This window comes from Plecotus auritus (assembly GCF_963455305.1).
Source record: "Plecotus auritus genome assembly, chromosome: 5".
Taxonomy (NCBI): domain Eukaryota; kingdom Metazoa; phylum Chordata; class Mammalia; order Chiroptera; family Vespertilionidae; genus Plecotus; species Plecotus auritus.
In genome coordinates, this window is record NC_137776.1 from 14,995,025 (window position 1) to 15,139,203 (window position 144,179).

General features: G+C 42.8%; 1 protein-coding gene across 2 annotated transcripts; it reads right to left on the bottom strand.

The window, feature by feature from the left end:
- Window positions 1–23,809: 23,809 nt before the first annotated feature.
- On the bottom strand, window positions 23,810–116,351 carry KLF7 (KLF transcription factor 7). 2 transcript variants are annotated; one of them, XM_080669306.1, is made up of 4 exons: window positions 115,712–116,351; window positions 69,141–69,771; window positions 34,775–34,898; window positions 23,810–29,969 (listed from the first exon to the last, which is right to left on the bottom strand). In XM_080669306.1, exons 1-4 carry the CDS (start codon window positions 115,811–115,813, stop codon window positions 29,918–29,920), a joined length of 909 nt encoding a protein of 302 aa, XP_080525432.1. In that variant the 5' UTR covers window positions 115,814–116,351; the 3' UTR covers window positions 23,810–29,917. The 2 variants fall into 2 exon arrangements, with proteins under 2 accessions (XP_080525432.1, XP_080525433.1); XM_080669307.1 differs by having other exon boundaries at window positions 69,343–69,771; window positions 115,712–116,201.
- Window positions 116,352–144,179: the final 27,828 nt, after the last annotated feature.

The following is a 144,179-nucleotide window of genomic DNA, read 5'->3' on the forward strand; positions in this document are numbered from 1 at the left end:
ATCTAGCGCCCTCTCTCATAGTCAAGATTGATACATTTTCAAAGGGACATCCCTCAGCCTGAAAGCGACTCTGCAGAAAGCAAAGACTAACAATTTTCTTTCCCCTTTGCTCTCTTTCCTGCACCAAAGCATCACCGTTGGCCTTTCATGTTGGCAGTCATTTTCTCACCCTGGTAAATAGTGGTTTGGTCACCCGGCATCAGTATATAATAATGGAGCTTTTTTGGTGGAAGTTATTGAAATGATTATGGATAAGATCTCTCTAGATGAGAAAAAAAAGAAGAAATTTTAGAAAGCTTCCCCAAAAGGTGTGGGATTGTCAGCTCTCCTCCTTTTCTCTGTTCTTAGCATCGTATGCCTCAGGCACTTCCATAACAAAATAATCCCCTGGCTCCACACTTCATAATCGTCAGGTATTCCAGCTAAAAGCTGAAACCCAGCATCTCAGTGGCTTCTTGTCAATATATTCAACCTCATAGATATGAAGAGTTCATCTTACTCCAAGGTTGATTCTGCAGCCATTAATGATTCTGCAAACTACATTTCCAGACAGCCTCGTCAACAGGCTGCTGGCCAGGACCCGTCAATGCAGGAGGGCAGGAGGAAGGGCAAACCCTGAAGTTCTCTCTCTCTGCTTCAGGCGACACTTTAGCGCCGTGGTTGAACTCCTATGTGGTTTAAGCCTCTTCCTTCCAGGTCCCAGCTCTCAGCAGGTAGTCTTGGCTCTGGTGTCTATAACATCACCTTATCCCTGTATTGCTTCAGTCTCAGGCAGCAGCTTCTTGCTATTGTTAATCTCTGGGTTGCTTCACTATCTCCTGTTTGGCTTCTTGTCTCTTCTACTACTTACATCATCAATTCTTATATTTAATTCCCTCTGTTTAAAATCCTTAGAATGGTTTCTCTTTTCCTGACTTGACCCTGATATCACAGCCTTTTCTGGTTTGGGGTTGTTTTTTTTTAAAATGTTTCATTTGCTACAGATACAGATTGCACCGTTATTAAGATTTCAGGTCATCTCAGCAATAATTAAGATTAATATATAGCCACAACAATCAGAATGGCATCTCTGTCCACTCTCCAGTGTGTGGTGTCCTTAGAGTAGCCAGTACTAGATTAAGCCCATTCTTCACATTAGCTCATCTAATGCTCTCAAAGCATTCCAAGGTTAGGATTCTTATTATCCCCATTTTCTAGATGAGGAGACTGAGGCTAAGAGAGTTTAAGCAACTTGATCAAGGTCATGCAGATAATAAGTATCAAGACATTGATTTGAAAGTATGTTCATTTCAAGCCCCCTTTATAGACCCTCTGAGAATGGTGACAACCAGTGCCACATTGAGAAGGCACAGTGCTCCAAAGGGTACATATGAAGGGTTCCCAACAGTGTCTTTGAATTATACTGTCCACACCCTGCCTTACCCTTTTGGGGTTATTCCTTCTGCTTAGAGGCATTAAAATGGATATTTTCAATGTGTCAAGGACACAAGGGGGAAATAATGAATGCCCAAAACTGAGGGTGACTAGTAACCTCTCTCAGGGTGCTTGAGGGATGAGAAAACCTTCCATGCAGGGAGGGCAGTCTGGGCCCCTGCTGGATGCCTGCTGGTCTCTGCTGCTGACCCCCTGCAGATCTGGGCTGCCAGAAGCGCCAAGGCACGTGCTCTGATCTTCCCTTATCTAAGGGTTAAGAGATAAGCTGCAGAGAAAAATTAATAAGAGTGAAGGAAGACAGTCCTGAGAGAGGAGGGGAGGCTTCTGAAAACAAAGGGGGGTTGTCTAGACACATCCTTCCTGTTGGCTTCTCCCTTCCCTTCTCCTTCCATTTTTTCCGAAGCTCTGTTTTCAGACTAATTTGCCTAAGCATTCCTTTCTGTCTTTCCTCTTCCACGTCTAACTATGAGGGGGGTGGGGGGGGGGGCGGGAATAAGAACCAAATTAGCCAAACATTTTACCTTGGGGACTGAGTGATAAAAATAACAGGCCGGTTTCAGCTCTGAGTCATTTCAATAGCATTGGAAGCATGTTGGAGGAGCCACAGTGTGGGGGCTGGGGGAGAGGGGCTCAGACTCTCCCCTGAATTAGAACTTGATTTATTGCAGGAATCAAGTTCACAGTCTTCTCAGGGTCTGGTTTTGAGCAAAAGCAATGAAGATCTGCAAAATACGAAGTCCAAAATGGTCACACCAAGAATGAACATGCCTTCATCTCCTTCCTGGCATCAGCGAGGACCTGCAAGCCCATTGCTTACTTTGAAGTGTGCAAATCATCTTCCATGCTTCAGTCCAAGGGGGTGTGAAGAAATAAAAACGGTCAACTTTCTATTATCTGGGGGAAGCTTACTCAGTTTGTGGTTGATGCAAATCTTTTGATTTTCCTTTTTTCACTTGCTATTTGCCATGAACGCCCCTTTCAAAGAGGCAGGCAATGGGAAAGAATTGAGAATATCAGCAGATTGGTTGACTATTGTCATTTGCTTCAAAGCAACGATGGTGTTGCTTGTTTACATGTCTTTTTTCCTTTCTTTCTTTCTTTCTTTCTTTTTTATTATTATTTTTTTTGAGTGCACAAAAGTTGGTTTTGAATATCAAAAAATCAGGAAACAGCCTAAGTGCCCATCAGCAGATGAGTGGATTAAAAACTGTGGTACATCTACACAATGGAATACTACGCTGCGGTAAAAAGAATGAATTCTTACCATTTGCAACAACATGGATGGAACTGGAGAGTGTTATACTAAGTGAAATAAGCCAGTCAGAGAAAGATAAATATCACATGATCTCACTCATTTGTGGAATATAATGAACAACATAAACTGATGAAGAAAAACAGATCCAGAGACAGAGAAGCATCGACCAGCCCATCAAACCTCAGAGGGAAGGTAGGGGAGGGCAGGGGTAAGGGAGAGAGATCAACCAAAGGACTTGTATGCATGCATATAAGCCTAACCAATCGACACAGGCAACAAGGGGATAGAGGGCATGAGTGGGGGAGGATGGGGGGTGAGGGGCAATGGGGGGATAAGAACACATATGTAATACCTTAATCAATAAAGAAAAAAAATCAGGAGATGTAGATGATCTTTCCAATAAATTCTGGTTTCGGTTTCCAGAGGAGAATTTGGGAGAGGATGGTATGAAGGACATGGTTAGGGATGCAACCCTGGCAACAGAAAGACTCTCCATAGAAACATCCGTGAAGGAGAACATGACCCACTGCTTGGACTCCAAGGTGGGAAGAAACAACAGAGCCACCCTAGGAGCAGATGGCAGAGATGTGACCCTTCAGGGTGCATGCTTGCCAGCTCTCCCATCACCCTCTTATTCCCATTTCATTTTGAGGTTTCTGTTCACATATCTGGTCTTACCTCTCCAGGTCAGTGTATTTCTTGGTCACCAAACCATAAGATTGTGTCCAAAGTCAAGGAGTTGGGCTATGAATGGTGCTCACGTATCCTGAAAAATGATGCTAATTATGTGAAAGCCAATACACTGGCTGAGAGAGTAGAAACGAACCACATTTCACACTTGTAATGTGTTAATATGGGGCCTGTTCTGGAAAACAGACAGCTCTTAAATTGTAGACTCTCTGGGACCTGGACTCCTGGGATAGAAAGGAACATCTATTTTCTGCCTATAACATAGAGCCTGAAACATAGCAAGAGCTCAGCAGATGTTAGCTGCTTTTATTAATGTTATCATTAACAATTCTCCCCTGGGGGGGAAGTAGTCAGCCTAGAACAGTATGACCAAGGGGCCATTGATCATGACAGCTCAACCCAGCGCTTTCATGGCAGGACTTTCATGGGAAGTGGAGGGGGAGAGGGGAAAGGGAGGAAAAGGAGGCAGAAAGACAAGGGCCTGGGCTTCCCACTAATGAAGAGGGTCAAATTTATACTTTAATCATTTCACCAAATGAGGTGCTATCTTCAGTCTCAGAGTCCCCATGACAGGACTGAAAGTAGCCATTCATCATACAACCTTAAACTCTGTACCATTTTTGGATCAGACTGCCTATGTGCTTCCCAAGAATTAATATTTTCATAAACTTTTAATTATCTTGTGAGATTCAATTTTATTGCAATTTTATATTAAGTGTTATTAGGTTAACTGTAAACACAAATTATGGGATTCACATGTATTATTTAAATGGTTTAAAGCCTCGTTTGTCTTTCTCTTTATTTATTTTTTATTACATGGAAGCCCTAAAACATCAGAAATGAGGCTGAGAGTTCCTTGCTAGAGATTACCCATTTTAGTGATTTTTAACCTAATGAACACATCTGAGTCACTGGTGGGATTTCTTGAAAAATAACGCCTCACCCACCTCAAGAGTCTGATTCAGGAGGTCCGAATGTGCCCAAACCTGCACGTACTCTAAAACGCTCCCAGTATGCTGACCACATTTCTGAGTCATATGCACGGATGGGGTCCAGGTGTCTCTCCTGACTCAGCATCCAGGGCTCCTCCCACCATTCACAGCCTGCATGCCATTTACCAACATAAGCCCTGACCTGGAGGGCCTGGGGCGGGGGTGGGGGGGTGCATTTGCACTCCTTCAACATGAGTAAGTGAGTCCTTTGTTTCCTGTCATCCTTATTAAATCAGAGCCCGGAAGCAGGACACGACGTGGTGCCTCCTAAAAGCTATGAGTATCTATCTGGCGTCGGAAACAATAAATAAAAAGAGCCACTTCTCTCTCTCTCTCAAGAAATTTGGTTTGGGAGGCATATGTCCCAAAACTTGAATGACTAGGAAGCTTGCTTTATGAATTGGACCTCGGTCCCTTAACCGCTGGGCATTGGCGATGTGCTGAATTCCCCTTTCCCAGGATCCCGGGACTGTGTATCTGGCCCTCAGGCACGCCTCCTGAAGAGGGACTGGAGTCAAATGTCCGGGCTCCTCCCCTCCAGGACTCACAGGACGCTGGGACAGCTGGCCTCTGGTGCTCCAGGAAAAGACTGAGCATTTGTCGCTGTGTCTTAGACTCCTGGGGGACGGTACAGGACACAGAAGCTGCCTGGAGTAGAATCGACCATGTGTCATCTTTGTGCTTCCAGAGGGTCAAGGCTCATTAGCATTGGTCTTGCTGCCTCTCCGAGGGACAGGGCGTTCAGTCTCCAGATTTCATTCAGATTCTGAACTGAATGTCTGTACATTGACACTAAATCATATCCCATCTCACGAAATCAATGGGCTTGTCTCCTGTCGCTGTCTAACTGCCTGTGAGTGTATCTCATCTCCCCGATTAGATTGTAGGTTCCTCGGGCAGGCACTATAAGTTGTTCGTCTCTGTGTCCCCACAGTATGGGTTCACTGCTTTCAGATCCCATGAGCAAAAGAGTTCAGGAAAGTAGCCCCCGTCTAATTTAATGGTGCTATTTGTATTAAGTCACAACCAAAGGTGTGATCCTTAGGCCTTGTCCCTAATTGGCAGAAAGATGAAGAGCAGTAAAGCAGATCATTGAATATAGCCCTGTGTTAAGGGTGATTCTCTGCAAATAAATGGATCTGGGCTGCATCCATTATTGGGGAATCATCTGTGGACCTCACCGTTCCAGGTTCCTGAAGTTTCTTGAATATTGGAAACACCGAGAAGAAAGATAAAAAATGATAGTGGATGGCAAATGAGGTGTATGGCTTTGGATTTTTCTTAGTGGAGGTACGGTTTTTCTCGGTGACGTTTAAGTAGATGATATATCAATTGCTGAGGACTGAGGGAGTGAGCACGCTGAAACATCACTGGTCAGAGTGCAAGCCACCATCACCTGCTATAAGCAGGACTAACACACTTACATAATCCATCAGTTCAACTCCAGGAATTCAACCTGAGGAAGTAATACAATGTGTGCAAAGATGTACATTAAGAAAGTTCATGAAAATTTTAAAATATTGGAAGCAACACAAATGTCTACTAATGGGAGATTTGTTGAGTAATTTATGACATGGCTATACAATGGAATATTATGCAGCTGTTAAAAGGTTAAGGAAATGTTTAATACTGTATTTCATCATTTATAAGATACCTTTTTAATTTTTTAACATCTCTGAAATTAAGATGTGTTTTATAGTCTACAGAGCATACAATTTATAGTCTGAGCATTTTTATTCTTACTGGTACATAATCTTACAATCACAAGTGTCTTTCATTCAGTGAAGTATGACATATTGACATGGAAATATGGCCATTATGCATTCAGTTAAAAAAGAACCCTACAGAACATTACATAGATAAGATCACATTCATGTTAATATGTATGTTGATTTCTGGAAACATATTAATTCGTAACAGTTATTGTGTAGGTAGTGTTATAAGAGCTTTAATGTCATCTGTATTTTTTGTAATAATTTGCAACATTCATGTGTTATTAAGGAAAACGAAGATATTTCAAATTAATCAGTTTGTCTTTTTTCCCCACCCATTATGAGGCCAGTACTCTGAGTGAGCATTTCAGGACGGTCTGCCCACAGAAGAGTCAGGTGAGCAAAATGTTGCCCTTCTCCCCTTCAACCACAGTCCGCTCAACAACATGGTCACAGCCACAAGGTTGTGGTTCTCAGCTCTTAATCCAGACAGCTTTTTGTGAAGAGAACTAGCATGGCTGAGCTCCTATGTGACCTGTATCATGCTTAGTCTAACAAGATTTATGCCATGTTTGCTTATGATGAAGGCAGGGAGATGTCAGGGAGCCCTACGTGGTGAGGGAAGAAAGAACAAAGAGATAAGGTAGAGAAAGAAGCTAGCTATCTTTCTCGTGGAAAAATAAGAAGCAGAGGAGGAGAAAACAAGGCATTTAGAAACTAAGTTTGCCATTTATCTTCTTCTGACCCAACAGCTATATAGGTTTAATAAAGATGTAGGTGTAGCCATCAGAATATTACCTCCTTAGGACTACAGGACTGAACAGCTAACTGCTTCAAAAGAGAATTCAGAACACAAGAATAATCTCTTAAAATAATTAGGGCTTTTTAAAAAACATTTAATTGTATTACATTATTTAAACAACCATAATTAGATAATTACCAGAGTCATTTGAATTTATTTAACGTGTGATTTTTAAATTTATAAGCCTTGTGCTAAGTAAAATGTTATCAATTAAATTAGCATTCTTACCACTTTTGCTCTCAATAACTTTTCAGCTGCTGTTATCTGCAATTTTAGTAGCATCTCATCAGTAAAGGCTCATTGTGGCTGGCCCGTCTGTTCCATTAATAATTTCTTAATTAAATGAGATGACAGCTGTCCCTCCTTGTCCTCACTACCTGTCACTGTTTCTTTCCAAAGTAATTTTTTTCTTCTCTTCCTTATGGCCCCCTGACACACACACACACACACACACACACACACACACACACACACACACACACACAGGCTTGGTGCCTGGTGTCTTTCACAAATGGATGTGGAATTTCTTCTCTGATCCTCACCGCCTACCCCAATCTGTTCCCTCTCTGTCTTCTTGATTTCAGTTCTATATATTTTTCTCCTCTAAAAAGCTTTTCTCACTTCTCACCATCTCTCATCTCTAGTTCTTTTGGTTGCCTTGGGTTTCTTTTCTGCTAAGCTCTCACGTTTTACCCTCAAACAATTTAATCACGTTACTATCCTTTTCTGTTTATTTCTCTATATACTTCAGCTAATGCTCTAAATATCCAGTAATAATAACACAGTCCTTATGCAAAGAGACAAAATTAGTACCAGCTTCATCATGGAAACCCCTTATGGCCTCACAACTGTCAGCATCATATAAAAACATCCCCATTGTAGCCATTCGTTTATTTGTTCAATTCCAAATATTTTTTCCCTAGTGAATTTTCTTAATGAGAAATGGAGAATGTTAATGTTGGAATAAGTCTACCTGATACCAAAATATAACTCGCAGGGGAATATGTTTCTGAAGTAGCTCATCTTCCAGGATTGCCTTTTATTTTGAGACTGTGTTGTCATTGTTTGGATAAATAAAACAGCCAGAACTTAAAAAAAAAAAATCTAGGATTATCTTCGACTCAAGTACAAGAAAAGTGATTCAGGATTCGGCCCTTATTTTATCCAAATGGACTTACCTGTCCCTGAGCTGTGTATGGAAAAGTATAGATAGGATTAGAAAACACCTCATCATTGTAGAGACGAGGGCCCTGAAAAGATAACGCTTTGGGGCTTGAGCTGTCCAAAACAGTAGCCACTAGCCACGTGTGGCTATTTACATTTAAATTAATTAAAATTTAAAAAATAAAATGCGACATTTTTTTTTTTTGTCACACTAGTCATGTTTCAAGTGCTCAATAACCACAATGGCTAGTGGCTCCCACACGGACAGCACGGATGCACATTCCTGTGTCAGCAGAAAGGCCTATGGGACAGCCCTGGTTTGGATGACACAAGGCAGAGGTTCGGGAACCTGGGACTCCGCCTGCCTGTAGATTGAACACCCCAGTGCCCTACAATAAAACCTATTTTGTAATGTTGTCTTACATTATAGGAACCTAAGAGGCCAGGTACAGAGGGAAACTGAATGAAATATAATTTCACCATGGTTGGTCGCTCATGAAAAGATGCTTTCAGCTTACAAGGCATTTTCACATCCATCATTATATTTGAAGTCACAATAGCCCCGTGGGAAGGAAGAACAGGTGTTACATCTTTATTTCCTAGAGGAGGAAACAGCAGCTCGGAGACATTCAGACTTGTCCAAAGTCACACTTCTTTTGAACTAGGACATAAACCCAAGTCTCCTGCTCCAAGTCCCTTGGTCTTTTCATCATGTTGAAAAGCAGCAGGGGAATGAGTATTATTTTTTAAAATGAAAATTTTAAAAAAATCATGTGCATTAAGAACATTCTAGAAGCCAGGTGCTGTGTCAAGGGTTTAGGTGCATGATTTCCTGTAATCCTCAGACTGAGCTTTAGCCTTAAATGTCCAACTGCCTACTTGACCTCTCCCCTTGAAGGTCTGACAAGTTTTCTAACATACAGTGTCTGAGGCAGCATTGCAATAGCCTAGACCAGTGGTGGGCAAACTGCGGCTCGTGAGCCACGGTTTGCCGCTCTGTTGACTAATGAGTTTGTGGACCACTGGGATAGGGGCTTAATCACAAGGAACAACAACAGCCTGTAATTATTGGAATCGAGAGTCTAGGTCAGTGGTCAGCAAACTCATTAGTCAACAGAGCCGCAGTTTGCCGACCACTGGCCTAGACGAGAGAGAGTAGCCTAAGTGAAGGTGGTGTTCGTGGACATGGATAGAAAGTCAGAGGCCTGGGGTGTACTGTAGAGGGCGTGTTCACTGGATTTGTTGATAGGGAGGGAGGGAAACAGATGAGCCTAGAAGGACTGAGTTTTTCACCTAAGCAACTAGGTGGGTGTTAATTCTCTTTACCCAAGCGGGTGCTTGTTTAAAAGTAAATCAGGTAAGGGGACCCCCTCTGTTTAACTTCCTCAGTGGATCCCCATTGCTCTTAGAGCAAAGGCCCAATCCCTGACTTTGCCCTCCAAGGAAGGCACTTGGTGACCTGACCAACTTCCTATTTCATCCCCTTTGGTTCCCTGTGCTCTGGCCCCAGGGGCCTCCTTCCTGTCCCTCCAGCTCTGGGATCCTGTCCCTCCCTCAGCTTTGCTCGTGCTTCCTCAGCCCAGAAAGCTCTTTCAAGGCTCTAGCCATGGGTGCTCGCTCTCCTCTCCCCAGGTCTTAGCCCAAATGTCATCTCCTTAGGAAAACCTCTTCTTGCCATTTTGCGTAAAGTAGCCCACAAGTCCACGATTGAGTCTACATTGCTGTTTACTTTCTTCATATCACCACATCACAATATTAACTCATTTACTTATTTATTTCCTTGTTTATTATCTAGGAACCCTGTCACCTGTGTTTCCTGAACTATCTTCCTGAACCCTGAATAGTGCCTGGCACATAGTAGGTGCCCAATAAATTTCTGTTCAATAAACAAACGACCTTGGAAGTAAATTCTATTATTATTTTCACTAGAGGCCCGATGCACTAATTTGTGCACTGGTGGGGTCCCTCGGCCTGGCCTGCGGACATCCCCCGAGAAGTCCTGGATTGCGAGAGGGCACAGGCCAGGCTGAGGGACCCTACCAGTGCACAATCAGGGCCAGGGAGGAACCATGGGAGGACTCTAGGGCAGGGGTCCTCAAACTTTTTAAACAGGGGCCAGTTCACTGTCCCTCAGACCGTTGGAGGGCCGGACTATAGTTTAAAAAAAAACTATGAACAAATTCCTATGTGCACTGTGGGCCTGGGACGAGTCGGCTGCTAAGCAGGACAGGCAACGGCACCCGGCGGGCCGGATAAATGTCCTCGGCAGGCCGCACGTGGCCCGCGGGCCGTAGTTTGAGGAACCCTGTTCTAGGGCATGTCCAGCCCATCTCGCCCAGTCCCCATTAGCCAGACCCCAGCAGCAAGCTAACCTACCAGTCGGAGCATCTGCCCCCTGGTGGTCAATGCGCATCACAGCTACTGGTCGAATGGTCGAATGGTCGAATGGTCGGTTGCTTAGGCTTTTATATAAATATAGACTAGAGGCCCAGTGCACGAAATTCGTGCACAGGTAGGGTCCCTAGGCCTGGCCAGTGATCAGGGCCAATCAGGTTCCCTGCCTCCCCACCTCCCCACCTCCTCCTTCTCTTGCTCCCTCAGTGCCCCGCCACTGCTGCTGGTCGCCCGCCATGTTCCACGCCTTCCCCTGGTGGTCAGCGCACATCATAGTGAGCGATCAAACTTCCGGTCTCCTGGTCGAACTCCCGAGGGGACACTTTGCATATTAGCCTTTTATATATATAGATAATGATTTGCTGGCTGTTTTACATTTAGTAGGTGGTACAGCCAAAAATTGATCCCAAATACATCTGACACCAAGATCTTCTCTTCTTAATCATAGATCTATGTTGTGTCCTTATTTTTAAACATTTCCTGCATTTGTTCGTTCGTTCATTCATTCATTCATTCACCATATGTTTACTGAGCATTTACAAAGTAAGTGCCAGACACCACAGGCCACACTGGACAAATTCTGGCTCTTTAAAAAATTGATACATGCCCTGTTTTCATCTTAAAATTCTTAACTTAAAATGTAGCAGGACATTCTTTTGTAAGGTGAAAAATGATCACCTAGTCATTATGTGACTTGCTTAAATCTGCATGTACTAATTATAATAAAAGAATCAGAGGAATAAACAAGTGCTTGACTGGCCATTTCTTCGTCTCTCTCCCCTCCCATTCCAGGTGACAAGAAACTTTTCTTTCAAATAATTTTATGGAATGGAGGTTTTACAAGACACTTTAATAAATGACCAAAATAAAATATACATAACTATGTTTGGGACCATCTGGGTGGTTTGTCACAATAGACTGAATTCATAGTGACACAGCTTTGATGCCTTAAGTTGAAAGCATTCAAGGAAAACCCAGAGGAGGGGTAGAAAGAACATGAATTGGGAATGTAAAACCTGAGTTATAGTCCCAGTTCTATCCCTAAACAACTTTAGTCAATTCACGGTCCTTTAAAAATATCTTTCCTCCTCAATAAAATGGGGTGGGGTGAGGAAATGTGTCCTACTTCCATCATAGCAAAATTTTGAATCCAATGAAAGAGTTCATGTAAAAGCTTTCTGAAAAGCCGAAAATGCTATATAACGTTTCCATCATTTCAGGACCTCAATTGCTCCTTAGAGGGTAAGGAAGGTGGATAGGTCATAGGTAAAAAGGGACATAGAGTGCTAGTCCCCTTTCCAGCATCATCTTTTCACTCCTCCAAGTCATGGTTCCATGCCTCTGAGCCTTTGACCATACTGTTCCTTCCGCCTGGAATGCCCTTTCTTCATTGATGGGTTTCTTGTCATATTTCAAGACTCAGCTTGAACCTTACTTTGTACAGACTTCCAGATTGCTCTTAGGCAGAGTCATTGCTCCTTTTACTGTGTTTATTGTAATCTATGTCTCTAATTGAGCTCCTGTAATTATAATATTGTTTCTGTTTCTCATTCATGAGATTAGGAGCTTCATAAGTGTAGAGACTGTCCATCCTTCACAGGATTTTCTCCATATCCCTTTTCTAGTGGCAGCTCATTTCCAGAGTGTCCCATCCCAAAGGGCAGAGACATTTGGTCTTAGGGTGAGCTCCTGGTCCAATTTAGGAATGGGAACTGAGAAAAGGAACTCAATCTCTTTTGATTTTGAAGCAATAAATCTCAGTTATTGGCATGAGGGCACAAGAAGTGGAAGTCTTTAGGAAAAAAAGCATGGAATAAATAAGATGAGAGGAACAGACCAAGACAGAGGGTCCTGAGCTCTTGAATTCCCATTTCTAGTCATTCTAGAAGTTATGTTTCACTTCTAGAGTTTCTACGAAGATAGTCTGGTATCCCAATACTGAATTATACCCTATTCCTAACCATGAATCCCCCTTTGTGCATAGACTATTTCAAATTGAGTTTCTGTTACCACTAAATAAGTTAACATAAATATACAGTTCTAACTAATATAAATTACCTTGGGCATATTGGAATCTCCAGTGTTGAGTTGAACAGTCTTTTCCTTATTGTACTCATTAGATAAGTTAGTAAATTAAGTAATTCTTATTTCAATTCCCATGCCATAAAGTTTTCATAACACTAAATAAAACCACCTAATCTTCTAAATGACCAAAATACAATATGTAGTTGTTTTAATCCTTTAACATGGACTAGCTACTTGAATAAAAATATAGTAAAATTCCGTTTTTGAACAAACTTCCAGAATACTATAATAATCCAATTATTAATGTAAACATCTATGGTGAACCAAATCTCATTAAGGTAGGGTAAAATTTTCTACATGAAGTGCAGGTGGGACAGAGAATGAGTAGAAGAGTGGTGTTTTCACCTCTATCGCTTAGCGCTTTTTCGACTTTGGGCAAGTCACTCAACCTCCCTGTACTTCAGTTTCCTCATTCAAAAGACAAAAACGGGGTAGGGAGTTGGGCTTAGACAACATTTATCCTACTCACAAATTTATGATGACTGTTAAATGACATAGCTTATTAAAGCTATTGACAAGCTATTAAAACGATAACCAAAAGAGGTATAACTTTCACTATTATCTATTGTCTCGCTAGTAAATACTTGGAGAAGTCGTTTACTCTTCATGTTGTACCTATGGAGAGTTGTTATTAAAAAACTAAATAATTAAATCAAATCGTGCAACCCTACAGCAGCTTTACTATTGGAAATACTCAACCGGCGATCGGTTGATGAAAACCACTTCCCAAGACTGAGCCTTTTACATTAGTAACAGTAAGTTAGACTTGCCTGGCACTTTATTTTGAAGGAAATCCAAATCATTCAACAAGCAAGCATTGTCCTTTTTTAAGGGCTGAGGAAACAGCCCCGGGAGATGATGCACAGGGAAGCTGCTGGTGAGTGACAGCCAGAGGGAAAATGCTGAATCTTCTGCTCCTATCATCCAGGACACTAACAAAGACACTGTTCTTTCTGCACAAAAATAACTGGTGCAGGAACCCCTCACAAGGCTTTCCCGCAGCTGAAGGAACAGGCCACCGCTCCCCTCTGTGCTGAGCTTCCTGCCCCTTCTTCCTCCCGGTACTCTCCAAGAATTGCAGGAAATCAGACCTCTAATATGGAAAAAATAACACTTAACAAAGAAAATGGCAAACATTTCCACCGGGTTGTGTTGTCTGAAAACATATCCATTAGCTTTTCAGGGATGAAGTCTCTGGAGAAAGAACAGGATTGAACCTGGAAAACACTCCCCACCCACCCCCCACCCCACACCCCCAGGCTCTCTGGCGATTGCACAATTAAGGAGAATCTGAGCTGGGCAAGGAATGGGGGGCCCACAATTGGGGTGGCTGCAAGAGAGGAGGGAAAACAGAGGAGCTGAGGGGCACGAATGGAGCTTCTCTCTCCAGGGTCTTCCCTTCCCTGAGCCCAAAGCAGAGGCCACGAGTCCAAGGTTTGGAGAGCGTGTGAACAACATGCCTATTTTCTCAAGGACTGAGATTAGACTCAGACTCAGGGAGTTCTCCCCTGAGGAACCACGAGAGCCAAGGTTGTGTTTTGCTTTCAGAGGGGCAGGTGGACTGGTGCTGGAAGGAAAACACGACTTGGAGAAGAGAGCCTGCAGAAACCAGGAAGAGGACCAAACCATCAGGACTGCCGGGGGAGCGGGCCTGGGGAGCAGAGGGGAGTGGGAGACCATGGCTGCCTTCCAGATACCGGATGGACTCCAGGCCCAGCCAGCCTCGCTCCCATCCCCAACAGCCAATCAGCTGCTACCCGTCCGCTGCATGGGAGATCATCAAAGAGATTTAATAACGGTTGGCAAATGTCAAATTACATTGAATCTACACCAAATTCCAGACATTTAGGGCTGTGTAGTCATTAACAATCAATTAGTGAACTTGCTATTCAGTCAAAGCATTTGTTATACCCTCTCCTTCCCATGACAAGATAACACACGCTTTGCTTCCCCCCTCGGCGGCTGAGCCCTGAGCTTGGCCAGGGAGGGAACAATCTAGTCCCTGTTCTCACTGCGCTTTCCTTTCCTCGTGCGCTCCCCCCACAGCACCTTCAGGCGCGGAAGGAAACGCTAAGTGGCATTTGTACATCCTGTCCTGCAAGCAGGAGCTAAGGAAAGGGCCATCGGTCATTTTCCCTCTTTTTTGGGGGAAGCATGAAGCAATAGAAGCTAAAGGGGACGGAGAGAATCACCGGCAAGGATTTGGCCTCCTGTACCTGGAGGGGCGGTGCAGCCATGACACCAGGAGGCATTAGGTGACCTCGGTTCACCTCAAACCACTCAGGTTCTGATGCAGCAGGATTACATTCCAGCCGCAGCGCAGCGTAAACATGGACCACAAAGCAAGACGTCCCCCTATTGATTGCTGAGTATCTGCTTCATCCTCCCCTTTCCAAATTAGCTCAGATTTATGGCCATTCCCTTCCTGCTCCCTGAGCCACCCCCTCGTCTCTCGGCGCTGCGGGTCAGAGGAAGGAGATAAGCAGGAATCTGTAGCCGAACACGTTCAAGATGAGCCTGCACAATCGGTCTGAAGACTCCTCCTTTGTGCCTGTTTCCCTGCTGGGTCTTCACGGGCCAGATTTTAGAGTCACTCTTTCAGACTATAGAAAGGGCCATATTATCCACTGCCACGTGGATTTTATGGTAAGATCTGGACATAAAATGGGGCTTCGCTCAAAGGGCTTTGTTGACAGACAGCACACTCATTTGGTCCTCCAGGCTTAGTCCCAGGTAACGTTTGCTTCAAAGATGAACTGCAATGGCATGAAGGGGGCAGTGAGGAAGGGGGCAAGGATTGGCAAAAACAAATAGGACTTGACACAGAGAGGGCGTCCTTGGCATTTCTGAAGCCAAGGGCCGGACCCAGAGTGGGGAGTCCTTCAGGCTCCGTAACAGACTGGCATGCCTGTGCCCAGGGTAGGGCCTCAGCCAGAGGTCGTCTCAGCACAGGGTATGAGCTGCCAAGGCCAAATAAAAGGACTGAATCAAATCAAAACAAAACTCACTGCCCCAAAGAGTTCCCACCAGCGGTCTTTTCAAGAAGAAGAAGAAGGAGAAGGAGAAGAAGAAGAAGAAGAAGAAGAAGAGGAAGAGGAAGAGGAAGAGGAAGAGGAAGAGGAAGAGGAAGAAAGAAAGAAAGAAAGAAAAAAGAAAGAAAAGAAAAAAAAGATCCAGCCTGGCTGGTGTGGCTCAGTGGTTGAGCATTGATCTATGAACCAGGAAGTCATTGTTGGATTCCTGGTCAGGGCACATGCCCAGTTGCGGTCTCGATCCCCAGTAGGGAGCGTGCAGGAGGCAGCCAATCAATGATTCTTTCTCATCATTGATGTCTCTCTCTCCCTCTCCCTTCCTCTCTGAAATCAATACACACACACACACACACACACACACACACACACACACACACACAGGGAAGGTCCATGTCAGCACACTTTGCAAAGAGAATTCCTGGGACTTCACTGGCCAGCTACCTCCTATAGGAACTGGTGATAGAGCAGTTGACATTGTGACAGGTCCCACACAAAAGGAGTCTGACATTCCTCACTCTGAGCAGATCATAAGCACATCTGAAAATCCACATTTTTACAGAGTAAAAATCAGGGAACGCTTATTTGCATTTTAAAATGTTACTTTGTTTTATGTATGAGTGTTTCTCACACTATAGGGTGCTCTGAAAATGTCCCCAAGAGAACCTGCTAAATGCAGACGTCTAGTTCTTACTCCCAAAGAATGAGACTCAGAACATTGCAGTTTTAAAAAGGACTCAATGGTTCTGATGCATGTGGTCACTGGTCCGCACCCTGAGAAACACTCCACACTGCATGCATTTAAATGGAAGTCACTGTCAATTTGGGGGATGATTATGTTGCATAAACCAAAACCCATCTGTATTGTAATAGACAGGACTGTGAGCTGAGAGAGAAAATTTATATTTGAGACTTCACAAGTCACCTGGGATTAAGATTCACCAAACAGTTATTTTATTATTGCTTATGGGTCTTGGTAAGAAACATTCATATGGGTATGTATGTGGCTGACACATCATACATGACATGCACATCCCAGTGACTGACCACTCATGCCTGGCATATGACAGTGTTTAAGACGAGGCTGTGCTGGGAGCCTGCATGTCACCTGCTGTTTTCTGTTTCTAACTGTACCTAAGAAAACCAGGGAAACTACCAAAACCATTCTCTTAGTAGCACCATCCTATCTAATAAAAGAGTAATATGCAAATTGACCGTACCTCCGCCACGCCCACAAGCCACGCCCACAAGCCACACCCACCAGCCAATCAGGAGTGAATATGCAAATAAACCCAACCAAGATGGCTGTGGCAGGAGGGAGGCTTGGGTTTCCCCAGCAATGGAGGAAGCCAAGCTTTCCGCCTGCCCTTGCGGGCCCAGGCCTCCACTCAATGCTACAAAGTTTCAATTATAGAAGATTAATAAAGCCCAACAAAAATGGCGGCAGCCACGGAGCTGGAGAGAGCAGGAGGCTAGGGTTGTCCCCGGTGATGGAGGAAGCCAAGCTTTCCGCACACCCTGGCCTGCCTAGGCCTCCCTCCACTTAAGGCTACAAAGTTTCAATTATAGAAGATAAATAAATCCTAACAGAAATGGCTGCTGCCACAGAGGGAGCAGAAGGCTTGGCTCCGCTCCAGGCTACAAAGTTTCAATTGTAGAAGATAAATAAATCCCAGATACCAGGGCCTCCACCTGGGTTGCTGGGGGGCGTGGCTGGCCTGAAAACCACCATAGGCCCCGCGCCCAGGCTGCCCCACACCCCAAGAGAACCCCCACCCTGATCCGGGACACCCTTCAGGGCAAACCAGCTGGCCCCCACCCATGCACCAGACCTCTATTCTATCTAATAAAAGAGTAATATGCAGATTGACCATCACTCCAACACACAAGATGGCTGCCCCCATGTGGTCAAAGATCCTGCCCCCAGGTGGACACAAGATGGCAACCACAAGATGGCCAGCAGGAAAGGGCAGTTGGCAGGGACCAGGCCTGCAAGGGAGGGCAATTGGGGGCAATCAAGCCTGCAGGGGAGGGCAGTTAGGGGTGACCAGGCCTGCAAGGGAGGGCAGTTAGGGGCAAACAGGCTGGCAGGGGAGTGGTTAGGGGGTGATCAGGCTGGCAGGCAGAAGCGGTTAGGGGCAATCAGGAAGGTAGGCAGGCAAGCAGTTGGGAGCCAGCAGTCCTGGATTGTGAGAGGGATGTCCGACTGCCTGTTTAGGCCCGATCCCACCGGGCAGTCAGACATCCATCGAGAGGTCCCAGATTGGAGAGGGTGCAGGCTGGGCTGAGGGACACCCCCCCCATGCACGAATTTCGTGCTCCGGGCCTCTAGTCTATATATATAAAAGCCAGCAACTGAATGCCATAACAACCGGAACGACGGGTCTCTATGACGCCCACTGCAGCCAGCAAACCGCTCAATCTGGGGGTGGGGCTGGTCGGCCAACCTCCTGCAGCCCCTCCCCCCACTGGCCCCACCCCTGGTTGCCCCCCCACCCCAATAGGGGGCAGGGCCAGCCAGCCAACCACTCATGACCCCTTTCCAAGGCTTCTGGCCCCCGATCTGCACCCCCATCCCATTCGGGGGGTGGGGGCATCTGGCCCACCACCCACAGCCTCTCCTCACGGCTGGCCCCACCCACCCCAATTGTTATGGGGCCCATTGGCCAATCAACTGTGGCCCCTCCCTCCAGCTGGCCCAGCCCTGATTGGACCCCAATAGGGGTGGGCTGGCTGGCCAACCTCCCGCCATCTCCTCCTCCTGAAAGGCCTGGCCCTGATTCGCCCCTATTGGGGCTGGGCCAGCCAGACCTCACCCATGGACACCTCCAACTGGGAGACAGTGACACTTTAAAGGTATAGAGGAGGCAGAGAGGAGGAAGGAGCACCTGGGGCAGGTCACTGAGGCAACACCCGGGAGGGAAGTCCAACATGGACTTTGGAGCCAGTTCCTCACAGTGTATTTTGCAATTATCAGGAGGCAGGAAGGGAGAAAGGAAAGAAAAAAGAGTGTAAATGGGAAGAAAAATTAAAACAACAAAAAACAACGACTGAGAACAGAAAGGTGTTAAAAGTTTCCAGAACCACCCTAGCTGGTTTGGCTCAGTGGATAGAGCCTCGGCTTGTGAACTGAAGAGTCCCTGGCTCACTCCCCAGTAGGGGGCGTGCAGGAGGCAGCAGATCAATGATTCTCTCTCATCATTGATGTTTCCATCTCTCTCTTCTTCTCTGAAATCAATAAAAATATATTTTAAAAAAAGTTCCCAGAACCAAAGTTAAGATTCAAATTTTGACCATTTATTAATATTGTCATCATATTCTATGTACATTAGAAGATAAATAGATATTTCTAAATGGGGGTGAAAAATGACTTTTGTAACAAATTTGACACTGAGTCAGTTCATTTATGATTTCAAGGAAGGCAAATCTTCCGGTCTGGTCTTTGCCTCCATGAGTCCACCTAGACATGGAAATAGGATCAGGGTGTTTATTTCTGGTAGCCTGGGGTCCTTGACTAGCAATCCCATATTCTCAGCCCATGTACTTCTCAGAACAGTCTGCAGACAGTCCCAAGAACACGGCCTATTGTGTAGCTGCAGAAAATATATCATCATTGCTTTGCCTCTGATATGGGAGCCCACAAATAATGTTCCTTTAAATATTCCCCCAGGGGCTCATCTACACTCCCATCTTTATGAAGGAAACTTGATGTTCCACTGGTAGGACCAGGACCCCGGAAGCTGTTGCTTCAGGAACAGAATTAGGCCCATAACTAGAGATCTGCCATGATTCTCTAATTAGAGGCCGCCCGTATACTAACAACTGTTTCCTGTGATAACCTCTGCAGACCCAGGTTTCTGTAGACCATCCTTTTGATCACATAGGAGGCTTTGTTGGCAACAAAATATTGCTTCAGTGCCTTCGTGAAGTCATTTGATATATCTGTGTCTCTACAGTAATGAGCAAAGAGCTGCCTGCCTGGCTGCTTAGCCCTCCCCACCTCCTGTCCCAAAGTTGGCCACCTGCTTCTATGTTTTTTTCCCTATCCATAATCCCCACATCTCTCATCCTCCTTGTACTAAAACCCTTTCTTGTGAAATGATAGAATAAACTGATTCACATTATAGTACACATGATGAATACACATAAAGGGTTACCTCTTCCTGGCCAGTTGTAGTTTTAAAATAGGGAAGCCTTTAAGCCAGTGGTTCTCAACCTTTCTAATGCCATGACCCTTTAATACAGTTCCTCATGTTGTGGTGACCCCCAACAGGTTGAGAACCGCTAGCAGCGTTGCCTAAGATCATCGGAAAACACAGATATTTACATTACGATTCATAACAGTAGCAAAATTACAGTTATGAAGTAGCAACGAAAATAATTTTATGGTTGGGGGTCACTACAACATGAGGAACTGTATTAAAGGGTCACGGCATTAGAAAGGTTGAGAACCACTGCTTTAAGCTATAAAGAAATATTTAATAGTAGAGTATCAGGTGCCTGAAAGTTAGCTGGAAAAACACCTTGGGGTTGAGATGTATGTATGTGTGCATGTATAGGGGGTGGCCTGGGGATCTCAGGAAACATGTCATAAAAGTGAGCACATTTTTGGAGCCATTTTATAGTATATGAAATGCATTTTTATAGCACGTGTTTCTAGGCATTGACCATTGATTGGGGGACATGAGGAAAAGGTGATTTCCTTGGTGCAGCCTAATGGTCAGGGCTCCATTCCCAGAATAATGGCATGACTTGGCCACAAGCCCACCTACTGGGAGTGCCTTTCCCTGAGGGAAGATGGTAGTCCCAAGGATGGGAAGGCGAGGCAGAGGATGCATGCTCACTTCACTTATGGCCACATTATCTTCTTCCTCCTGAGAGACCTCTGGGTCCTTTAAGTAACTTCCCAGTCATCAAATCAGTCTTTATTAAATTTTCACATGCACTTAGTTTTAAATTCAATTTGAAATGTGCTCCAAGGAGCATCATATGGACTAAATAATTAGCTAAAGAGAAATGGTACAGAATAGATTTTAGCGAATGGCACAGAGCAGAGCCTCTCCCGTACCAACAGTAGTAATTGACTCTTTTAATGTAATATAAAGATAAGTATTTTTATTGTGAGTCATATATTAATTTTCCATTATATGTAAAGGAAAACCAGTCAAATGAGTGGTTTTAGGAATATTTTTGCTTTGGACAAAGCGAACACAGGGTAAGTTTTTAGAAAGTGGGTCCATTTAAAGAAAAATATTTTTAAAATAATGATACAAGGACATTGCTAGAATTTTGAAGGTTATACTCAAGTGATTAAAGTTTAAGAAACCCACCAGAACTAGTAGATCATATCTGCATATCAATAACCCTTGGTTGACGCCTGTGATGAAGAAGATGTACTGATGATCTTGGGCAAGTTGCAACCTATCTGAGCCTCTGTTTCCTTCAGTACAATGGTGGCATTGAAGGGGATCTCCAAGGTTCCTTCTAATGCTAGCATGTGGTGGTTTATCTATATTATAGGTTACCTTCTGTGAGTAATGAAGAGGAGATGGAGAAATTAAGTCAGTGTGGCCAATGGTGATGTCATGGCTAGACACACATAAGCATTGAGTTAGCTCCTGGTTAACCTCCCAGAAGCAGTGAGGAACAGAGGAAGGTGCACTAGATTGGGAGTCAGGGGACCTACGGGTGAGCTCTACCACTTACTCCTAGTATTTCCCCTGGGCTTCCCCAAAGTCACATGCTTTCTTTAAACCCCTGTTTCTCTATCAGTGAGGGCAAAAGGGTCATTACTGTGCAGTCTTGTTGGGCAGCTCAAATCCAGTGTGAAGTGACAAATTCTACACAAACATAAATCTTGTTCTCCTACCCTCTTGTAACCATCTTTGTGTCATTTCATTCTTTTTAAATAGAGTGTGGTGGTATGTGTAACTATATTATGATCAGACAGAATTTTTTTTTTAAAATAGGTTATATTCAAGCCAGTCAGTGTTGATAGTTTCTAAGAGTTCTGATAAGATGGTTGATGTTGGAGAAGGAATTTTTGGCTCATTGTGGAAAACCCCGAAAACCATCACCTACCAGTCACCTCAAATTCTTGTCTCAGTGAAAAGTTGTAGCCATCTCCTCTTCTAACCCTATCATCATAAGTGGAAGATGAGCTGGATATACTAAATTATTTATCAATCCCACTGAGCCCTGCTTTTTATGAGATTCCTTTCCATTAGCCAAGAATTCCCAATTGGATAGGCAACCTCAGATTACAGCTGTCTCAAGGTTTGTACACTTCACTCCCCTAGAATAGCCACGTTACACTTTCAGATTACTTCTTGTTAAATTCAAATTATAGTTATTTTTACAACTTACCAAGCTTGATTCTCTGATATCTGCTAGTTGATGAGGAGAAAAGTATTGTTAGAAGGTGACACACAGAACTTGCAACTTCCAAATAAGGAAAGCGCAGTAAAGACAGTACAGCCCCTCAGTATTAAGTGTGAAGTTATGTAGTGCAGGGTCAAGCAACCCCACCGCTTGGAGTCATCCCTGAATTTATATTTTATTGCAAAAATGGGTGCTCAAAAAGGTTGTGAAGTGGGTAACTTATTTTTAGGTATATTTTAAGCAAAAGATGCTTCTCAATATGAAAGCTTCAGCCATCTAGAATATAGTGTTCACCTATATAAACCATCTGGTTTCCTTATTCCAAATAGGTTAGACTTACCACCCTGTCCTCTGAACATTTCAGCACAATACAGGTTGTCCTCCTCCTAACATGTCCAATTTGACATCCTTTTACAAGTCAGGCTTACTTTTACAGAACAATAAGCTTTGTTCTAAGCAATACTACAAAGCTGTCTTATACTTTCTCATGCAAAGAAATTTCTAGCAAACGACTTTGGTTTTGAGATGGTTCCATTACTCATCTAGTCACGGATCTACTAAATGACCAGGGACCAGCATGCAGGACTACAAACTCCGGGCCCACAGGCTTTCCCACCAGATCCCATAGTTTCTTGTCAGTTAATCTTGGGTTGCCCTGTTCACTTACCTGCTCACTTACCTGCTTGAAAGATGTGACAGCTGATATTTACAATTTTCAAAACCATTTTCCTGGCCCCTGTGGCATCCACTGTTCTCTTCACCTTAAGTTTCATTAGAGCGAGAACACAATTCCTCAGCTTCCATGGCAAACCCACTGCAACACTCCTTACACCTGCTTCCCTGTTCCCAGACATGACTGTACCAATGCAGAGAGGCAGTCGCTGCAGCCAGTCTTGCACGTAAAAATCTACTGAAAAGTTTGTCAGATTCATTTGATGGCGGATAAAAGTGATTCACCATGGTACCCTTTCCCATAAATCCAAAGTGTGATAAGAAAGCTTGAGTGGTGCTGTGTCCCATGAAAATGACAGATGCGGTTATTGTTTCCAGTGAATAATGCAACTTTTCTTGGGGAATCACCCTGCAAGGGATGCTGGGATAATAACACTAGGTAAGACTCCCTACTGTCCTCCTTCCTTTGATGTTCTTTCCTGGAAGTCACTTGTGGAAGAGATTTTAGCCAGTGGTCTTTTAGTTCTGAGCATTTTCCCTACGCCTTTCCTCTTCCTCTTCTCAGTGCTCTGAGACAGCTTCTATTTGCACCTCACTTTCCGTGCCGTGGATGGGCACCCAGATTCCTCTGCCTCTGATTAGTCAGCTCTTCCCCACCTGGCTACCAACTACCTCCTGTAAATGGACTCCTCCCACCTCTCACCTAAAGTGTTGCCTCACCTGTGCCCTTCGCTCCTCCACTCATGGCTTCAAGTCATCCTTTCCAAGTATACTTCCACTCAACACTATCCCAGAACAAACTTCACCCCTTGCTCACGAAATAAACTGCTTTCAATAAGCCTCCTCTAACCCCCTAAACAAATAATATCCCATAACCCACCCCGCTCTAAAATATTGCTTTTCATAACTTCCAACAATATGCTCCTTTCCTCCCCTCGAAGAAATAAATCGTCTTCAGTGTTCCATCCTATCTGGCACTGAGCCACCTCATTGAAACCATAAAATACATACCTCTCCGCCCCCTCCCCCCCCAAACCTCCCAAACAAAGAAAAACGACCTCATATGGTCTTTTGCCTTCCCTTTCTCTGAGAAAGAAAATTCTCATGAGGTATATAAGGACCCAATTGTGTCTCTGAGGATTTTTCTTTCCCAATTAAATAAGCTAAGGAAAAATAGAGTAAGGCATTCCAAGGCCAAACACATTCTACTGTTTATTACACATATTACATTCTTAAATAAAAATGCGTCACATAACATCTTTTGCATAGATATCTTACAATATACCAATTTAAAAAAGAATTATGAAACAGACCAGTAACAAAAATAAATTTTTTCTTCATTAATAATTTTGTAACATTAACATACCACCATCATATAATACAAATAATAGTTTTAAATCTTAAGACTTTTGTACAGCAAAAAAACTCGACAAAGTAATATATTTATATTTATATATATATAAAAAGCTTAAAAAAAATAAAATGTCAAAAAAAGGCATAACCGAGGGCTATAAGACTGGGTACTTCTGTGATATATTATAAATACCAGAGAAGGCCTGAGAGAATGTGACCGGGGAGGTGGGGGAGGGGCGGGGCTGGGAGTAGGTCTCTCCAAACACACTTGTTAGACACATCTGGCAAAAAGAAAATGGATAGTGCAAAAATAAATATTTTCAAGCCAACTGTTAAGAGGATAATAGAGATTTGAAAGAAAAATGGTGGTGGCTGGGACGTCGAGTGGTGAGAGTAGGGAGGGGATGACGAGAGAGAAGGAGTTTGGGGAGATTTGCGGAAAGAAAGGGGAGGCTCCAAAAATATGAAACATTTATTTTTGCCTCTGTGTTAGCAAGGAGATCGTGGCCATAACAGGTGTACTTTTCCTCCCTGGAATGAAGCAGAAGTGAAAGATAAGAAAATTAAGTCTGAGTACAGGAAATGCATGCTTGGGGAGAAAAAAAAAAAAAAAAGGTTGAGAACCAGCCAATGAGCCCAAAAGCCTCTGAGGACCTAGATTTGCAGAACTTATTCTGTCCGGTCCAAAGGCCTAGGATGACAAGGTCCCCTCTCCCCACCCTCAGCCCTTCCCCTTTATGTGGAACTCCCAGTGTGGTTTCAATATACTGGCAATTATAAGCATCCATCCCCCCAGAAAGATATTAGGCACTGGTGGCTACTCCTCTTCAACGTCAGTAGCCTGTTTTCCTTCCGCGAAGGTGCGATAGGTACGTGGGCACACATCCAGGTGTGTGCGGACATACCACCCTCATTATTCTGACGTGGGGTCCATTTTATGGCAGTAGACAGAAGCTGGAGTCAAAGCAATTGACGATTTCAAAGCTCACAGTTGAAAAAAATTGTATAAACAGTCCCCAACAAAGAATGGATCAACCTTCCCTCATGACCCTTAGAGGGAGCCCTGTTTGAAAAGAGTATCTTGTTTGGGATATTTGTGAAGCGATGGCCTAGGGATTTCTCTTTCCATGTTTGATACCTGCTTCCCGAGGACTTGTACTTAAATGGAAAACACCTGAAGAATACAGTACTAGGTCGGAAGGGTGCACACAACGGTTAATTGCAGCGTTATCATCGCCCTTTCTGGGATCTCATAGGTACCAACAGAGAAGGTTTAAGAGAGAGTGTTAAAAGCAAGAGAAAACCCTGAAGCCTCAGGCAGTTAGTCATGGGATCTCACACTGAGAAGCAGCTTTTGCTTCCTTGGACACTTTTTTGTTTGTTTCATCTCAAGTATTCCCAATGATTCTCACTGAGGAAAGTAGGCCATCAAAGAGGCACTGACTAGACTCAGGCCCTCTCGTTTTCACACTGAGACATCACCATGTTTACCGAAATTTAATCCAGACCCAGAATGCAAATTCTCTCCTCCTGCCCCACCCCACGCTTGGCAGGCGGCCACTTCCGGAAGATGCCAGGGAACACTTCCGCAACCGGTTCTACTTAATGAATTTTCACTTTGGCAAAGATCTGGGTGCAAAAGTGGCCAGATGTGCTGGCCCTCCTAAGATTTTTAAAAAAGAAACAATGAACCTGATTTTTGTAATTAAGTATGTGCATCTCTCTGACTTTCCCCTCCCTTCTTCCTTCTCCTAAAACCAACTTCTGCAACAGAGAAGACAAAAGCACTTTGCACTGTATTTTCTCTTTTATGAAGTGCCTTCCATAGAGGAAACCATTTTGAACCAATAAAACCAATCACTAGGTTTTCTTGTTCTTGCCATTCAAGTTTCTTTCTTTTTTTTTACTTTGCCATAGAATTCAGGAGTGGGGCAGAATGCTCGTGGGCCCTGGGTGAGTCGCCCTGAAAGTCCCATGTCCCCTCTGATGCAAATAGACATGGCTCATCTGGAAGTTTATCCCAAACTAAGGTCCTTAAAAAAATCTTCTCTGGCTTCTAGATTCAAAGAAGATTTTTTAAAACATAGGAATCAGTTCTGCTATCATGCGTGAGGTTGGCTGTCTTTTTACCCTGTTAGAATCAGGCGATCAAAGATGTAAAAAGGGCACAAGAGGTGCAGGAGGGGAGAAGGTGGGCATTTGAAGGGCTTTGCAAGGGAAAGCACGTAGAGAGGAGAAGGAAATGGTCAGCACGAAGTTCATTTTGGGGTCTCCGATCTCTTTATAAAATGCAGCTTTGTCATGGAATCCGAACATCCGAACACAATAGTCATCACCACCAGGCGTTAAGTTGGGCAGATTAACCGTTAGTGGGGCAGGAGGCCAGTAGCTAGGAGCAGCATATCATTTCAGGTTTCCACGTCTTTGACTTACAGCCGGGTGGTAGGAGACAGAAGCACAACTTGAAATAAAGAAAACTGTCAAAAATTGTCAGTGGCTTAGAAACACTCCTGTTCTCTACATCAAACTCTGAACCCTGGATTAAGTGTGCTCAAGGGACAATCACAAGAAACACCTTGCCAGGTTTCTCTTTTCCAATCTGGGATCCCCTGGAATGTCAGGAGGTAACAATGGAAGTGAGAAAGCAGTTTGATGTGTTTCAAATGTCCATTCAAGCACTGTTTTAAACAACCTGTCCTTTTGGGAGCAAAACATTTTCAGGCCATTTCTTGGAAAGCCTGCTCACTCCAGCAGGCTCTTACCAACCATCTCCGCCATTCTGGAGATGATGGGCATTGTATCACAAATCAGCTTCCAAATGATAGGGGCTGTACCCCCGCTCCCGTGGATAGAACTGGTTATCATTCATAGGTGTCAATTCTGCTAGAGAACAGTTTCCAAGCCATACCCCTAGCACCCACCAAATTCTCAGGCCAATTCTCACAGTCAACAGATGACTCTGAAGCAAGCAAGCCCGACTATCACGGTTCAGCGCCCCCTGCTCTGAGAAAGGTCAGGGGCAGATTACAAAGGACCTCACTGATACAAGAGAGAGAGAGAGGAATTCCAGAACAGTTCAGACACTGATGAGGACCAAAGGGCCTTTGTTCCGCCACATTCAAATAAGGTCTTTTCCAGACCGCTGATGACAACAGGGAGCAAACAAGCAATGATTACTCTTTTGCATTCTTTAACTTTCTTTTTAATAGAGCCTTGCATTGGTTGGTTCAAAAATTAAATTAAATATTCTAAACACTTAGTAATAGCATTTCGAGAGGCCAGAACAGCTCCCGCTGGGGAGAGAACATTTGTAAATGGTGGCAGCCACGGCCAACGCCATCACCAGTGTGTGTGTGTGTTGTGCATTCCTGCTAGAGGCTACTATGGGAAGGGAGACCAGTGAACCAACACAATCTGGGGTGTCTAAAGTTTCATCTAGTGCACTGACTGGAGGCGCTACAGTTTAATACAGCCGAGGTTCAAGGTCCCCCCCACATCCTTCATCCAGAAAGGATGCACCACACATTCAAATATAACCCCATGGCACGCCCCGATGGACTGGCCACAAAATGCACTCAAATGCAGTAGAGAACTACAAGATTGTCAGCAAGCAGTGCTCCAGAAATTGTTTCTAAGTCATGTCTAGTTTTAAATCTTTGGAATAAAACTGATTTTTTTAAAATACCCTTCAACTAACATATACATAATTGCCTCTGGCAAATGGGCAGATTTTGTGTGTGTGTGTTTTAGGGTGGTTTTTTTTTTTTATTGTCATTATTTTGTTGTGGGTTTTTATTTATTTTTTATTTTTTGTTTTTTTTTGGTCTAAATTGAAAAAAGGAAAAGGAGAAAGTAAAGTTTAAGGGCCAGACCTCAGAATGCCCCATGTGTCCAATTGGCAGCTACAACATCTGTGACAAGGAGGCTCCTTTACTCTCAGATGAGTAGATTCAACATTTCAGTGAAATCAAAGGTTGCAGAAAGCTGAGAAACCAAATGCCAAGGATCTTGAAGGTTGCTGTCATAAATGTATTTGTGTTTCTTATATTATTATTTCCTTTTAAAGACTTCAGTTTTGCATCCCAAATAGGTATGGGGTGGCATTTTAACAGTCAATGAGTCAAACAGTCAAAGGAGGGCAGGGGGGAGCCAGCTGGTATGAAGGAGCAGCAACCATGTGTGGACCAAGTGCCATTTTTGTTTTTTTTAGACGTGTCTTGAAGGGATGGTCCCAGAATATACAAAATATACAATCTGTCCTAATAACCACCCCGCTTGCTTGCATAGGCCATGTAATGGTCCTAAAGGCAGTCTTTGGAGTTGAGGCCAGTGCCAGCTAGCTAAGAATGCGGGTAGATAGAGACCGATATTGAATGTGTGTGGGGGATGAAAAGGAAGGAATGTAACCCCTTCGGAGTCAGTTTGCAGAGTAAACGTGAGGCCTCTGTTGATCCTGGGTGCTCTAGGTCACAAGTCATGAAGGGCCTAGCCAGAAAATAAATTAGAAATATGTCTCTCCTTTTAGACAGATGGTTAGAGAAACATCTCAACCCTTAAATGTCCACCCTTCATTCCCACAATGGCATTTTTGAATTGTGTGTTTTAACAAGTGGAGTAACATGAGCTCAGTGGGCATGAGAGAGGAAGATAGATGATGTTTCTGAAGTCACTAGACTTGGGAGGCATCTTCCACTTTCCCCACTCCTGGAAAGAGTGATATTTTTGGCTTTTTGTCAGGTCATAACCCAGAGTTAGGTTCAATATGCAGCTGCCCTTTGAGACTAGCAACATCTATGCTGAAACTGGGTACAGGGCAGCAATGACACACAGCACGGGGTTGACCACTATGAGCTGAGGTCATGATGCCTCAAGGGGATGAGAGAACTGTGATGTCCCATCTGATTGGCTGCTTTGAGAGCTGGACATCCAGGTGCTGAGAGAGTCCTGGTGAGGTTTAGTCCACGGAGAAAAGATAAAACATTTAAGCTTCCAAATAAGCTTTTCAAGTTTTCGTTAGCAAAAACAGAGATTTAAAAAGAAAAAAATCTAGCACTGGCAATAGGTGAGGCTCAAGGGATAGACTGTGATTTATCATCAAGGACTTTATTCTCTTGGCCACTTTGCAGTCATGCTAGAAGTTTCCAGAATCCCTAGTGCATATGGTGTGCAAGAGTCAAAAAGTAAGAAAAGAAAACTCCTCCCTTAAGAGTGAAGTCTAGAGAAATGCAGGCCAGAAAGGTGTAAGGTGTATTCCAGAGTCTGTCGCCGCTAAGGCCGTTGGTATCGACTGGAAAGATCTCAGTGGTGCTAAGAAGAACCAAAACCGATCAACAGTTCTTTGAGGAAGTCGGACGCACGGAATAGTAGGACTTTTCACACACAAAGGACAAATAAACCAAGAGTTAATTTTGGCTACCAAACTGCAATTTGGTTTTCTAGGTCATTTTCCCCCAACTATTTAAAAAGGAACAGTGCTACACATATGCAACTTTAAGACGTTGTGTTCTCCTATCAAGTTGCACGGAGAAGCAAGTTAGAGATAAGCCCCTCTTACGGCTGTCCACCTGCAGAAACGTCACATCCATTTGCTTTGATTTCCATTGGCCACAGCGGGAAATAATTCCAATAGTGCTGACGTGAGCAGCCAGTCTGCCTTGCTGAGTTCACCTGGTCTCCTTCTTCTTCGTCTTCTATCATCTGGCTAGGGCAAGGCATGAAGAATAGCCGTATATATTTTAAATATAGCTGGGTGCATGATAGTGAGTGTTTGGGGGGGTCTGTGCGTGACAGCATGTGTGTAAGTGTGTGACTGTGTGTGTGTGTACACAGAGGTGTAGAAGTGAGAACTTTCTTCTGCGAGGCAATGGGTCCCCGCCTGAAGTCCAGCCCCCTGCCTCATGGCGTTTTCTTCAGACAATGGCCGACGCCATGGCAACTCTGGCCTTTAGGTTTTTTTAGATATGTCTCTTCATGTGGAGGGCAAGATGGTCCGACCTGGAAAAACACCTAAGAAATATAAACAACAACAAGGATATTAGAGAGGTCCAGGTAAGGAACTCAACTGCCATCACCCCTCAGAAAATGATTAACCCTAACCGTTAGAGAGACAGGAGGTATGTTTTGAGAAACAAGGTGTTGTGTTAGGAAGGTGAGCTCAGGGGTCAGATTGCTTGGGTTCAAATCCCAGCTCGCCCAAAAGTTGTGTAGCTCTGAGCACATTAACATCTCTGGGTCTTAATCACTCCTCTGTGTAATGGTGACAATTACAGCACTCACCTCAGCTTGGTTGGAAGGATTAAGTGAGACCAACTCTATAAAGTGCTTAAACTATTGCTGGGCATGTAGTAAGATCTCAATGATTGTTAACTATTATTACCATAATTGTCATTATTAAAAAAATTTTTTTAATATATTTGTATTTCAGAGAGGAAGGGAGATGGAGAGTGAGATAGAAACATCAATGACGAGAGAGAATCATTGACTGGCTGCATCCTGCACACCCCACATTGGGGATTGAGTTTGCAACCCAGGAATGTGCCCTGACCGGGAACTGAACCATGACTTCCTGGTTCATAGGTCAGCACTCAACCACTGAGCAATGCCAGCCAGGCATAATTGTCATCATTAAAGAAGAAATGAATATGCAAATGCTTTGGAAACAACACGTGAGAAAGAAACAAAGCAAAGACAAGCAATCTGCCTGTTCAAAAGGGAAACACAGGGATCTGAGATGGTAAGAAGTGAAGGAGAGGACTAGGCAGTGGACAAAACCTCTTTCCTTTCCTTTCTCTATTCTGGGAACTTGGAGAAAATAGTATTGTTGATACACCACTTCATTTGAAGTAACTGTTCAGTAACGCGTTTGTTTTGGACTTTTATTCTGCCTTTACTAATCGCCTACTCTGTGCTAGGTATCTAGCAATATATGTACAAGCCTTCCATTTCTTTCAGGAAAAAAAAGTGAAAAAAACAACAACAGATCTTTAATATAATATGAAATGTAACTGCACCCCACAAGAATCAAACTAGTATCATTATTTGCTCAAATTCTAAGAAGCACATGATACTTAGCATTAGACTAGGTTCCTCACCATTGAGGTTTTATTTAAATGCAATATACCAGCAAAGCTACTTACTCGTGATTAATTTATATTTGTTAATTTATACTTACTCCTCATAGGAACAGTAAAAGGTAATAGATAAACTCAGCATCTAGAAATGCAGGATCAAATAACTCTAAGGGTAATAGAACCCCAGAGGGTATTTCCAAGTATATAGCAGGCAGATGACCTTAAATAAGAAGGTCCTTAAGGACTGAAATTTGTTCATTACAGAGAACCAGTCGAACCCCTATGGTCGTTTCTCTTGCCCATGAAAAAGGCACACTATGGGCATGTGGGCAGTAAGCCAACAGCAACCCTCTTGGGTACCAAAGAGCTAGATATGGGCTGATAATTTCTTACCACCTATAAGTGGGCTGATTCAACAATCAAAATGCCTCCTCCCCACTGCCCGAGATCTTGGAGATGCTACCCTGGGGCAGTCTCCCTGGATTATGTCGTTGCTGAGTCGGCATGGCCCGCCTATCGTGACTCGCGGAAGCAGAGAACCTGCACCGCCATTGGCAGCTGCATGCTATGGGCTGAGAGACAAGATCCATCCTCTAGCAGCTGGGTACTCAGAGGGCTGCACGGCTCAGTCCAATGGTTAAGGAAATGGCAGAGCTGCCTCCTTGGCTTCTCCCCCAACCCAAACCTGAAGCCAGAGGTCACAAAACCCAATGCCTTTGGGGGTCAGGAAGGTAAAGTGAATGCGGGCTGTGGGTCAAGTGGAAGAAACACACAGCCCTATCTGACTCCACTTTGGATAAGGCGAGGAAATACTGCCTTTCTGTGAGAGCTGACGACAGAGCAGGGGTGATGATCCATGTCAACGGACGGCCTGCCTTCCTGTTGGGAGACCACAGGGAGTGGTGGGAACTGGCGGAATTAGTGATCACACGGCCAGTGCCAGTGGGTCCTGGTTACTACTCGGCTCCAGGATATTATGGGCACATCGTCTGCTTTTCCAGACAAAGCCAGAAATACAGAAATTTTTTAATGGCATCCAGCAATTTTAACTGTTAGCAAAACAAACGAACACATGTCTGTTTTATTCTAGCTCCGTGGTCAGCAAACTGCGGCTCGTGAGCCACATGCGGCTCTTTGGCCCCTTGCGTGTGGCTCTTCCACAAAATACCACGGCCTGGGCGAGTCTATTTTGAAGAAGTGGCATTAGAAGAAGTTTAAAAAATTTGGCTCTCAAAAGAAATTCCAATCGTTGTACTGTTGATATTTGGCTCTGTTGACTAATGAGTTTGCCGACCACTGTTCTAGCTTATACATAAAAGTATACATGGTCCATGCTTTAAGGAAAAGAAACCCCAATCCTAGCTTAGCTTCTACATAAGGCAGTCTGACTGCTCAAATTAGAAGAGGCAAGAAGTAGGTTTCTCATGCTCATACACACCGTGGTGCCAACAGGACCCAGTGCCCTGTGAAGGGCTACAGATGCCCTCTGTTTCTGAAGGTAGAAGTCTTCTAGGGAAGACTCCCCAGTCACCCCAGGCTTTCCTTTCACCTGCTTTCGGACCACTCCACTTCCCGATGCCACTGCCCAGACCTGCTCTATTCTTAGCACAATCCGTGCAATGGAAAGGCAAGGTGCTGCCTGTCATGATACACCAACGGAGTCCAGTCCCTCATTTCCGACACCAATGAAAATGCACGGGCGACTGGCAGTGCCGCAGGACTTTGGGCTGTTCAGTCTCTCCCAAATACCATGTCACTGAACGTGACCATCTGCTTCGAACATTTCTAGCTCCAGAAACCATCCTATATTTTGATGAAGAAAATAAAGCAACTAGACGGCCCATCTCTGACATATCCTTCCCCGAAATATCTAGTGGGTCTGAATTATTTCTCACATAAATCACACAATCAGATTTAACCTGGATATGTCAACGACTACACAGTTGTAAATTTCACAGTTAAGCCAGTTGACTTGAAGACAGAAACACTCTCTGCCCATTTCCAAGGATGATGGCAATCCATAATGCGCAATCTCCAAGTAGCAGCCTGGCCACCTTTCAGGGATGGGAGTGAGGTGTGTGTGTGTGTGTGTGTGTGTGTGTGTGTGTGTGTGTGTGTGTGTGTGTGTGCGCGCGCGCGCGCGCGCGCGCCACAAAGTGGATGTAAAGCTCTTCTTCAGGGACTGTGGACAAAGAATCCCCATCTATGCAGCTTCTTTATTAATGGCCAGGGCTAGAGAGGAATAAACTTGAGGTGGGAGTTGGGGGCAGTTGTCAAACAAGGAGAAACATGACTAAGTATAATACTTAGAAGAGCGGCTGGGACTTCTAAGTAATGGGATAGAAATGAAAAAACAGGTTGTGTTCCTGGACCGCAGGAGAAAGCTCCAAAGAAATGAGGGACAATAGCTTCGAGAAGTGGACTTCCTCGGGCCTGGGGTGGGAGGTTATCTCTGGGCTCCAGAAGGCATGGGGGCTTTATTTAGTTCGTAAAGAATGAAGATAAGAGGAAAATAGCCTCTTCAGGAAGAAGGAAAAAAAAGGAGGACAAATATGAATGCTCCTTTATAAGCATCTTAAAGGAGCACTAAGCCAACTGGCCACCTGGGAGACTTGGCCACCCCTGACCTGGTCTCCAAACAAACACACACTACTCCAGAGGAAGGCCTGGGGAGGGCGGGGCCCGCACCGGCCCAGGAGGCAGGATGCGAAAGCGATCATATTTCCTCCCGAGGAGAGCCAGACCTCCGTGGACATCCTGCGGCCCCTCCTGCCACCCTGTGAGCGGCTGGCCGAGCCGGGAACCCTGAGGCTCTCAGGGCCTTTATCGTATTAGAAGCATTTTTCTCATCATAACCGAGACCTTTAGGATTGCATTAAAAAAGATGGTTAATTTTCTTAAGCTTCCTTCTAAACACAGAAATAGGATTAGAAGGATAACACGCTCAGATGCAAGCCCATTATTTGATTATGTCTCAACCTAATCCTGCCTTCACCTTGGCCTGCAGAGTCTCCATTTTGGGGTTTATTGGTTGATAATGCCAAGGCTGTCAGATACTATTACTAGTGTAGTTTTCTGCTGCTACGTGCTCTTTCTTCCACTATCAAACGCTGAGGTTTGAGATGGAATTATAGGATAAATTCTCAAAGCCTCTCCATAGTTTAGACTTTTGTGCCTATTTTCAAAGGAGAAAGAATGGTACAGGCCCCCAAAGAGTGGGAACCGTCTTCAGTAAATTCACGTCTAATAATACTTCAGAGGAAGGCCTTATACCTCACCGTCCTTCCGTTAAGCAGGATTTCTGCTCTTTTGCGTTATAAAGGATGAGGGAAAATGGTACTGATGTTAATAAAAAGATCAGAAGAATCAGCTACAGGTGACCATTCTCTATCCTATTACTTTTCACACTATACTAAAATGATCTGTCTCCTCATTTCCTCAGGGGTAGGAGTCGTGTCTTATTGATATCCAGTGACTAACGTGGTCCCGGGCCCAAAGCTGATGTCCAGGTAAGTGCTTGTTTAATGGAACCAAGAATTCACATTATCTTTTGACTACACGCAAGAAGGCACCCTTATCTCATGGGTTTTCTCGGTGAAGAAGTAAAAGGCATCTCCAGATCCGAGACTCTGAGAGAGAAGTTTGAAGCTTGTGATGAATCCAAGAGCACTGGCAATCCCCCCACTCCAACCCCCATCTCCACGCCCCCAACCACATCCAGAAGCTTCGACGTTTCTTTACCTGTCGCAGTGGTTGCATTTAAAGGGCTTTGCACCTGTGTGTTTCCTGTAGTGCCTCGTGAGCTCATCGCTTCGTGCAAAACGCCACTCGCACCCTTCCCATGAGCACTTGTAAGGCTTCTCACCTGCAAGAAGAGAGGGAAGGACCACGGTCAGTGGCAAGAACAAGGCGGCCACATACCTGCTCAGACTCGGCTGCCTGGTGCCAGTCTGGGAAAAGGGCTGTGCACATCATCCCTGAAAGACTGCGCTCCTCAGCACAGCAGGCCACATTTTCTCTCATCTCCTGGTGTTGGGGTGGTTGTTGCTGCTTTTTTTTAACCTTCAAAAGTGGTTTCCCAAGATCCCCAAATCTGGGGCTGTCACTGCCATTCCCAGAGTCAGAGCACTTCCTTCGACTGGGGAGGGATCAATTTTTATTTATTTTCTATCCCCTGGAGCCCTCTGACCCCCAAAGTCCAAGCAGACAGGAAATGTGCTATTTTCATCTGAACCACAAATGCTTCTAATCTATTTTTCTTCAGAACCTACAGTAATTTACCATTTCAGCCCTCTCAGCCTCCTCCCTCCTCTTCTCTCCCACCACAAACTGTGCCCAGGTAGCTGCCCGACCAGGCAAACAGCCCAGGTCTCCCAGAACCACTGCTCCTTCCAGTAAATGTGAGTGGACGGATGGTCACGAGAAAGGGCTACAATCTGAGGGTAAAGCAAAAATCACTTGGTGATTCCCGGCATTTCCGTGAAACACAGTCACGGAGTCCTATTTAAGGAGCCCGTAACTAATGACTCCTGAGCGCTCATATTAGAGAGAGGTACACATGGTTACAAAATAGGTTCCAAGTCAATTTGAAGAGCAGGGGTTTTAGCCACAGGGAAGCTGCTTAAAAGCACGAAATTCGAGCTCTTGTACTCAAGTGACCTTTCGCACAGTAAATACAGAGGGAGAGACACAGAAAGGCAAGTGCATGGTTTTTCCTTCGACTTTCCTTTTTTTCTTAGCCCATCCATGTCTGTCACCCAACATGACAAATATTTGCCCTTCCAACTGTATGGTTTGTTGGTTCAAATTAAGAAGAAAAATGGTCTTTAAAACCACATGAACTCCTGAGAGTTGGTTACTGAGCCCTGGAACAGAGAGGCAGGTAGCACCGTGGTCAGGAGCTCCACGCCAACCTTCCTCGGCGCAGCTTCCAGTTCGGCCCCTAATCGTCTATCAGGGGTCCTCAAACTTTTTAAACAGGGGGCCAGTTCACTGTCCCTCAGACCGTTGGAGGGCCGGACTATAGTTTAAAAAAAAACAACACTATGAACAAATTCCTATGCGCACTGCGGACCCGGGACGAGTCGGCTGCTAAGCAGGACAGGCAGTGGCACCCGGCGGGCCGGATAAATGTCCTCGGCGGGCCGCATGTGGCCCGCAGGCCATAGTTTGAGGACCCCTGGAAGTCAATGAGCCTCTCTTTGCTCCTGTTTTCTTAGATGTAATAGCATGTACCTCCGAGGGTTTGGAGAGGATACATTCATATTATGTGAATTAATATATATTATCTATTAATTAGAACAGTCCCTGGCACATGGAAGATTCCCGTAAGTTGTGATCGTTAGACGCTGCCAAACCCCACATTTCAGGACACACAAGGGCCAAAGGACGATGTCTGGCTGCCCCATTATTTCTCATCTTTTCCAGCTCAGCCTTCCCTAGGCAGCACTTGAAGGGACCTGGCCCAGGACTATCCTTGACTCACTTTCTTCTTTCCACCTTTTCTCTTCCCTTTAAGCCTGACTACAAAGTGATCACAATTCTTTATTTGTATCACCTAGAATCAAACCAAACATGACTGGAAATTGTATTTCATTAAATTGGTGCCCTAGTGAGCCACGCTCTGTAAGCCCGGCGGAGGAGAGGAGGAGAAACGCGCGCTGCTCTGAAAGGGAACCAAGGAGACACGAGGGCGCTGGGCGCACAGGAGGAAACTATTCAGCTTTGGAAACCGGGGAAAATGAATCACCGAGCAGTGTCAAAAGTTCACCTTCTGCATCCTTAAAGCCAAGTTTTTAGAAAAGTGCACCTGCTGAACAGAGGGTGGAGAGGGGAGATGTCAAATGCACTCCGGGAGAAGCACACCTGGGTCTTTCTGAGCTCATTACGGAGCTGAGCCTCAGTGTCACCTGTCAGATGCAGGTGAGCGCCCCACATTCATGGCGAAGCTTAGATAAGCTGTCCTGGGTAAGACACGTTTCCTGAGCCTGGCACAGGTAAATGTTCAATTAATTTGAACTCCCTTCCTCGCCAGTTCACCTGTGCGCTCAGAGGCTGCTGAGGAGACGGGGCTAACCGGATGTCAATAGAAACATTCAGAGTTCAGGCTCCAGGCAGCTGGGCAACCGAAATATTGGAAAAGAGAGTCTGTTTAAGCTTTCAGTATGTTCTTAGTATACTGATGGAGAGTGGGTCAGGAAAAGCGAGCGTCCTTTAGATCTGCTCTGAATGAGTAAGGATGCTGAAGGGGAAAAAGGGAGCTCAGCTGGAGGGAGAAGTGCCCTCTCCGAGTGGCGGGTCGGCACCCTTCTTAACGCGATTGATTGCCCACAAGGCTTTGGTACTTCAAGGAAATCTAGCATGAACAAGAACAACAAAAAGAGAGAATGCGGCACCAAAAGCTTCAGAAATTCAAAACGCCCTCCACCCCCAAAGGCCTTCCTTCTAATGCAAGTAAAATTGGAGGGCCCTGGAACCCCAGGGACCAAACAGCCCCAAAGCAGCCAGGCATCTGGAAATCCTATGACATTCCACTGCAAGGAGCAGCGACATCCAGTCCCCAGACTCAACCCCACAATCAAACCGGCCCGTCCATCATAGGCAACCACATTCTGAAGGACAAGGAAGGACACGGAGAAAATGAAAGCAAGAGGTTAACGCGGATGTCTTCGAGTATTTTTTTCTTTTACAGGTCAAACTGGGTGCTCATCCCCTGGCGAAATTTTTTAAGTTAGTTCTGTTTTGTTTTATTGTGACAACTAATATCCAGGATTTAGTTACCTCCCATGAAAGAATGCAGGCTCTTAGTGAATTCTGGCACAACCCAGCTGTCCTCTTCAGTAGCTAGCCCAGGGTCCCTTTGGCAACTATGGAGACAGCAACTACACAGGTAGCTTGCCTTGACTGAGCCATGTCATTAACACTGCTTCTGGCTTACGGCTCGGTGCTGTACAGAACCACGCTGAGGACAGCGCCCCTGTACCTGACAGTTTAGCCAAGTCATATCATAGTGAGTCATCAAGCTATTTCCCAGGGTCTGCTCAGCTTACCTGCAAGCTACCATGTCTGCAAATATTCACTCATAAGAAATTTAAAATAACCAAGTGATTCTTTAAAATAATCACTTTCATCCAAATGAAGGAGTGATGTCTGAAACAGGCAGAGTTAAGAAAGCAGAAGAGCAGGGGGGAAAGGAGAATGAGAAATATGGCTTCATATTTAGGGCTTAGGAATAGTGGGATGAGGCTGACCTTATTTCCGGGTTCTATACCCACTTTCATAAACCAAGTTCTACTCGAAAGGAGGCTAATGAAATTGAAGTATTTTGCGTAGCCGAGATTACCAGCACCTACTGCTTCATCTTGGGGGTGGAGCCACCTATATCCACAATGTATTCGTTTTCATCCTAACAGCTTACCTGAAGACTTTGCTCATTTTATGAAAGCTTGAGTTTTTTTTATAAAACAAAAGAAAGTTGTGGTGGTTGTTGTTTTTCAGAAACAAAAGAAGGAAGGGAGGGAAGGAGGGAGGGAGGGAGAGAAGGAGGGAGAAAGAGAAGGAGGGAGGGAAGGTGAGAAGGAGGGAGGGAGGAAAAAGAAATAGGTAATTCAGTCATAATTGGAGCAGATTTCATGCAAAATCTGCTCTTCTCCCTCACCCTCCCTTCTCTCCTTGCTCCAGTGCAGATACTATTCCTGGGTATAGAACAGAAAATGTCAGACCCCTGCACAATACTATACTGCATGGCACCTGGGATAATGCTGCCACTCAACTCACTCACCTCAAGAGCGAATGAAAATGTCAAAAAGACATCAGGACTGCAGTCTGGGAGTGTGTGAAGGAAGGCGGGCACACCCCCAGAGGGTGGAGGAGGGAGCATGACAGCGCCCCCAGTTCACAGTGCCAGAAGCAGAACACGCTCTTCAGAGCCCCCTGAATCTTAGGAGGAATGTCAACAACTACTTCTCCTCTCTGGAAATTAACCCTGGGGAACTTGTCTCCCTAGGGGAGTCCATGTCACCTCAGTGGTGACAGCAGGTCTAAGTAGGCATACACAGATTTATAACCAAGCGAGGGCTCTTGGAGCGAGTGAAGGATGCTTCAGAAACAGGCCTGACATCTGCAAGGCTGAATCATGGCAAGAATTCATGCTCTCCCACAAAATGGCCTCTAAAAGGTCACGTGGTCTAAACCAGTGTGGCCTCTATTAGTTAGTTTCTTACAGAGTAAGTCTCCCTACATCATGATCATCATGTTTGGTTGATCAAAAACACATAAATACTTTCTGGACATGTCCCTTTGGTGTATATATAGGTTTGTTCATGAATTATATGAATGTACTTATGGTGCCAGGCGGATACTGGAACTACTGGGGGAACACTTTGTAAAATACATGATTATCTACCACTATGCTATACACCTGAAACCAACACAAAATAACATTGAAAGTAAACTGTAATTGAAAGTGAAGAATAAAAGAAATACACTTTACGTTGGAATTCGCAACACGCAAGGGAACATGTAGATGCATGTTTGTGTTTCATGAGACAAACGTTACGTGAAACAAAACCTGCTGTTTCATGGGTTAGTGAGCACACTCTTATTTTCTATTCAATCCCAGTTCATTTACCAAAAACAAAAAGTGCCATGACCCACTACCAGGGGTGGGCAAACTTTTTGACTCGAGGGCCACAATGGGTTCTTAAACTGGACCAGAGGGCCGGAACAAAAGCATGGATGGAGTGTTTGTGTGAACTAATATAAATTCAAAGTAAAGGAGTGGAGGGGAGAGCAAGAGAACCCTCCACTCTTTCAGCTCCGCGGGCCGGATAGAACAGCCGAACGGGCCGGATCCGGCCCGCGGGCCGTAGTTTGCCCACGGCTGCACTAGGCTGATGTTTTAAAAAATTAGGGTAAATTAAATATAAACAGAGGTTATAAATTTCCCTTCCCGCATTCAGAATGCTGTGCCGCGCACCCTGCCTTAGAGACGACTGTCCTCTGGTATAAACCAAAAGAGCTTGGCCTCACGCTCGCTGGCCTCCGTGCATCCATCCTTGGTCCCTCCAGTCTGCTGCCTACAGCAGTCAGAGCAGTCCTCTGCAAACGTAAGTCAGAGCATGTTGTCCTTCGCAGGAGACCGTATTCTTTATATTCCCACATCATCGTTTCTGGGACACCCTCTGGACTGCATGTTATGCATTTAAAAACATTGTTCTGCAAAGGGTCCCACAGGCTTCCCCAGACTACCAAAGAAGCTTAAGAGCCGAGAAAGATGACGAAGAAATTAAAATGTAAGTGATCCAATCCCTTCCTATCACTCGTAGAAGAAATCAGAAGCATTGAAGTCCCTAAAGTTTACATTGGCATGCTCTGGCCCCAGACTACCTTTCTAATCACATCTCCTACCCCACCCTCTCAGATTCACCCGACCCATCTCACATGCTCCCATCTCAGGGCCTGGGCACGTGCTCCTCCCTCTGCCTGGAACACTCTGGTCCCCTCACGTCAATCATATCACTGCTCAAATGCCTCCTCCTTAGAGCTGACCTACCTTCACCATCCTCTAATACAGCAGGTTCTGTCACCTTCTCCGTGTCAATCACTTGAAAATAAGATTGCACCCTGTTTGTATGTACTATTGTCTGTTGCTCCTACTAGAGCATAAGCTTCATGCAGGCACCCGTTTTGCTCACTGTGGTGCCAAAAGCACTAACGCAGGGCCTGGCTCAATGCTGGGGAACACATTAAGTGAATAAAGCATCCTGGTTTGCAACAACAACCCAAGCACCCACAGACAGGCAGGACAGCTGTGTGAGTTCGGCCCCTCTCATTCTAGGTGTTAAACAGGCTAAAGAGTAGAAAATTCTTGCTTGCTTGTTTCAACCTGGCCACTCTTCTGTGACAGGGGCTACAACGTGAAACTCCATACGGGGTTTAATATTCCTTCCATCAAAGGTCCCTTCCGCTTCTTCCGATCTGCCCAAGCCTAAAGGAGTATCCTGAACATCTTCCTGAAACCTTCATCTTTCACCTGGGACCCCAGTCTCCCGGGCAACAGCCCCTCTGGGAAACCAAGTGCGTCATTGTGTGAAACTCATTTGTAAAGGCCCTCACTGAAGATGTGTTTGGGGGAGCATGAGAGAGATGTCAAATGTAGTGCAGTATAACTTGCCTTTAAGATGCAGACTGTGGCATGAAATATGAACCTGTGTCAGGCTCTTGCATTCCAGGTTTAAAAGTCCCTTGAAAATAAACATCACTAATGCAAATTTTCTGCATTCATTTCCTGATCTGCAAAATTTCAAGTTCCTAATCCAATTCCTAAGGAGACTTAGGAATTTTGGCATGCCCAGTTTTCTGTTAGAACTAATTTTATCTATTACTTTTTATTTATTTTTTAATGTGGTTACTAGAGTTCTCTTATCTGGGCATGAAAAGGTTCTAGTCTCTCTAGGACTTGGATTAGAAACATGGCATTTTGCACATCAGGAAATGGAAAAACAAAATGGAAAGGAGGAAGAATGCTTCGTAATGGGTGTGTACTGCCACTGAGTCCTTCTAGAGGAATCAGCAAAGCCCTGGCCATTGCTTTCACAGCACACTCAGCACTAGAGAATGTGAGCCACCTGGGGAATAAAGACATCGGGAGAGAAAATGTCACCAAGCTTTCTTACCCCTGGAAAACAAGTAAGCGAAGCCGTAAACATCGCTCCGTCACTTGGCAACCCCTTCTCCGGTGTCACTAAAAAGGACCCCAGGTTTTTAACTCTGCTTTGGAAAACTATCTCCGAGTTCCTCTTCGTTTTCAACTGAATTTTAAATATGTTCTTTTTTCAAGGTTTTTAAATTAGATGACTGATGGAAAACGAGACCAGGGCTTTATTTCCCAGAATTTCAAAGGCATTTATAACTATAACATAGGATAGAATGTACACTCGTTACTTATGTTTCATGTTGATATTTTTCGTTTACTTATGACTTGCTCACCCAAAGGCCTACTAGTCTACTTGTTGAACTTGCACAAAGCATTAGTCACTTTACAGAGCATTCAGGTATTTACTCTATTTTTTTATTCATAAAACAATAACTGGCTGAGGTAAGGTTAACTCCTCATAGCCTGGATCTATAACCACCTTAAAATGGTTATTTGAAAATGCATAAACTAAAATGTAAGTCATAAACTCATGTGAGGTATAGCTCCTACTTCAGAACATGGAGACAGCGAAAAGGGATTAGGACTTAATCCCACAACTGCTGACAACCGTGGTGTCCAATACAGAAGCCACCAGCCACATGTGGCCACGGGCCCTTGAAACGCGGCTTAGATGACTACAGAAGTGAACTTCTAATTTAATTTTAATTAAAATGTAAAAACTAAAGCAATAGAAAGAACATTTTATTCTCTTGTTTTGGTGAAACTACACTTACAATTAAGCATTAAAAAATTAGCACATGGATTTAAATATGCTGTAAATGTACTACACACACTGAGTTTTAAAGACTTAGAATTTAAAAAGTATGTAAATCTCATTAACAATCTTTTCATATTGATTTTACATTAAAATCACATATTTTAATGTATATTCACCTGTTTCTTTTCACTTTTTAAAAAATGTGGTTCCTAGAAAATTTTAAATTGCATGTATGGCCTGGATGTATTTCTATTTTGTTCAGCACTGGTTTAAAATACATTTTCTATGTGGAAACCCCACCATCAACTGAAGCATAAGGGCTCATCCCTCCTAAACTTTTCCCCATACCCAGCCCCCAAAACTTTGCTACCACCTTGCCTTCCAGGTTCATAAGCCATAATATGCAGTATTTCCAAAACATCTCATCTCTTCATTGTGACAAGCTGTATTCAAGCAACATTAGTTGTTGTTCTAATCTGTGCCGAGCAGTGACACTGCTGGAGACTGAAGGTCAGAGGTCTCTGCATCAGAGGAGCTCCCAGGTGGGAAAGCCCCACGCATGCATGCAAACAGTACAAGGCCCAATGTGTCTGATAAATGTATGTGAGTGACGTGTGGAGGAGGCAATCCCTAAGACTTTGTAGGACCATAGGGCAAGCCTCTCTTGATGCCTCAGTGAAGCTTGAATCATTGCTCTAGTGCAGGGTGGGGAACGTGCGGCCCGAGGGCTGAATAAGGCCCATGAAATCATTTGGTCTGGCCCTGCCAAGGCATTAGGGGTGAGTTAAATGTTTGACCAAATATAACAGGCTTATTTATAAGTTGATAATTTTGTATGGCCCCAAAGGATGTTATAAATATCCAGATGGCCCTTGGCAGAAAAAGGTTCCCCACCCCTGCTCTCAGGGTTCAGAATGGATTAGTCATCAAATAACAGGCAAATCCTCCAAAAACAGATTCTTCTAGTTCTCTCTTTGCTCTGAAACAACAATGTGGCTTTGTAAAGTCAATTAAGTTCTTCTTTGAGACTTTCTGTCCTTAACTGTGTGGAGAAGGAATAAAAAATAATCTGCTTCCTTATAGTTATGAAGATTCAGTGGCATCTAGCACATAAGAGTGGTCAATTACAAAGTCCCAAATGGATAAACAGCGTTAGGATGACAATGATGATATCAAAAGGGAGTTTGCACGCCTGCAGGAGGCCAGAGGAGGCTCTGGGACAGAGATATCCATTACCTCTGGGCAGAGCAAAAGGGCTTCTCCATGAGACTTAAACGGGAACCCCAGCATCACAGTGAATCACTTCTCACGCCCACCTGGCCTTGTGAAGCACAGTCACGAAAGGCACAGGATTAAACAAATCTTTGGGGCCATATTCCATTTTAAGTGACTGTTAACATTTCCAAAATGTTCCTTTAGAAGTGAAGTGTTAGATTCTTGGTGAATTTGTTTGAAATGTTGGAGGAAGACTGGGTTGGTTGGTCATAAAAACTGGCAACCATCCCAGGTGCTGGAATAAGTATAGCTGTTGGCAATTGGAGGTTTTGCAATGTGCGTGCGACCTGTGATTTTAATGCATGTGTTTTTAGATATCACAGCATGTTTCTCAGAAGCCAAGGAGTATCGTAATATTATTTTTTTATTTAAATAAAAATGTATACAGTACTCTAATATTTTTCAGTGGGCTGAGTGCGGTACAACTAATCCCCTCCCCAACAAAGCAAAACAAAGTCCCACAACTCTTTGTTTTTCTGTAAGATGGCAAAATTTATGTCATGTGCATTTTACCACAATTAAAAATTAAATTAAAAACCCAGCAAAGGTCTAGTATAGAACAAAATGCATCAGAACATGAGATTTCCAGGAATTCCCACAGCTCTTAAAAAGGCAATTCTCAAAAACTGTAAACTCGCTAAGAACTTCAGATGTCAACACTCATACCTGAAGCATTACGTTCTCAAGTTGTGAAACAGGTGCGCATGACCATCAGGGGAAACAAAGGTTTTACGGGCATTGTGGGTAATTTGTTTTGAATTTTTTCCTTGTTTTGTTTTTATTCTTTTTTTTTTTTCCTTTGCTTTCATTGTTGTCCAAGATTAATTTTTAAAATTATTTTTATTAGCTTTTTAGGGATAATTCCCAAGAAAGTTTAAGATCAACTTAAAAATTTAAGTATATTAAATTGGAAGGGAAAAGTTGTTAAAATATTCATCTTTTTACTGTCAAGATAACAACTGCACCATGAGAATTTATTTGAAACGATTCTGTGAGCGTTTCTCCCACTTATTAGTAAAGGTATTATTTTGTAAGCCAGGTTCACACAGTTCAATTTGATATATTTAGGGAGAAATTTTATTATTAAAAAATGTGAATTGTAAAGTCATAGCCAATCTGGATTTTGCATTTAAATGTAAAAATAGCCACATTGCAGGGTACACATACAGAAATAGTCTATCATTACCACAATGACCAAATAACTAAATTTTGAATTACTTTTAAAAATTTAACTTCAGGAATGAAGAAATGTTGCTTTAGCTTCACATATGTTCCAAGCTAAGTTACTATCGAAAGTCTCACCAAGCCACTCTGAAAGTGACGGTATTTCTAATGCAGAAGTACGCCCTTCAGAAATAAACCAACACGAATGGGAACCCTCCCCACAAAGATGCAATCAAATTGCAGAAGTTGGCAACTCAGGTGTATGTATAACTCCAAGTGGATAGAGCCAGAAATGTATTCTTCTTGCATGGAGACTGGTAGTAAGACAAGAATAATTGTGGAGTACACAGCTTTGAGGGAGAACAGGCTTACCTGACACCTACTGGGGAGGAATTAGCAGAGCCGGAGGGCAGGGTGAGAGGACTGGGTACCTGGGAGTCATGGAAAGAAGGACATGGAAGTCCAGTACAGGGGGGTGGGGAGGGGAGGCTAAATCAAACCTGCCCCAATCCAGGACCCACGGTAGTCATCAATTAGCATGTCACGTTAGTTGATGCCTAACTGTTATCCTAGGTACACTGATTTTTTTCTCTTTGCTAACTAAAAATTGGAAAATATAAACTTGAATCATTTACTATTAGGATGCAAAGTTAACTTTCTGCTACCTATCTGATGTACATTAAAAAAGAAGAAGAAGAAAAGATGGATCCATGATATATGTATGTGTGTGTGTATATATATATATATATGTATGTATATATGTGTGTGTGTATGTATGTATGTATGTATGTATATATATATATGTGTATATATGTGTGTGTGTGTGTGTATATATATATATATATATACACACATATATATATATACACATACATACACACACCATATGAGTAGATAATCCAAAACCACCTCACATCTGATTTGGGAAGTATCAAATGATTGGCTTCAGCATCCTGAATTTGTTCTGATTAAGCTAATGCCAATCTTAATTGTTATTGCCTGATTATATAAAGGCAGATGAAGAAGTAGGCTAAGTATATCAATATTTTATAAGGCAATTTGTCCTAAAATTAAAAAGAAAAAAAGATAACTTTATCAATCCTCAAGAAGCCCAAACTGGAACATTTATATAGGGATGATGGAGAGCCGGACCTATGGACCAGCTACCATTCAGCTTGAATAGGTAAGGATCCAATTCCCTAGAGATTTTTAGAGGTAAATATTAAATCAGTAAAGATTTAAAACATCAATTTGTCTACATAATTGCCTTCTAAGGTGATCAAACACTTTTTTAAAGATTGAATTGCCCCATTAGCTAAAGCAACCCAAATATGTACTTTACCTAGGCATGAAGTCTAAAAAAATAGTAACCCCAAAGAAAAATTTTAGTTTCTTATTTTGACAAATAATAACCTAAGACAGATGCTTTTCACATACTATTGCTTATGTACTTAGGAAAAGATGTCCACAAAACCATCTTGCTTTATTTTTCTACTCTTACCCACCCCCACCACATCCCCCACTCCTTACACAAGCCCCTCACTCTCCAACATCCTTAAGCAGCCCTCCCCAGCCTTTCCCACTTACTAGGATGTCCTCTCCTCAGAATGTGTCTGTCCTCTATAAGTCACGCTGGTCTTGAGTATTTCCTGGTCAGAAAACTACAGCCTTGCCTGAGTTTTTACCCTTTGGCTACTTCTTTACTATTTCTTGAAGATATTTATCTTTTTATGCCCAGATCCCTTGCCCTGCTTTCCCCCACCCACATTACATTGAAGGCTCTTCATAAAATTTAATTTGGGACATCTGACATCTCCCATTCAAAATTTGATTATCCAGGACTTGGGCTGGATGCTTTCTCACTTGCCTCCTTGTCATCACCCACAATGCCTAGCACAGGCTCAGGCACATTCTATATACTCAGTATAATGCTTGCTAATTAACATGTCGGTGAGTAATCAAAAAGCAATAGCACAAAAAGCTTCATTACCACCTTGCCTTCCAGATTCATAAGCCCTAACATGCATTATCTCCAAAACACCTCATCTGTGCCCACAGGTGAGCAGACAAAGTCAAATACTCAGACTTCCGGAATAATTCACTGATGGTGAAAATACAGCCTCCCCAGTGTGACACGTTGGATTCAACCAACATTAATTGTCTGTTCTAATATGTGCTGAACAGTGACCCTGCTGGAGACTGAAGGTCAGAGGAAAGGGCCTCTGCATCAGAAGAGCTCCCAGGTGGGAAAGCCCAGGCTTGCACGCAAACAACACAAGCCCCCATGTGCATGGACGTGTGGAGGGCCTTACCAGGTGTAGAACCATCAAGGTCGGCGTTCCAGAGAAGATAAGCCTCAGTGAAATTGAAGGATGCAGAGGCAAGAGCAGTGGGCATTTCAGGGAGAAGGAATAGCATATGCAAAGGCCCAGAAATGAGCCAGTGCTTTGTCACAGCTGAGATGAAGGGTGAATATATGAGGAGGAACTTCAAGAATGGACTTGAGAGGTGGTAAGAGCCACACCCACGGGCCTTCGAGGACAGAAGGCCGGGTTTAGTGACCTTAGTATTCCCAAGACTTAGAATGTTGGAGACATGCCAAAGACCCTTGATTAACTTGATTGGACCAACATATGCCTATATTACTAGTCCTTTTTCAAACCTTCTTTTAAAGCATTGTAACCTAAATCCTCCCACATCCTCTCTCTGCTGCTCCATAATAAAAATAATCGGGAAGAAAACACAATGATTAAAGCCACTCATGGAATCCACATTAACACACACACGAGCTCCCTCTCCCCACCAAATCTGCAAACAATTCAGCACAAACATATTGACACCCACATATGTAGAAACACCCTCATGCAATCTGTCAGCCTCTATACCTCTAACCTCAAACAGTCCTAATTTTGTCAGTGCTAAACCCATAGCTACAAAATACTTTTTCATTCTTCTACTAAATTTCCATCTTGCTACAAAAATGTCAATGCAATGTGACTTTACACTTTGGAGGGGGGTGAAGTGCAAGAGATATTAAGATGTGGTCAATTTGACCCTTGCTCTGTCAAGTTATTAATTTTCTCGTCACTTCATATTATTCCAATAATGCAATATTCTCACAAAACGTAAAATGTACATTGTTTCTATTAAAAACTTCCAGCATTCCCCAGGAATCCAGTTTTCATGCAGTTATTTCGATTTTGCAATGAAGTAGGATTTTTCCCTTATCACGCACACATTTAGAATTTCAGATGTCAAGTGTTTCATGTTAAAACGCCTGCATTACAGGCTAGAAAGAAACTGCTCTTAAGACTAAGAGCATAGCAGCACTTGCCACATGTCCTATAGTCATTCTCTCCTTTTCTCTGATAAGAGATCCCCCAAGTACTATTTGGGCTCTTGGCAACCCCTAACGAAGACTCTATTTCCACGCTCCCTTGCCGTTGTGTGTTGACACAGGACTAAGTTCTAGCTGATGAGATGTGAGTTGATATGACAAGTGCAAATTCAAGCTGTACTTTTTTATAGCTTCATGAAAACTGGGTTCCTGGAAAGTAGGCCTGGGGGTAGCCATCCTGAATTGCATGGACATGGGCAATTCCTTAAGGGTAGAAACCCTTAGGATGGGCAGCCAATGGGATGGAAAGATCTGGGCTTCTGACAACTTCTCAGAGCACAGCTTTCTGAGAACCTGGACTTCCATGTGAAAGAAAAAATTGTACATCTTCTTTAAGCGTCTGTTGGCTTGTGTCTCTGTCATAAATAGTTTCATTCATGTTCTTACTAATTCAGAGGGTAACAGAAACTGATGAGTGAAAAGGATACATACCCAAATGGCCAAAACTTGCAATATGTAAACATTATTCCACACCTGGAGCTCACATCTCTTATTCAGAAGGGCCACCAGAGCTTCTGTAAATGGTGTTTAGTAGAAAAACACACACATGACTCACACACACATGACTCACAATCAGGAGACCTGGGTTCTCGTCCTAGCTTTTGCTATGACTATGTGACCTTAGGAAAGTTACATACTCTGAGTCTCACTTTCCTCCTCTGCAAAATGGGGCTTACCTCTCCTTTCACGCTGGCCTCGCAGGACAACTGTGAAGTATGAAGACAGATGAGGTCTGTGTTGGTGCTTTGTGTACTGTCAAGCACTGTACAGGCAAGGTGGTTAGTGAAATTCCCCAAACAAAAATCCTGCTTTATTCAAGCCGGCTCATATCAGATATACCTCCGTAGGGAAGAAAGGGTCTGCAACCACCTATTTCTAGCTAAGATGGTTAGAGATCAGTGTTAAGGTGTGAGGAGTGGGACACCTCCTGGGGCTGGTCTTTCATTTAATAATCGGTGCTGACACCCTAAGCCTCAACTCAACTAGCAATGCGTCATTGTTTAGAAAGCCAAAGGATTCAAACCCAACGCTACAACCCAACAGGTATAGAAAAATCGTCCAAAGCCTGTGTACCGCTTACAGTATGGTGTATATTTCAACATGCCCCATATTCACTGAAATATACTGGCTTTCCTATTGGATATATGGAGGGTAGAATCAAGCCCTGATGAGATGTCTATATTTGCCTTTTCCTAAAGGTATACAAAATGTTATATACAAACAAACTATATAATAAATGTATTTTTTCAGAGACTATACCTTGAATGATTATTCTTAGCCAAGATCATGGCCCAATTCCACACAACCGTGACCGATGGGAGTGTTACAAACCCTTGGGAAATGTGCTATTGGCTAATATTTATCAAGCTTTCATGAATGCTGGGCACTGTTAGACACCAACGGCTTTATGTATATTCTCTCCTTTAAACCTCTCAATAGCCCTATAAGACACATGCTATTATCTTTTGCCATTTTATAGATGAAGAAACCGAGGTCAGAGAAATTAAGCCCCTTACCCAAGTTTGCCAGCTTGTAAGTGTACAGTTAAGATTTAAACGCAGGTTTAAATCGTCCACAGGCTTAACCACTACCTCACTCTGCCTCTTACTTAATTGCCTACAATTAAAACAAAATAAATGTTTACATTTCCTTTGGAAACATTTTCAGACAAAATATATCTTTACAGAAAAGAAAGTCAGAACTATTTACACGCACCCAGATAATAGCTGTTCTTTTTTAAATAAAGTGAAGGAATGACATCTACTGAGACTAAAACCAGGGGTGGGTGTGACCAACAACTCGCCCTTCCTGCCTCAGGTCCCACGCTCTCACCTTTAGCTCATTTAACAGTATTACTCGCTAGTATAGGGCCTCACTGTGAGGTAGGCAGTCACTTTTCCTCAGAGACTGAGACCACAACTTAACGTTCCAGTGTTCTTCCATCTCATCCCCTTCACTTTCTCAAAAATTATCTGTGTCACCTGACACAGCCCTAGGTAAACAAACCAAAGATGGAACCCCTCAAGGCCAAACTGCAAAGCAAGGGCTTCACCCCTGACAGCGCCACAGGGTAGAAGGAAGAAGGAAGATGGCTCGGTGTTGGGCTATTTCCACAAGCTCCTTAGCAGGGGTGGGGTTCTCCACCCTCTGCCGCATCCGCTCCCACACCTCGCCCAGAAACTGCAAAGAGGAAGGTCTGGAAAGTGTTTCCTGCAGGGAGAGAGACGTACAATGGGGCTGGAGAGCAGGCCTCTGCACAGGCTCAGAGACCTGCTCGGTCCAATGTGAGTTCACATATGGCTCCTGAGCACTGGAAATGTGAGCAATCCAAACTGGGATGTGCTCCAAGTGCAAAATCCATGCCAGGTTTCAAAGACTCGGAAAAAGAAAGAATGTAAAATAGCTCATTAATCATTGTTTATATTGATTCCATGTTGAAATGGTAAGTTTGGATATGCTGAGTTAAATAAAAGACTAGTATCAAAATTAATTAATTAGAGCCACTAATTACTCTTTAAATAAAGCTTCTAGAAAAACTTAAAATTATACACGTGGCTTACATTCTATACTTCTATTGGACAGTGCTCTTACGGACCACACTTGAGAATTTGGACTTGATCATAAGAACAATGGGAGCCATTGTGAGCTTTTAGGCAGAGGATTTAAATTTTAAAAATATCATTCTGGCTACAAAATGAAGAATGGGCTGCAGAGGGAAGCGAGCTGAGGTGGAGGGGACCCTCTAGGAGGCTCTACAATAATCTGGGAGAGACAAGACAGTGGCTGAAACATGGACGGCGCTGCTCCCAGCAGCAGAGATGGAGGGGAAGGAACGAATACAAAACACAGAAGGTGGTGCCAACAAGACAGAGAAATTGATTGGATCGGGGAGAAACACACGGGTGTGTGCCAGGAATGCATCCCCGGGTTCTGCTATGAAGCGTGAGTGGCCATTCAACCTCCACGTGCCACACTCGTCATTACAACATTTAGGTAAAACTGGCCCCTGAGGTCACCGTGGGTCGCAGCGGAGTCCCCTGCAAGGGGCATGCATCACGGTACTCTGCTTGGGGTACTCTGGAACTGGCGCCTGCCGTTCCAAAGTGCTCTCCTTCTAAAGAGCGCCCAGAGCAAGTGATTCAAGATTCTGCCAAGACAAGAAACACGGTGGAAAGCTGTCGGAAACGGGCATGGTAACTGCTGCTAAGACCAGGAAATGGGCTGAAAGCGCAGCAAATGGGATGGGCTGTGGTGGAGGCACAGAGAGGGGTTGGGGGTGGTCTTTACTCCCGTGCCCCTTTCCTAGCTTCCTTCCTAGGAAATTCCAGCAAAATATTGCGGGAGAAGGGGCAGACCCAAACTTAAATGTCAGCTTGGCCACTGAGTAGCTGCGCACACCTGGCTCTCCTGGGCTTCCGTTTTCCCCTCCGAGATGGGAACATTACCTCCCCCCCGCCGGGAGGATTCAGGGCAATGACACAGGTACAGCACCAGCCTGATTCGTAGAAACAGTGCCCCCAGCTGGGACTGGGACCCCTCTGCCTTCTCCACCTTCCTCCTTGGCTCCAGAAAGGGACAGCACCTAAAGCACAGACCTCCCGCCCTCCAGCTCTCTGCCTTTCACAGGTAAAAACGGGTCAACTCAAGAAAAGCTGGGCAGGCCTCTGCTCTGGACGCGGAGGGCACACTCCTTGTAGGGCAAGTGCTATCATGAATAATTAAAGGAAGCTCGGCTCATTAAAATAAATGCACAAAGGATGCCTCTGACATAGCAGCCATTTTTTTAATTTTTGGGGGGCGGTTGGTTTAGGAAACCATTCTTTTCTCAATTAGGGCTCCTTCCAATTTGATCGCCTTCAGAGGCCTCCCTATCAATTTGGGTAAATTAGCAAGCTTCTCCTCCGTACGGAGCCGCAGCCATAAATCATAAATATGAGTGGGTGTAAAAGTCTATAGCATGGGCCCAGTGTAATAATAAACACATTTATATTTTATCACGGCTGTTTTCTCCAGCTTCCAGCGGCTCCCTGCCTGGGCCCCAGGGGCTGGCAAGCACTCCCCGCCGGCCTGCGCAGCGTCTTGCTTTGTGCACAGTTTTCCTGCCTCCTCTGCTGAGGCTGAGACGGAGATCTGCCAAGCGCCAGCAGCTCGTCTCTGTGCCACGGCGGGCAAGGCATCACCCCCGCTCACTCCTGGCCCGTGCAGCCCAGGAGAGACACAAATGAGCCGGTGACCTTTCAAACTGTGGCGAAGCGGGCCCTTGACCCAGAGACCTCCCAACGTCAGTGGCTCCACTGCCGAAGCCAGCCAGCGGAGAGGAACTATGTTTGCACAATGTGATTGTGTTTACACAAAGATTTAACGCCTCAATAGAGCAAAGGCTGTTCAGTTCATTTTAATTATTGCTTTATTCTTCTCACAACCGATTAAAAAAATGTTTAACAGGGAGCTCGTGGTAATTGATCCCGTAAGCTCTGTGCCTATGGTCCCTCCTAGCTCACGCGATGACAGTCGTGGGGAAGATGGATGAAAGGTTTCCTTGAGCTGAAAGGATTCTTTCCCATCCCTGCCTTTGCTTATTAAGCATTCTCTGTGGGGAAGATGGACGCAGAAAAACGACAAGATCTGACCGTGGGAGGGGGCAAAAGACACACGGGAGGGGTTAGAAAGGGGCCTGAATGCTTAGCGGCAAATTCGAAGCAAGGGCAAGGCGAATATGCAATGGGCGTGGGGGCCTTGCCAATCACAATGATTTATGACGGTTATTTCTTTGGCGGGTAGAATAAATAAAAGGGGGGATGTAAATCTGAAAATACAAAGATGCACAGGAACACAAGGTCGGACAAAGAAAACAATCTATGTGTTTGAGGCAAGCAATCCTCAGAAGTCAGTCCCATGTGCTATTTCAGGAATTTGTCTTTTGGTGCTAAAACCTTTCTTTCTCAGATCTCCGGAAGACAATGCAGATGCCCATGGCTGGGAGGTTCAGAATGTTAGAAAGCAGCTCCTAGGCTTTCGTGAATACGGGGGAGGGATCGCTGCACACAGCAGCAGACTCTTAACCTGAGTTGGGGGTCTTTTGCTCACTCGGGAATTTATAATTCCTGTACCGAGCAAGTATTTTTCTCTTAGGACATTTAACACACCCATAAAAGTGGGACAGAAAGGAGATAAAACAGATTTATCTTTAACTCCACATTTATTATATAAATTTTTAAAAAACCATTATTTTTTGAAACTCTCCTAGAAAAACTCTAGCATACCTAAGACAGCAAGGCACAACTTATACACCAAGATCCATCCAGCCACAGCTTCTCCCAAATACTTCTCCAAGGCACCTCAATTTAGTGATAAAAGAAGACTGCCTAGGTGCATTCAAAGAGAAGTTTCATTTTATAAATTCTCTCCACAAATTTTCTAAAATATGCAATGCACTGGTACTGAGATATCACTCTGAGAATCAATATCAAGCATTTGTTTGCATCTTCAAAACTAGCTTGCTTTCTTAAAATAGAAAAGAAACTAAGGCCAAGGATCCTTAAGTTCAACAAAAATAGAATAAAAGGCTATATAAGATAATCACTCAATTTTCTTAGCTATTCTGAATTTGCTGTCACACTGGAGAAGTAAGATAACAACTCACAAGTTACTTGGTGTGTGTGTGAAGTAAGTAGGAAGGCAAATATTAAGCCATTTATTTTGCTGAACTATAAACACAACTAAATTAATTTCTATCCTTTTTTTAATTTAAGCACCCCTACCATATAGCTGATTTTTAAAGGAAATTCTGTTGAATGGGGTAGGCTCTACAGTTTGGCAGAGAAACCTTTGAAAAATCACTCTTGAGCCTCAGTTTTCTCATCTATAAAATGGGAATAATGAGAATCTCCTCCACATAGGTCGGTGGGGGCTATGTAAAATGAGGTACATGAAAGCAGTCGGTAAGCTATAAAGAGCAACAAGAGGACATTATCATTACTTACTCACTTGGAAAAAGCCATATGTGGGAGCAGCCATTCCCAGGCTTGATACCCAATTGACTTCTCATTCCCAAAGCCAATCTGAGTAGGAACACTTCAGTGAACCCTTTCTTTAGCACATCTGCTCTGGGGAGCTGACTAAACAACCACTGCGTCGTCAGGTCATCAAGACAAATATTACTGATTCGCCACTGGGCCTAAAACTAAGGCCCAACAACAACTGCGATCCCAAACATGGCCCTTACCGTGACCCCAGGAGGCCCGCTCACTAATCGGACTGCTCCAAGTGGCAAGGGATAAGCTAATCTGTGTGAAAGACACAGATGTCACGTACTCCCTACAGCCACATTCACATGTATGAGAAGAATAATGTCAGCGGTATGATCTCCAAACAGTTAGGACAATGCCACACAATTATAATAGCATATTGTCCATTGTATCTGGGGATGACACGTCTGACAATGTTATTTCCTAGGCATGTGAACGTGGCTGAAAGGGCCAAGGCATGATTCCCATCTCCTGACCAATTCAAGCATAAAGTCTGTGTCCATTAGATGATGCCATTTAAATCCTTTTACCTGAGATACCCCTTCTCCCTGGAACCAGACTAGTGAGTGAAGGGAAGTGCAATGAAGTACCACATCCTTCAATACCGGTTTCCCAATAAAAGTTCTATTTTCTGACTGAAAACACTTTTCCTCAGTCTTGTTTCTGCCCTACCAGTCAATCTTCCTTTTGGTAATAAGGAAACAACTGTTATAGTTCAGCGAGGCGGCTACAGGTGAGAGGACAGGTAGAAAATGATGTCTAGTCAGCGAGGCCCATTTCCTGGCTATAAGCCTCCTTCCATCTACCAGCCTGGCAGCTCCTGGGATCCAAACCCCTGCCTCAGCAAAATCTCACATTGTTATTGGTCAGGAGCCTCCAGCAAGAGGGGACTGTGTGGTCCTAGCCGGTTTGGCTCAGTGGATAGAGCATCAGCTTGCGAACTGAAGGGTCCCAGGTTCGATTCTGTTCAAGGGCACATGCCCAGGTTGCAGGCTCGATCCCTAGTAGGGGGTGTGCAGGAGGCAGCTGATCAGTGATTCTCTTTCATCATTTATGTTTCTATCTCTCTCTCCCTCTCCCTTCCTCTCTGAAATCAATAAAAATGTTTTTGTTTTTTTTTAAATAGAGGGGAGTCTGTGGCTGGAGAAGAGCCGCCATCACAAATGTTAAATCTAGAGAGCAAAGCATCTGGCCGCGCTGGAGAGATTCCCCCCATATCATAGGGTGAAACAGCACAGCTTCTAAGTCGCGACAGAAATAACAAATCACACAGCTTTTCTGTTTTGTTCATTTTTAAATGATCATAAAAAGGAAGGCAAGACCAGTCTTGGAAGAATGAGGAAGTACTTTGCTGTTGGTGCAGCATAATCCAAACAGAAACAGTGAAGGGGAGCTAAGGTTCACAGGCTGGCCGGGGTTTCTCCTCCTCGGCTGCTGACATCCAGGCCCAGTGATTATGTGGGGACTGTCCTGTGCACTGTAGGGTGTTTAATAGCATCCCTGCCCTCCACTTACTGCCAGGAGCAAACTCCACTCCCCTCCAAGCTGTGACAACCAAAAAGCATCTCCAGACATTGGCAAATGTCCCCTGAGGGGCAAAATTGGCCCAAGTTGAGAATCGCTGCATTAGGCAACTAATGGTCTCACATTTGGAGAGAACGGCTGGGCTAGAAGTTTTGTTCTCATGCATAACGGCCTCTTTAGCCACTGAGAGGAGGTCCCTACACCCCTCTGAACAGTCGTGACTTTCATGTTCCTGCTGGAACCTCATTAGCCTCACAAGCTCTTGGAGGGTCAGGGAAGACCCAGCGGAGTGGATCTGCTCCTGTGGTGAGCAGAAGGCCACGTGAGGTTGTGAGCACAGGGTGTCCAGCTGAAGGGCTGATGGGGCTGGATCCAAGGCAGCTTCCGCCCCCACGGAAGAGGCACCTTTATCTGGTTAGCACAGAGGCACAGTATGGGTTAGCAGCAGCCCTACCGGGCAGCCAGCACACATCGGATTCCTCTTTCCCAGGCTTGTCCACTGGTTTCCCTCCTCTACGAGGTAGTGGCTTGGTGTGGAGATGAGAATTAGCAAAGCAGGCTTTGGGGACTGAGGAGAATCATAAGGTTGAAGCAGGTGGTGGAATATCTCCTTTCTCAGGCCCCAAAGCATGCCTGAGCTCCCACTATCACTTTAAACATGAAGATCTGCCCACCAGGAAGAGCATAATGAGAGGAAGCTTGGAAGCAGGTCCTGGTGTTCGCTTACGGCTGGGGCTAACCATGGCTAGCCTTTTCAAAGAGCCCACCTTGGGTTTCCCAGGTCTTACCAGAGTCAGAATGCAGGTATGTAACCACACCCAACGAATGCTGGAGGAGTGGACAAGACAAACACCCGGGACTTCTCTGGACTGTTCACCCCATGTCCTGCTTCAGTCAACTAGGGACAATCCATAAAACGCACTGCGAAGTTGTTATTCTGACAATCTGCCATCAACAAAGACGGAACACCGAAACAATCGAAACCACACCCTCCCAAAGTCAGAATATACAACTCGCCAAGTGGTGAAGGAATGTCCTGACTTCTGGTGGCTCCTCATCATCAAACGGCTAAGTACTTTAATGGACAAGCTCTTCTGCGTGATTAACAACTCGTCCTCTTCATAGAAATAGCAGAAATAGGACTACACCCGATCCCTGGTTATCCTCTGATAATAAGGTTTCCTTTGCAGTCTGAACATTACTAATGGCTAGCTGGTTTCCTTGAGAGCTATGGAACACCGCAATATTCTCTCCATCATCCTAGCCTAGTTCGGGGCCTTCTATTTCAGGGATACTTTAAGCAGAAACGATTCCATAGAGCCTGATCTGATGCTAGAGTGGCGGGGCTTACTGCTCAGAACAGAGCTCCTCCTGCTTCACTTTCCATAGGGATGATGGAGCTCATTAGTATGGGAAGCCAGTACCAGCCATTAGCGTCAAGTAAGAGTTGCCTTTGCTAACTATTTCTGTGCACAGTCACCAACATGTTCCGAGATTTCTCAAGAAAACAGCTCCTTCCCAGGGGGATGAAGTTGCCTCCTTATGGAGCCCCAATTTACATACACTTCCTCAACTATTTACAGTGAAACCTTCTTGAAGCATCACTTCACCTTTAAAGAATCCTTCTCCCCACATTCCAGTGAAAATTTCAATATTGATGAAATGGAAGCCTCTACTTAAACAGGAGATACCAGTATATGGAACATAGTTACACTATTTTAAATCACAAAACTGATTTTAGGTTTATTTTGCACTACATTTGTTTGCTTGTTATAGGTTTGCAAAACATGCATTCTTTCTATATAAGTAAAATGTATCACCAAAAGTGTCTGAGGCATGCTGTGCACATCAGAGGAATGAAATCTATAATGCAAAGTCATGGGCCCAGCAGCTCCCCTTCACTCCTTCTGAATGAATAAAACACTTGGGAAAATCCCATAACTGTTTTTAGTCCATTTTATTTCTTACTTTATATTCTGTATGATAACAAGAAGAATGGTGACAAAGGAATTTGGTCCATCGAAGAGATGAGTTGGTACTATCCTTAAGATGTTAAAGATGCTGCCTTGTTAATAAGTTAGAAATTTTAATGTTTGCACAAATTCTATCGTGTCCACGACAGATATAGATGTGTAATAATTTGCGAGTTCTTTCTTAAGAAGACCAAATCCATCATTTAAGCAATAAGTCTTGAAATGTCTTGTTTCTTTTAAACCCTATTCAGAAGGTATGCAGAGGAAAGAAAGACTTCAAGATTCTAATGTTTTCATAGCTGAAGGATTTAGTTGAGAAAGCAGGATGAGGGGACGCAGGTGCCAGACATTGTGTAGAATTTGCACTTATGCTCCATTAATTGCCAGCATATCCTCCTTTCCCTTTCGCCTCCCCTCCCCCCATTAAGTCCCCTCGGGAAAACAGTAGAGCAGCAGGCCCAGACTGGTACCCAGCAGCAACACCGGGAGCAGAAGTAGCCAATTAGCCTCCAGAATACAAAGGGGGGTTGGGGGGAAATGATGCAGTTACCTAGCAACCAGAAAGAGCAGAAACAGCTGTGTAGCAGGCCCAGGCTGGTACCCAGGCAGAAACAGGATAGCCAATTAGCACACTGTATTTAATGCTGATGTGGTTTCCTAGTAACAGGCTGTACAAGTCTGTCTGATGCATTTTCTTTCTCCCTTCCTCACATTTTCCTCAGTCATGCACAGTATTACTATTTGCCCTAATTACTGTTTCTCCACTGCTTCAAGGGGCCATTATTTTGTCCCTAGAGAAATTGGAAGAACTCAGAAAAAAAAATCTTCTGTAATGATAGTACTTAGTTTCAAATTCAGATTAGTTGTAAGCTTTGAGACACTAAACAACAACAACAAAGAATGAAAAAAAAAGCAAGCTAGCAAATCGCCCAGTGCCTAAATTTCTAAGTAGCCTATGCTACCTTTTCTACATGCTAATTTTACATGTGGATGAAGCAAAAATATTTAATAAAGCATACTGTCATTTTGCCATTCACAACATTTTCGAATAGGCTGAATCCCGTGTACTTGAATTTATTCATATTGATTTTAGACACTCTCTGCTGAACACTAGGAACATAAAATGTCTATTACCTATATCAGTGAAGGAAGATGTACCTTCTGATGCTCTTTTTAAAATACCAATACTAGTTTCAATAGGCTCATGACCAACTGAGAATTCAATGTGAAGAATCATTATTTCCTTTCTACGATAGACATTGAATACAGGTGAAGAGTGTGTATATCCTATAGTAAGGGGGTTCAAACACCATGTTATAAGTTCATAATCACACTAATGAATTCCAGTGAGTTGACATTAAATCATGTGAACCCACAAAATGAAGACAGACAACTTTTAAATAGGACTACAGTACAGCTATTCTAAAATATTTCCTACTGCACCTTGCTACTCTTTTTTTGGGGGGAGGGGGGCAGCAAGTCAGTTTAATGTACAATGTGCCGAGATTTGATGCTAGATGATTGATTGATTTCTTTCCCATTTATATGACGATGAAAGACCTTTCACCTCTAAAGATTAATTTCTCACTCTGCTTGGACACTCCTGTCTATACTAGAATATGTACCAGACTCAACCTTTTTCTTGGGCTCTATTCTTCAGGGCACTGATTATCTAACTCTACACTAGACAACTGGAACCTCTCCCATAACAGTGGCTTTAATATTGGAACAATCTATAGTCCTTCTTAGAAAATCTTGATAGGAACACAGCAAGGGTTCTAGAGGAAGACATTACACACCACAGCGCACCTGTCTGGACAATACTCTTCCATGAAGGAAGAGAACTTTTGTCAGCTGAGGATGGCTTCTGGCTTCCTGCCCGCAACAAAAGGATTGGTGACTTTTAATCAACTTCAGCTCACCTAGTGAAATGGTTGAAACTGTTCTATCCCAATAAACTTGGGATTTTTAAAAATTTTACATTGTTACCCGAAAACAGCTTGCACAGTACTGTTTTACTTTACTGAATTCCACAAATTAAGTCAGTTATAGTAATGGAAAGAGGTTATATTCTGAAGGTAGAAACAACAACAAAAACCTAAGTTATAGTTTATGATACCAGATGAGTGGTTTTTATAACATAAAATGAGTTTTAAATTATATATGCATATTATTCTGCACACAAAATAAAGAGGGTCTAGCCTGAATCCAGATAACCTTTGAAGGAAAGCAAGGAAAAGATGCAGAGTCCGCCAAGTGGGCCTGGTTTGGGACAAAGCTGGACTGAGGTTCCATAAGGAACTGGTAAGGGGGCACCTGGTCTTCCATCCCTAAAAGTCTATAAGGTCCAATCCTGGTTAGTCCCCAATACTTAATAAGCACAGAGGATAAAAAAGGTAGGGTGAACAGAAATGTGGAACAGTCCATGACAAACTTATTCTGTCTACAGACACTCTTAAATAACTTAAGTGGCTTGACTTTCAATTTATAAGCTAGCGGGTCCTAACACTGACCATGGGAACGGTGCAGCAGTGGGGAACAATGCCAATTAACCGGCATATTCAAGTCACTAGCTTTTGATGACTTTGAATGGTCTTGCTGCTACTAACATTTAGCTTAATAACTGCCATGACACTCTATTACTTTTTTAAATGGTTGCAAAAAAGTTACTCTTTGAAAATGTAGAAAATCTAGTAGTAGGGGAGAGGGTCGGGGGGGGGGGGGGGTGGCGAGTAGAGGTGGTGAACGCTGCTCTAGCTCCATCACCTCCTCACCCCCAGCTTGTCTCACAGATAGCTGAGATTCCATGGAGAGGCTCCCACAGTTGAACATTTAAAATAATAATAAAGAAAGATTTCAAAGCTGTACACTGGTTGATGGATGTGTGATCTACCGATCCACAGGGCACTGCTACCAGACCGTTTGTGCTGCAAAGGAGGGTAAAGGAAGGCTTCAGAGGCAGGAAGTGGCTCCGTGCAGGAAACAGCAGGTATAAGGTGGGGCATGAGAAAGGAAGGAATTGAAATTTCAGAAACAGGTTTGCCCAGGGCCAGCCACTTCGCCTCCATGAGGGTGGGGACAAATCGAAACTGTCTGGTTAGAAAGAGCCAGGCTCTCTCCGTTGGTACCCGAGTAGCCTGGCAGAGCCTGGAGTCCCATTACACACTGGCCCATGTAAGCTATTAGTTATCAGAACCAACTTCCTTAAATAAAACGTATGTTTGCTCATGATCCATTTTCAAGGTTTTAACTCTCATTTCTACTAATTTCAAATTGGATCGTCTTCAAAGAAAAATACACCATTTTACAAATATTTTTTACCTGTCCTTATATTTTAACTAACTTTTTAAAAAAGGAATTTTTACAAGCCGATGTGGCTCGGTTGGTTGTAGCATCATCCAGTACACCAAAAGGTGGCGGGTTCAGTTCCCTTCATCAGGGCACATACCCAGGTTGTGGGTTTGATTCCTAGTTGGGGCGTGCTTGCAGGAGGCAACTGATCAATGTTTCTCTCTCACATTGATGTTTCTCTCTCTCCCTTCCTCTCTCTAAAATCAATTTTAAAAATGTAAGAAAAAAAAAGAGATTTCTTAAAATAAATAAATAAATCATTACACAGTTTTTTAAAAAAGGGTTTTGTTTTTGCTTTTATTTTTACATATGGTTTCCTTAAACTTCTTTTTTTTTTTCTGATTCAAACAGAATTATCCCATTAATGTTTCAACTGAAGGAGACATAAAAAAGATTGCCTACTACAATTAATTTTTATATAATCTTAGCCTGCACTCTTTAGAGAGCTCCATTTAACTTTCCTCAAACCTCCTAATATACTATGTATTGAATAGCTATGATCATCATGGTCATTAACATTCATATGATAATAGAAACGCTTCTGTACATCATCTAGTTATTAAAGGGAACAGTTTTCTTTAAAGTTCACGCTGGCCTTCCCCATGTCATTCCTTCAACTATGCAGTCTCCTCATGACCCTCCTTTTCTCTATCAGGGAAGACTTCATCTTTAAATCCTCACATTTATAAAATGCCATTGCTTCCACTGCCTTTTTTGAAATGTGATTCCTCTATTCTCTTCCCTCCTCCTTACCTCCCACCCCCAACCCATGCTCTGTTCTCTTTTGAGATCAGTTTCCAAATATAATGACTCGATGAAAACATATTTCAGGCTTTTGCATCAAAAAGCAAGGTCCTCAGAGATGAGGGAAGGAATAGTGTCTCCTATAGTAGGTTTTCAATAAATAGTGTCTGATGAAATATGTATTGATTTCATGTTTTGACTTTCTCCATCCTTATTTTAACATGTTCATTTACTTTGTGACTCCTAATTATCCATTAAAAAGACATCTGGCTGGAATAGGAATCTCCCAGAGCCTACATTTATTACCACATTATAATGATAAAATAAATGTGCTTGCTGTGTATATGCTGAGTTTAAGATATACCCAATATATGTTTAGCTAAATGTATCTTCATAAATGTTAAGAGCTAGCATATTTCTAAATTATCATGGGTGAAACTCAAAGATTTTCTGATTCATAAAATTCTCCCATCAGTTGTTTTCCACCACCTCATTCACACTCCTTCTTTACAAATTCTTTCTTTTAAATCTTGAATACGCTAAATCCAAGATGCCAAATGCTCCTATTAAACGCTCTTTACTTTGTGAACTGAACAGTTAACTCGTATTCTAGTTTCCCTCCCATAAACGGGGTTTAATGAGTTTCTGCCTCAATACATGGATAAACATTAGCAGCCCCGTGTCTCAGAATATTAAAGGCCCTTTAGTGTCTTAAAATTGCCCCTTTTTCATTGCTATTGTATAAATTCAAAGAATTCTTATCTATGGCACCAAGGAGGTTGAAAGTGGTTGATGGGCCCCCTAGAGTTCTAGACTAAGGTATTTAATTTAGTCCTGCTGATATGTCTGACCTTGAATTAGGGCTCCTATTTATACAAATTAGTGTTTTATCACATTGGCATCATTTAAAAACATGAACAGCATCCATAAATGCCCTGTCCAGAAAGAGAAAAGTGACTTTTTATCTCAGAATCATCCATGCTGCTTCTGACCAGTGACAGGAGCCCCCAACCCTCCCCCCCCACCCCCCCACCCCCCCCACCCCACCCCCCCCCCCGCCGCCCGCCTCAGTTAATGCTTTGTTTTCCTTTAGCCTATCCCATTGCCTTTCCTTTCTCCTCTGCTGGTCCCCCCGTGGCACAGTGCCTGACATCTATGGGTACTTAATACCTGTTCATGGAATGACTGAATGAACAAAGTAAATAAGAAGCAAGATGATCTATTGAATACAATGCAAGCCTAAGGGACAGGAGATAGTGGTCAAATTTTACTCTGCCCATGGCGGGTTGTATAACTTGGGCGAAGACATATTTATATTTTTGGTCCTCAGTTTCCCTGGTATGTGATAATGTTTGCCTTTCTTATTTCACAGGTATAGAGTCTTAACATTTGTCATTTTAAGGAGTGTATTGGGACTGTTACAAAAAAAGTCTCTCTTTAACCCTAAGGTTAAAAAACTGGTTTAATAGTAATGAGCACATAACAGTGGCTATAGTAGTAACAACAATGGGCCTGGAAATGGAAGACCATTTCTTTGTGATTTCCTTGTTCCGGGTCTTAGTCATTTGATGATGCACTATGTTTTAAAGACCTGCCCAACTTTTATCTATTTAGGAGACACTTAAAGTATTTTTCATTGTCAATTTGTATTTCAACTACATGTTTCTCATCTCTTCTGACTAACTGGTTATTAAGAAAAATATCTACTTGATTTCTTTTTCCTTCATTAGCTAGCATAACAGAGCTTGGATGGGAGCAACAGTGTTTTGTGAGAATCCTGGACCAGCCACTTAAGAACTATGTGAAGTTGGACGAGTTACTTGACCTCTCTGGACCTCATTTTCCTCATTTATGAAATAAAAATAGTGCCTATGTCATTATATTAATATGAGGATTAAAAGGGTTATATTTTTAGAAGACTTCAAAAAATGCATTGCAAGTGCTTTATGTTTGTTGAATAAGTAATATATATTTCACCTTCAAAGGACTTTCATTATATGTATAAAATAAGCACTTCGTTTGCCTCTTAAACACAATGCTCATCTTTTTGTTTGTAATATTTAGACACCTTTTCATTTAAAAGCGAACTATTTCCCTAAATCCTAATTAAACTTAGAGATTGTACCATATCTTAATTCATTATGACCTGCCCCAAAGCAGATATAAAATGCTAATTGCACACTCGTATTACCTTTCCACCTGAAAACATCCCTTTACACCCTCCATTGCAAAATCTAGAATGTGCTCATCACCACCCATAGATTAGACTAAAGCAAGCCCAGTCCCTAGAGAGGACCCTCCAAATAGCACATGTGAGAACATGGCCTGTTTTCTCCTTCCTCTGTGACCAACAACCAAAGATTTCATTGCTGGCCTTTGTCCTGAGTACCAACAGGATTCGTTCTTACTTGTGTAAATGTGAACAAGCTTTCATATGAATTTCCATACTAGGAAAGTCTGCTCATTGAACACAAAGCATCATTTCAATCAGAGGCTTTTTTTGTTTTTCCCATCTCAGACGTGATCAAGAAGAAATGTGAAAAATAATTATTTTTCTTTTTGCATAGAATCTATTAACAGTTTAACATTGATTTTTGCTAAAAATGAGCAAAATAGTGACTTTTGGGAAATTGAAAGTAAAGATTTCTCCTGCATCAAAATATTAGGATTACTTAGCTGACTCCAAGAAGATGGATAAAATTATGATCATAATGGTTGAATTACTGAGAAAGAAAAATACGTTATACAAAGACCAGTAAACAGGGTGGGAAAGAAAGGTCTGTACGGCTTGGCTGCTAAAGGACATTTATACTCATGCCAGCACTAAGTGCTCTTCCCAATGAATAAACCATATGTCCATTTTTATGTGCTTCCTTTCACTGAGATTCTGCTACTTCACAATATTCCCTTTGTCCCAGGCTCTGCCTCATCTTCTTCCACCCCACCCCCTGAGTCCCCCATCCATAACTTCACCTCCTTAGGTAATCAGCATTTGTGCCCAAGTTACCAACTTGAACATCTGCTACCTGGGGGGAAAAAAATCACCTCATTGCCTAACATCCTCCAGGGCAAAAAGTTTAAAGGACTCAGCATCCTCAAAAACCAACCAAAGGGTTTGGGGTTGCGGGGGGAGCATATCTTTCTTTTCCAGCTCAGTAAATTCTAAATTCTAGCTATATAAAGATTAAATGAATAACACTTTAAAAATTCCTCAATGCAAGCAATCCCAGCTTACTAACAAAGTACTGTCTTTCTTATGCATAGACAGGGACCCACACATTATTTTATTTCATTTTTGCAATGGTCTCCTTTTCAATATATGTACATATAGAAGAGAGAGCATATACATAACCCTAGAAAACAAAATGCCAATATTTCCCTATTTCTCTTGAATAGTTTTCTCATTTTTTTTTTCTGTCCCAAAACACTTCCCTAACTGAAAGATAAGGAAACATTTTCACTGAATTAAAGTGAACCCTGTATTAAAACAACTTGCCTGAATCCAACCAGAACCCATTTCTTTAAACTTTATTTCAACCTTAGGTCAGCAGCTCTCCCCAGCCCACTCACTCACATCAGCAGACTCTTCCTGAATTCCCATCACCATATACCTTTGCCCTCAAGCTTTTACTAGTCCATTTCCTTGATATGCTTGCACTTAATTTGATTCCATCCTTCATGCTTTTTCCATTATTCTTAGTTCATCCACACCACATAAATTATCACCTTTGTTTGCAGTTCCCCATGTGCCCCATTCACACCAATTCCAAATAAATACTTCTGATTCTCATCCACTTAATCCAAATTAATTCATATTCCCGCTCCCTGTCCCTCATCCCCACCTCTGCCTCTCTCCTGTCTGTTTCTCTTTCTTACAGCAGCTACTCTTCCCTCCATGCTTGGCTCCGAGGATGCCAGGTGATTGCTTCCTATGTTGGCTTAGAAAAGCCCTGGTCTACATTAGTGACAACATCAATGGCCAATTGCTTGCATGTCCAGTCTCACTCTCCACAACCAGTGTCTATGAACATCATCAGCCCCACACAGAAAGTGCGGGAGTGAGGGCAGAAAAGCTTCTTGCTCTTGGCCTATATTTAACTTTGGCTAAGTGACTTAAAGTCGTGGGGCTTTATTTTCATGCAACCATCACTAATCAATAGCAACAGCAATAGTAACATCTACAACTAACCACATGCTATCTATAATAATAAAAGCATAATATGCAAATCAACCAAACGGCCGAACAGCAGAACAACCTTCCGGACAACCTTCCAGATGAAGCCGGGGCTGTGAGGGCCAAGGCAGCCGGAGCTGTGAAGGCCTACTTTTTTTTTTTTTTTTTCATTGTCTAAAGTTTTACATATGTCTCCTTTTTCCCCAATTGACACCCCCTCCCCCCTGAGCCATTCCCACCCAGGCAAGCCCCCACCACCCCAGTGTCTGTGTCCATTGGTTATGCTAACATTCATGCATACAAGTCCTTTAGTTGCTCTCCAACCCCCCCTTCCCCTACCATTTGTCTCTAGATCGATTTATTCTAGTTCATCAAATTATGTTGATCATTATATCCCACATATGAGTGAGATCATGTGATATTTATCTTTCTCTAACTGGCTTATTTCGCTTAGCATAATGCTCTCCAGTTCCATCCATGTTGTGGAAACCATAAAAATCCTACAAGACTCCATAGGCAGCAAAATAGCAGACATTTGTCGCAGCAATATCTTTACAGACACAGCTCCTAGGGCAATGGAGACTAAGAAGAAAATAAACAAATGGGACTATATCAAAATGAAGGCCTACTCTTGCACAAATTTCATGCATCGGGCCTCTAGTCTTTTAATAAGCTTTTACAAGTATTTTGCATATAGTTTCTCATTTCATCTTCAAAGCCATCTAGCAGGTGAACACAGCTGTCCCTATCTTACAGATAAAGAAGATGAGACTCAGTGAAGATAAATAACTTATCCAGGTCATAAATCCAGGAAGTGGTAGAGCCAGAGCTCAAACCCAAGTCCAAGGTTGCCTACAAAGCCCTGCTCTCAACCATTCTGCACCACTGCCTTTCCAATACTGCGTGGTGCCTCCCTGGGCGACCTCCCAATGTGGAGGAGTCCACCCCATATCCCATGTAAGTGGACACAGGTGCTGGGGAACATCGTGAGCTCCACCTTGATGATCACCGAGTACACAATGCCCCCCAAACGAAGCACCAAATAACACAACACTCCAAAGAATTGTCCTCCTGACACATCTTTTGGGAAGAAGGGATTAAAAAAAGAAAAAAAATGCTCTGGGATCCCTCCCCCGCAAAAGGAAGCTCTGCTTCCCCAGTGCTGTCCAGCCACCACACGAGACAGGACATAGCCTGTCTTAGTGTCAATAATTCAGAAATGTGTCCACCAGCATGCATTCCACACCCCAAACAAAACTGGACATTCTCACCTCATCCTGCTTTCTCTAGTTTCCTGTGGGGAGCGGGAGATGAGTCACAACTGAAGTCTGGAACACTGCAATGTCTTGTCATTGCTTTACTCATTGACTTGAGAAAGAAACGACCTTCAGGACAGTATCAGGGAGAAATAACGCTGACAATAGGAAGCCTTAGTCTTGGTGTATGTGGAGTGGAGAACTTGAACCCAAACTCTGATGGGCAACCGTGAGTGGGACTCTGCACCTGAGCCCCCAGGGCTCAGAAGTTATGTTAGGAGACCGTCCCATGAACCCAGCAAGAGCCATGGGGAATTAAGTACAGAATTAGAGGAATGCATGCCTAAGTCCAGTGCTGAGAGGAAGCAATGTCAGCCCTCACCCTCCCATGGGAATACTGTAACTCCGTGGTTCAAAACAGTGATTTCTTCTAGTCACATTATACATCTCTATTCAGGAAAGTTCCTCTGTACTGAACAAAGGCATTCCACAGGCCCCAGAGCAGTAGAGCTGACAGGGGCTTTAAGAGCCAGATTATATGACAGATGTGGACAATGAGGCCCATGAGGTAACGGGACACATTCAAGGTCACTGAGGTAGTAAGTGGCAGAGTTAAAACTAGAACCCATGATTTCTGCTTTTCCAGCCAATGAACTTTGCACTGCACATCCCCTTGGTGGCACAGTCCACAAACCATCAAAGAGCACCAGAAAGACAAGCAGTGAGCCCCAAAAGAACTCTCTCCAGACACCTCCTAACTTAGATTTAAATGTCCACTTCTCTCCAACAATACTTATTCTGTTGCTTAGACGTTTGGAGGGTTCCCAATTCAGCTTATACTGTGCAAGCCCGTAGGCAAAGACCATACAGGCAATACACTGCCAGGGACTCATTTAAAACCCACCAATGACAGTAATTGCTCCAAGGATGCTAACACCAAGAAGAGATGCCAGCCTTAAACTTCCATCTCAAAGCAGAGAACAAAGACCAGTTTCAAGGGAAACGCCAATGTCAGCCCTTCCTCTGTAAATCCCACTCTTCCAAATGATCCCATTTGCTCCAAAGATCAATCTGATTTCTGGGAGTCACTACACAAGTCCTAAGGAAAATATACAGTCCCCGTTGGTCCCCACCTGCCCCCACCACACACATAGCAATGTAATCACTGCAGCAACTCCTCAGTAACAAGCTCATTAAAAAGCCATTCCGCCATCTCTCCATAAAGCATGCGCCAGAGAACAATGCAAAAGAGGAGATGCCAATTAATTATAGAATGATCGCATCTAATGAACTCTGAAACCCTCCTGCTGTTGGTGACTTTGATGAAAAATCAGGGATGCTGGGAGAAGAGGGAATGGGGACGCCCCAGCTACCTTGTTTAACTGTGAATTCTTTCGAATGTACCTCCTCAGATTCCGGGGTTGATCAAACTGCAGAACTACACTCATAAAACAATGAAAAAGTGTCAGAAAGTGACAAGCGCACGTGTCACGGAGGGCTGTGAGTCACTACTGGAGCAGAGCCCCGCTCCGGCATCCTGGGAACTGTTTGATCTTATGCTGCGGTTGGCATGGCCTCTGAACAGATCTCACAGCCCGCGAGGGACACGCCCGTGTGCCGTGCTCAGGACATCTGGAGATCTTAGGCAGCAAGTGAGTCATGTGTGTCCCCACCCAGGCCCGCCTGCCTCTCTAGCACCTCCTAGTTGGCAGGGATGCCACTTCTTGGAACAGAGAGAAGCCCTTCCCACCAGGAGGCTAAGGGAGGGGAAGGAAGCAGCCACGTGCGGCCGACTTGTACCACTACCTGTGTGAGTCCTCTGGTGGGCCTTTAAGTGGGAGCTTTTTGTATAAACTTTCCGGCACCCGTTAAACTGACAGCGGTGAACCCTCTTCTTGTTTTCGGGGCATGCCTCGGCCCCTACCCCTCCTTGTTCACTGTCGCTCTGTCCGCTCTTAACTGTCCCAGCTGCCGCCACGGCTGCTGCCGCCGTTGCCACCCCTCCCACTTTCACCGAGCTGAGCGCAGCCTTCTTGGCCACCAGTTTCAACGTCACTGTGCCATCCACGGCTGAGAGAGTCTGTGAGGTTTTGACCAGATGGCGGCTGAGCTCAGGGGACGACGGGGGCGTTAATGAGGTCACTGCGTTGAGCTGGGCCTGGTTGACGGCTGTGTAGCTGTCCAGAGAAGAGCTGGTTGGCTGGAGACTGAGGCAGGTCTCCGATAGCAACTTGTCCCGAGAGAGCAAAATGTCCACTGCCGAGCTCTTCTCGCAGATGGCCGCTTCCACGGGGAGCAGCAGGGGGTCTAAGCGCCGGAAGCTCTCCTCAATGCACGGGGGAGGAGACGCCCGCAGGAAACAGTCCAAGTCCTCACCAAAGGTCTCCGAGATCCTCCTGGGCTCCGTCTGTAGGTAGCGTTCCAATTCAAGGCATGTCTGCAGGAGGGGGACAGAAACAGCTATCAGAGGCAAAGAACACCAGGAGGCCACATGTTGACAGGCACAGGAGGAAGATTCAGGAAGACACAGAGAATGGTTTCATGGCTCGGATGTGAAATTCTCCCACTGAAAGGTCTGACCTTGTTATTCACTCCCTGAGTACTCCTGAAGGGTTCATAAGGTCACATTATATGAGTTCAACTACTAGAACTGATGGGAAACTGGAGGCCCAGAAGGGCCATCTCACACCATCAAGATCTCAGAGAACATTCAATGTTAAAATGACCTCCTGCCCCACAATCCAACTCAGCAGATGAGATACTCCCTAGGAGTTCCCATCTAAGCACGAAGCAATAGAATCAGGCAAGGTTTTCATACCAAGACAAGACTCCCCACAGTGCAACTTCGTTTCTCAACTAGCTGAGCAAATCACAAAACTAAGCCAATTTCCAACTTGCTTTGAAGAACACAGTGTGTCCACCCAACAGTGTGTCCACCCAAACCAAGGGATGACCTAAGGCACAAGCAGCCAACATCAAGGCCTGCCTTGAGCATGGATTGCCTAACCATCAGGAATGGATACTGTTCTAAAAGAATGCCTGTATAACACCTTTGATGTATAAGACAAAACCCTGTGTGTACAGGAAGTTATTAAAAATACAATTGCTACCTATTTTGTAGCAAGGAACATGAGTCCATTACCATAGTTTAACATCTCTATATGATAAAAGTAAGTTCAAACACAGCTGTTTGACTTGTCAATGATAAAACCCAATCTAATTTCAACATAAAGCTTCCACCTGGTAAAGAAATAGAGAAAAGGGAACGAGAAGTCCTGAGTTTCAACAAATCTTCATCCCTGGTGTACACAGGTCTTTGTAAGATGGTGGAAGCACTTTTATGGCAAAAAAAATGGATATTTACATTTCTGGTCTGAAAGCTCTCCTCACTTAAAAATCCTACTCTGCCAGAATCTTGTATAAAACCATGGTGCTAACTTACACCAGCTCAATTTGTTCTAACTCCTGGACTTCAACAAAGAAATACCGACAGCAAATTTAAAATGTGACTAGCTCTTCATTTACTGCCTCCATAGAGCTTCTATGTTTTCAACCCATGTTCTGATTCTATTAGATAATAGGTTATTATTATAGATATTACAAGAAGTAGATTTCTCAAGACAAAAATTATTCCACAAAAATTATTCCGTGGATTCTAAGCTTTTGTTCTGTTAAGAATATGTTTTAATGATATACCTAGCGGTGTTGTATCTGTCAAAGATTTTACTGTGGTGACATTTCAAAGGATTGGTTTTGTAATCAACCTCTGGTAAAACTCTGCATTACTGAGTAAGAAAAACAGATTTTTAGCTATGATTCACCTCTGGGTCCCACTACTGGTTTTTAATAGTATAACTAATGACTGGTTCCAGTCTTCATTCAACACTCAAGTCACAAGTGTTCATTCAACTACAGTGTCCACAGCAAGGTGCGAGGTTCTCTGTGTGTTAGAATGAGACAGTAGTAGGTCCATGTGATGCAGGGACAGAATAAACAATTACAAGCTAAAAATGACATCCGTTTACAAAGCAAGGAGATAGCAAGTAACGTAATAATAAAGTGTGATAATGAGTTCTTGGGGAAGAATGAGCAAGGAATTCTATACTCTATAATGTGGAGGTATTAATCAAGGAAAGCTTATTAGAAAAAGTAACTTTTTATTCTATTTATTAAGTAATAGCTCTTGCCAAGTAGCTTCCGACCACTTTATATTTGAAAACATCACTGCCACCTTCTCAGGCTAGATATCTGCATTATCCTCACTTGCCCCTTTTCTGAATTCCATGTCTCAGAAATTGCCCTTTCCTTTATCTATCTCATTGCTGGAAATTATAACTTTTTCTCTCCAGTATTAAAGCCCTCAGGGTTAGCTCTAGTCAGTTCACTTCTGAATTAAAAGATCTTACTCCTGAAACCTCCCTGAAACCTCCCCTTCTCTTTTCAAACCATCACCTCCCAAGCACAGTGTCTGGCACTCGACAGGTACATAATGACTATCCAACATAAAATCCACTTTACTTTAGCCATGCTACTTTACTCTGATCTACACAAAACCATCCGCTGACATCCTATCCCAGACCATGCTGGCGCTAGCAATTCTAGAAATGGTCACCAATGCATCAGTTCTGGAACAACTGTAGTGCTTCTTCAGCTCTGCCCAAAGGGCAGAACCAGACCTTTGAGACACAGGTATGTTCCAAGTAAAAATCAGCTGAATCCTGGGTTATAAGTGGTACTTGAGGCAGTTCCCTGCCTCACACACACCCTCAGTCACCACTGTCTATAGATAGAGCTTTTGTATGCCATGTCCTCTTATATACTTTGTAGCTCAAATATTTGAAAGTCACTAAAAATTGCTGATTGTTAGCTCGTTATCTCTTCATATTCAGAGTTCTGAGGAACTGAGATATTCTCAACCCATTTACATACTCTTTTGGGAGGATTAAAAAATAACCTATCCACCCTAGCTGGTTTAGCTCCATGGATAGAGTGTCAGCCTGGGGACTGAAGTGTGCCGGGTTTGATTCCAGTCAAGGGCACATGCCTGGGTTGTGGGCTCGATCCCCAGTAGGGGGCATGCATGAGGCAGCCAATCAGTGATTCTCTCTCATTATTGATGTTTCTCTCTCTCCCTCTCCCTTCCTCTCTGAAATCAATAAAAATATATTTAAAAAATAATAACCTATCCAGTACGCCATAGTTTGAGTCCCAGGTGAATATGAGTCACACTAATGATCTCAGTATAAAGGAAAATCTGGACCACTTATAAGAGGCTGTCACTTGAGTTCCTAATACAGGACATTCTTATTCCATCTAAGAATTAGAAAAGCATGAGTAACCATTAGGGTATACTGATAGCCCTATGAAATCACTGTGGAATAATTTTTGTCTTGAGAAATCTACTTCTTGTAATATCTGCTAAAGATAAAGCTTAGATAGAGAAGAAGATTTGTCAATCAGAAACCCATCAAAAATGTTGGAAATGGAAATGTTAAGAATGAGGAGGGTCTTAATGTTAGATTATTTCTAAGCCAAAGAAAAAGTTTGTCTCCAATGTTCTTTTTTAATTATTATAAGAACTCCCTTAAGAAATGCCTATGATGTTTAATTAGAATTTGAGGCACCATTATTTATACATAGATTTTAATACACCCACATAGAAATAAGTGTGTATATACATAGATGAGTCCATATACTATATTGTCTATGGGAAGAATCTACGAGCAAAGACACTCCACAAGCAATGAGAACACCTGGCACCGTGATCTTGGTTTCTAAATATCATTATCCAATAAAGGAAACAGGACTCCTTGGAGAAATGGTTGATTCAAAGGCTGGGACAAACAATAGAAAAGATGAGCCTAGACCAGGGGTGGGCAAACTTTTTGACTCGATGGCCACAATGGGTTCTTAAACTGGACCGGAGGGCCGGAACAAAAGCATGGATGGAGTGTTTGTGTGAACTAATATAAATTCAAAGTAAAGGAGCGGAGGGGAGAGCAAGAGAACCCTCCGCTCTTTCGGCTCCGTGGGCCGGATAGAACAGCCGAACGGGCCGGATCCGGCCCGCGGGCTGTAGTTTGCCCATGGCTGGCCTAGACTATATCTTGTGGTACCAGAAAGTAAGGAAGTGCTCATAAAGTGATGGAGGCATGTCAAAGAGACACAGGAGCCAACTTGAAGGATCTCTGAATGGCCAAATCTGGACAATTTGAACAACAAAAATGAATGATGGCAATAATGGATGCTAACCCATGGAATAAAATGAATATGAGTCCATCATGATATAAATAAATAATTGGATAAATAAACAGATATAGAAGGGCCAGCTCCTCGTTACAGTAAAATTACAATTAATAAACATAGAAGGAAGGATGGAAATAGAGAAATCTCCATTAGGCAAACGACAAAGTAATAATGACTATAGGCAAGAATCAACAATGGATGTTAAAATTAGTAGATGGAAGTATAATGAGAAACAAGGTATTTGCCTCATCTCAAAATGTATCTCCCAAAAATTATTAATTACAAAGACAAAAAATAATTTTATAGAGAAACCTGGCATGTACCACCTTAACCATATGATCAGTTGGCAGCACTAGTAATAAGAAACATTTATATCATGCACCCCTGCTATGATAGGCTGACAAGGGCACAATGTTTTTCTGTGTCATTCCTGCTAAAAATAAATAACCTCAACCTAATCATGAGAAAACATCAGTCCAATCCAAATTGAGGGGCATTTTACAAAATAACTAGCCAGTATTCTTTAGAAGTATCAAGGTCATGACGAACAATGGAAGATTGAGAAGCTGTCACAGATTGAAGGAGACTGGGGAGATATACATAACAACTAAATGCAATGAATCCTGGCCTGGATCCTGGATTTTGCAAAGGACATTGGTGGGGAAAATATGTATTTCAAATAAAGTGTATAGATTAGTTAATGGTATTGTATTAATGTCAATTTCTTGGTTCCGATCATTATTCTTTGGTTATGTAACATTAGGAGAAGCTGAGCAAAGTGTAGATGGGAACTGTATGTACTATTTTTGCAACTCTTCTGTAAGTCTAAATAATTTCAAGAGAGAGAGAAAGAAAGGTAAGAAAACAACCCAACAGCAAACTAGGAGCATCTCCAGATTGTAAATTTGGATATAGAATTCAAATGTTTGTCTACCAAAACAAACACTCTAAACAAACGCCAACTCCACTGGCACATCTCAATGACAAATTATGTATGTCTAGTACCTCACCTTGGAGAAATGAGGCTTCCCTCAGCCCTCAGCCTCACCTAACAATACAACTAAATGCTTGAGCCACTGGCTCAACCTCCACCCCCTCAAAAATCCTTTAGAGTAGGCAATGGGAAGGAAATGTGCCCAGTACAAAGTGATCTTCTTAGCGAAGATGAGCTTTTTGAAAGCTTTCTGATATCTTAACTTTGAAATGCATGGTTTCTTCTCCTAGTTTCCTAACAAATATCACATGAAATTGGTTTTGAAATGATCATCCTGAAATCTTTTTAAATACCTTCTCCATTTTGTTCATAGCCTTATTACTAGCTGAAATGCTTATTAAAAGAGAAAATTCTCCCTTCCATCCCCCCTAACCCATCTTTATTACTTTCAACAATAAAGATAATTTTTTTTAAAGAGAGATAATCCAAGACCTAGTGTTTAAAAAAAAAAAAAAAAAAAAAAAAGTTCAAACCTATTACTGTCAGGCCTACTACTTCCATGATAGGTTACAAAGTCAGAAGTTGATGGAGAACAGGATATCCCAAGTCTTGTAGCACAAATTAAGTTCACCAAAATCTCCTTGCTGTTGACAAAAGGTAGTTCCTTTCACGGAATCAACAAATATGCAAGAAATTTGGTCATTTATGGGGCATGATGATGCCAAGAGTACCAAAATGACTTTCGTTCAATCTGTCCTTTATCTCATCATAAATTACTTGAAACTTGCCAGTCAGGATTACAAACATCTCCAGACACGTTTGCCATTTCCCCTATAACTCTCCTGAAAGGATATCCTTCGCCTATTTTCCTTTACTTTCTGTTATGCCCACATGCTTGGCACAATCTTTCATCTTCCCTCCCACTAATCATTTTCATAAAGTCTATCTCTTGCAAGAAGCCTGGTCTAGAAAAAAATGGAGTTAAGAAAATACGCTGACTGCCAACTATTGAAAGCCACACCTCTTCAATCCTGGACAAATAAACAGAATCTCCAAAATTAATCTAAGAGCCCATAAACTGGTGATATGGCTGGTTTATTAAGATCATGATCTCCTTAAAGCAATGATCGTAGTAGTTATACCAGTTCTCAAACAGTAAAAACAATCATTTAGAGGTAAATTTGTACCTGTGTTATCTGGGATGGCAGAGCTGTCTCAGTGTATGAAGTGGCATAGAGTTGTAAGAGTTAGAACTTTATGGAAAAAAAAATGAGCTGGAATCACCTCACTCGAGTCCAGATTCCTCAATGCCATCCCTTTAAAACCAAGTGCTTAGCCCTAGTCTGTTTGGCTCAGTGGATAGAGCATCAGCCTGCAAACTGAAGGGTCCCAAGTTCAACTCTGGCCAAGGGCACATGCCCTCGTTTCGGGCTTGATCCCCAGTGGGGGTCGTGCAGGAGACAGCCAATCAATGATTCTCATCATTGATGTTTCTCTCTCTCTCTCCCTCTCCCTTCTTCTCTGAAATCAATAAAAGAAATATATTTAAAAATAAATAAGTAAATAAATAAATAAATAAATAAAAGAAATAAAACCAAGTGCTTAGAACACAAAATGTTCTAGGTTTTAATTTCTGTGTCTTTTCATTTTATCAGAAGACAAAGTCATTGGAAAATGTTCTAGGTTTTAATTTCTGTGTCTTTTCATTTTATCAGAAGACAAAGTCATTGGTTCAATATTTTTGCCACCACTCAATAACACTGCCCTGAGTAATTATTTGAAGTCTTTGGATCCATGTATACTTGAGTTGGTGAGTCAAAAAATAAATAAAAGAAATTGCATTTTGCTAATGTTCCCCCGCCCCTGCCCCGGGATAATACAGAGCCTTTGATATAAAATGCCACCCTGTGTTTGTAATCAATTATTAGTCGTTTGTGGTCCCTTTAGCCAGCTGCCCTTAATCCCAAATATTTCACCTATTTCATTCACCTAAAATACCCAAGAGTTAAAAGTGCAAAGAGAAAACAAATTGGAGAAAGAACACGGATGCAAATTTATGGGGAAATATAGCTTCCCACTTCATGGAAATTTTCCAAGTCATACTTCTTCTGAAATGAGACCTTGACCTGGCGATGATGATGATAATACTGATGATGCTAGTGATGCTTTTCCCAGAGAGGAAGGGGTGGACTTGGGTTCCCAGAAAGAATGCTCACCCTAGTAACTGTACACACAGGTGAACTGCACTTGGCTGCCCATGGGAGCCCCTTCCGGACATTTATTATGTGTGGTTTTGTCACGTGCTATTAACCATGGCGCCATAGTCCCCAGAGAGTATGAAGCACAGAAACAGGGAGATGAATCTCTCACCTTTCTCCCGGGAGTGTCCCAAAGTTTAATTACTCTTTTATGCTTTGAAATCTTCATATACATCCCAGAGTAAAAATTTCAACTGACACAAACAAAGTACTGGTAGTAGGTAGTTGGGGCTTCTTTTTAAAAGTGATCTTCTAAAATACTAATCCTTTTCTAACTTAAAATCTTTTATTTCTTTGACCTCTGACACCAACATGGAAACCTCTGTAAGACTACAAAGATTGGTATTTATGGGAACTGTATGATTTAATTTCCCTCCCAAGGATGATATGATGTAATGGTTCTGACACATTTCTAGTCTTTTAAAATTAGATCTGAATTGAAAGATGGGAAAGGAAGTAAAATAAATGGCCAGAGAGTTCTGGTACCATTTTCTCAAGGGTTGCAGGAGGGGAGATAAGCCCTGTGATTAAAAAACTCAGTAAGCCCATGGGAGAACCTCAGGCACCAAGCACTTAAACTTTGTTGCCCATCTTCCGAGGTTTCAACATTTCAAAACAGGTTTGAGAAGGAGAATCTAACACTGAACCTAATTCAGGGCAGGGAGCATATATGAACCAGTCAACCTTGTAAGTTCTAAAAAGTGATGCCTGTAAACATTTTAAATAAATATTTTCTTTTTCTTGGCTTCCATTGCCAAAGCATATTAGGGTGGAAGGTTAGGAGAGAATGAATTTAGTCTAGAAAATGTGGGTAAGCAAGTATATGGGATAAGTGGAAATCTCTTACTGCATTTCTTAGCTATTAAGTTAAAAAACACACAACATCGATAGCACACCCCAGAGGTGCAGCAGGATTACACATCACTCAGAACTGCTGCGCTCTGCAAAATAACCACTGCACTGGAACCTCGCAAGATAGCATTCCTTCCCACTGCGGCTCACACCAACCGGCTGCTGGAGCTGAAACCCGATTAAATATTTTTCGCTAGTAATTTGTCAATTCTGGGAGACAATGCTGTGAAAATTAACTGAATTCTAAATAATCGTGAACGTTGGGGAATTTCTACTGAAACCTCTTCAGGGTTTCCCCTCCCCAAACTGTTCCAACATAATGGAAAATATTTGTTCGTATATACAGGGTGTCCCCCCAAAATGTATGCACACTATAAAGATAGTGTTTATTAAAATACATTTCATTTTCTTTATTTTTTATCTTTTTTATTGTCTAAAGTTTTATATATGTCTCCTTTTTCACCGCTTGACTCCCCCTCCCCGAGGCATTCCCACCCCGGGCAAGCCCCCACCGCCCCAGTGTCTGTGTCCATTGGTTATGCTCATATGCGTGCATACAAGTCCTTTGGTTGTTCTCTAACCTCTCCCTCCCCTGCCATTTGTCTCTGGATCTATTCTTGTTCATCAAATTATGTTGATCATTATATCCCACATGAGTGAGATCGTGGGATATTTATCTTTCTCCAACTGGCTTATTTCGCTTAGCATAACATACATGCTGTTGCAAATGGTAAAAGTTCCTTCTTTTTTATAGCGGCATAGTATTCCATTGTGTAGATGTACCACAGTTTTTTAATCCACTCATCTGCTGATGGGCACTTAGGCTTTTTCCAAATCTTAGCTATTGTAAATTGTGCTGCTATGAACATAGGAGTGCATATATCCTTTCTGATTGCTGTTTCTGGTTTCTTGGGATATAGTCCTAAAAGTGGGATTACTGGGTCAAATGGGAGTTCCATTTTTAATTTTTTGAGGAAACTCCATACTGTCTTCCACCGTGGCTGCATCAGTCTGCATTCCCACCAGCAGTGCACAGAGGGTTCCTTTTTCTCTGCATCCTCACCAGCACTTGTCGTTTGTTGATTTGTTGATGATAGCCATTCTGACAGGTGTGAGATGGTATCTCATTGTTGTTTTGATTTGCATCTCTTGGATAATTAGTGACTTTGAGCATGTCTTCATATGTCTCTTGGCCTTCTATATGTCCTCTTTCAAAAAGTGTCTATTTAGGTCCTTTGCCCATTTTTTGATTGGATAGTTTATCTTCCTTTTGTTAAATTGCATGAGTTCTCTGTAAATTTTGGAGATTAAGCCCTTATCTGAAATATCATTGCCAAATATGTTCTCCCATGCAATGGGCTTTCTTATTGTTTCGTTGATGGTTTCTTTTGCTGTGCAAAAGCTTTTTATTTTGATGTACTCCCATTTGTTTATTTTCTCCTTAGTCTCCATTGCCCTAGGAGCTATAGCTGTAAAGATATTGCTATGACATGTGTCTATTTTGCTGCCTATGGAGTCTTGTAGGATTTTTATGGTTTCCCGTCTTACCTTTAAGTCCTTTAGCCATTTTGAGTTTGTTTTTGCGTATGGTGTAAGTTGGTGATCTAGTTTTATTTTTTTGCATGTATCTGACCAAATTTCCCAGCACCATTTATTGAAGAGACTGTCTTGATTCCATTGTATGCTCTTGCCTCCTTTGTCAAATGTTAATTGAGCATAATGGCTTGGGTCGATTTCTGGGTTCTCTGTTCTGTTCCATTGGTCTATATGTCTGTTCTTATGCCAGTACCAGGCAGTTTTGAGAACCGTGGCTTGGTAATATAGCTTGATATCTGATATTGTGATCCCTCCAACTTTGTTCTTCTTTCTCAGGATTGCTGTGGCTATTCGGTGTCTTTTTTTATTCCAGATTAATTTTTGGAGAGTTTGTTCTAGATCTTTGAAGTATGTCGTTGGTATTTTAATGGGGATTGCATTGAATCTGTAGATTGCTTTGGGTAGAATGGACATTTTAATGATGTTGATTCTACCAATCCATGAACATGGTGTTCTTCCATTTGTTTATGTCTTCCTCTATCTCTTTTTTCAATGTCCTGCAGTTTTCCGAGTATAGGTCTTTTACCTCCTTAGTTAAGTTTATTCTTAGGTATCTTAAATTTTTTTGGTGCAATGGTAAATGGGATTTTTTTTTCCATTTCTCTTTCTGTGAGTTCATTATTGGTGTATAAAAAAAGCCATAGATTTCTGGGTGTTAATTTTGTATCCTTCTACATTGTCAAATTCATTTATTAGGTCTAATAGTTTTTTGATGGAGCCTTTCCTATGTATAGTATCATGTCACCTGCGAATAAGGACAGTTTTACTTCTTCTTTCCCAATTTGGATGCCTTTTATTTCTTCTTCTTGTCTGATTTCTATGGATGGCACTTCCAGTACTATATCGAACAGGAGTGGTAAAAGTGGGAATCCCTGTCTTGTTCCCATTCTCAGCGGAAATGAGTTTTGTTTTTTCCCATTGAGTATGATGTTGGCTGTAGGTTTGTCCTATAAGGCTTTTATTATGTTGAGGTATGATCCCTCTATTCCCACTTTGCTGAGAGTTTTTATCAAGAAAGGATGTTGAAAAACACATTTCATTTTCAATATGTAATTGAATCTGCAGCTATCAGCTGTTAAAGTGTATAGGTTTTTGGGGACACCCTATACATTTTTCCTTGGGGAGTGGGGAGGGAAGGAGACAAGATTAGAGGCCTGGGAAGAGGGTGATGTCTTTGAAATAAGTGGCCTCAAAAAACCCTTTCGCCTTCCAGCATTCCTTAGTTGCAGCATATAAAAGGAATCCCCAAAACAACTCAAATCCGAATTAAATGTTAAAGTAAGTTTTAAAGTCATGTAACCTGGGCAGAGAGGGTACCCAGGTCTTATGCTCCTTGAAAGAAGGCAATGGGCTCCCCCCACATTTCCAACTACTTGGAAAAGCATTGTCTTCCTTCACAGTGTCTGTGATCCTTAAAATTAACAGTCTCCACGTGGGACTGGATGGCCCATGCACTCAGAGGTCTTTGTATGTTGGTCCAGGGTTGTTTTTCCAGATGTTACTTTTCAGAACATACCAATTTGAAATCTATCACTCTGGCCTACAATTGCTGCACCTGCCCTCCGTCAGCCCTGAGGAAGAGTCGCTCGCTATTACTTGGCCAGTTACTTGACCTGTAACTAGATTCAATCTTCTGAGTGGTCAAGAGATGCCACTGCTCATGTACAGCTGGTTCACACACTTGGTTCTGCTATGCTTATGTCCCAACTAATCTTCTATTTATTTCAGCAGTGGGGAATCTTTTTTCTGCAAAGGGCCATTTGAATATTTATAACATCATTTGATTAATATAATTCACTTAATATAAATTTATGTTGCTATGAAAAATGCTCCTATACTTACTGAATTTCAAGTCCCGCCTGCGGTTGCCTTGGCAGGACTAGACCAAATGATTTCGCGGGCCGTATATGGCCCACGGGATGGACGTTCCCCACCTGATTAGGTTGGACACATACCGGAGGAAATCCCATTTATTACTTTATAACTTGAAAATAAAAAGTTTCATTAGCTGTCCCTGATTTGGTCATTACACTTTCATAGAACCAATTAAAATCATGCCTTAAGAGTTGATGAAAAACCATCCTACACTAGAGCAAAGATCTAGGTCTGGGCAGAAAGTGAGGCTGCAGACAGAAAGCAATGTAGAAGAGGCACTCCTAAAGGATAAACCCATCCCTGTGCGTGAGGGTGCCAATCAGTCCTTGCCAGGGAAGGAGGGCACTCTGTCCTAGCAAGTCGTGAGAGCCCAGGGACCTGGGAGAAGGCCTCCCCTCTGAGGAGTGATGGCTTCCCAAGAACAACAATGGCCCTGACAGTTTATCAGCTTCGCCATTAATTTTCCATAAAGAGCAGTTTTCATGGGAGCGCTTGTGTGTCAGGCAAGGCCTGATGCTTCAGAAACCTGTAATTATTCTTGGCTCCCCACCCCCCACAGCCTCTGCACCTGTGTCAGTTCAAGGCACCAGCTGGCCATGTCTTGCCTCCTGCCTCTTAAAAGAGTGGGGAGAGGAGGACAGGGGACATTTCATTAAAAACCCAAACTCACATTACTTACCACTTCTTCCAAAATGCAAAACCGAAACAAAAATTTCAAACTCACAATCTCATCCCCGCCCCAACAGGTCTTGCCAAAGGAAACAAACTAATATTAATTGGCTAGAGAGTCTTCATTCAAACCAAAATTACTGAAAACACAGTAACAGGGAAAGGTCTGACAAGAGGTGATTAATCCTGTTTTACAACCTGCTCTTAACTCACCCCCACCGGCTCCCGTTAACTTTGTACACACCCTCCCAGAACTCCCCGGGCCCTTTTGCACAGAGTGGCCAAGATGGGAACATGCCGAACCCATTACATCATCTCCCCTTCCTCTCCTAAATCACTTGCACAGCCTGGCTCAGGCTGTTGGGATTTTTTTTTTTTTTTAAGCAAACTCATTTCATTGACTCCCTTCTGAAACAATGTGATATCCTTCTCAGTTGGGTTAATTGTTAATTAATATACCCTCCCCTCCAACTCCACATAAAAATATATATACATATGTAATTGCTTTTATTACCCCAAGCACAGCTGCACACATGTACAATGTACAAACACACATACACACACACACACACTGACAGTTTGAATTTACCAAGAACAATAGGTTCCAACCCCATTGGGGTCCTCAGTGGCAGATGCAATTTAGTGGCTGGTGATCCCAGAGAATATTTTCAAAACAGAGTTTTCAACTTCCACTGTGGAATGTGAAACACAATGGGGGTGGGGGTTGCTAAGAGGAGTGTTTGTCCTACTCCCCAGACTGTGTAAGATGGCAGCCAAAAAATAATGAAACCAAGACCAGGCTGCTTTTCCTGACATGGATGTTTGTGCATTTACTTAGTTTGAGGGATCTGGAATTTCCCAAAGTCTTGAAGATGGCTGTGTGGGTGTGCTGCTGTGCTGCTAAGGAAATAGACTGGTCCTGTGTACAGAGGGGTGGGAGGGGGAGTAAGTTTATTGGCCCTGGAGCCAGACTGCCTGGGTCCAAACTCAGGCGACAAGACTTTCTCAACCCCTCTGTGCCTCAGTTTCTTCACCTGTAAAATGCGATGATAATACAACCTACCATACAGGAGGGTGTGAGAGTTTAATCACTTGATAGGTGTTAAGTGCTTGGAATAGGGCCTGCTACACTCACTGTGTATGTCGTAGCTAATATATAACTAGTGTAATTTTCATTACATATCCAAGAAGACAATAAGTATAAACAAATTTATCAAAGGCATAGAGAGGGAAAATAAACAGTACCAAATAATTGTCAAAGTAAAGTAAAGTTGTTGTATATAAAAGGTTTAGTAAGCAAGAAACTCTGGCTCAGTGACTTTCCTCCCTGGGATCAGGTTTTCTCATCTACCAGGCAAACGGGTTGAAATTCTAAGGAACCTATGAGTCTGGAGTTCTATAATGCCGTGAAGTCAAAAAGCAAAGACTGAAAAGTGAGAGGAGCTCATTCAGAACAGAACCAAAGAAACCAACACATGGCTCTGCTGCCCAATTGGGTGGTGAAAGGAAGAGGATGGAGACCTGGAAGAAGGTGGTCCATGGACCTTCCTCTGCACAGGGGCCTCCCGGACGCAATTATAAAGCCTACGACACTCACTAATCCAAGTTAACAAGAGGCTTTAAAACTAATTCTCTGTTTCATCATGGATATCAGCCTTATCAGCAACTAAATGTAAATTTCACTAGGATGTGGGTGGGCTCTTCAAAGACACCTAGACTTACGTCTGCCTCTAGCATTTGTCAAATGGATGATGGATGGGTGGGTGGGTGGATGGGTGGGTGGGTCGGTGGATGGAACAATGATCAAACAATCCAGTTGAAAAGCCACAGTGAGCACAATCCTAGTCAGGCAGGGGTTTAAGAGGATGACGAAAACCAAAAATTCTTTTTTTTTTTTTTAACCAAAAGAACATTAGAAACAATATGTATACATTTATTACCAACATTTCTTGTAGGATACATCAGTATTTTAAGATTTAATTATAGGTGATATTTATCTATTATCTCTTCAGTGTTTTTCCTTTGGAAAAAAAATGTAATGCTTACTATCTGGCACAGATCCAGTATTACAAACTGAAAGGCACATTTAGGTTCATAAACAGCTAAGGGGCAGCCCTGAGAATTTCCCAAAGTACTGAAGATGGCTGTGTGGGTGTGACGCTTTAATTCCTATGTCAGAAGTAAAAGCCATTTCCTCGCCCTAGAATGAGTGACCGCCTCCCTTCTGCCAGTTCCTCTGGCCTCCAGAAACCACCCGGAAGAGTAGCAATGAAGACAAGCAGACAAGACGTTATTTTCACCTCTCTATGTCTTTATTGATTTTTAGAGAATAGGAAGAGAGAAAGAGAGAGAGAAACATCGATGAAGAGAAGCATAGATGGGGTGCCTCCAGCACAGCCCCCACTGGGGAATGAGCCCACAACCTGGAATTGAACTGGTGACTTCTTGGTGCATGGTTTGATGCTCAAACACTGAGCCACACCAGCTGGGATCTCTCTCTTTTTAAAAAAAATATATTTTATTGATTTTTTTTTTTTTTTTTTTTTTTTTTTTTTTTACAGAGAGGAAAGAAGAGGGATAGAGAGTTAGAAACATCGATGAAAGAGAAACATTGATCAGCTGCCTCCAGCACACCCCCTAATGGGGATGTGCCTGCAACCAAGGAACATGCCCTTGACCAGAATAGAACCTGGGACCCTTCAGTCTGCAGGCCGATGCTCTATCCACTGAGCCAAACCAGTTAGGGCTCATCTCTCATTTTTTATTGGTGAAAAGAACTGACCTGGGAATCAGGTTCAATAGACCCCTTTCCCACACCACCTCTCCCCTCGCCACTAAACTACTGAACACAAGCAGGAAGTTTACTTCGTTGTCTGTAAAAGGAGTGACCCACACTCTCAAGACCCCTTCCAGCTCAAAAGTCTTGCAGATAATCCTTAAATGACTTGTCATCACACTTAATTCCTTGCCATGGCAAATCAGACCCTCTGAGATCTGGCCTCGGTTTCTTCGCCTCTTTCTCCTCTCCCACTCATACAAACCCACCAAGCTCCTCTCTCTCTCAGAGCCACAGTGCCTTGTGCTCCTGCACCCCAGAATGCAGATCCCAGTTCACTGCATACATACTTCCTTTTCATCTGTTAAGTTTGGGCTTAATTGTCATCAGTTCAGCATCCTTCTTTGATCTGTCTAGATAAATTAGCCTGAACATTCTATTCATTCTCTATCATGTTACTTTACTTTGCTTGCTTTTTAGTACTTACCAAGCCCTGGACAGAGCTAAATTATTTATTTGCTTGCATGTTTATTGTCTATGTTTCTCTATTAGGATGGAAGTTCCAGGAAAGGAGAGACTTAGACTTATGTACCCATGAATCCTCAGTAGGCAGCACAGTGCCTGGAAAAGGCATCCAAAACCTACTTAGTTGAATTAATAAATGGATCAAGTGATTAATCAATCCTGGAATTCCAGAGAAGATGTTACTTGGTCTCTCCACCAGAAAATTTATCCTAAAATGTCTACTTCACTAGGTCAAAAAGGCTCAATCATCATTTCTCCTCAGTTCAAGTTTTAGAATTGAGGATGCACTTGCTGATTCACACTCTTCAGACAGGAGTAAAATAGAGCCTCTTCTCAAGACAAAGAGATTATCTTGGACCTCACATCTGCCCATTTCAAACAGATGCAAAGAGGGTATTTCTTCTCAGCAGTTCATATTGCATCATATGCCCTGAGTGTCAAGAAGATTAACAAAACCAACCCCTCTTCTGGCCTCCACATCAGGTGCTTATTAACCGGTATCCTGAGGGAATAGATTGAAGTTAAAGGCTCAACCCACTTTATATCATTTATTGCCATTTCCATCACCCAAATGAATCTCCCTGAAAAAGGCAGCTCTAGCCACTGGCCTCAGAAACACTTGAGGGTCACATCAGTTTGGTCCCCAATATTAGCATCCCTACATTCATCATCCCTCAAATGAAAAACCCATTCAAATCTAAGTTAATCAAAAAGTTGTTTTCTGTTTTCTTAAATAGCCACACACTCTACTTACAGAGGTAGGGTCCTTGGAAATTCCTGTTTTGGCGCATTTTGGTGACTTTCCTATAAATTCCTAAACACAGAAGCATTTCTTTCCTCTGCATTCCCTTTAAGAATTTTACATAAAAAGACATCTCTACTGAGAGGTGCTATTTATTTCACAGATACTGAACCTCACACACTGCAACTGGAAGTGAGCCAAAATCCAATTAAGAGGGTATGGCGTTTGAACTAGGAAAGAGTGAAGGTGGAAATACTGAATATAAGCTTTATAGGGTTCATGTGTATGTGTGTGTTTGTGTATGTATGTGTGTGGACATGTGCCTCTGACAATGAAATGTAGATTCTTTTTAAGAATTTTGGATGCCTTTTTCTAAACCTGTCACTGTCCCCACAGTCACAAAGCTGTTCTCTCTCCTGTTCATTAATAGGAATCTGCCACATGCTTGCTGGAAACGGTGAGGGAGAAAGGAAGAAACGGTTTTCCATCATGTAAAGAAAAGCAAAATTGTGCGTGGCTATTTCTGAGCCACGTTACAACGATGCAGATTTCAAAGTGACAATTTGATCCAACTTGCCAGGGACGAACCAGGTGCCGAGGCCCTGGAGTTTGGATTCCAGTAGCTCTGGCTACTTAACCTTAGGTGACTCAGCTGATAGTGGGTGACATGCACTTTGAGGCACACCAGACGCTCATTGAAGAAGAGACACTAATTTGAATCATCACTGCCATCCCCTCTCCCCTTTGTTCCTGTCTGAACCAATTTCCATACAGTTTCAAAGAAATCATCAGCCCATGCAAAGGGGAAATCCCCATGGAACAAGAACTACATTAGCAGCATAAGGGGGATAATCTAATTTCCAATCCAGTTGCTTTGTTGTTTCAACCTCCAAAGAGGCTTGCTGCATACGCACACCATAAATTAAGATTTAAAACACTACCAGGATTTAAAATTAGTCAAAACACTCATGGGGAAAAGGTGGTTCTTGGTACAAAAATCTCCTTACACAGTGGCGGTCAGTTCCACCAGAGCTGGTGGGTGGGCTGGATCTTTGAGGTCTCAATCATCTCGGCCAACATAATATTTTAGAACAGCATATACTCATGAAACCAATGCACATGCTACTTAATAGGGTAAAAGAATCCTCAGTCTCGGGCAGTATCCACATTAAGAATTCTTAAACTACCTTGTTGAAAGACCTCACTCAGATGTATTTCATTGGTCCAGATTAAGGATTCCTATTTGGCACGACAGGGTATGCCAATGCGATTTCCTTGTGCCCTCACTTACTGGAATAAAACTCATGGCAAGACACCAGTGTGATTACATCATTAATTAACCTGAAGCACATACCGGAACATTGCTGCTAATAAAACTCCCCTATAAAGAAAACATGTTTTCTCTGCTGAGGATCCTGGAATGTGGGCCCCAACAGAGCCAGTGCCTTAATTAAGGAGATATTTTGATGTGTCTAGATTTGAGATTGCCACAAAATTTGGCCTTATTTGGCTTGATCTTGAACAACTTGAGTTCTTGCATGTATTTTAGGGGAAAAGAAAATGACATTCACACTCTCAGGATTTGCAAACAACTATGTGAATGAAAAGACCACTTTTGCTAAGGGAAAGGGTGCTTTCTTTATCTGGGCTGTTCTTACCGTAAAAGCCCACTCTGAGCTCTCCCCTCACACTTCACTGAACCAGAGCTCCCTGGAAGCCTTCCTCCCAGTTTCTCTAGAAAATAGGCTGACAGAATCAGGAACAAAGTCAACCAGAGCAGCCAGGTGAAACCTGGACTTTTCCAGTCCAAGCCATATGAAATGACATACCTTTATACCGAGAATTCTGTTGTGAAAAGCTTCTGAAAATGCTCAGCAGTGTTGGTCACGTAATCTCAGAATCCACCCTGTGAGACCATCTAGGCTACAAGGATTAAAATCCTCATCCTATTTGTGGGGAACCCAACCTAGTATAGAAAATTGGGTTTTCTACAGTTCTGTGGTCATACTATCAATAATACCAGAAACAGAACCAAGTTTCTTGACTACTAATAATTACGCTTTTTCTGGTCCAACTCTGAACCTTCTACCAGAGTCTCAAAACATTCTAAAAATTCAACAAACTATCATCCCTCAGTAACCTTGAAGGAATAGGATTCCTGACAAAGGTTCAAGATCTTCCCAAACTGGAAACATAGCAATCAGTCCCAAACTTCATTTCACCAGCTTTCCAACTACATATCTCTATGTAATTTCTCCCAGGGAGTCTGGGGCAAGTGCTCTTGGTTTAGCCAACACCCTTTATTAGGAGATTTCTGAGTTCTCCCTGGCTGTTCCATATCTTGTTGGATTTTTAGAAGTAAATAGGATTTCAGTCATTCCAACCTGTCAACATCAAGTGTAATCACTGAGACAGAAATAAATAGAACTAGTTTCTTTTTTTTAAAGATAGGAACTGAGAAAATTTATAAGCACAGTTTACTGAAAATTTAACTTCATTTATTTATTGGATTTATGCCAAATATATGGGAACTAGAAGTGATATACTTTTTAAGAGGCATGATTTGAATCTTTTATTCAACATTTAAAAATTTTTCCTAACTTTAATAATCATAAAAATACCAATTTGATCAAACCAGATTCAATATTCCTCCTCCCCCATGTCCTTCAGAGGAGTAGTGGTTCTTGGCTCATTTTCAACACCTGTATTATCAATCACTCATCGCTTTGTTCCAATTCAAATGGAAAATGCAGCTAAAAAAGGGACATGGAAGGAATAGCAGTAGCAAGAGGAAAAAGAGGGGGAGAGCAGCATGGAAACAGGTGAATTGTAAGCATCTCATGCCTGTGGAAAAATCCTGGATGCCAACAGCTGGCTCTTATCAGGTAACACACCTCCAACAAAGGGAATCCATCAAATTCTGGGCAGCAGATCAGCTCACGGGCAAAATTGACACTTGGCCCTGTTCTCTACATGGAACATAAATATTAATTTTAAAGTGGTTTTGTCTATAATCATCTGGTAGTAACAACCTAAAAGGAACGATGGCCAGTGGATGCAGATTATTGTGATTCAGAAAGGTGTGGTGGTGGAAGACCATCTTTGTTAAAAATCAAGTAATTAGGCATTCCTTAGCAAAAGTGATTCAGCTCTGCCTAATCAATCTTGGATATTAAAATCCTTCCACTTTGGGTACACAGGTATATAAAATCAAAGGCAATGTGATGTCATGGAGACCACACAGACCAACGTCAGGGGGACTTTTACCAGCTCCTCCTACGTACTAGCTTTGTGGCCTTCCTCAAGTCACTTCCTCTTCGGTCCTAGTTTCTTATGACCAAATCCTACTTGCCCAAGGGGAGCGAGGCCTGAAGAAGATGGAATTTACTACCCGGATTGTTCTGCTTATTATAGAAGTGCCATGCCTCCAGGTATCTCAGTTTCAGACTGTGGACTGCGGTTTCTGTCTAGTCTCCAAGATACAAGGCCACATGGTTGTCCTTGTGGTAGACAGGAGGGTGATTTCCTCTAGACGTTCGCAATGCCCTCCCTGGTAAAACTAGGTTAGGATTCACAAACTCAATTTCCTACAGGGACTAGATAACTTACATTAGTGAAACAGTCCAGGAATATGACAGTAGAGACTGGTGGGGTCGGTGAGAAACACATCCCACAGTTTTCCTATGACATTCCTTATGTGAGGAGAGACCCAGCTGGAGGCAATCTTACATGACCTGCATTGTTATTCGTCTTCTGCTCAGCTGCTCTAGCTCAGTACCATCCAGCTTGGATCCCTGCTCTGAAGAAGAATCTCAAACAAGAAAGGGAAATTTGCAGGGATGGCACCATGAAATGTCAAGGAGAAGGAAGTAAGCGCTCTGACAAACCTACAAGAGCCTGGAGGTCTGGCACCAAGTTTCAAACTTCCCCTGGACTGAGCACACTGCCTGTCATAATCATGAGCTTCTCAATAAATACTTTCTAAGTGAATTTTTTAAATATCTCAATTAGGAGCGACTATTACCTCTCATTGCACGCTCTTCCCTGTGGCAACTGGACCAGAGCAGTGGATTTGACCAATAGGATACTGGCCAGGGAGAAAGAACTCTGCCAGGAGAAGCAGGTTACACCCACCTGAATTCTGTTGGCCTTTCAGGGACAGGTACTGTATCTTATACTTCTTTTAAATTAATGTAACAACTATTTACTGAGCTTCTACTTTATACCCGACACTTTCCTTGACACTTCAGGGAATCCTGGGGCTCGGTGTCTGCCTATAAGGTGCACTGGCATATGTGTATGTGTGTGTGTGTATATGTATATGTATGTATATATATGTATATATATATGTATATACACACATACATACATACATCTATAATAATAAAAGCAAAGCATAATATGCTAATTAGACCGGACATCCTTCCGGGACAAAGCCAGGGTTGCAGCCGTGGATCGAGGCAGCTGCTGCAGCTGCAAGGGAGGGATCCAGGCAGCCGTGGCTGAGAAGGCCTACTCTTGCACTAATTTCATGCATCGGGCCTCTAATACACACACACCCACACACATACATACACACACACACACACACACACACACGGATAGAAATATATCCAATTAAAAATAACAGGGTATGTGTATGACTAATAACTAGAGTGAATAAAGTACTATGGCAACACACAGAAGGAACCAATTCACTGTCCTGGAAGGTCAGTGAAGGCCATGTGAAGATGTCACCTTTGAGCTAGGCTTCTGCCTGTTAGAGAAAGGGAGAAGTCACGTTCCAGAAAGAGCACGTGACATGAGCAATGGTGTACACACATGAAAGCCCGGCTCTGTGCCTGGAAAGTAGGTGTTTTGCTGCACTGGATACATGGTACAGGGCAGCAAGAAATGTATCCCTGGGGCCTAAAAATGCCAAATATTTCTGGCTGACAATAATGTTGTTGGCTTGCTCTTTGCTCAGCTTTACAAATATACTTACTGAACAGAACTCGCTTGTTTTTCTGGATAACAATAATTTAGGGAAAGATTAAGAGCTTAAAAGGTATTAGTGAGGCCCGGAGGTCAAATTAATGTTGCCAAGTAATATACCTGAACCTGAGTGTTTTAGAAAATCATCTCAGGTGCTTTCCTTTTCACATTTACACTCCTAATTTAAAACACACATACAACAAACTTAGAAATGAGAACAAAAGTAGAGATAAATATAACTCCCCCAAAAAATCTTAGCTAAAACGATGCTACTGAATCAAGCACAGAATTAAACTCGGGCCTGAGTTTCCTGATAGCCAGGGCAAAAAGCTCAATGAATTAAGACATTCTCACCATCAAATAAAACAGTTCCTCAGAGATGGGTAGACCTGGGCACACCAGTTTAAAGCAAAAGGAGGAGGAGGATGAAAAACCATAGAAGAGAAGAACAAAAGGAGGAAGGAAGGTGATTGAAAAAGTATCTCCCACTTAAAAAAAAGAAGAAAAAAAAAGGTGAAATTCCCTCATTTAAAAACAGTGCCTGAGTATGTTTTTCTCCTTTATAGCCTCTCTCTGTTGATATTTTTTGGCTTTCTAAGCAAAGGAGAAACCTCACTCAATCCTGTAGACATGCATTTACGACCACATTCTCCCGGCCAATAATCCTCAGTGGCTCCTCAAGAGTGGATGTCAAGCAATTGGATCTGGTTATGAAGCTGCTGCTGCTACTGCCCAGGATGAACAGCGCTGAGTTCAGTGAGGGCTCCAGGGCAGAGCCAACTCATTAAGGACAAGATGTGCAGGCACACTGACCTTTGGAAATCCAGCCCTGGTCGGAAGCTTCCAGATTCAAAACAAAAGCGCCAGGGCTGGAAAGAGAGCTGGAGGAAGCACACTGGGAGCGCTGGGCCCATCCCCCACTCATTCCCCGACACTGGGAGGCTCATAAAATCAATAGAGCAGCATTAACTCTGCAACATCGTAAGAGAGAGGGCTTTGCTCTCTGCCTGGGTGGAGAGGGAAGACAGGGACAGGCAAGTTGGCTCCAAGGGAAATAGATGCTTCATTAAAGTCTTAACTCTGGGAAGGCAACTGCCATGTAAGCTTAAACAGGGGAACCCGTTGTTGATAGTCCCCCATAAAAATCATGCCCTTGGTCGAGGCGTTGTCATAGTGGGAGAAAAGTACAGCTAAACTGAGCAAGGTCTGGATGGCAGAGAGTTGTTGTTTATTGTAGACTTCCAAGAAGTCGTGCCAGGGGCTAACCCAAGGCAACAGTTTTAAAGACATCATACAAATCTGGCTCGGTCATTTGCAGTCACAAGTATTCTGTTGTTGCTAATTGTTCCTCTGCTTTCCTGAGTCCCCCACCAGTGGTACAAGTACCAAAATGAACGTCTGCAAATGTTTTCACCAGAAAAAGACACAGTGCTATTGCTATCTGTGGGACGCCTGGAAATGAAACCACCACCCTAACCTTGTGTCCCTTCTGATTTGCCTAGGACTCTTCCCTCCCGCCCCTTCCAGCTGAGTCAAGGCTTCCCTCTTCTTGGTCCTATGACCCAATCCCATTGCTTCTATCACCAAATCAGCACCACCACCCACTCCCACGCACACCCAGTAATAACCAGGGGTTCACTGCATCTTGCCCTTCTTCTGAAGATATGCCGTGGTCTCTCTAGTATCCTGCCACCATCCCTCAGTAGTGCCAGTAGCTCCTGGCGAGGCTGTAAATCGGTAGGCATTAAAGGTAAACAGAGTCAGTTTTCAGATACATCTTAATCCCAAAATCTTTCCTCTAATCATACAAATCAAGCAATAGTCTTATCTTTATAAAATCCACATTGTATTCTGTCATTTGATTCTAGATCGATTAAGCATCCCTGTGAAAATCACACTTATACCAATTCAATCCATTTGCTGTTAAAAAAAAAAAAAGCATCATTCTTTCCAGAAAGTTTTTTCCTCTAGCTACATACCAAACCAGAATCAGACAAACCAGATAAATTTATTAATCTTATTTACATCTCTCAGTAGGAAACAATGATGACTCACCAATAAATCCTGGGGCAGAATTAAGAAAATTCTGCTCATATATATCTATTTTTAAAAATTGCCACCACTGATGAGGATAAACTACCTACTGCTTTTACATATACAGGCTTTGTTAGGGAGGGCCACACAGCAACATATCATTAAGGTCTTAGCTGACAGACTTAGTCAAATCTCTTGCCCAAGATGATTTGCTATGTGACAAGGAAAGACCATTAACTTTTCTTTAATTCCCTCATTATTTTTTTCCAATGGAAGGAATAATACAAATCTATTGAAATGAAGTTGAGGTTAAAAACAGACCTTTGAACAATAGTACCCTTACTCAATGCCAACAATATATATAGAATATGGAGTGTAACGACTTCTTTGCTTTGCAGGATTAAAACCCCAGCCTCGTATATATCACACGTAGCAGGAAAGGGCTAAACCCGGGAGACTAATAAGAAATGGTGTCTACCAGTTGTCAGTGTTCTCAATTTCAACCGTCTGTTCCACTTTAGATTCCTTTTGAGCAGTAACTGTAAACTTCCAGGAAGAAGTTCTGAAAACATTTTGGGGAAGTATATAAAATAGCTGTGAGATGAACAGGAAATTCCTGGACTCTTTCAGAGGTGACTGGGAAAATCACTAAAGAAATATTCTCTCCTGGCACCCTGCTCTTTTCCTTATATCCCAGGCACAATGCACATTTCTGTATGTATTTATTGATATTCTGGGTCCCTTCTAGACTCTAAACTCCATGAGAGCAGAGACAATGTCTGTTTGGGTCACCACTGCAACCTCAGACCTAGCTCAGTCCTCAGCATATCGAAAGCCCTCGAAAAAAGGAAGTGAGGAAGGAAGGGAAGGAGAAAGAGAGGGGGGAATTAAATGAAGAAATGAAAAAAAAAAGAGAGAGAACCGAGAGTGATGTCACCAAGATGTTGACATAGGTCATTGCTGACTTCATTTCCCCTCACAAGAAGAGCAACTAAAAATTATTCATGGACAAGGCACCACTGAGAAAAGAGAGAGAACCAGAAACAGAAATCACAGAATGGAAATGGAGCATAGCTCCAAAATTAAGCATTTTCTCCTTCCTTCTCAATAATGCCAATGGTTTATTATGAACAAGTGTGTTTATTCCAATGTCTTCATCCCTTGCTGACACATGACATACCCTGATCAGCAAAGGCTAGTTGACTTCAGACACAAGGAGTGAGTTCTGTTCTGATGTGAAGTGGCCAAGGGACAAGTGGACAGGTGGGCAGGTAAAGGACAAAGCAGTTTCCAAAACAGAGTATTCTGGAGACATGGGAGTCTTCTGTTCTCATCTTTCCACCTACACAGTGGTCCCCTCCACCCCCGCCTCTTGCGGTTTCACTTTCTGCCATTTTAGTTCCCTGTGGTCAACCATGGTCTGAAAATATTAAATGGGAAAATCCAGAAATAAACAATTCATAAGCTTTTTAAATTGCACGCCTTCCTGAGTATTGTGATGAAATCTCACGCCGTCCTGCTCAGTCCCACTGCGGACATGAATCATCCCTTTGTCCAGCACGTCCAGGCTGTATAGACTCCCCACCCATTAATCACTCAGTAGCCTTCTTGGTTATCCGATGGATTATGAGAGAGACAGAGAGAGAGAGAGAGAGAGAGAGAGAGAGAGAGAGAGAGAGAGAGAGAAGAGAACACTCACATAACTTTTATTACAATATATTGCTTTAATTGTTCTATTTTATTATTAGTCACTGTCAATTTCTTACTGTCTCTAATTTAAAAATTAAATGTTATCATAGGTATGTATGTATAGGGGGAAACATTGTACATCCAGGGTTCAGTACTATCTGCGGCTTCAGGAATTAACTGGGGGTCTTAGAATGTAACCCCCACGGATAAGGAGTGACTACTACTGTACCACTCTTCCTGTAAGGCTATGGGTCTACAGTCCTCAAATTCTTTCCATTTTTACTTGCTCCCAGTCCCTTTCTGGCCAATGTTCCTCAAGTACCAGGGCCTAGGACAATGTGCCCAGGCCCCCTCCACTGAGAGCAATGCAATACCATCACTGCTGCTTCCTGTCCTCTCCTCCACCCGGTCCCTCCCCCGGCTCTGCTGGGCTCCTCTGTCCGCTCCTGGGGCATCCCACATGGGCACTTGCTCCCTCTTCCTCAGTCTTCATTCTGCACGGGAGAAGCCTTTCCCTTCTCTCGTGTTTCCCTGGGGGGCCTCCACTCCCAGAGTAAATCACTCCAAGAAAACCCTGGCAGTAACACTTCCTTTTACTTTCTTCACTCACTCCTGCCCAAGAGAGAAAAGTGATCAGTGATATTGAAAGAAAAACAGAAAGAAAAAAACGGTGCAATGCTCACTCATCTCTCATCACCCTGACCCCCGAGGGCTTTACATTGCCCCCTTCCATGGGGGGAGCACTCCCGCTGGCGGGCCATGGGAATCCCAGTGACTGGCTTTCTGTGAAGACCCTTTCCCACAGACGGGTCAGCTCATAAGCTAACAGGGGGTGGGAATGGGGTAAACATTGGGAAGCCAGAATGAAATGGCACTTCCCAACTGGGTCTACATGCAGCTTTGTCGTGATAAATAAACCTGGTTTTTAACCTGGAGGGAGGGGGCAGGTGGAGGGGGTCAATGGGAATAAAAGGGAGTCAGTGCCAGATGGGGAAAGTCACAGTGGAGGAACCCTAAAGTAAGAGAAGGAGGAATGGATGATGATGAAGCTCTCTGATAACAATGTGAAGGCCAACATCAGCCCCTGGCCTCTGCCACTTCCATGATGACCACTGGCCAGGACTGTAGCGTCAGTTCTTGAAATGTTTTAGTATGGGTTTGATTTTCTTTAAAGAACAAAGCAATGTTTTCCGATAAAGCTATTTGTTACGAACTTGGAAATGTTTCCCCTTGATCCTAAGCATTTCATGGTGGTTGGTTTTTTTTAAACTGTTGAGTGAGTTTCTATCTTCTTTTAAAAAATCAAAACTGAACCTTAAAAGTACATAAATATTTAATTTTGCAGAGAAAGGTATGGCTCTCCAGATGGGGAGTCCGTCCAACTCATGATCTCAAGCATTTTATGGCCACACTTCCCTGCAAATCACATCGATGGCAAAAACCCAGCTGCATACTCAAGAGTTTTGTCACATTCCTGACTCCAGAATCAAATTTCTCATGTGGGAGGTTGAGCCAAAGGTATGTCCTGACAAATCCCTACAGAAGTGGGTCAAAAGGCTGACATTCCTGTCCCTCTCCATTTCTATTTCCCCCTTGAAAGTCTGGAGCCAGGGCAAACTGGAAGCTGTGAGCTTCAGGGACCCCATCCAACTCTACCTAGAATGAGGGGAGAGCCGTGTCTGTGTTTTGATCCAGGCAGACAGAGCAAGAGAGGCCTGTGCTTCTCAGACCACATGGACTGCGCCCCAGGGCCATCCTAGATGCAAAGTTTCACTTAAAATGGATGTATAAAGACAGAGCTATTCAACTCACAATAGCAGAGGTGGACTAAAAGCCCTTCCTCAGACAGAGATCCAGATGTGCCCTCATTTCTCCCTGTGCCTCAGGTGAAGCTGCATGAGAGTGGACCTTTGGACCTGACACTGTGGGATCCCAGATCCTTGTCAATATGGCACCTGTCTTAAGTAGCATGGAGATCTGAGCATCCTAAGTTGAAGGGTTCATGGGACTTGACCCACACAGGCAGTGTGGTCCTCATGTCAGAAAGATCAACCTCCCTTTTATCTAGTCACCTCCTATCGAAGTTGTCCTGGGATAGGATGAGTCCGTGTCCCCCAGAGTACTCCCTGTGTAGCATAAGCTGGGTTTCCCTGAAGTCAGTTTGACGGGTCCTGGTAAGTCTAGGACTTCCTATCCAGGTAAGTCCCCATCTCATCATCTAATAACATGTGACGGTGCATTGTGAATGAGTCATTTTAGGCACAAAAACTTCCACTTTCAGAAGTGAACTGTCCTCAGGTTCTCACTTCTACATAAAACCCAAACTTCCTTCATCCCTGGGCACCAAAACACACACACACACACACACACACACACACACACACACACACACAAATGTACACAACTGTGTCATGAGTGTGCCAAAATATTTTAATTTTTTAAAATGTAAAAAAAAAAAATGTGTAAAAAAATAAAAATAAAAATAAATGTATTTAGCCCAGCCAGCATGGCTTAGTGGTTGAGCAACAACCTATGAACCAGGAGGTTATGGTTCGATTCCCAGTCAGGGTACATGCCTAGGTTGTAGGCCCGGTCCCTATTGTGGGACTTATAGGAGGCAACCAATCTGATTCTCGCTCATCATTGATGTTTCCATCTCTCTTCCCCTCTCCCTTCCTCTCTGAAGTCAATAAACATCTTTTAACTAACAAACAAATTAATTAATTAAAATGTATCTAAAAATAATTAAGCAAAATATATTATCTTTAGTCAAAAGTTTTGACACACTTCATACTATGGACTAATTTTACTTTTTGAAAATTTCAAAGCTAGCACATGCACACACATAAAAACAAATCAGAAAGTTTTATGCCCCCACTTTTAGACAACCAGTAGGAAAACTTTTTTCAAGTTCCATGAGTAAGGCACAAAAACAGCCCCATATAAACAAATAAGAAGCTACTATGATTTTGCTCAGAAAAATGAATAGAAATCATGAGGAAGGAAGCCAACAAAAAGTACTAGCTTAAGGCTAGAAACAAAAGCCTCCCCTACCACAAAATAGAAAACAATAACACTGTATACCATGTGACAGTTTACAGAGCACTTTCACATCCATATATCATTTGAACATAACAACCCTATTATTATAATCCCCACATTGCAGATGGGAAAATGCAGCTTAGCAATTTGCCCCAGTTTATATACTTACAAAGTCAGGACTAAATCCCAGGTTTTCTGACTCCAAACCCCCTGAATTTTCTACCACACCAGTATTTCTCAAACTTCCATTTTCATTCCACCATCATTCATTTTTACCAAATCAGCATTTCATCAGCACAATCATTTCCCTATTATTTTTATTTTGTAATTGCCTCACTGAGCCATTGTGTATTAAGGTTGCATATTTTTAAGATACTTTTCCTGTAAATGTCCATCAATAAAACATAATCATAAAATTAAAAACAACAAAACCAAAATAATATTAACATTTTGCTGGATGTTTGCCTGTCAAAAGTTCTCGGTCTGTCCCGGCTGGTGCGGCTCAGTGATTGCGCGTCGACCCATGAACCAGGAGGTCACGGTATGATTCCTGGTCAGAGCACATACCAGGGTTTCGGGCTCCATCCCCATGGGGGGCATGCAGGAGGCAGCCGATCAATGATTCTCTCTCATCATTGATGTTCCTATCTCTCTCTACCTCTCCCTTCCTCTCTCTGAAGTCAATAAAAACATTTTTCCTTAAAGTTCTGGGTCTGACATAGATCTGTTCCCTCTTCATTAGAAAACAAAAGAAAGAAAAAGAAATCGGAGAAAGAGGAGGAAGAGAAGGAAAGACTATAAAGCCCTAGGTGTTAAAGACATACTACCACAAGGCTGAGTCTTTCTCCTTGAATTAATCAGAAGGTTTTGGGGAAAACTACTGAAAGGGTCATAATATTGCCTTCCAAGGTGATTCTGGTGGTATTTAACTCTGTGCTCAAGAAGTGTTGGGGACACCCTTTAAGAAGCATTGAATTGTGCATTGTGTCAACAGGCAAATTCATTTAAAACATTGAAAAGGGGCCCCCAATTCTTGAAGGTCCACTACTGACTTAGACTTAATGATCTCTAAAGTTCAGGCAGGTTATCTACAAATTGAGGAAGGACTGCCAATGAGATGTCAAATGGTCCTCAAAATCTAACATTTGTAAAATCCTAGTCTCTATGAATAGGGAGCATAAAAAAGAAATCACAGATGTAAAATAGGAGAAAAAAGTAGGCAGGCACATGTTGGGTAGGAAAACAAATGCTTTGCATTCTGCTTCCTCTTTCACAGGAAAACTGCAAGGACCTTAAAGTCCACATAATGTCTGCCTTTCTTTCCTTTCCCTTCCTTTCCTCCTTCCTAGGAGTATTTTTGAGAAATATTTTAATAGTAGTTAATTAATATAGTAAGATAAACAGTTATTAGTTTAAAAAGCAATTAAGATATATGTTAACAAGACAGTGAGCCTGGACCTTTACTTAGCACTCAGATGTATTTAAAAAGCGGGGGTGGGGGAGTAATTGCATATTGGAGAAAACAGGGAGGGATACCCAGCACCAAGTAATTCAAAGGAATGGCTTTTTTAACAGGAAAAGAATGACCCTGAGAATCACCATCTGGTCTACCTAAATGATATCCTTAGTAATATAAGGTAGCCAATAAAAAAGAATACTTTTTTTTAAAAAACACGCCTAATGTAGACTAGCATCCTGAACGCATGAGAATATAAAGGCCAAGTGTCTTGCTGGCAGTATATGAGTGCCGAGGGTGGGAAGAAAGCAAATTACTTGAGTCTCAGGAAAGTACTTTATTCTAATGCCCTGGAGTTCTTCACACAAAAAGCATCACTTCCTCTGTGAAACGAGTCACATAAAAATCCACTTCCACAAAAAGTAAGTAGTGAAAGCAGTTAATGGAATTCTATACAACATGCCTCCATGTCAGACGAAGAAACCTCAGAACTGGTCACATGCTTTTCTTCCACGAAAAGCTTTTCTCACCGCTGACCACTTGGGTCTCGGGGAGTGAGAAAAGAAACCACGACAATAGTGGTCATTTGTTAATGAGGGCTGTCCCACTAAAAATATATATGTGTATATTTTGTTTGGTATTGTTCCATTTGCTCACATTTAGACTGAAAAGAGGCTGCCTGCTCAGGAAACTTAGAGTCAGTTTCCAAATTGGACAATGTTGCAAATACCAGCCAATAAGGAATGAACATGCTCTGGAGCAACTGCTCAGCCCAGGAGGGGAGAGGGGTAAACCAGATGGTCTTTTCCATCCCAGATTTCAATGATCTACAACAGAACCTGGATAACTAAGAGAAATTGACATGCAATTTGGAAGCTGCTTTATAAAACAGGGTTCTGGACAAAGACATTGAACAAGGCAGAGAAATCTAAAATGAATTGAAAACAGATTCTGGGTGAGAGTAGAAAGCAAGTCAGCTTGAGATGAAGAAATGAAGGTGTCCTCGAATCACAGCGTTATGGAGAAGAAGGGGCCTGAGAGGGCTGCCAGTCTGAAGGTCACCAACTCCAATGCATGCTCACCAGGCCAGAGATCAGAAATGAAGCAAGGTGGAAATAGTGGGGACAAGGTTAATTGAAGAGTGCACGATCTGTCTAAAAGCATTTAAGTTAAAAAGAAAATTGAAACATGTATGATGGCCAAATAAAACACCTCTCCAAGCCAGCTCAGCCTAGGCGCTTCCTGTTTGTTCTCTGATCATGTAACTGTTCCCAACTCTACCCCACAATATACACACAAGGACACTGAGGATCGGAGAAGTCACATCAGTTGATGATAAGCACAGAAGAGTGAGTATATGTAGCTGTACCAAAGTGCTAGGGGTATGTTGCACACTGAGATGCTGTTAAATAGAAAAAATTAAACATCATTAGGTGAAAATCCTCCGCATGCCTTTGGTTCAGATGTACTAAACTCACATGGTTTTTATTCCTTCAGAGAACAAACTGAATTATCACCTAATGAAACACAAAGCGATTGAGAACGGGGGAAGATGTATGTAGGGAGAGGTTGTGCTAAAAAAACAACAACCAAGAAACAAAAACGCTAAATAGTCATAGAGTCAGATATTCAAGTTTAAAAAAAAAAAAAAAAGTTAAATCTGTAGTTAAATTTGTCATACTGGCCCCAAACAACAAATGGCAAATGGAGTGTCTGACTTCCATTTTACAGATAGAAGTGAAGTACTTAGAACCCTCACAGCTTTTAGGGAGAGGAACCAAGATGGCAGCATAGGTTAACACCTGTACTTGCCACCTCCCACAACCACATCATAATTAAAACTAAAATACAGACCTATCATCATCCAGAACTGCTGGAAAGCTAGCTGAATGGAAGTCCTACAACTAGAGAAGTAAAGAAGAAAGCTCACTAAGACTGGTAGGAGGAGCAGAGGCCCAGAACCGGCTGGTCTGGCACCCACATGTGCCCCTTTTTTAATCGGGAGGGAGAATGTCTCTGTGGAGGCCGTCAGGAGGAGCAAGGGGTCCCAGGCCCACACCAGACCCTCAGCCCAGACTCCAAGAGCTGGGAAAAGAAGTCCCCATAACTACAGGCTCTAAAAACCAGTGCAGATTGGGGCTCAGTGACACAGAGGCTATTGGAAACCCCGCTATTCCTCTTAAAAGGCCAGCACCATGAACTGAACTTACAAGGTTCTGCTTCCTCTGAGCTCCAGCATCAGGGCGAGGCTCTGGGGGACACATTGGTCTGGCATCTGGATAGGAACTTGGGGGTGGCTTTCTCCCAGGAGAGACGGAGGTACTCGGTACTCACAGAGATCATTGTTCCTGTGCTGGCACTTCCCTGGTTGCAGGGCTGACTGGCAGCCATTTCTGTTTGCTCCGCCCTGGTGATTCCCTAAGACCCCTTCCCATGCAATTTACAACCCCACCCAAACTGCCTGCAGCTGCTTTTGCATATGAGTAGCCTATCCTTAAAAATCTCAGATAAGCTGCAGCTGGGTCAAGGAGCCCCAAACCAGCACCAGCCTGCCTTGCTTCATAACTGAACCTCATCTGGGCACTTCCAACCCCAAGACAAAGAGGAGGAATCTGCAGATGTCTCTGTAACTCATGCTGGGTGGCCCCAGGCAGTGGCTGACTTTGTACCTCCCTGGAGACCCAAGAGCCAGTGTACCCAGTGGTCAGTGTCAGACCATATTAGATTAAAACTCTACACATCCATAAGCAACACACTCAATGGGAAGACTCAGTGAGCACCAAAGCCCCACTGAAGCAAGTCCTGCTCCATAGGGGTGTTTCCTGCACAGCATCTCTTCCACTGTAGTCACAACTGGTCCTCACAGCCAATTGGCCTGGAGGCCAATTCCTCCAGTGACACCAACAGCAATCAAGGCTCAACTACAAGAAGACTGTATTCACAGCCCACAAAGGAGTGCACCTAGAGTTCCCAGCTCAGGTGACTGGGGAGGCTGAGCCACTGGCCCCAAAAGGATACCTACTACACAAGGCCACTCTACCAACTCAAGGAGACCACAGAAACTCTATCCAATACATAGAAACAAACACAGGGAAGCAGCCAAAATGCAGAGAGAAAGAAACATGTCACAAATGAAGAAATGGAAGAAAGCAAACTACTGGATATAGAATTCAAAACCACAGTTCTAAGGTTACTCAAGAATCTTCTAGAAACTTAGTGAGACTTTCAAGGCTCTTAGTGAGAAGGCCAAACACATAGAAATGGACCAGTCAGAAATTAAGCATACACTGACTGAAATAAAGGATAACATACAGGGATTCAACAGTAGAGTAGAGGATTCTGAGAATCAAGTCAACGATTTGAAATATGAGGAAGCAAAGAACACCCAACCAGAAGAGCAAAAAGAAATAAGATTCCAAAAATATAAAGATAGTGTAAGAAGCCTCTGGGACAATTTCAAGCATACCAATATTCATATTATGGGGGTGCCAAAAGAAGCAAGAGAGCAAGATATGGAAAACCTATTTGAAGAAATAATGACAGAAAACTTCCCCCACCTGGTGAAAGAAATAAACTTACAAGTCCAGGAAGCACCAAGAGTCCCAAACAAGAGGAACCCAAAGAGGACCACACCAAGACACATCATAATTAAAATGCCAAGGGCTAAAGACAAAGAGAGAATCATAAAAACATCGAGAGAAAAGCAGTTAGTTACCTACAAGGGAATGCCCATACGACTGTCAGCTGATTTCTCATCAGAAACTATGCAGGCCAGAAGGGAGTGGCAAGAAACATTCAAAGTGATGAATAGCAAGGACCTACAATCAAGATTACTCTACCCAGCAAAGCTATCATTCAGAATTCAAGGTCAGATAAAGAGCTTCTTAGATAAGAAAAAGCTAAAGGAGTTCATCACCACCAAACCAGTATTATATGAAATGCTGAAAGATATTCTTTAAGAAGAGGAAGAAGAAGAAAAAGAAAAAGATAAAAAATATGAATGACAAAATGGCAACAAATACACACCTATCAACAACTGGATCTAAAAATCAAAATAAACGAATAAGAAATCTAATGAACAGAATAAAATGGTGAATAAAAAAGAATCAGAGGCAGGCATGGAAATGCAACAGACTGATGATTCTCAGAGAGAAGGGGGGTAGGAGGGCAGGAAGAGATTAAACAAAGATCTTATACGCATATATGCATTACCTATGGACACAGACAATAGGGTGGTGAAGGCGGGGCAGGAACCGGGTGGAGGGAGGCAATGGGGGGAAAATAGAGAGGATTCTGTAATAAACTCAACAATAAAGATTTTTAAAAATAATAAAATAAAATAGTTCCATCAGCCTTTTAAATGTATCCAATGAAATCTAAATACCATAACGATTTGATGCCATTTATTATTTTAAAATAAAAAACATTTTTTAAATTTACAAGTTCAGGGTTCCTTGTAGATACCCTCAACGAGCAAGATTTTAAAAAATGTATTTTTAGTATTGGTTAATGTGTGTTTTTTAAAATTGTATAAGCTTAAGACTTTTTTTTTTTAAGAGAAAAAAAATCTCATTGCAATCTATTAAGTGGTGTGAAATCTTCCCAGGAAATCCAGGAAGTGGGGAGAAGGATGAAAACATCTTCCCTTGGGACAAATGAAAACATTCTTTCCTGGAGCCCTCCATCCCCACCCCAGCCAGCCAATGGTTTCTATGTATCTAAGAAAACACAAATGCATACTCCTGGGAAGGAGGGAATGCAGCCTGCACACAGGGCTGGCATCTCTGAAATAAATCTCTCCATAGGTGCTGGGCTAAACCTTCAATATGAGGAAATAATCCTTGAGTTTTGTAGCAACATATGCATGATTCTTCCCCCTCCCCCACAGAACTCCCAACACGAATAGCCACATCAAATTATTGCTTCTCAGAGGCCAATTCAAAAACACCCTACTTTATCACAGAAAAAATATTCCTTGTGTATGTGAGTGCTTCCATTATGTCTTATTTGAAGGGGGAAAATGAAATAAAAATCCTATCTGAGATATTTATAGATCTCATAAAACCTCATTCACTCTCATAAGCTGCTGTAAGCTCAGTCATCAGGTAAGGCAGAAATGGCAGGTATAGTAACCAGTACTGTATTATGTTATATGTGCCTAATTCTGGCCCTTAAAAAAATAACTGTATGCTGGAAAAACTGAGCAGTAAGTCATAAGTAAAACTGGAGAGGAAGAAAGGAGAACGGGTTGGATATTTGCATGAGCAGGCCAAGCAAATTCCAAGGATGTCAAACTAAGGTCAGTTCTGGGGATAATGAGTATTGCTTGTTTTCCCCCAGTTCTAAGTACAAGTAACTTCATGTGAGCCTCTCCTGTGGATGGATAAAAGAATACCATGTCCAATGCTCAGCACACTCCCTTGCCTAGCCTCAATCATTCACCTTCTCTTAGGTATGCCAGGATCACTGGGACCTTAGAGCAGGGCAGGGGGAACCTTTTTAATGCCAAGGGCCCTTTTGATATTTATAACATCACTCCTGGGCCATACAAAATGATCAACTTAAAATTTAACCTGCTAAATTTTGGTCAAACATTTAATTTATTCATCGGAATGCCTTGGCAGGGCCAGACCAAATGATTTCCTGGGTCTTACACAGCCCACGGTCTGGATGTTCCCCACCCTTGTCTTAGAGAGACAAGTGATACTATTTAAAAAAAGAGCATTGAGGGGAGGAAGAAGAGCTGAAAATAGGGGAGAAAAGAGCATTTGTTGAGTGGATGCTATGTGCCAGACACAGGACCAGAGAGCTTGCCTGGCCTCATGTAGGCATGATTAACGCCATTCCACAGATGATGGAATGGGACTCAAAGATGTTATGTGGCTTTCTCAAGGATCCAGCTCCGCCAGATTTCAAAGCCTCCAAGTAATGTAACTACTACGAAACACTGTGACCGTAAGGAAGTTTAGCACAATCTAGTCTCTTTATGGTGAGAAAACCAAAACCCAGTAAAAAGACCCGAGAACCGTGCGACTCCCTACAGGTCCACTGGTTGCCAGGCTTAGGCTTCTGGCTTGGTGCCTACCACCTAAGGAGGAGTGAATGTAAATGTAAAAATTCAGTGTTGAGCTGACTTCCCGGGTCTGGATCCTAGCCCAACCACTTCCAAGTTGTGTGACTTCAGGCAAGCCATTTAATATCTCTAACCTCAAAGTCTCCATCTGCAAAATGGGAATAAACAGAATATGCAATACACAGGGTGGTTGTGAGTATTGCATGAAATGCTGCATATTAGGTGCTCAAAAGATATTATCTGTTTGAAGTATTTGATATATATTAGGTAGTCTTAATGACGCTTATTATGATGATAGGAAGATTAGCCAAGTGGAACGAGGAAAGAGGGAAGGGGAAAGTGTGTTCCACCACTGGTTTTGCAAGTCATTTGCTTTGTAGCCACATTAAGACAGCTTGCTAAATCTTCCTCTGCCCCATGTTCTCACCTCTGAAAGGGAAATTCTGTAACATCTGCCTGCTCCTTAGTTACAGAAGGAATGTGCCAATGATGAGATTGTGAGCAAAACACCCTAAGCCTTTGAGAACAAACAGCTCAATAAAGATGTTTGTTAGACTTTCACAAGCAAACAAGAGAAATAATCTCTTGGTCCATATTAGAGAAAATGAGCACCTTGATATAGAGAGGCAAATGCACAGGCCAGGGCTGAACAACCTTGGAACACAGTAGTGAATTTACATTGAGTAGCACCTCAGGTAGCTCACAGGAAAATCATATCTGCACTGGGACCTCCTCACAGAAGACACCTTCACCCTCATGGGCAGGAGCTATGCTTAACAGGGTCTACCGTGACCAAATGAACCAAGAACAAAAGCTCAAAAGGTAAAAGTAGATGGAATGTCATTCTACTCCTTTGTACACTGAGCAAATGTGCTGCCTCTCCAAAACTAAGAGCCAACTCGGTGACCCGTTCAATGAATTCCTGCTAACGGGGCTCTGGAAGGTGAGGGTGGGAGTGGGGTCAGGAGCAGGAGCCGGCGGGCACTCCCTTCCAGAGCAATTGCTCCACGGCTAATTGCCGTTTTCACAGCTGGAATGAGCTTTCCAAAAGGCATCCTTCAACCCTAAGCTCTGAGCGCTTCTCATGATGTTCTTTCTTACCCCCATCAAAGACAGTTTATAGATGAAAGGATGTAGCTACAGTACATACATTTTGGCAAACATTACAGTGTGAAATAGAGGCATTTCTAAGGCTTCTTTGTGAAGATCACCACATGCCCATGGTCATTGCCACAAGAGTTAAGCCTTCACAGACGGGGAGGCAGCCTCCTTGCCTGAATGTCCTCAGTGGCAATTCTCCCACAGTTTATTTTTGCTACTCTTACTAGAAACATGGGTCCTTTGAAATTCCTTATAAACAGAGTCTACTTCCATAGTGAGGTCAGTAAGAAATATGGAGAGCTACTACCGAATGCCTATCCGGCATCATCCCACATATGTTCATACACGCATCCATCCCTTTACAACCAAAGCACAGGCTGAGGTAAGTGGAAAATCATGGTCAAGGGCCTTCCAAGAATGAATTATCTGAAGCACAGCATGGTCAAAGTTTAATGCCCAGCATCACAAAGCTACCAGAAACGGAATTTGACCAGGTTAAGCAAACCTCTGGGTCACAGGAAATGTGAGCCAAATGAGCATTAGATACTGTAAGGTGAGGAAAACCAAAACAAAAAGGATGAAATAACACTTAAGCGGTCACTATTAATCAGTGAGCTACATGAACTATATCCACCAGTACTGCCCTGCTTTAGTATAAACCTCTGTTACACTTACATTCAATTACATAAGAAATGAACTATTTCCATACATGGAGTAGGCGCCTACAACTCTGATATATATGATATTAACCCTATAAGCCTTGGCTACATATTAGAATCACCTAGAAGCTTTCAAAAACATTGATGCCTATCCATTCTACCAAATGGATACTGATTTAGTTGGTCAGGGATGCCCCACAGTTGAAAACCATTGCTATAGACACAGGCAAATCTTAAATCAAGTCATATGATAATCCTTAAATATCCATTGAATGCCTAGCACAGCATTCTTTAAGAACCTGATGAATGCTATACCAAAAGTATATTATCAAAATTATAACCAAGGTATCAAGTCTGCTCTCAGTCATACAATCCAACTTGAAAACTATGACAAAAAGAAAAAAAATAAATAAAAAGGAAAGCTATACTACAAGACAAAACTTAAAAGCAGCATGAGGAAGTAAAAAGTTCTACACAAGAATGTAATAATAGCAATTATTGTTGGCCAAAGAAAAGGGGTGGCGTTTCCTAGAAGATGGGACATCATGTTAAAGGATGGGTAGAATTTGGACAAAGAGAATCAGATGTGAAGAGGAAGGAAGGAAAAGGCTGACGGAAATGACATAAAAACAGAAACAGGAAAAGCACAGTCATCCATTTGGATGGCACTTACTGCACATGAAAGGGCGAAACTTGTAACTATTCTCTAAACCTAGTCTTGGAATGTCTTGACTCTTAGAAGTTTTGCTCCATCCTCTGTGTAACAGGGCGCCACTGACAACTTGAAACCATGGTGATGGAAGTAGAAAGTCAGTCTAGGGGAGGTGACAGGGGCTGCCTTTGGGCAATGGCAGAGGGAATAGAAAGTTGAAGAATATGAAGTATAGGAGGAGTCAAATGAGCAGGATTTCTCAACTGATTAGATTTAAGAGAAAGAGAGGAGCCAAAGCTGACTGAAGCTTCAAACCTAGATACAGGAAGAAAGCTCAGATCAAGACATCAGAAAGCCAGGAAATGAAGGAAAGAAGTTGATGAGTTTAAGCTAGTGATCCTGGGACAACCCCAAAAGCCTGTAGTATTGTCATTCTCACATTTCCAATTCCAACATGTGAGCCTGAAACTCAGGAAAATATCCAAATTGGAGATGTAGATTACAGCTTTGAGGAAATGAAGTAGCCTCCATTTGGGATGGAAATCTCAGTTTTGAAGATCTAGAGGTGAAACGGATTTGTGAGATGATTTCCAACAAAGAATTTTCACCATCATAACTACCAGAGATTGGGTCGAGAAGGGCAAACACTCACTGGGCAAAGGAGTGGAAAGCAACCCTATGTTTCCTCTCCTCACTAGGGACGTTGTGAAAATGAGGCCTGCTTCAACCTCTAGCCCCAAAAGGGCTTTTTTAAAAGCCTCCCAGAAGCCGACTTTCTTCCCAACTGCTTATCACAATATTCAGTATTTTCTGTTTAAATCTGTCCAACATCACAACCTCACTGCCTATCCAATCCTCTCAAGAAACTTACAAACACGTCTAAAAGATTTTTCTGAATTGGCACATGATTGCTGTTAGTTTCCGGCAGTCCCTTTGTTGGAAAGGGGTCAGAGACAAAGCCATTTCACGTTTGACGCTTTCTACATAAAACCCCAGTTCTATCACCCATCCAACTCCCCACCACATTACCTCAATCACCCCCACCCCCACTTTATTCCCACTCTACTTGTTATTATTCAAGTGACAGTACTTTTTTTTTAATAAGACAAGTTATAATTCGGAGTTTCTGTTATTCTGTTTTGTTATTCAGGGCAACATACATTTTCCAGGTTACCACACATTATTAAAAGTGGAAAAGGGATTAAGTTACATATATAAGCCTTCTTCAAGATATTCATTTAGGGCCTAAACCATTCCACAATTCCATGTACTAGTACTCTCCAAAGTCAAAGCAAGATTTTCTTGCCTCCCTTTAAGGGGAGAGAGTGAGAGCAGAGGAAAGAATGATAAGTGACTCCAAGTTTGTTTAGAACAGGGTGATGAAAAGTGAACTGATCTCGGCATCCAAGAGAGTCCTGGGCCCTTTGGCGATAACAACAGTAGGTGACCTTGGAGGATCAATGGCTTGTCTGGTTTAACAACCACTTGGTGCAACCCTAGTGTTTGAAGACCCTTTTAGGATAAGAGATTCTAAGAGCCTATGCTCCTAGCTCTGGTTTAAGGCCTGGGGCCTGAGTTTCAATATGACCCTCAGGAAATGTCAATAAACCCATATTCCGAAATAGATACTGCATATGGCTCTACATTAATTATGTTAATTACCTCTAATCACTTCCGAATGACACAGACATGGATGCTGTTTCCTGGCCATTACGGACAGACATGTGTTTCCACACTGTACACTCATTTGTCCTGAAAGGGCCACTAGCCCCTGACTGACATGCCATTAGCTAAAAGAACAAGAGAACTTAGTGAAAATTCAGGCATGTTTTATAAACAAGGTTGCAACAAAGTGGTAAGTACAAATAGACACAGTTCAGTGTTCAAAAACTCAGAGGACTTAAAATTTCTTTATTTTGGCATTTGTATTCTAGTTTTTTCTTGTTTAATTTTGAACATGCTTATTCTCCCCCACCGGAGTCAAGCCCATCCAAGGCAGAATCCAGATCCAGTTCAACTTTGCATCACCCAAACAGTGCTTTGCACATAACCAGATCAAGGAATGAAGCACTTACTGCGAAATATTGTCCACATGTTAGTATAAACCAAGAAAAACCCACAAGGTGTGACTGGGTGCATCTACCAGGCCAGTCAGGAATGGCTTCACTGTGAAATCAGAAGTCACATCTCCAGTAGGCTGATCCTGGACCCATATCCCACTGCTGCTCAGCTGTAACCTGGACACAGCGCACATGTGATGGACGAGAGCGCATCAGACACAGTACACTTAGCTGGACCAAGTTCTCAGGGTCACACCAAAACACCAAGTGAGGAAACGGAAAAGGACTCACGGCAATAAAAATAGTTCTCCAAGTCAGCAGCAGAAAACAAAGGCAAAGTAGGGGGAGGAGCAAGATCATGACCAACGTTAGGTAAAAGCATGTCCTATTAACGGCAATACTTGGTTTATTGCGGGGACTCTTTTTTTAATTGTTGACAGTATTACAGATGTCCTCCACTCCACCCTCTTTTCCCCCCTCCACCCAATCCCTTCCCCACACTATTGTGTGTGTCCATAGCCTATGCCTATACGCATGTAAATTCTTTGGTTAATCTCTTCCCCCCTCCCTTCTGAGATCTGTTCCATGTATCCAAGCCTCTGGACCTATTTTGTCTGTCAGTTTATTTTGTTCATTAGATTCCACATATAAGTGAGATCGTGTGACAATTTGCCTTTCTCTGACTGGCTTATTCTGCTTAGCATAATGATCTATTACACTAAATTGACTAAGGATGTTTTCTCCTGTGGATGTTCTGAGATAACACACAATGTCACTGGGCAGAGGAGTGTTTCTTAACTTGTCAGTGTTACCTGTAACTTTAATGATTGGATACTAGCAGAAGTGGTTGTGGAGCTTCCTAATCACTGTGCTTGGTAAGATTTGATAATTTGGGTTAAAATGTCTCCACCTGCGTATGCAAAGCAAGCATTCACTTATTGATCTGGGAAAGCAAAGGGATTTATTCATAGAGACTAAATCTCCACCCCTCACCCTCCTGGCACCACTCAGGTTAAGTTGGGGAGCTGTCCTAAACTTTCAGCAAGTCCCAGTCCCAGCACACATGCTAGCTGCTATAACGGAGTGAACCAGAATCACAGTCTTGGGGTTCAGCAAAGGTGATTTAAAAACAACAACAACAAAAAACCCTTACACATGCTGCAAACTGCAGAGAGAGGGGGCATCTACTAACCCGCGTGGTCAGCTATCCTATCAACACCAGCCAGTTGGGACCGGCCAGAGTAAGCTGCATTCTTCTTCCCCCAATAGGCACGGAGTGATTAAAGAAGACTGCAATGCCTCCTTGTACTCAAAATTTAAAACACAGGAATTCTCTGAAGGGAGAAGAACCTGAAGATTTATAAGAGAATGGCTACTAAAAGCCCCATTAGGACCCTCTCTAAACTCTTCCCGTTTAAGTGGACAGGCAAATAGGCCCCACTGGCACTTATATTTAGAATGGGCTGGGAGGGAGCAAGAGCCCCATTTGGAAGCTGAAGGTCTCTGACATGCCCACACATAAATCATTTCAGGGTGCGGCTGTCATAGTGCATCTTCTGTCCTGCCCTTTAAATGGACTGGACCCCAACATCACATTCTCTATCAGGGTAAGAAGGGGGGGTATTTTATGGAGAACAAAGAAGTCAGCACTTCCTTTATGCCCCCCAAACACACACACACACACACACACACTGCTCACTAAAGACAGATGTAGCAGAAATATCTGCATTGTAACATTCACCCACTTGCAGACACCAAACAGCAAACAAGTTGAGTGAATGATAATGGTTGAGAACCCCTACACCTACACAAAGATGTATCTATTGTAAAGAACATGGAAGTGAATCTATTAAAGAAAGGCTAAGTGTGTGATTGATTGCATTCACACGTGCTTTCATTTGTAAAGCTACCTTTTATTTAGTGATTGCATCCTTATACAGAAATTCTAGATAACGGGCAATTCTAATTTTTTTTTCCCATCTACCAAGACACTGTTTCAAATAAAAATAATATACAGACTTATGGTAACTGAAGAGCACACAAATCACTTTTTTTTTTTCTTTTTACAAAGCAGCAGCTATTTTATCCTTTCAGTGTGGTTAGCAAGGCTCCTTTGTGTCTACAAATTTCCCTGGGTGGTGCTGTTGCCAAGAAATTCTAATTCATGACAAGGGTTTCTGCAAATTGGGGACAGAGGCAAACCTGCGGATGCAGGGACCCTCCGGTTTGCTTTGTCTTTCTGGCTGAGACAGCACCTGGCTGCTCAGGCCTATAGAAGGCAGTGTGCAAAGGCAAGATCACCTTAGAGAGGGAGAAGCAATGCGGCTCACAGATCTAATCCCATCCCTTGTACCACGAGGCTGTTCTTGGAAGGCAACCATTTTTGTAGGTTGTCCCCTAGAGATGCCTCGTACCGAAGGCCCTTGTAAAAGTGTTTCAGGATGTCTGAAGCCGAGTTGAAATTGCAGTGCTATGGGGATGTTTTAGTTCTTACAGTAGCCAAGTATGCCATTAGTTTAAAACAATGGGGAAATGGGGGAGGAGGGAGGAATATTCTATGATTTATTTATTTGTTTCCAGTAGCAGTGGAAAATTTTTCTCTGAGCAAAAGGGAGGCCTGAAACTGACCCCATCTGCCAATTATGAATCAGCATTAACAACAAGCACAATTCCATAAGAGATTTCAAGTAAACATACCATGCTCCTCAATGGCATGAAGCACAGCTAAGTGCAAATAAGACTTAGACAGCATAGCCAAGTGCAAATCATTACTTGACCTGCACTGATGGAATAGCAGGCTGGGGATAAAGAATGTATCCAAATTCTAAAAGTCTCTGTAGCTTCCCGAAGGCAAACAACCAAGAAAATTTTATCAAATCCTTTTTATTTATAACTCAACAGTGGGTCCAGAGAAAACATGTTTGCTATTGCCAACAAAACTCATGAATGGCTCTTCTTTTATCCATCACCGAGTGGTACCCTATAAGCTATTCTAGCTTCTGTCATATTTTTGACTTTTTCCTACTTTTGCTCAGACAGCTCTTGGAAAATTTTCCTGCAAGTTTCCAAAGAGGTTAAGGCTGGTAGCCTTAAGACTTGTGCGTCAGCTGAATTCCATAAAATAATAGACCACATAAGCACAGTGTAATTTATAGTTATATGACAGGCAGAGATGATGTTACTTGGGCCAAGTGCTTAAGTATGCAGTCAGAGCCCAGGAGTGGAGAGCAGTTAATGTAGGAAGTCCATCTGGGTTTTAAAATTATACCCGCAATGATTTTCAGAGTTGGAGTTGTATGTGGATAAGGTATCATTGCCTGAAAACTCAATGTCAAAATATAAATCCGTGACAGGAGGGCCGTCATAGGCTCACTGACTATTAAGCAGGACAGTTATCTCAGACCATATGTTTAAAATAAAATCCTCAAATAGTTCATCCTCAATTTTCAAATGCACAGATGTTCTTGGGTTTATCATCCAAGCCATTCTTTCTCTATAAACAAAGTCAAATCAGATTATTGGAATCTCTGTATTTCACTCATCTCCTCAAAACCAGGTACACTGCTCACTTTCAGGAGAACATCTAATAATTGCTCCTTATTTGACCTCTAAAATCTGATTACTCCAGAGCATGAGGAAACTTCCTGCTGCCTGGGGTTCTTTGTAGCAACCTTCTTGAGCCTTTTTGAGCAAAGGAGTCTCAAAATTTCACCATCTGATGGTTGATTTGGAACCAACAGTGCATATAAGCATCCCCCCTCCTTACACTCAGAAGAGGGAAGCGGGGGGGGGGGGGGGGGTCGTGGTAGGAAGAAGGGGGAAGGAAGAGATAGAGGTTGGAGGTTTTGTCATCAGTATGAACTTAGGAGTCAGAGTCACCTTGATAAAGAGCAGCTGTGACTATAGAGTCCACGGCAGCAAGCTTCTCGGAACCATATGTTATTTAGGAGTGCTTCCCCACAAGTTATGTTTTGGTATGTGTGTGCCTCTGGCATAGCTTGGCAAAGGCTTTTAAGATGAGGGTAGTTGGCAGTTGGAGAGGGTTAAGCCAAGACATAAGGAGGGAGGTGCGGGGGGAGGGTGGTGAAAGAGGTTTCTGGAAGGGGGGTGGGTTGAGGGGGGAGGGGGGACAGGGGGAAAGGAAAAGCTGAGAAGGCTTCTGAGGAAACAATAGATGGAATACATCCCCTAATTATCAAACCAATGATGTTTGTTTACAGATCTAGACTTTCTCAGAGATGGCCTAACCCAATCTAGAAAAGCAAGTTTCCTCTGGAGAGGCCTTCCCCCAAAAGCAGGCTTTACTACTGTGAAAACTTGAACCAAAACAAAGTTGTGTGATTCATCTGGAGGGAACGTTGAAACAAATAAAGCCAACTTTCTTCCCTCCAACACTGCTTAACAGTTAGTCACAAACAAGAGCTGCCTTAGGCAGGCTGACTAAATCAACAGATTCCCTTCCTAACCTGTCTAGACAGTTGTTAATACCCAACCATTTGACACCAGTGGGGCTGACAGTGTGAAATGAAGGCTAGTTCAGAAAATGAAATTCTGGCACTTCGGTTTAATTAGGATGTGAACTAAAAGGAGGAAGTAGATGTAGTGAGACCCTTCATGAGGTAGTTTTATTACGGATGGGGGAAAGGATGCCCTGAAGAAACACGCCTTATGCTAAAAACGTGTGAAATGTGTGTGCATTTAGAGGCAGACAAAGTCAAGGGTACCTGCCAGCATCCTTGGGCAGGAATGCATGTGTGGACACACAGACACCAGAGGCCAATACCTGGAGGAACTGGCAGGCTCTAATCAGGGTCCACAGCGGCTAGTAACAATAGTACAGTCAGGATCAGCTTAGCGCTCTGCCGGTTGTACCAAAAGCCAAACCTCACTCGCTAAAGCGGCCACTGTTACAGCCCAGCCTCAAACTGGCAATCCTGCTTTGGATCCTGGCAGAGGAAAATCAGCCGTTCATTAGCCTTAACAAGCTGCTGTCACAGAGCGAAGTTACAAGAGCAGCCACACACCAAGCCTCCGCAGCCCTCCCCAAGGGCAAGCGGGTGTCTCGGAGATGAACTGGGCAAGTTCACACTTCCCATGTGTAAATCCAAACCGTTTCCTTGGCCTTTCCTTCGTGCACGTTGTAGAATTTTCAAAAAATACCCATGGCCCCCCACCTCCCACCCACCATCTTTCCTGCAGAATGTCCCCCTCGGCAGCTCCTAATCCTTGCTGAGAAAACCACTGTTTCCGCAGCAGATCACTCGTACTTGTCACTGACCAGCACTTTATTCCACTTCACAAAGCCCAGTGAACTTGTCACCAGCCCTACTTTGCCCTCCCTGGGACACCTAGCCAACTTGGCACCGGTGCCCTTCAGCATCCTAGGAGTTTAACTAGTCCTCTAAGACCAAGTCAGAGGCACGGAAGCACAGACTGTCCTTTGTCGGAGGTTGTGCTGTCTAACTGGAGAGGGATCCCAAACAAAACAAAACAAAAAAAAGAGAAACAAGGACACACCGAGAGGGTGTTTTCTTTCTGGAGGCATTGCACTGGGGAAACCTACAATGCACGGTCCGCGTTAGACACAGCTTCCCGTCCTCCTACTAGGTACCCTTGAGTATCTTTTGTCACTGGGCTCCTCTCTCTGGCTGCTGCCCACCTTCCAATCCCAAAATCAAGTTCCCGTTCTTTATTGCTACTACCTTCCCTCGTTCCCCCCAATCGGATGGTTGTCAGCACAAAAAATGAACCGGATTTAAGGCTCCAAGCTCGTGCATGTACGGACGCGGTATCGTGTCAGCCACCGCTCGTAAAACCCTAAACCACAATCCCACTCGGCTCCTCCGAACCCCAGAAGTTAGGCAGGTCTCTGCTGGGGGACAGCGAGCCCGACAACGTGTGCGCAGGGATGTGTGTTGGTGACTGAGACGCAGGCAGCTCGCCCGGCAGCTCCGCTCAGCACAGTACGGGGTTAGGGGGTGGGTGGAGAGGTAAACGCAGATGACTGTCTCCAAAAACATTTTAAACAACAAACAGCCCCAAAAAAAGGGGGTGAGGGGGGATAAGACAAACCAAAAACTCAAACCCGAAGCCCACACCAACGCAGCCCCTGCGTCTCCGCCGCCGCCACCACACGATTTACACAAGTAATTTAAATCATTCACCTGCTGCCAGGTCTCCTCCAGGGATGGCAAAGCTGAGAAGTAGCCGGTGTCGTGGACAAGTTGTAGCTCCTGGAATATACTATAACTAGCCAACACGTCCATGCTGCTGCTGCCGGGCAAAGCGGGAGGAGAAACCCTCCCCGGAACACAGTTGGGTCTGTTTGTTTGTCAGTCTGTCTGGCTCACCCCCCAAGAAGGCAGACATCCAGTGGCCCTTTTGTTTTGTTTTGTTTCAGTCAACTAAAAAGGAAAAAAAAAATCAATGCAGAAGAGAGGGAGAGAGGAGGTGAGAGAGGAGAGAGTGAGTGGGGTGGATGGAGAGAGGCATCCAGCGTGTACAGTGCAGACGGCTGCCAGGAAGAGGGGACTTCTCCACGGGAGTAACAATTCCCTTCCAGGGCTCTAATCACTCCAGCGCGTGGATCAGGAAGGGGGATGCAAACTCACTGACACGAAGCTGCCATCTATTTGGGCAGCGCTGTACGCTCCTAATGCAATCTTTGCTCTTTATTTTGGGAGGTTGCTTTTTTTTTTTTTTCTCGCGATCGCTTCTCTCCCCACCCCCCCTTCCCTTCCCTTCCCTCCCCACCCCCACCCCATCCTTGCTAGTTTGTAGTCTCTCCCCCTCCCCCCCTCCTCCTTTTCTCCTCCTCCTGCTCTTCCCCCTCCCCAAAATCCCTCCCTCCGCCCGGCTCTGCGCGCAGCCGTGGGATCTCGGAGGAGGGCGTCCTTTAGACCGCGTGTGACCATGTAAGGTAAACAGGGGGCTCATGAAGTCACTGAGGACCAATGGGCAGCGCGGAGCGGGGCCCGAGGCGGGGCTTGGCCCTGGCGGCGAGCGCGGATTGGCGTGTGGAGAATCTCCCTGCTGCCTCACAAGGCGGCGCGCGGCGAGCTATTTTTAGAGGGCTATATAAGGGGGCCCAGGCCGCCGCTCCTCGGCCGGGAGCGCGAACGCGAGGGACGGGGAGGGTCCGGGCGATGATCGCTCCGGCACCGGGACGCCTGGGCGGCCCGACTCGGCCGAGCACCGGCCTCCGACCCTCGCCTAGGTGCCTGGTGGAGCCCAGGGCGCCCGGAGCCCCTCGGAGGGGAGGGGGTCCCGCGTCGCCATTCTGGCGTGAACGCGGCCGGTCCGGAGGTGGACGTGCGGAATGCGGGGTTAGGATGCCTCCTGGAGGAGGAGCGGGCGGCAGACCGGCGGAGACGCCGTCGGCGGGAGGCAATGACACTTCCCACCCCGCCTCGCTCCTAGGCACGGGGGCCTCCGGAACCGCGAGGGAGAGGCCGTCCCAGGGAGGTCGTCCCTTACTAAAAAGTAAACCGAAAAAAAGAAAAAAGGCACCAAAAACCCCTTCACAAATTCCCCACTGGCTGCCCGGGTGCGGAGCGCGAGCGCCCGAGAAGGAAGTGGTGCAGGAAGGCTCCTAACAAAGGGGAGCGGCGCGGAGACAGCCCGGCCCGCCCCGCGCTGCGCGTCCCCGCCCCGCGAGCCGGTGCGCGCCGCCGCCCCTGGCTCCTGACCCCCAGCGGGTGCCAGGCGGGGCGTCCCACTCCCAGGTGAGGGGACATTTGCCTTAAGTGTGTTAAAAAGAATAGAGGGAACCTGAGCGCAGGCGGGAGCCGGCAGCTTTCCAGGGGGTTAAACGTGAGGCTCCCCCTGTGGCTTCGGGAGAGGTGTCTGCCGGGAGGTGAAACCGTGCTGCTCTGGAGCTGGAAAAACAAAGAGATGTACAGATAGAGATCCTGTTGTCTCCGAGGTGAAAACCCTGCACCGCGCTGGTGCTTAGGGTTGACCAGTTGTTTTCTTGACCTTAAATGGTTCGTGCACTTCAAGCTTCCCCCAAATGCACTGTGAGCTGAACTTCCACTTTTGGAATGATTGCCGAATTCGGTACTTATTCAGAGATGAGAAACTTAATTCTTCCCGTAATGGAAGAAACACATCCCCCTTATAATGGCCCCTCTCAGCTTTCCCTCCTTCTGACTATGTGGGACTCCGCATCACAATATTTGAAATTCTGCTTTCTAGAACGAGCACAATTTGAAATTCAGTATTTGCTAGGGGAAATCAAATAGAAATGACTGGGATTGAGGAAAGTGTCGTTTATTTACTTTTTGATATCTGGAGTTCTGTTTATCAGATCTACAACATCCATTGTATAGTCATTTATTGCCATGTGTGTGCATGGTATGCACGAGGATCTTGGTACATTTAGTATTATGTATACACGTTGGTGGTGCTGGGCGATAAATGGTATAAAAAGGTTAAAAGTGCCCTGCTGGCGTGAGCCTATGAACCACGAGGTCACCATTCGATTCCCAGTCAGGGTACCTGCCTGGGTTGGGGCTCGATCCCCATGTGGGGTGTACAGGAGGCAGCTGACCGATGATTCTCTCTCATCATTGATGTTTCTCCCTCGCCCTTCTCTCTGAAATTAATAAAACTATTTTTTAAAAAGGTTAAAAGTCACACACGAATAAGATGGTATGATGGCACAGATATGCGTTAGCGCCTGCATGAGAGGGCCGCTGGCCTCTCTGGAAGACAGGTCAGGCCTTTCCCAGAAGTAGAAAAGCACTTAGAGCCATGGCATCCCGATTAATGCTTTCACTTGATCCTTATGGTCATTGGTGCTGCCATGACCATAGCTGTGTGACTTGGAGCAACTTACCAGCTCAGACCCTCTGCCTACCCGTCTTAAAAATAGGGAAGGTGGTATCTACCTTACCTAGCTGTTATGAAGAGTCAAAATAATGTTTGTAACTCACCTAGTGTATAGTCTCTGGTGATATTAGGTAAATACCAAATGTCAACCATTGTTACCTCCTGGCTTTAGCTACGTAAACGGAATAATATCTGAACTAATCGGACCCATGGAAGTACATACCAGAGTCTTAGAGAAGCAGGGGAGGTAGAATCTCCTTGCCAATTTGTAATAAGCTCTCCCCACCCCCACTGCCCCCACCCCTTGCTTTTCTTGTTATGGGGGGGGGGAGGGGAGTGGGAGGCCATTGAGAAGCACTGGGGCAGAAATGAAGTTCATGGGCGAAGTAACAGAGGAAGGAGAGGAAGGCTCAGATATAGGAAACTCCAGGGGCAAAAGACCAAAGCCTATAATTTGATGTTTGAACCTCACGTGAACTTAATTTTTGTTTTTGTGTTACGCTTTTACCATTTTTGAACAAAATATGACATACCTGTTAACTTGTGAATTTGAAGATTTTATAAAAAATAGTTAATAATTATTAAGCACCTTTTATGTGCTGGGCTGTATGGACACATGAACATTTTATATGAAACTAGAGCCCGGTGCACGAAATTCATGCACAGGGCAGCGGTGGGCGGGGGGGGGGGGGGGGGTCCCCTCAGCCCAGCCTGCACATTCTCCAATCCGGGACCCCTTGGGGGATGTTCAACTGCCAGTTTAGGCCCGATCCCCTAAACAGGCAGTCGGACATCCCTCTTACAATCCAGGACCACTGGCTCCTAACTGCTCACCTGCCTGCCTGCCTGATAGGCCCTAACCGCCTCTGCCTGCCGGCCTGATCGCCCCCTAACTGCTCCCCTGCTGGCCTGATCACCCCCTAACTGCTCCCCTGCTGGCCTAATCGCCCCTAACCACCTCTGCCTCGGCCCCCACCACTGTGGCTTTCTGCAGAAGGTCGTCCAAAAGATGTCCAGTCTAATTAGCATATTACTCATTTATTAGTATAGATATCCTCATGACAACCCCGAGATATGCATTATTATTATCTCCAACTTCATGGATGAAGATACCCAGCTTAGAAATATTATGTAGGTCAATTGGGGTCACACAATCAAGAAGCAGTTGAACAGGGGTTCCAATCCAGAAGCATCTGACTTTCAAGATTGTGCTCTGCATGCGTCTCTCTATGTGATAAAAGACAGTTTCTTGCTTTAAAGTCAAGATTTTTTATAAAAATTGTTTTGAGTGTGGAGAAGGGGGGCTTTCATTGAGGTTTTCCCACGTAAATATTAACCATCTGACTTACAGAAGAAGTCAACCAAAATTTCACAACGTAGATTCTGAAAACCTCATTATGACTTTTCAAAACTTCACAGGATAATTTAGAATTCATTCTAAGAGATTTACAAGGCGTTCCTGAAGGTACGTTTTCAATATTAGTCATATTTAGCTACTTTTAATATAGCCTCGCTACTTTTTATAGCCTAACAACCCTAGATGCACATAGCAAAACACATGCAGAGATTCTGAATGTATAAAATAATCAACAGATTAGATCACAAGGGAACTTTGGCAGCAAACAAATAAGAAGCAAACAGCACTGCTACCGCTGCTGCCTATTGAATGCCTTCTCCGTACATGGCGATTTACACACGTTCGCATCTGACCTTCACCACAATCTTGTGAGGGAGCTATTTTGCTTCATTTTCACAATTGGAAGATACCCAAGCTCAGAGAGGGCGCATAATTTGCTCATTACCATATATGTCTATTTAGTGGCAGAAGCAGATTCAAAGGTAAGTCTGACTCCAAGTTGATTCCAAAGTCTGTGTCCTCTACATGAGCTGCCTTTGGAGACACTAATATTACTTTTAATAATGTCACCATTTGGAAGTGATCCTACAGGAAACACCTAAGTGTAAATAAGTTACCTCCCCCCCAAAAAAAAATGGAAAGAGGAGGATATTTTATGAACAAAAGGGTAAAATTTTAACATGTAAATAGACACAAGGCATCCGACGGTTACTACTAGGAAAGTTCTGCCTCATTAGTATAGGAAGTCTTTATTAGCACTGTGTGATTGGCACTGGTAAAGCCTCCTCAAAGTAAAGCTACTTAAAACAGGAACCACGTTTCAGAGCTATTAGTGAGGAAAAGGTTTGCAGGGGACTTTTTTTTTTTTAAAATAAAAGTGTTACTAAAATACATGTATTCAATCCTATATTGAATAAAATTTATGTTGTAAGTACAACTATGTCCATATTAGAATGAATAAGTAATAAATCAAGGAGATATTGTTGGCTTAATTATTTTCTATAAAATGTGACGCTCCTTATAACATGCTTTATTTCACATTTGACTTTTATACCATAATCAAAAAGAGGGTCATTTTGTAAAAATTTGTGAGGGTTTCACCAATTTTCCCAAGGGTCTTGATTAATTATTTGATATTCAAAGTATTCTCTTCTAAAGCATCAGTATTGTCATCATCCCTGTTGACTTACCTTCATTTAACTTTATAGATCCTTTGCCAGCTGCTTTACCAACTTCACTTTCCTTGATATCATGAAACCTTCCACTTCTGTGAGATTTGCAGTCTTACTTTGCAATGGAATCAAATATATTTGGATTGGATTGTAAATGTTTGCCACCATGGGGGTATGGTGGTGAGGGAGGGGGTCCTGGGCTTTAAAAGAAATGTTTGAATGGGAGACTAATTTGTAAGTTGTCATATCATTAATACAAACTTTGTTTCCCTTCACAATCTTACTCTAGTGGAGGAAAGTGTGAACTTGGGAAATCTGCTTTGACCGTATCATAAAAAAACAAGTGTCAGAGAGGGGGAGTTTAGTAAACATGACTGTGAGAGATCGACTTTGAATCTGGAAGAAAATGTATGTGGCTATACATGCAATTACATAAATGCATACATACAATCAGAGGATTATTTCCAGTTGAAGAGAAAGATGGCAGCTTCATCAGGGCTGTCATGTCCTATATAAAAATATTCCTCGAGAATAGACATCTTTTGTTTTCGTTACGTACTCAGCTCATAATTCTGCTTCCCACTCTTTCTGCCTGCAGGGAAAGAATGTGCTGGTTACAGCCACAGGAGTCCGGTGGTCATTGTTCCAGTTCTGGTTACTATTGTCCATACAAAGACATTTCAGTTGTAACTCTGGTCCTTGGGCATTTAGTTAGCATGGGTCTGACGCCCTGGGTGTATCAGTTTTGAGACTGACATGTTGAAGTTTTTGAACATATGATGGGAAAAAAAAAAACACCCTCTTGGTCTTGGTGATATAACCAAAAATTCTTGGCAGGTTGCCTGCTGATCTCCAGAAAACATCTCAATCTTTCTATATGGACTTTTCAGAATTTGTGAGTATGTTATAGTTTAACAAACATTTATTTTTTTAATAAAATTTTAAATCCAACCCTGAATGTTGAATTTTGCATTGCAATGGGTTATACAAAAGGGGTTAATAAAGAGGGACCTGGGGGGCATTGCTGGTGATGAGCATGGGGCTCTGACTCAGGTAGTCTATTGCTTAACAAAAACTGCCTTCCCACGATGATGAGGATTAGGAATTCAAGAATTCAGCAGAAATGTACTGTCCGGAATGTCCTGCTAGGCCTTAGAATGCTGGACATTCTATGCTATTGTGACCTGTGGTGCATCATTCCTATGGAGATTGGTATCTGAGGTCATTTTTCCAGTTTGAGCTACCAGCACTTAGAAGTGTCAGGATCCTTTAATTTAGAACAAAATCAGTATTTAATTGAATCAGTCATTCAATATATTATTGTGGAAAACATTTGATCATTTAACATAAATTATGAAGTGCACTGGTTGAAAATAAAATGGTAAACACAGACACATTACCAATGTTAGATAGTAAAACTGTCTCCGAAGTGAGGAAAGGCCTTTGAAGTATCTAGTTCAGCCTTCAGAGGTCCACATTTCCCTCTGCAACACTCCTTCCAGGAGATGCTCAGTTGCTCCAATGATGGGCAAATCCCAAGAGTGTGTGTGTATGTGTCACTGAATGAGCTTTGATTCCTGGTGGCCCTGTGATTGAGGGATGTTCATAATGTTCTCTCCTCAGCAGTCCTGCTCAATTCCTGTAGACTTATGCCTATGGCTTCTCTTATGGAGTCAATCCATCTCATATCTGTCTCTTCTTTCCCTGCTTCATGTGTTTTTCCCAGCTTGACTGTCTTTCCCAAAGATCCCTGCTTTCTCTCGTGCTCATAGTAAGACAGCTTCAGTTTTGTCAGTTCTGCCTTTAGGGATGTTCCCGGCTTAATTTGCTCTAGGACCCAATAAATCACTATGACTGAGTCTGGCTGGCTAATTTTCCCCAACTAAGAATAACATCACAAGCTATTCAGGGGGTTCGAGACAAAGACTGTGGGAAAGAGAACCAGTAGAAAATGAGAAAAGACTTTTAGATAATAATAAGAAGAAGTCCTTTGGCTATATAATGATAGAAATGCCAAGACAGTTGTGAAACTAGTGAGAAATTAAGTTGCTGGTGTTTGGGGAATTGTTACCCTCTGCAGTATGTGAGATACAGTCTGTAGGATTGTGTTATGTTTTATCCTGAGCATTTTTTGGTTGTGACATGTTGAATACAGCACTGCGTTACTATTAATATATTAAATATCACTGTCAATGTTTTATCAGAATACCCTTTTTTCTTTTAAACATGCCATTTCCAAAGGGTTTGGTACACAGTTAATGGGATTTAACAGCAGAATGCATCTCAGATTTTGTAATGGAAATCAATAGGAGAATAAGATTGATTTGATTGAAAGTCTCTGCACTTCAAACTTTGCTGACAGTGACCATTCCTTTAAGTCAGGGATACCTATTCCACATGTGCCCAATGATGAGTTTTCATGTGTATGATAGATCTGGCTAGTTTGGAAGATGAATAATGTCAGCAGCAGGTTTTTGCTGACGGGTTGCCCATTTGAATTACACTGAATTTTCTTTAGCAGAAGGATGTTTATGAGAATGGTTAGAAGAGTCAGCTAAGTTATTAATACTGGTTGCTGTGCTTCTCAGGAGTAAGTGAGGCCAATGCCCTGACCTTGCCTTTATGCAGGCTAAATGGGGGGGGGGGGGATGCTTCAGTGTCCATCTCAGAAGGCTTCAAACCTTCTGCCAGCTTGCTAATCTCTCCCTTCTGCTTTGCAATGTTCAAACACTGTTCTAAGCAAATGTGGTCATGTTTTACACAGGGTTATTTCATTTTGGCCTCTCCCAAGCTGGGTCCCACGTATGACATGCAATTCTGCTTTACTTCAGTGTTAGTCATTATTTGAGAAACTAGGGAAATCCCATTTGATGAAGGCCAAAGGGCAACATAACTCATAAAGGTCCCCTCCCTGCACCAAATTTGTCCAAATGTGAAATTCTACCCAGCTCCTTCTGTACCATACATGAACCTATCCTTTGCTTTTCTATCCTTTCCACATGTTCATGGGAATCATTGCCATTTTGAGGCTATAAATTCCTAGGGAACATTTTTCTGTTCACACTATAGATAATCTAATATCTGTTTTGGTACACATAAACTTTTTTAAACCAACTTTAAAAAAATCACACAAGCCAAAACCGGTTTGGCTCAATGGATAGAGCGTCGGCCTGCGGACTGAAGGGTCCCAGGTTCGATTCCGGTCAAGGGCACGTAACTTGGTTGCGGGCACATCCCCAGTGGGAGGTGTGCAAGAGGCAGCTGATTGATGTTTCTAACTCTCTATCCCTCTTCCTTCCTCTCTGTAAAAAATCAATAAAATACATTAAAAAAAAATCATACAAAATAATTTTAGTAAAATTTTTAAATAATATTTTCAGTATTATTTGGGCATATATCTGTATGTACCTATTATTATAACCTCAAAATGATAAAGTAAACTGAATTAAAAGAGAACTAGAAAAATCTATAATCATACTGATAGTATAATTTTTCTTGGTGACTGAAAGAACAGACATAGATCAGTAGAGATATAAAAAATTTGAGCAACAGGAAGTCTACCTAATTGTCAAATATAAAATATGGCACTTAGTGCCATAAAATTACCAAGTTGGGTCATATACTGTAGCACTGACAACCACCGAGAGCTAGTGTGAAATGCAGACTAGCAGGCCACATTCTAGACCAGTGGTTCTCAACCTTTCTAATGCCGCGACCCTTTAATACAGTTCCTCATGTTGTGGTGACCCCCAACCATAAAATTATTTTCGTTGCTACTTCATAACTGTAATTTTGCTACTGTTATGAATCGTAATGTAAATATCTGTGTTTTCCGATGGTCTTAGGCTCTACAGCAGCAGTTGAGAACCGCTAGCAGGGTCGCCTAAGACCATCGGAAAACACAGATATTTACATTACGATTCATAACAGTAGCAAAATTACAGTTATGAAGTAGCAATGAAAATAATTTTATGGTTGGGGGTCACCACAACATGAGGAACTGTATTAAAGGGTCACGGCATTAGAAAGGTTGAGAACCACTGCTCTAGACCTACTAAACTGCAATATACATTTTTTAAAATATATTTTATTGATTTTTTACAGAGACGAAGAGAGAGGGACAGAAAGTTAGAAACATCGATGAGAGACATCGATCAGCTGCCTCCTGCACGCCCTCTGCTGGGGATGTGCCCGCAACCCAGGTACATGCCCCCGACCGGAATCGAACCTGGGACCTTTCAGTCCACAGGCCGACGCTCTATCCACTGAGCCAAGCCGGTTAGGGCTGCAATATACATTTTAATAAAATCTCCAGGTAATTTGTGTGCACACAATGTTTGATAAGCATTCTTATAAGCCAAAGACACATGACCTCTCTTTTTCTTAACTTATTATAAAGCCTAGAACCAATTCCATCTGGCCACACCCACCTACCTATTTACTCTGAGATAATGGGGCTGTTTCCTGTGGTGTCACTTCCACTCCATCAATTAATACCTTCTTATCAGTAAGAATTTGATTTAGAGGAATGGTTGTTGACCTTCACTTCCTCTAATTTCTAAGAGAAGGCTATTTTATTCCAACTTCATTTCAAGCTCAATTCTTTCCTCTTTAATTATCTTTTTACATCTGAATATACTGTCATATTTTCAAAAGTCGTTTCATGTCTGCTATTTTACTTGGTTCTGACAACTGTTCTATGATGTACCTAGTGTTACAATGTTAAGCAAATAGATTAATATTTCCATTTGTGAGATAAAAAGGTTGAGGCTTAGAGGTTAAAACAACTTGGGCAAAACCATATAGCAAGTTGTGGCAACATCCAGGCCCCCTGTATTCTTGCACAACTTTGTCTCCAAAGCATTATTTCAAATCTCTGAACAGTGTTGGAGGGAGAGCGATCCATCCTGGCTCTTACCAAGCATAGGCACTTTCTCCCCTGTGGAAACCGCTCTTGGTTTATCCACCCAACATCTCATCCCCTTCTCCAATTTGCTACAAGAATCCTAGTGTTTTGGTTGAGATATGTTCAGCTACATACATACTTCTTCAGCCTCCCTTACAGTTAGGGATGGCCAGGGGCATAGTTCTAGCCAATAAAATGTAAATAGAAGTTTTGTGGGATGTATTAGTTTGCTAGAGCTGCTATAACAAAGTACCGCAAACTGGGTGGCTTAAACAAGAGAAATGTATTGTCTCAGAGCTCTGGAGGCTGGAAGTCTGAAATCAACATGGTGGCAAGGTTGGTTCCTTCCGAGGGCTCTGAAGAAAGGCCTGTTCCATGTTCCTCTCCTTGGCTTGTAGATGGCTCCCTCCGGCCCGGATGCTGTTCTCCGTGTATCCGTGTCTCTGTGTCTCAGTTTCCCAGTTAAGTTGTGTTAGGGCTCATCCTAATGACTCAATTCTAACTGAGTAACCTCTGTAAAGACCCTATCTCCAAATAAGGTCACATTCAGAGGTACCAGAGGTTAGGACTCCAACATATCTTTTTTGGTGGGAGAGCCACAGGGGTGGTATCAGGATGGGTAGCCATAACATAGGGAGAAGGAAGGAATGTGGGTTTCTTGAGAATCTTTGGCTTTCCTCATAAAAAGGGACAGTCACAGTGTACCATCCTTCACTGTCCCTCCTTCTTTCTGCCTTCGGTACTGCCTCAGTAGCTGGAGCCGCCTGGCCTTATTGGGATGATGAGGGAAAGACCAAGAGAACTAAGGAGTTGGAGGAACTGTGATCCATCCATCTATTCATATCTTGTTACATGAGAAAAATTTACTCCTATGCTAAAAGTCCTATAGTTGGGTTGTTGTTATTTAAAGCAGAACACATTCCTGATATTTAACCATTCTAAACAAACAAAAAACTGGCTTTACATGATTTTATCCAAATATACCACTTAATCCAGAGCAAAAGTGCTAGTTATCATCAAGCTACATTTACTTTAATTGAGAATGGGGTTGAAGGAACTAAATAATGCCATTTTGAAGATTATGTCTAAGAAAAATATGTATGTTGGAGGTTGTCTACCAACTGCCATCAAACTCCCATTTTGCTAGTTCTTAGAGGTGACTGGTACCTTCCAGTTCCCAATGCTGTTCTTGACAAGCCCATAGCAAAGGTCCTACTTGTATTCTTATCATTTCTATGAAGGCTCTGGAGTTAGAGAATGAGGTCATGACTTCTTACCCTCAACACTGGAAATTTTAGCAAGTCCCTCTGTGTGCTTCTCTGATGACTAAACATAAGGTCATCTCTGCAGTTAAGATGTATAGTCTTGCCCAGCCAGTGAAACTCAGTGGTTGAGCATCAACCTATGAACCAGGAGGTCATGGTTCAATTCTCAGTTAGGACACATGCCTGGGTTGTGGGCTTGATCCCCAGTGTGTGGGGTGCAAGAGGCAGCTGATCAACGGTTCTCTCTCATCATTGATGTTTCTATCTCTCTCTCTCTTCCTCTCCCTTCCTCCCTAAAATCAACACACACACACACACACACACACACACACACACACACACACTGAGTGGCCAGATTATTATGATCTCTGAATGCATAATAATCTGGCCACTCAGTATAGATATAGATATAGGTATAGATATATGAGGCTCAGTGCATGAATTTGTGCATGGGTGGGGTCCGGCCAGCCTGGCCAGGGGGAGGAGACATGGGCGGTTGGCCGGCCTGCCTGCTGGTCGAACTCCTGTAGAGGACAATTTGCATATTAGCCTTTTATTATATAGGATATACACTGAGTGGCCAGATTATTATGCATTCAGAGATCATAATAATCTGGCCACTCAGTGTATATTTAAATGTATAGTCTTGAATGTACCTCTGTTTCCTTTCACGAGCCACGCATCCTGGAAAGCTCTCTTTTGGAACTCTCTGAGAAGTGCAAGTCTAACAACAGGCAGCTGTTGTGTCTCCAAGTAGAGTGAATGTGAAAGAAATGTTAAGCAGAAAGCAAAGTACAGGTGCAGTGAGCCAGGCAGGACGTCCTCTGAAATGGACAGGGACTAGGAGAAGACAGGAGAGGCATCCTGGGAGCAGAGTTGAAGGAGCCGCTCACTCTCAGCTTGTGCCATGCAGTGTAGGGTGCAGCACGTGCAGGGCCTGGGGGAGTGGGGGTGCCTCAGTGTGGGCCCTGGGCACTTCTCCTGCCTCCTGGCAAAAATGCTCTCTAATGGATACTCCTAGCCCCTTGAATTTCAGTTGCTACATGCCTGCTTATTGAGTCTAACCCAGGGGTGGGCAAACTTTTTGACTTGAGGGCCACAATGGGTTCTTAAACTGGACCGGAGGGCTGGAACAAAAGCATGGATGGAGTGTTTGTGTGAACTAATATAAATTCAAAGTAAAGGAGCGGAGGGGAGAGCAAGAGAACCCTCCGCTCTTTCGGCTCCGCGGGCCGGATAGAACAGCCGAGCGGGCCGTAGTTTGCCTACGGCTGGTCTAACCTGTTATGTTTTAGAAATTTTAGTTGAATAGCAGTGCTTTTAACCATAATCCTAATAAGAATACATTCACAGAAAAAGGGAGAATTTTCTTTCCCTCAGACGCAGGCATTTAATTTTTTACAATGATAACTCTAAATATGTGAGTACCTATGCATTAAAACTGTTTAGGTATTTTACATAGACTCTGCGTAGTACTCACGAAGAAATTCTGCAACCTAGGCATCAACATCCCACTCTGTAATGAGATCAAGACAGATGAAATGACTGGTCCCTGCACCAGAGAACACAGGGCCACACCCCCGTGTCCACCTCACTCCCAGTCTACACTGGCTGCCTGCATCCTGCCATCTCTTCAGGTCTCAAAATCCCTGCTTTCCAAAGTTTTCATATTTTAATTCCCTCACTCACCGCAAATAACCTCTTTATCTCCTGGCCAGATTTTTTTTTTTTATTCACCTAAAAGATTTTATTATTGCTTTGCTTTTGTGGTTTCTTTCTCTTTTCCAGCTTAAATTTTTTTCACTGAGTTTGAGAGTAGATCAGTATGTCAAGTTTTCTCAAAACATTCTTTAAAGCCATTTCTGACTTAAATGCCTAGAGGGCAGAGCTAAATGGGGCCACCAGGTAAGAAAGCAGGCCAGCTCCACACACTTAGAGAAGATGAGGAGAGAGAAAATGGAAAGGAAAAATCTTATTAGGTTTTGTAGGTCAGGGAAATCCTTTCTAGCCTGGATTTTTAAACCTTCTGAATTTTAATTGAAAGTATTTCTCCAGGGTATTAACTTTAACATGACTGTGCACTCTCAAAAAATATTCCCTGTCCATATCAGAAAAAAAAATATTACAAATTCCAGAAAGACAAGATGGCATTAGAAGGAAGAATTTGACGATGTGCCCTTTCTGCTTCGGACAGTAAATGTGAAATTGTTGGCAACCACAAAAGCTGCCAGACCTCTCTGCTGGGAAAAACCCAGTGTCCGTGGGTGTGATACATGACTATATGCTTCCACCTAGGAATCACCATTAAGTCTTTAAGAAAAGTGAGCAATACTTCTTTGGAGATGTATGACCAGTCACACCAGAATTAGACAGTAAAAGATTGGTTTTAATATATCAGGGGGTTATTGTTAGAAAAGAATGAAAATTAAGGAACAAAATTTGAAGTTACCCTGATTTCCAGTTCTGACCTTGAATGCAAAATATTGCCATATATGCCCTAGCCGGTTTGGCTCAGTGGATAGAGCATCGACCTGCAAAATAAAGGGTCCCAGGTTCGATTCTGGTCAAGGGTACATGCCCGGGTTGTGGGCTCAATCCCCAGTGGGGAGCATGCAGGAGGCAGCCAATCAGTGATTCTCATCATTTTGTTTTGTTTTGTTTTTTTAAGTTTTTTTCTTTTTCTTTTTTATTGATTAAGGTATTACAAATGTGTGGTTATCCCCTCATTGCCCCCCCTATCCCCACAATTCTGCCCTCACCCTCACCCTCTATTGTCTGCGTCCATTGGTTATGCTTATATGCATGCATACAAGTCTCTTGGTTGATCTCTCCCCCTTACCCCTACCTTCCCTTACCTTCCCTCTGAGGTTTGAGCATCTGATCCATGTTTCTCTGTCTCTGGATCTGTTTTTGTTCATTGGTTTATGTTGTTCATTATAATCCACAAATGAGTGAGATCATGTGATATTTATCTTTCTCTGACTGACTTATTTCACTTAGCATAATGCTCTCCAGCTCCATCCATTCTATTGCAAATGGTAGGAGTTCCTTTCTTTTTACAGCAGCATAGTATTCCATTGTATAAATGTACCAAAATTTTTTAATCCACTCATTTGCTGATGGGCACTTAGGCTATTTCCAAATCTTAGCTATTGTAAATTGTGCTGCTATGAACATAGGGGTGCATATATCCTTTCTGATTCGTGTTTCTAGTTTCTTGGGATATATTCCTAGAAGTGGGATTGCTGGGTCAAATGGGAGTTCCACTTTTAGTTTTTTGAGGAAACTCCATACTGTTCTCCACAGTGGCTGCACCAGTCTGCATTCCCACCAGCAGTGCACGAGGGTTCCTTTTTCTCCGCATCCTCGCCAGCACTTGTCGTTAGTTGATTTGTTGATGATAGCCATTCTGACAGGTGTGAGATGGTACCTCATTGTCGTTTTGATTCTCTCTCATCATTGATGTTTCTATCTCTCTCTCCCTCTTCATTCCTCTCTGAAATTAATAAAAAAAATATATTGCCATATAACAAAGAAAAAAAATCAATTGATAGCTAAGTGTTATTACTCTTTTCTTAATTCATATGTACATCTTCACCCAAACTAGAAATTACTCTGTTCTCTTCTTTCTGTTACATAGATGTACTACTATAACTATAATTGTCATTATTAGCAATAATGTGGATTACATAATACACTTGTTTAAATAGTACTTTTTGTCTTTCCGGCTCAATATATTTTTTACACTGTATCTTCTCATCTTCATTATGTTTCTATAATGGAGGTTATTTATTTTTTACTTATAGACATAAAAATCAGGGCAGCGGAAAGGAAGATGACATAATGTGAAGTCAAAGAGTCATGACAGATTGGTCCTTCAACTCACTTCCTATATTCAAATTATTCAGCTCTCTTTAAGGACCAAACATTGAGTATACTAATATATGAGTTTTCAATTGAAAACTGTGCTTTATCATTAGCACACGTTTCCAAATTAGCAATCTTTCCAAATGCCTGCAAACACAGACCAGGGTGTTTCAGAGGGTTTCCACGCTGATCCACCTGAGCCAGGACATTTACTGGCCAGCCTTTTAAGGACGCTGAGTGGAATTCTTGGGATGCTGTGACTAAGTGATCATGCCTTGACTGCTTCACCCACCTCTTACTCACATTTCCCCAGCACTTCGCTTGTGAAGAACCACTTTGGCTCCTCCCTGGGAACATACTTCCACAGTATTTCAGAGCCTTTGCCGCACTCTGCTGCAATGTCCCCACATGATCCTGCGCTCCCTGCTGTGGGGTTAGAGACAAGGTTCTCTTCCAGGAGACCCCAAGCTAGAAGGGGGTCTCAGTGCTAACAGAGGATGCACAGCCTGCCCATGGCTCAGCCACCTGTTCCGATCCACTGCCTCGGGCAGAGGCGGCCCTTCTCTCCAGGTTGCTGCCTGATCCATAGAAACCAACCCCCTCCCCACCTCCAACTCTGGTTCTGTTCTGCAAGTTTCAGGCACCTCTACCATCATGGGAGTCTCAGAGATAACAGTATGGCCATGGCAACATTTAGCATACAGGAGGATTCAGCCCATGAAATGAGAAGGTGGATGGAGGTGGGGAAGGGAGGCAACAACCATCCACCCTCTGAAGCTGTGGGACAGCTAACCTCACATATTAGCTGTGGCACCAATCAATCTAACACGCGGGCTCTCTGGGTTCTAGTTCTAGCTTAGGCACTTTCACATAACAGACCGAACAATGTTTTTCTTGGTGATGGCTGTGCACTGGGCACATGTTCCCTGCTTTGTAGATAAGATTTCTATCAGGCAGTTATTGATTTTGGGTCACCTAGCATTCTTAATCCACTGCTTTGCTACCCCTACCCTGACTCGCCTCTGAAAACGACCTCTTCTCCAGTCACAACCCAGGAGCTTTAGGATGGAGTTGATTTCTTCTCACCTCCAGGGGTGAAGCATGAAAACTAAGCCTGGCCCATTAGCATTCCATACATCCCTGAACTATGTGGGTGATTCAGGGGTGGACAGCCAATCAGAGTGAATCTCGGAACTTTGCTGCCTGAAGAGACTTGCTCTACCTCTATTGACCTGAGTGTCAGGCTTGTCATGCTAGGAGCCTAAAGCCACTGAGCCACACACCACATGGAGCCTAAGAATGAGCCAGCCCAGAGGACGCAATGAGACAGAGCCAGGAAATGGACCTTGGCAGCCTTGTTGAAGACTGAATTACGCTGACCTGAAGCCATACCTATTCCGACACTTTTAGTAATAAAATCCCTTTTTAGCTTAAGCCAGTTTGAGTTGGGTCCTCTGTCACAATTTCGATTAAAAACTTTCACTAACTGGTACACTATCTCATTTTTTCCTCACTGCTTAAGTTTGCATGAAAACTGGCTGAGCTAATACACTATTGTTGTGAACAGCAAATAAAATGATATGTATCAGATAAATTTCAAGAGTACAAACAGAAATATAAAAGATTATTGTTGTTCTATCATAAAGATAACCCCTTCTTGCTATTTTCTCTCTTCAATCATGATGTTTAAGTTCTGATTCCAGTGAAGAAATCGTGCAAACTGTGATTTATGAAAGACCTAGTTCATTAAAGTTTACTTGCCTTGATATTTCTTTCCTTCCTTTTGGAATTGAGCTAAATAAAATCTAACACCCAGTGAACAATATTCTCACCTTAAACTCTTGCCATTCCCTAACCCCCGCCTCCTGTCACCAAGTTCTATCAAATATTTCCTTAATGTATATTTAGTCCATTCATTTCTTGACACATCTATTGCCCCTATCTTAAACAAGACTCTCACTAGTCTTGTGTGATTTGCTGAAATTAGATTGTGGTGTATACCTCTGAGGAAGAAAACACAGTTTTTGTTGGAGTTTTGGTTATATATTTGTTAAATGACTCCCAAGCTTAGTGGCCCAATACAGTAAACATTTACTATTTCACACAATTTCTGTGGCGCAAGTTGCAAGAATGGCTTAGCAACATGGTTCTGATTTAGAGTCTCGCATGAGGTCACAGTCAAGATGTTGGTGGGCGTACAATCAGATAAAGGTTTGACTGGGGCTGGAGCTCTGTTTCTAGTTCAGCTCACTCACATGCCAGGCAAGTTAGTGCTGGTGGTTGGTAGGAGGCATCTCCCATGCCCCACAGTTCTCTCCCTAGGGCTAATGCGTGTCCTCATGATGAGCAGCAAATGATCCAAGGGCAAATGATCCAAGAGAACATGAAAGAAGCCAACAGTGTCTTATTACTAAGCTTTGGAAAGCACACTCTGGGATTTCTACCGTTTTCTTTTAGTTACGCACATCAGCCCTATCTAATGTGGGAAGGGGTACACAAGGGCATAAAAACCAAGAGGGAGGGGATCATGGGAGTCATCTTGGAGGCTGGCTACCACTGTTGGGGACAATGAGCACAGTCTTGGATGTCCAGTAGTGAACGTAAAGTACTTATGTGGTATTGAGGGCGGGGTGGACAGTAGAGAGCTGGGTTTATGGCTGTGGTTCAGGAGGCAGATGAGCACTGGGAGTCATCAGCATAAAGACAGCAGCTGAAGCTGTGAGAGTGAATCAGATCACCCAGAAAGAGTGAGAAGAACATGAAGGACTGAACCACCAATATCTGAGGACGGACAGAGAAAAAAGGCTGCACAGAAGACAGAAAAATCAACTCAAGAGGTGGAAGGAACACCGATATACAGGGATATCATCAAAACCAAGGGAGTTTCAAGGAGAAAAAAAATCTCTAACTTCCCATTGAACTCTTGAATTCTGTGATCCCAACTGCAATTGTAATGATACTGAGTTTTGCTAAGGGACTGATAGAAGTGAAATAGAAGGGGGTCTTTGGAAGTTGATGGCTAGCAAAGTACTTAAATTTCTCATTGTTATTGGAAACACAAAATGAATAATTGTTTCATTTTTGGTGGAGGTGATGGATTTTGTTTTGCTTTACAAGTCGAATATTTTATTTCTCTATACATTCCATATATTTCCTCAAATTATTTCCTGGTCATTAAATAATACTCATTATTATCTGGAATATCAAACTTGGTTATCAACCTCTTCTATTCACATTCTGTCTCCGGAGGCAGCAATCATTACATTGTTTTCCAGGATTTTGAGGGTTCCATCCAGAATCTCTAGCGTTCTCTGTGATCTATGACATCATGGACTATCACCGTTTGTAAAAATTCTGTCAGCCTTGTGGTTTGGGGTTGGTTGGTTGGTGTATAGTTGTGAGAATAAAGCTTTAGGAAACATATGTTTAATAGAAATATGAACTAGTCAGGCATACATTAAATGTTTTGTTTGTTTGTTTTACCTTTGAAAGCCTTCAGGTTGGATCTGTATGCCTTAGAGATTTGTTTTGTTTTGTTTAGGACTATTTTAACCAATCTATGATCTATTTATCCTGTACCTGACCAAATATATTTGTTCTGACCTATTTCATAGTTAACTGTTCGATGTTTACTTTTCAGGGAGAAAAGTGCTTGGTCAGCCAAGGAAAATACAGCAAATGTTAGCAAGAGAATCTTATGTGACAGCTTAGCAAACTAATTGTATTTTGACCCTCCTGTATATTCTGAAGAGTTCAAATTCAAGTCCCTGCAAGTGGAACTAAATCAGGAAGAAAATAAACCAAATTTATGTTACTAAATTCTATGAAATTGAAACCCATGAGTAGGACTTAAACTTGTACTCCTAAATACTTATAATAGTCATTGACAGTATTAATGTCCCCAATTTTCTCTCCTCTCCTTTTTCTCCCATTATGGAAAAGGCACAGAAAACATTTCATTCATTTCTGGAATACAGCCACCTCTGGTATGGAAAGCAACAAACTTTATTTAACAGCTACACAATACAACCTTTCACAATGGCGTATAAAGATAGTCCTGGCCAAAGAAAGCTGCTGTCCAGTGTGAATTTAGCTGTAGCTTAGCTGGAATGCTGTTGGGATGACTGTGCAGCCATCACCTTGGGGAATGTCACTATTTATGTGTTGAATTGTATTCCCCCAAAAGTCATATGTTGAAGTCTTAGCTTCCAATATCTCAGAGTGACTGTATTTGAAAATAGGATCTTTAAAGAGGTAAAACAGAGTTAAAATGAAGTCACTAGGGTGAACCTGAATCCCTTATGACTGGTATGTCCTTATAGATGTCCTTATAATATGATATGTCCTTATAAGAAGAGGAAATAAAAATCACAGACACCCAAGGAGGGAAAACCATGTGAAGACACAGGGAGAAAGTGACCATCTATAGACAAGAAAGAGGCCTCAGGAGAAAGCATGCTACCAACCCCTTGATCTCAGACCTCCAGCCCCCAGAACTGTGAGAAAATTAATTTCAGTTAAGTCACCCCTTCTGTGGTACTTTGTATGGCAGCCTTAGCAAATGAATACAGCACAATATTGGGCATAAATAGCTTGCAGATTTATTAGGTGAATCCGAGAAACACAAGATACATTAAGCAGTGTGGTTCTCTCCATTTTCACCCTTGACAGCCGATCAACCTCTTCTCCTGAGTCTCTCCTCAATTTACTCTTGGATTTAGTTAGTTTTTTAAAAATATGTTTTTTATTAATTTTAGAGAGAGGAAGAGAGGGAGAGAGAAACATTTATGAGAGAGAAACACCAATCAGCTGCTTCCTGCACACCCCACACCAGACATTGAGCCTGTAACCCCGACATGTGTCCTGGCCGGGGATTGAACCAGCAATCTGTAGCTGCATACAATGATGCTCAACCAACTGAGCCACACCAGCCAGGGCTGGATTTAGTTAGTTTTTAAGTATGTATAAGACATTAAAATCTTACCTAGCCCCAACAATCTATATATATAAAAAGGCAGTGACCATGACGACCGAAATGACCAATGGACTGACCAGACGCTTAACGCAGGAGCTGCCCCTTGGTGGTTAGTGTGTGGCCCTCCCACAGCAGTAGCAGCCACTCAGAGGGAGGGTCCACAGCCGCTGGGATGACCCCCACAGGCCGCCCCCCACCGGTACACGAATCACAGCACTAAAAGATGGTGGTTGCTGACTGGGATGAGCAGCGCTCCCACAACAGGCTGATCCCCGCAGGCCACCGCCCACCAGTGTAGGAATCACAGCACAAAAAGTTGGCAGTTACTAAGCACCATCCTTGTTGCCGGCAAAGGCTGCGTACTCTCCACGGAATCTCAGATAATCCCAGAACCTGCCTCACAGGGTTGATCTAAGGGTTTCTATTCATAGCTTTCAGAATGGAATGAGATTATTAACTTTTAAGCAGTTGAGGGAAAACACACACTGCTCCTTTTTCATTCTCTTCCTCCCACTTTCTTGCAAGAAAAGACCAACTGGCTCCCAAGGGCCTGCCCTGAGTGCTGTGCGGAGAGCTCACTGGCCCTCAGCTCCCAGTGAGTCTACGTTCCAATGGTCTTTACACCTAACACCACTGCCTGTGCATCTTACTCAACCTGTATCACCGACTGAGCCCGCCCAGGTGATTCCCGGGTGCTCACAGAGCAGCAGGGAGCCAGCCACCCTGTCCTACAGAGCGTGCATTCTGCCAGGAGAGGACAGGGGTGCGGGGAGGAAACAGCCTCAGATAGACATGAGGTGCACCTGTTAGAGGGCATAGGCACCAGGAAAACATGGGAATGAAGCCACATAGGGGCTCCGCGAGGGGAGGGCCAAAGGGAGGCTTGCTGAGGGAAAGGCATTGGGCAGAGGGCACAGCCTTTGGAGGGGCAGCAGGACGAGCAAGAGGCTGAATGGAAGGGGGTCAAGGCTGGGTCAGGGGCCACATCCTGCAGGGATCGAGGGCCTGTGAGAACCTGGCATCCCCTGAGTGCAGGCAGAGGCACCGGGGCTGTAGGTGAGGACCCGCTGGCTTCTGTGTCAAGAGCAGACTGAGGGGGAAGAGGAAGCAGGGAGACAGCAAGAGGCGACAGCACCCTCCCGGAGGGTGATGCGGAGACAGTGGAAACTGGCAGCTGAGGTGGCAGCTTTGGGGTGTGCTGGAGGGAAGCCAGAGTGTGAGGAATGATGTGGGGGGAGCGGGGAGGAGGCCCCATGCTCCTCTCAGCCCCTGGGAAGGCAGGGTCTCTGGCAGCTGCTGGCAGGGGGCTGTCTGTTTTGAGGGTCCCAGATTGGAAAGGGTGCAGGCTGGGCTGAGGGGATCCTCCCGCCCCGTGCACAAATTTCGTTCACCGGGCCTCTAGTAGGTAGATAAGAGAACTACATTTCTTTCAGCACGTACACACACACATGCAAACACACTTTCTCTGTTAATAACTAATAAATATTCTACTAAGTGTTCTAATGGCCAACAAGAGGCAAATTCTTAGCAAGCCAATGTACTCTTGTAAATGAGTTACATGGGAGAAATTCAGAGTCCATTTATGTTATTCCCCTTCAGTCATATATTAAGACATAGGAATTTAATATGAATCTGTCAGGTATAGTGAAAATCTTCTCCTAGACATTTTTTGCTTCTTAATTTAGTTCAGAATATATATTTGGGAGAATGCCCACAAACATGAATTAAACATAGGAAATGGAGCCATTAACATATGAACTAAGTGCAATAAAACCATTTTTTAATCCGAATTAAATTAGCCCAGTTAATGCAGAATGTTTATGAAATTTCTGCTCTGTAGGGCAATAGGGTTCTCTCTGGACCTCCAACTTCTCTGGAAGGGAGGGGGCAGAACAGCTTCCGTTTACAAATGGAGAGACTCTGCTTTCACCATTTAATGCTCGGGTCTCTAAGTCTTGACTGGGCACCCCAAATAAAATCTTAAGCAGGCACCCTGAAAATACATCTTTCGTTCATTTCTTTGTAAATGATCTACATGTACTACTGCAGTAATGTACTGTATACATTCTAAAACATACACCAAAGATAGAGATGTTGTAATGATGAATTTAAAATCTGTATTCTTCTCACAGATTATCCTGGGTTCTCTTTGCTTTGGAAACCACGGAATTATTGTGAGGGTTGTGGGAGTGGGGGGCAGATTCTTGGGCTCCCTTCAACACATCTATTTGATCATCCTACTTCTCTCCAGTTTTAAAAAGTAAGTAATTTTGTGTGTGCAAAGGAGTACATGCCATGCGTGCACGGCTTATACTCAGGGCCACCATATCATCACGCTAGGAGCTCTGTGAGGATCACATATTAAGCACAAACATATAGCCTTTCTTTTTTTCCTTCTCTTTTAGCTGGGCTGTACCTATCCTCATGGTACCATTGACCCAAATACTCAAGTTCAACTAGAATTACACTCTAAGGTATGGGCCTGTGTTGGACTTAAACAACACAATAGAAGAAAGTAATAAAGTGATGCAAATGAGTGCAGCATCAAATTTTTTGGTCTCTGTACCTTCTTGAAAGTGAACATAAACGTGTGAAGTAAACTAAGTAAAATGCACACCTCAAACCTATATGTTCATGTTGGCCAATGTCACCCCAATAAATTTTATTTTAAAAAAGAAATAAACTAAGCAAAGTTCTTCCCCCACAGCCAATATTTGAGAGCAAACATTTATTGTTTGTTTGTTTGTTTGTTTATTTATTTATTTATTTATTTATTTATTTATTTATTTATTTCAGAGAGAGGAAGAGAGAGAGAGAATGAGAGAGAAACATCGATGTGAGAGAAAAACATTGATGGTTGCCTCCCACATGTGCCCCAATGGGATGGAATCTGAAACCTGGATATGTGCCCTGACCAGAATCAAACCGCCACCTCTTGGTGTACGGGGAGGATGCTCTAACCAACTGAGCCACACCAGCCAGGTGGGAGCAAACATTTCTTTTAAGCTCAGTAATGCTTTTTTGTTTCAGTCTAGTTTATTTGTATTTGTATTAAATTTGAGTTAAATTAAAATCAGTTCTTACCATTTAAAATGGTAAGTATAATATACCTGGTATTATAAAAAACATTTCTATTTCCCTGTTTTCTCTTAAAGGAGCTTTACCTGAGCAATCCATGATTATACTTTCTGGATTGGGGGATTTAGTGTGGTTTTTCTCTGCCTGTGTGTTTTTACTTTCTGTCTGTACTCTTCTGTATTACCTCAAATGTCTTTGTAATGTAAAAATATATACTGTAGCCCTGGCTGATGTTGCTCAGTTGGTTGGAGCATCAGCTCATACACCATATGTCTTGGGTTCGACATACCCAGGTTGCAGGTTCAGTTCCCAGTTGGGATGCATCCGAGAAGCAACCAATCAATGTTTCTCTCTCCCTCCCTTTCTCTCTCTAAAATCATGGGTGAGGATTAAAATATATATAGTAAAAACTATAATATTCCTTTAAATGAAATAAGTTATATATTCACACTTAAGTGAATGAGTAAGTAAATTTAAAAAATTGGTTGCATTGAAAGCTGTAAGGAGGCCTTGCAGATTCTGGCAAAGCAGAAAATAATTGTATTTTGAGGGGTTACCTGCACATGCTGTCCCTGGAAATAAAAGCATGGTCAGCTTGAGGCTCACCTCCACACCCAGTGGAGACATCTCAGCATTCTCTTGCACTGTGTGCATCATGATCAATGGTACCCCCATTGACAAGATAACTTGCTAGACTTGCAAGATACTCCCTCAGCCCTAAAATCAATATATTTTCTTTTTACTTAAGTTAATGATTGATGAAAGCCCCCCATCTTTATCCTGGAAACCTGGAATGTTAAAGATAATGATATTTCAGAAATCATCCAATAATGCAATCCCCTACACTTTTCTAGCTGAGGAAGTCACAGCCCAGAGAAGAGCAGCATTTTGCTCAAGGTGAGCAGTATGTTAGGGATGGAGCCTGAACTGTAACCCTGTCCTTCTAACTTCAAGCTCAATAACAGCCAAGTATGTTGACTCCAGGCTTAGTACATTTCAGGTTCTCATCTCATCCTGGCTTATTACTTCCATTTATGGCTTTATTATTGTTGCAATATTGTTGTTAGGAGTCTCAAACCATTTGTGTCAAGTAGTGGGGACTAAATATTTATGTTGTAAAGTTCAGGACCGTTCCCCTAACCCTCAATCCAGTGCTCTTTCATAAGAGGGAAGTGTGCCAGAGTCGGGCTCACTGTTACTTCACGGGCACGGACAATGCCGCTGTCTCCCAGGGACCATGAAGACTTGCAGTTCTGAGCAGCATGCTGTGTACACTTACAGGCTTCCTTCTAACTGGGAATTCCTGGACAATGATTTCTTCCAATGTATTTGCAGGTAAAAATAGAGGCAACTTAAGTATCTATTCAATACAATTACCAAAGGTTAGAGTAGAAATCTTTGTTAGAAACCATGACAATTTGGACCTTTGCAAAACATGCACCTATTTGGTGGAAGAGAAATCCGTGTAAAGTAGTTTTGTATTGACTTATGAACTCAGAGATAAAAGCTGAAAAGGAACCATTTGTAAAGATGGTCTGAGACAACATCAGTAAATGTAGTAGATGATGTTTAGGAGAGATAATTCTTTACAAAAGAGGTACTCGTTTTTGGGAAACACACTTGATCTCCTAACACTTCACTTTCCATGGAAATAATCTGTGATATCAGAAAGACAGGGAGGTAGAAAATCGCAAGGGCTTTGACTGACTAGAGAACCAACAATAAAATTTGTAAAAATGTTTATCTATGTAACACTTGAATAGTGGACCAAAAAAAATTACACTGAATATTCCTGACCCTGAAAAAACAACTAATTAGCCATAACACCAAAAGGAACAGTAAATTGAGCTTTCAGGATATTAAATTAATAATTATGTGTAAAAGTTCAGTTCTAATTCACTTTCTCATGCTAGGTGTCTGCTCAATTGGTGTTGATAATCTTTTAGGCAAGTAAAATCCTAAGGAGAAAATAAACTCTTACATTAATACATTACATGTTTATATTTTTATTATCTATTTCTAGTCTTTGTTTGAAAGGCTATACCTAAGGTTGTGAATTGTATATATTGTATAGATTACTTACATCCTGCTTTATTATTGTAATAGAATGAGGTGAAACTGATGCCATGAACACACATCCATCAATTGCAAGTCAAGGAACAAGAAATCTCTGTCTCAATAAGGCTTAGAGATAATGCAAACCTTTCCGTGGTCAAACACAGAAACAGGACTCTTAATTATTCTTCTGCGGGTGGATGGTTACATACCATGGGAATCAGAAGCAAAGAAATGCAAACTCAAAACAAAATTTGTAGACATAAAAATTATATTGAGCAATAGCCTATTACTTATTTTATTTTCTAGATTAAAATAGAGAAGTGTTCATTATCTTGTTTGAAAAAATAAAAACCTCATCTGTAAAAGTATATTGATTTCATCTCACTAACAAGATCAACAGTAAAAATAATAATTAGATAGGTGTCACATAATCAAGATTTTATGTTCTATTTATTTTATAATCATCCTAATAGAATCTCAAAGTGTAGCTTGAAGAATTAGCTTATTTTAAAGCAATTATATGGGAGGCATCTAATAAAATTACATTGACATTATATACACTTGTCTTTCCATAAGAACCACAGCAATCAAATCAAATGAAATTTAAAAGAATGCCCTAAAATACTCACTACTCAAAGGTGATCAACAGATCTTCCTTAAGCATCTAACTGTGATAATTAGGAGGGGAATGTTTGATTTGCCCATAAAACTCATTATTTCTTTTTCTATTTCTGGGATTCATTTATCTCACTTACCTGTGACCCGTTTAGTATGGATCTGGGTCACTTTTAAATTAAAGAGTATGCATTTTGGGGTAATGAGATGTCCACAAAAGGACTGTGAATATAAATAAAATGCAGGCATTTCCTAAGTTACAAATATCCAACATATAAATACACATACACAAGAGCAGAGCCCGGGAGAATGAAAAGTATAACCAGTCTTGGCAACCCCCATGCCTACAGGATCATGCAGATAACATAAATGAATACAGCCACTCTCTAGATAAAGGCAGCTGCTACCCAGGCCACCGAATTACTATCAGGTGGGAATAAGGAGCAGCCAATACCCATTTTTATAGAAAATCTCTGAATGTTTAAATGTTGGACACACCAATTCAAAGTTTTTAAAAATATATGTTTTTATTTATTTCAGAGAGAGGAAGGGAAAGGGAGAGAGAAAGAAACATCAATGATGAGAGAGACTCGTCAATTGGTGCCTCCTGCATGCCTTCTACTGGGGATTGAGCCTGAAACTCAGGCATATACCCTGACCGGGAATCCAACTGGTAAGGTCGATGTTCAACCACTGAGCCACACCAGCCAGGCCCAATTCAAAACTTGTAAAAACTACTGTGTCGGCCACACAAGAGACTTTTATCAGCCACCATGAACCTTCTTCAATGTAAAACTCATGATATTCAAGAGGAATAATTCTCTAGACCATCTTTATTTAAAATGTGTAAATCTAGTCTGTACTGCTTCTAAACATGTTTCCAGAATGTAAAAGAGCTTGTCTATGATTGGTTAAGAAGGGAATTATGTTAATAGAATATAATTGACACGTTGGTTCACACAGAGTTTTTTGCCAGCACACTGATGTTTTGTGTCATATAGTCATGGCAGCTGGATGCAAAGTATATCAGCCTAGCTCAGTGCAGCAAATCACAGACCATTGTTCTGTTCACCCTATTCTGTCTTAGATATGATTATTTACACAGCTTTCCCCAATCTTTTGTATTTTGTTCTCATCTCCACCATCTGCAGGCTCACTACTTCCTTTAACATCCTTTTTATTAACCTATCTTCATTTTTTGAAGTCTTATATATACTGTGATATATATAAGAGTTAGCATGACTTTGACTTATAAAATACTAGAATTCAATTTAAATTATTGTTTTATTGGTCCTCTGTTTACAATGTTGCCTCAGCATTAATTGGTCTGCCTCAATCTTATTTTTCCCAAAAGTGCTGCTATTTTTGGTGTGGGCTTTTGCAGAATACGTTTTTTCCCCAGGAATATATTTATAATGCTATTGTAGAAATGTTACCCCTTACCGAGATATGGACATAGGATTTCAAGTTAGATCTGTTCGCTAATTGATTGGCATCATGAAAACAAACTTTCAATGGACAGCAGTCCCCCTTATCTGCAGTTTCACTTTCCACAGTTTCAGTTACCCAGGGTCAACTGCAAAAAAAAGTCAAGTCCAAAAATATTAAGTGGAAAATTCTAGAAATAAGCAGTTCATAAGTCTTAAGCATTGAAACATTCTGAATAGCATGATGAAATCTCAGGTGGTCCACTCCATCCTGCCTGGGACAGGAATCACCCCTTTGCTCCCTGCCTGTTAGTCAGTCACTTAGTGGCCAGCGGCTCTGTTATCAGATTGACTGTCAAGGTATCTCAGTGCTTGTGTTCAAGTCAACCTTATTTTACTTAGTAATGTCCCCAAAACACAAGAGTAGTGATGCTGGCAATTTGAATATGCCAAAGAGAGGCCGAAAAGTGCATCCTTTAAGTGAAAAGGTACAAGTTCTCAATTTACAAGACATTATATCATCTCACATTATCACAAGGAGAAGAAGGGTGAGTAGAGTATCTATAATAATAAAAGCATAATATGCTAATTAGACTGGATGTCCTTCCGGACATCCTTCCTTCCGGACAAAGCCGCAGCGAGCGGGGGCCAAGGCAGAAGCGGCAGAAGCCCCCAGCTGTGGCGGCGGGCGGGAGGCCGGGCCAAGGCCCTTGCACGAATTTCGTGCATCGGGCCTCTAGTAATAAGATATTTTGACAGGGGGAGAAAGAGGCCATATTCACATAACTTTTCTCACAGTATTCTGTTTTAATTGTTTTATTTTGTTAATAATTATTGTTATGAATTTCTTACTGTGCCGAATTTATAAATTAAACTTTATCATGGGTTTGTACATATGCATAGGAAAACATATAGTACAGTGTGGGGCAAAAGTAGGTTTACAGTTGTGAGTAGGTGAAACAAATTTATTCTTGTATTATTATTATTTAGTAATTGTATTATTTTCCATACAAACAACTGTAAACCTACTTTTGCCCCACCCTGTATATAAAGGGTTCAGTACTCTCCACAGTTTCAGGC

What these genes read in the sequence shown, in the direction of transcription:
- KLF7 (XM_080669306.1), bottom strand. Translation starts at nt 115,813, where the DNA reads ATGGACGTGTTGGCTAGTTATAGTATATTCCAGGAGCTACAACTTGTC. An exon ending in CCACCAGAGGACTCACACAG is followed by an intron (nt 34,899 to 69,140) that starts GTAGTGGTACAA and finishes CTCTTCTTGCAG; the next exon opens with GTGAGAAGCCTTACAAGTGC. An exon ending in AAATGCAACCACTGCGACAG is followed by an intron (nt 29,970 to 34,774) that starts GTAAAGAAACGT and finishes TATATTTCTTAG; the next exon opens with GTGTTTTTCCAGGTCGGACC.